Source organism: Ammospiza caudacuta, chromosome 5, assembly GCF_027887145.1.
Source record: "Ammospiza caudacuta isolate bAmmCau1 chromosome 5, bAmmCau1.pri, whole genome shotgun sequence".
Classification (NCBI taxonomy): domain Eukaryota; kingdom Metazoa; phylum Chordata; class Aves; order Passeriformes; family Passerellidae; genus Ammospiza; species Ammospiza caudacuta.
This window is the reverse complement of record NC_080597.1, coordinates 48,833,453-48,977,631: the sequence shown is the minus strand read 5'-3', so window position 1 is coordinate 48,977,631 and position 144,179 is coordinate 48,833,453. Positions and strand designations below refer to the sequence as shown.

General features: G+C 38.9%; 1 protein-coding gene across 1 annotated transcript; it reads right to left on the bottom strand.

Moving 5' to 3' along the window:
- Positions 1-42,337: 42,337 nt before the first annotated feature.
- ADAMTS20 (ADAM metallopeptidase with thrombospondin type 1 motif 20) lies at positions 42,338-126,307 on the bottom strand. Its single transcript, XM_058804900.1, has 39 exons — positions 126,217-126,307; positions 125,562-125,908; positions 114,052-114,214; positions 110,590-110,849; positions 101,512-101,595; positions 100,681-100,805; positions 99,846-99,886; positions 99,431-99,536; positions 98,204-98,350; positions 97,428-97,569; positions 96,044-96,148; positions 89,090-89,235; positions 87,516-87,697; positions 87,283-87,419; positions 86,046-86,163; positions 82,388-82,483; positions 81,009-81,175; positions 80,769-80,898; positions 79,578-79,704; positions 78,675-78,885; positions 78,023-78,187; positions 77,175-77,339; positions 75,331-75,453; positions 74,369-74,476; positions 73,177-73,341; positions 72,663-72,950; positions 72,158-72,319; positions 70,547-70,723; positions 51,760-51,927; positions 50,418-50,591; positions 48,923-49,093; positions 48,010-48,210; positions 47,747-47,876; positions 47,498-47,592; positions 47,305-47,399; positions 46,767-46,900; positions 45,960-46,051; positions 43,138-43,242; positions 42,338-42,493 (listed from the first exon to the last, which is right to left on the bottom strand). Exons 1-39 carry the CDS (start codon positions 126,305-126,307, stop codon positions 42,404-42,406), a joined length of 5,733 nt encoding a protein of 1,910 aa, XP_058660883.1. The 3' UTR covers positions 42,338-42,403.
- Between the last annotated feature and the right edge of the window lie 17,872 nt (positions 126,308-144,179).

The following is a 144,179-nucleotide window of genomic DNA, read 5'->3' as shown; positions in this document are numbered from 1 at the left end:
TGAAGTCAGGTGAAGTTCTTTCATCTCAATTCAGATGTGATTTACTGTAAATAACTCTGATGTTGCTAAGAGACAAATTCCAAAACAAGTCCCAACTACAAAAGGATTAATACTAAAAAACTTAAATAGGTGTTCATAGTGGGTAGAACACACTTTAACACCCTTTGATAAGGCCAAGTAACTTTTTATTTGTGGGAAGCTGACTTGCCAACACTGGCAGGTCAGAGGGCAGTGGGTCTGACATGTTCCATACTGTACCTGTCACACACTCCAGGGATCCCTGCACTCCAGGAGCTGTTTCTCCATATGCCTCAGAGTGTGGGCTGCTCAAATCCAGAACACCAGTGCACTTGAGAGGCCTAGGGGAGGATCTTTCCTTACGGGTAAAAATTGCTTTGTCTTCAAAAGACAACATTAATCTCACTATTAATGTGGAAGATAATTTGCTGCAATAAAGTTGTTTAACAGAAAATATGGGAATGAGACGCTGAAAATACATTGTAAGAGTCTGTGTAGTGCAAGCAGAAAAATACACTATAACTTCCAGATGGGGGCATTATATGTTGATTTTTGGTAAATAATCTAAAAACAATCCTCCCTCATTTTAGCCCTTCTTCCTTTTCCCGTGTGTATGCAGCTTTACCTGACCTGGGTAGGGAATAAGGAACCACCTTTTGCCTGCCTTAGGGTAACAATGTAGATGCTATTACAAGCTTTAACTCCTGAATAAGATGTGTAGTGGCACACTGATGGGAAAGACAAGAAAAAGATGAGTAAGCTCTCTAGGTGTCTGTGTGAGAGCCTTCAAGTGACAGGTGCTTTATCTAACACCATTCTAATATGTATCCATTCTTTTTTCTTGTACCCATTGAAGTATGATTGAGAAAGGCACCTTAGCATTTATTGCTACGTGCTAACTGCATGGATGCACTTTCACAAGACACTCCTTTTGATTTATCCAAAGGTGGTAGTTAGCTCCCATGAGAATGAAAATTTAACTTTTCACCAAGGATTTGAGAGGGGATTGAGGAAGCAGAGTGCTGAGAACCAAAGGAGGTTTCCTGAAATCAGGCTGTGGGCACTCAACAATCCTGATATGCCTCCATTCTTTTGGAAGTTGTTGTTCATGCTTGACCTAAATTTCAGAGGCAATTCACTTCACCCTGTTACTTTCTTTGCAGATATAGAATTTGAACTTCTAAAAAGCAAACAGATATTTCAAATTTATCATTTGTTAATACAAGTGTTGGGGCCAGGCAGATAATATGAATGCTGGCTGAGGGAGGGTGCAGCTGCAGCCAGGAGATCTGGGAAGACTTGGTTCCCCTGTTGTGAGAACAAGCACATGGAAAAGGATGTATAGAAGATGAAGGGTTCAAAGTGATGAGAAGGAAAAAACTTACAAGAAAGATAAAAAGAGGTGGAATGGGAGGGTCAGACCTTGTTGCCACAATTTTAATTACACTGTCTATGGTAACAGTAAAATTAATTGGCAGTGCATGCAATTAATGATGTTTGGATTGTCTTATGCCTAGAGACAGCGAAGCAGAGGAAGCAAAAGTGTATGCAATTTTGGAGTGCTCAAATATCACAACAAAAAGTGCCTGGAAATACATGAGAGGCCAGAAACAATCTCCACTTTTTACTATAGCAACAAACTTCATTTATAGTGCTCAAGTCAGCTGTGAAAAATGAGAATTAAATTAACCCAAGTTAAGAACATTGGACAGACCTTCCTGAGCTTTAACAAACTTTGGTGAGCAGGCACTTGCAGCCACAGTGATAGAGTGCTAACTACACTAAAGTCTGGTGTATACTTTGGCAAGTGCTCTTCTACCATATGAAATGTTCAGGCTGTTTTTGAATGAACAAGATTTCATGACAATCAGAATGAAACTAATTACATCTGTTTGATGGTAGGACCTACTTTAAGATAATTTGCAACAAGCTCCCTAGGGAAGTTCTCCCCTTTGAAGTGCTTCTTACTCCAGGGTTGCCTTTTGAAGTAGCTCCCCCTTCGGAGTGCTTTTGAAGTGCTACTTTTTCCTTTTTTAGGTCTTTGAGTTCTGCTTTGTTGCACCTTTCACATTGGAGGTTAACAGCTGAAGATCACTGGGTAGAAAGAGAGACTTTGATTTTGACCAGTTTCTCTCTCACACCATGCAGGAAGGCCTGCCTTCATCTCCCCAGAAGCAGCCAAACAGGGAGGATAGGATAGCTATTCATTCACCTCCTCACTGGCACCAGCTTCACAGGTAAACTGGCCACCATCCAAACCAAGGTGCAGAAATGTCTCCAGCTATCTAAAACGCCTGTTTTGCATCATTGCAGGAAAAAACCATTTTTTCCTCTTTCCTTTCTCCCATCATCTTAGCTATCTGATATTCTCCTCTTATTCCCTGTGGTATAGGTCTCCACCTGCCATGTGGAAAGCCCTTAGCTCTGAGTGAGTTTGTAAAGCCACCAGCTATGAAGAATGTTTTGGAGACAACACTTTACTCTGGCAGTGAGACATTCTCATCACTAGAAAGATTTCAGCTCCCACATCTTCATCCTGACTTGAGGGCTTGGAAATGCTCTGAACAGAGAGAAGGAAGCAAAGGTTTGAGGCTGCAGAAGGTTTTTAGGTCAGATAAGGCTGATATAAGCCTGAAATAAGGCTGTGTTTGGGATGCCTTTGCAGAAACACACGAGATCTATCAGTGACCTGAGAGGAGCCTCCCTATCCCTTCAAAGCACCCTATCACACTTCACTACATGCTATATACCATTCTGTGGGCACAGATTGAAACAGGGAAAATACAGGTTAGGTATTAGGGGAAATTCTTTGCTCTGAGAGTGGTCAGACACTGGAACAGACTGATTTGTGAGGGATGGAGTGAATGCCCCAACCCTGGCAGTGTCCAAAGCCAGGCTGGACAAGGCCTTGGGCAACCTGGTCTAGTGGGAGGTCTCTCTGTCTATGGCAGCAGTGTTTCAGACTAGATGGTCTTTAAGGGCCATTCCAACCCCTTAATGTTCTGTGATTCAGTGGTTCTATGCTGTGGCAGGAGCTCACAACATTTATGTTATTCTGCATGGGATATCCCACCAATTGTTATCCCAGCCTTTATGCCCCAGTGGTTTTGGTTTACACAGTTTGGAAACCCTTGTCTCCAGATGAGATGTCCTGGTGTGCAGTTTAGAAGCCCTCATCCACTTTCATCTCCCAGAGTAGCAACCAGCTGTGCAAATCATTGCTTCCCTCTGTGACCAGACACAACCACCCCTGGCTGCCCCTGAAACGGGGTCTGGAAGCACTTGACTCTGCTGCTACCCCAAGGCCAGAGGAAACAGGATATTTTTGACATGACCAGAGATATTTCTGAGGCAGGAATTGAAGGCAGTTCCTCATGGTTGTGGAACTCAGGAAAGCAAGGGTAGATAAGAAAGGCATAGATGCTATGTGGGGATAGATCTTGGGTAGCTGTCCCCTAAGGCATCACTTCCCTTCTTCTTCCCTCCAACCCCCGACTGCAACCTCCTGAGCCATTTCTCCCTCCTCTGCAGGGGCCCCAGTGTGTGGTACTGACCACCCCAGCCTCCACCCACACTGCTGTGAGGGAAAGGTCTCTTGTGATGCCAGTAGAGAGGGGCAAGGTCAGCCATGGAACTGGACCAACACTGCTGACATCAGGCACTTTGCAACCTGGCCAGAAAACCAGTATGGAATAGCAGTGCACTTCTTAAAGACAAACTGCTCTTTGAACAAGACAGCAAACTGACCACCTGTCAAAACAGCAAATGTTTTAGGGCTTCACTAATAACACTTTCCCCAAGTAACGTCGAGGATATGAAACTGGGCTCAGCAGTCTGGGCTGTAGGTGTAAGAACATGAAAAGCTGGCTGACATTAATTTAAGAACACAGTGCTGTCTAAACCAGATTTTAACAACTTACAAAATGTTTTCATTTTAACAGGGTCATAATTGAAACAGAAACAAATGTGCCCCACGAGCAAAGCAATCCAAAAAATGTGAGAATTGGAAATTTTTTTGGCTCTGCAGAGAAACCAGGTTAAATTAAATCAGCATAGCTGAAAATACTGAAACAAATGGTAAAGAGAAAGATTAAATATTATATAAAATGACATTAAATCAGTGGATATTCCTCTGCAACACTGTCATTCTTGTTATCATACTAGTAAAATACTAGTAATGAAAATGCCAGGGCCTTTGAAACACAGAAGGATGCTGACAACACCACACTCAGAACTGAGAATCTTCTAATTCATCTAGTCACAGATCATAATTAGCATCAGTATAAAATTGGAGATAAATTGTTATCTTTCTACCACCATAATGACTATTTATTAGGTATTTCTGTGGTTATGTCATAGAAAGTTTAATCATTAAATCTTCTATATTTTAACTGAAGCTTTAGTTTCATGTTGTTTTTCCTGGTACTAGTGTCAGTATGAGGAGATTTCCTCCCTGTCACTGCTACCATCCCTGCCTTTATGCACTCTCACTAGGTTGAATGAAGTGTTTGCAGGTCCACAAAAAAGTCAGTGAAGTAAACTGATGCTTTTGAGTTGGGGGGAGTCTGAACAACATATCCCTCCGGCAATGTCTCCAGAGAAATATTCCTATGAATCCATAGCCTCAGAGATTATTCAACACTCTCCCTCAGCATTTGTCAGGCAGGGATACATGTGCGTAAAATGAATGAATTATCTATTGTCAGGGAAATTATAACACTTTCTGGGCCACCCAGGTTGAGGTAGAGTTTCAAAAGCATTTTTGCATATCAAAAGCTAACATTGAATCAAGCAGCTTTTCACTAGCAAGAAGATCATAAATTGATAGCCTAATTAAACCAATTATCGAGTCTTTAAGCTACAGGAAATTCCAGTGTGGCATTTACACTCTGTTGAATTCACAGGGAAAGCATGAGCTCACTGAGCTTTGGCACAGTCCAGGGGGATGACATTAGAGGGATGAGACTGCTCAGGAGCAGGGCTGTAGGTGCCCCAGGGCTGGTGCCCAGCTTGCTGAGCAGAGGAAGGCAGGCTGTGCCACCCTGCATCCTGTGCCCACACCATCCATCCCTCCCTGCTCCCTTCCGCTGCCCTGGCATCCGCAGGACATCCTGCCGAGCCAAATGACCCAGCTACAACTCCAGACTACCCTTTACTGCCTTTCCTCCTTCTGGGATTCCTTTCATGCTGTTTTAGTGAGCTAAATCAGCCTGTGAAAAGCTTAAGGAAGGTCCAGAGCTCGTGCAAGAGATGCACAGATGAGTGGCCAGGGGCAGACATGGGGAGCGGATATGTGAGGTGAGAGCTGCTCCTTGATTCTTTGTACCCGCTTTCCAAATCTAGAATGCTTTTAAGATCTATTTCTAGCATAGCACAATGAAATTTGTTTTATTTTTTCACCTCAGCAGGATAACCAGTGAAATTCTGCAATGTCATCCTGCACCAGGAGCTACGTGCAAAGAGGAATCCTCTTAGGAGTGTAAGCCTTATGTACTCAGGAATTTTCCTGCCACCGAGCTGACAGGATCTCCTCAGAGGTCTCTAACCCTGACAGCATAGTTGTGGGGAGCAGACCATCACTGAGATTGCTTAGACAATCAGTGGCATGAAATCAAATGATGGGGATGAATAGCAACACTGAGCATAAGGATCTACCTACTCACTTGTGACACGACCTGATCAGCTGTCACATTGCTTAACATGCTGCTGTTGGTCCCGTGCATGCTGTCCTTGGTGCTCCTAACACACGTGATGCTGCAGCAGTAACAGCAGGAGGAGGAAGGACTGCAAATCTTTCTGAATCACTCTAAGGGCCTCACCTTAGTTTCAGCCCATCTGGGGTTAAGCACCCATTTCCCTGGCTTCCTCAGTCACTGAGCCATGGGCTCTTGCATTAACTGCTGAAGGGGCCTTGGGAGGCAGGCCAGGCTAGAGATCTGCCAGAGGTGCCAAGGAGAAGGGATATTTCCTGCTGATTCTCACATGTATTTCCATCCTGCACCTTCAGGAGGTCTGCACTGCAACACAAAACAGAACAAAATTTGCTTTCTTCCTTTCACAATCACTGAAAGCTGAAACAAATTGTGGTCATCCCTTGGACTAAGCACTAGTTAAAAGCAGAGAGTTTCAAAGCCTAACAAAAAGATCCTGGATCTTTTTCTGATGATGAAATTATTTGAATGTATGAATTTGAATTATTTCACAAAATGGTTGAAAATGTATTTGTTATTTGTCTCAAGGTATTGTGAATCAGAGAGCTGCTGACACAGGCCCTGGGACACATCACTCACCCTGGCCATAAAAAGCTGCAGAATAAACAGCAGCACTCATAAAGCATATCCATTGGGTTCTGGCCAAGCAGTCAGTGACTGTGATAAGGGAGGTGGCTGAGTGGGAAAATTAATTTGATTAACTTTATCAGCAGGAAGGTGAGGAGTGGAAAATCCCTAAGCAGGAGAACAAAGGGGCAGAGGTGATAGAGCAGCAGCTTGAAGAGAAGGTGGCTTTGGGCAAAAAAGAGGAACAAAGCCTCCATGGAGAGGGCTTTCCCCCCCTCCACCACCAACCAAAGAAACAGGGAACTAGCTGGAGGAGATTTTCTCTGAGCTTCAGGGAAATGATCATGTGGAGGCTGGGGAGAAGGGTAGATAAAGGGAGATGAGGGCACTGGCCTTAGTTGGTTTTCAAACACATCATCTCTGGATTTTCCCAGACATGCCCACTTTCACTCTCTGCATAGAAACTTTGTCAGGAGAAAAGGTGAGCTTTTTGGTCTATTAAACAGGTCTGGCCATGTAAAAAGAAGGACAAAGATACAGAATGCTTATGAAAATGCCAGGTGTCTGGCAAGTCCCAGAAACATGGCCATCACAAAGGGCAGACTGACAACACAGCACATAAAAGGTGGCACTGGGGTCTCCCAGACAGACTGAACTTCACAAGTAGGCTCTGTATGGTTACTCTGCACATGAGCTCACCACCAGCACAACTCATGCTCCAGAGCAGGCAGGTATCATGTATTGTCCTGGCTGATGCTTATAGGCCATTTGAAAGGATGCTCCAGAAAGGTGCAGAATTCCAGGTGTTGAGATTCTGTTTCTCCTGTGCAGTCTATGGTCAAGTTGAATTGTGCCAGAGTCCTTCAGAGAGCCTGGGTGCCATCCCTTATTTCAAATTGCTTCAAATTTCATATTTCTTTACACATCAAATCAGAAGTTAAACTATAAATTAAAACTCTAATGCTGTTTCTTTGATAATTAATGCTTTTTCTGTCAAGAGTGTTATGGAATTTGGGAATGAATAGAGTATTATGGTCCATTTTCATGAAGATTAGGAACACAAAGACTGTGCCCAGGAAGTATAAGAGAGAGGCTAAGAAAAACAAAAATAAATAGCGCCTCAGTGCACCTGCAAGCATGAGAGCACATAGCTTGAACATTCCCTCAGCAGACAGCAGGCTGACAGATAATTAGGAGGGGAAATTGTGTTACAGCTTAGCTAATTGCTTTTCATCAAGAAACATTAAATATCTCTTCCAACATGTGAGGAGAGCGAAGCATAGGACAGGGAACAAACTCCTCCAAGGTGACCCACTAAGTGAGATAAGAATAGATTCCTCATTCCAAGTTCTCACACAGACTGACCTGCAAAAATCCATCCCTTGTGCAGTCACCTTAGCAAGGCTAAGGACACATCACGGTCACTGTGGGGAGCTAAAGGCTCAAGGGCACTTGAAAGACAGTGCTGTGACTATTGAGGCACCAGGCTCATGGGCTTTTTCAGACATTGCTGTGGAAAAGGAGATCTCAGGATAATCATGATTAAAACAAGAGTGGACTGTAGTGCACCAGCAAAAGAAATAAATAGCAGCATATGGAACAAATACACTGGAGAGCATGACCTTCTCTTATGATGATTTAGCCTGCTCCAGGGAAAAGTGTGGCACTGTCCAAGGCAAGCTGCTGCTCTGGCAGATGTGCTCTGTCTCAAAAACACTTTTCCCAGGCAGATTGCCCTTCTGAGGAGGATACTGGTTTGTTATGTGGTCAGTGATGCTGCTAGTTTTCAGCCAGTTGTCAGAAAAACATTCTTGTCTTTCAGCTTGCACAAATGACTGCAGCATTGCAGCCACTTGATTTCAGTATTTTTGAAAAGACATTTCACCCTGAGTAGTTCTTCACTGGCCATGCACATCCATTCCAGCTTGCATGGTGTTCTCCAAAGAGAGATTTTTCCTGCATAGTTCGGGTTATACAGGATAATAAATTCTGTGGTCTGCCACTGCTGAGGGTGAATCCTGGCTCTGGGGACAGAAAGTTCCAGATAATTGAACAAAGTGGATAGAAAAAGCAGTAAAAGCAAGAACACATTCAGGACTAGGATGAAAACTAGCAAGACACAGCAAGCAGCAAGCCAGAGAAATATAGATGGACATGGTGCAGTTTACATCTCTGTGGCTCCTGAATTGTATGAGGACATCTAAAGTACACATAGTTACTCTCTGGTTTTGACAAAAGGAGCATTATAGGAATGTAAAAGCATCAGAGGATTGTAAAGGAAAGTCCCAGGCTGGATCTTAAAGAGAACAAGGAGAGCAGAATGACAGAGACAAATCAGAATAGTAGAAAACTGGGTGAAGCTGGGGCCTCCATCAGCTCACAGGAGAAGGAGATGGGGTTTGCAGTCTCATACTGCTCATCAGATGTGGTGTGCACTGATCTGCAGCTCCAATCTCTTTGTGTAAATGGATTGCTCAGAGAGGATGTGAGCACTCTCTGCAGAGAGGGAGCGAGATCATTTATTCCTGCAATGTCACTGCATGACACCACAAGGATAGTGTTCCTGCCTCTCGGCAATACCATTCTGCTATCAAACATCATAAATCTTTTTGATGAAGGGCAAGATATGAAGTGTGTGGAGCTTAGCTAGAAATGCATTAGAAGTATATGGGCAGTGTTCCCTCTTCCTGAGTTCTTTCCTGGGATGCCTGTGTAACTTTTCCTGGTGTCAGCTTTCCTGCAACCTCATGGTATCTTAGCAGCAAAATAAAATATTGTGGAGTGACTTCATTCATTGCCTTTTACCTCTGGGAGTCTACAGTGAATTTCTCTCAAGTCTCAAGACAGTGAATGGATGGATGGAGAACAGGTGTACTAAACCCACCCTGTTCTCCTTTATGTGCTTTATCCTAGAGCTGAAAGTGTTCAGCTTGGAGCTGTATGTCAACATCTCAAACCACGAAAATCTGACAGTCTGGGAATCACACACGCTCCCAGAGTAATTGGTTAGCCATGGTGATTATGCATGTGCTGTGGCTGGCAAAGGGACTTACAGGGACAGATTTTGGGAAGCGCAGATGATTTTCTAGGAGCCTCTCAAATGTACAGGATTTTGTTTCGGGTAGCAGAGCTGGTGCTGAAGTAGGAAATAACTTTAATGATAGCATTGGCTTCTGAGACTGTTCAAATGGTGAGTCCAGAGCCTTGGCCAATGCTCCACTTGAATGACTCTGGTTTTGTCCAGGTGAGTGCACAGTTAGGAATAAAGTCTTACCAAGAAGGATGGAAAAAATTATTTTAAAGTAGTTCTTTCAACCTTTTTCAATAATCTTCATTCTTGTGCAAAACCAAATGCATTAGCAAAAATCACTGGCACTTTCCATATTGACCCTTTCAGCTTTGCACTGGACTGAAATAGATACAACTGAAAGGAGTTTTCAGAGGAAATTTCTGCCGCATGGCTACTATTGGTGTCCAGGCTGCACATGGGAAGTTCTCCTGGACAGACTGGCATTTTGCTGCTGCTTGGCTCCTGCTTGCTTAGCAGGCACCATGAAAGTGGGGGCAGAGTTGGAGGTCAGAGATTGAGGAGTATGTTTGACTTCAAATAAGCAGCTAAGAGGGGCTTAACCAAGACTGTGGGCATCCCTTTAGCATCCTTCAGGGCTCTACAAATATGTCACTAACAGGGATTTGTGTGAGAGAGTTGGGCTCTTGCAAAATGGAAATGGAAATAAATATCTGTAAATAAATTTTGGCCAAATGCAAAGTAACACAACAGAGCTCAGAAAACCCTGCTTAGAGATCATCTGTTTGTTTTCTTCCCTGAAAATTATAGGAGATGCAATGGGACCTTTAGAGAATTCTTTCCTAAATGTAGCCTTAAAATAAATTTATGTGAATTAAAAGAAGTCTGTACCTTAACAGTGGGCCAGCTCTTGCCTGACTGACAGTGAACAAGCTGTGTGGCTCTGCAGGGGTGGGAAAACAAGGATCACTCTAAGCCTTCAAGATCAGCTCAATCTTCAGTATGGATCAGAAAAATCTGTTCTGATCCTGCTCAGTTGATCAGGGTATAGAAGTCACACACGTTTTTCATCCTGAAACTGAACTGACTGTAGGGATGCATTCTATTTGAGGACGGGCTGAAAGCCATCACCCTTGTGGTATCAGAGACTTCTAGATAAATTTATGTGTCTAGAAAAATCATTTAGATTCTAGATAAAATAATTTAGAGATTTACCTAGAGTAAAACCATCTGCTCATGTCTGATAAGGTCACACACATTTGCCTGATCAGTATGGACAGTATATTTTTTGAAGAAGCACAAAAATTTTCATTTAGAACCAGCCGCATTTACTGTAAGACTTAATTACTTACTTAAAAATTTTAAATGGGAGCACTTGAATGAGTAATATTTTGAATGTTAATTTTCAAGTAAACTGAACTGATATGACAGCATTGCAGTTGTGCAAAAAGGAAGATGGTTAAAAATAGCTGTAGCACTATATCTGTAAATAAAAGCCATGTGCTTAGCACCTCCACGTCCAGCATGACTGTGCCAGTTCAACCACATCATTTCAATGCCAGATGGTCTGGGCAAGCACATGCTTGTGCTGAATGAGGACTAGAGCCCCAGAGGTAAGGGAATCCCAGAGACGAGGGTGGGAATTGCACTGCAGGAAGCTGAGAGGAGCGCTTTGTGCGGGGAAGGTGCCACTGGGAGAGCAGAGATCAGAGACTGGCAGAGAGTAAAGGCGGTCACACAGAGGTGGGGAAGGCAGTGCTCACCTACCTCAGGCAAGGTCTGACTGGGAAAAGGATGACGGGAACTCGGGTCCTGGGTTTTTACTGTCTGTTCCCATGGTAGCTCCTCCACGCGCCTCAGGCCTTACACACCTTTGGTATGTAAAACTCCCTGTGGAGGTGGCTCAGTGTCTCACAAGGCAAGACTAGGCTTTGTCCAGCATCAATAACTACCACACCATCCTTCCTTTCTACTACAAGAGCTAACAGTTATTTCTTGCTTCACAGCACTCCTAAGTAATTAAATTTTTTAGCAGATATCCACATGCTACCATCAAGAATGTTCATATGCATGTAGAAACATATGCAGATGGAATTGTGTTCATTACAGTGTTTGGATAGTATGCTCTCTTGATGGGAAAACTACTTAACTTCAGTTTTATTTTCATGTTTCCTTCTCTTATTGCTCACTGTTCAGGACATGCCAAATCCACCGCACTATTTAAAATACTAAAGAGTTGCATGTCATATCTAATGATCTAGTTAATGATCTAACAAATAGATAATTAAAAAGCCTTACTGTACACATTTGTGTTAAGGAGATGGAAATTGCAATCACCATCATTTTCATTTTCTGTTTTGTCTGAACTGAAAGTATTCCACCTCCTCCCTCCTCCTCTTTAAACACCAAAGGAAAAAAACCACATCTCCTTGTGTTTCTCAAAAGTCCCAATACAGAGAGTAAGGGAAGTTAGCTTCTGGTCAAAATCAGCTTAAAAGATTTATGTCACCAAATATATAAAGAGGGATCTTGGGGCAAGAAAATGATGAGTTGTAGGAAAGTGTTGGTTGTAAGAAAGTGTTAACACATTTATTATAGCTCTAGGGAAAGGTGTATTTTACATTCTTATCAGACCAGCTGTTAAACTACAAAGGCACTAAATTTTGCAACTGGGTTTGAACACCCAGACAGAGTCACATGATTGACGCAATGCTGAGTTTATCAGATATATTTTTTAACTATCAAATACCTTGTTACATTAGACACAAGACTGAGGATTGTGGTCATTATGGCCTACACACAACAGTGGTATTTTGGCTTATATTAATTTTGTTGTCAAAGATACAGCTGTTGTAGGAAATATTTTGAATTTTTAGTACCATCTGGTGTGCTGAAAGAAGAAGAAATGCTTTAAACTTGGCATAAATCCATTTTGTAAGTGGGTAATATTGGTGCTTTGAGAAAGGGGCTGTCAGAGCAGGAGATGAGAGTTGTTTATTGGGGCTGTTTTCATTGCTCTATAGCACTACAAACCCTACCCCACCTCAATTAAAACAAACATGTTTATGACTCTTACAGGGTCCTCAAAATGACTTGTCATTGCTAACTACATTTGCATGAAGCCTTTTTTTTCAGAGTTCAGTATTTATCTATCTTGGGAAATGACAGACATTGGGATTGCAGAAGGCAGCAAATGGAGAAAGCTGAGACCTTACACTGAGGCAGTTTTAGCAGCCTCCCCATAAGATGAATTTCATGGGCTCTCTGTAGAGCCTGTACCTCTATTTGCCTCTACACATTGTCAAGGCAAGCAAAAATCTTACTGCTTTGACTCCTTTTGCTGTGCAGATAACTGATAGCCAGATTTACCTTTACCATACAATTAGATCAGAGACATAAATGAGCATCTGCAGGAATGTTGGATGTGTGTCTCTGTGCAATGTCTCCAACCCAGAGGAATCTCCTGTGGGGATAACTTGGCTCAGAGGAGGAGCAGCAGCCCTGATGCAATAGCACATTTCCACATGGGAGCCGAACTCTGCATTCACAGACTCTCCAGGGAAACTATGAACATTTAGACAATATTATAACCACAGAAACTGAAGACAACAAAAGTTAAGCAATTTGTTCCAGGGCAAAAAAATGAGATGAAAAGTCCCACGTGCAAATATTTTCATACAGTCTTCGAAAGTCCTTTTGAGCAAAACACAGACCTCAGTTTCCAGGTGATTAAATCTCAGTGGACATCAAATTGAGTGAACATTATAAGTGTCAGTTCAGTGAGGGAGATTTGGCAGCTGCATGCTGGCAGGGTTGCATAAATCCATAAGTGTTGGGGGAAGTTGCTATAAACTCATGGAGATCAGTTTGATCTTGCAGCTCCACCGTGGGCAGCATGTCTGCCTGTGCTCGGGGACACTCAGAAGCCACATCACCCAGAGCAAGGGGAGTTACTGAGATCTGACTGTTTCTTTGTAAAAAAAAAACACAACAACTTTAAACCAAAAACCAAAAAAAAAACCAAAAAACCCTCAATGAACAGTTTTTGAGAGTCATGCAAAAATTGTCTTTCTCCTTTTCTTTCTTTTTCTTTCTTTCTCTTTCTTTCTTTCTTTCTTTCTTTCTTTCTTTCTTTCTTTCTTTCTTTCTTTCTTTCTTTCTTTCTTTCTTTCTTTCTTTCTTTCTTTCTTTCTTTCTTTCTTTCTTTCTTTCTTTCTTTCTTTCTTTCTCTCTTTCTCTCTTTCTCTCTTTCTCTCTTTCTCTCTTTCTCTCTTTCTCTCTTTCTTTCTTTCTTTCTTTCTTTCTTTCTTTCTTTCTTTCTTTCTTTTCATAAACTACTGGTTTTGTATAATATCACCTTGTTGCACCATTAATCTTGCCAAAATATTAATTTTTTTTTCTTTCTGAAATACTACTGGACCCTGTTAGCATCATCTCTTGGTATTCCACAAGGGATTCTTTGTGCAGACAACTGGTTTCCTGAGACCAGACTTAACATCCTGCCTCTCTGTGGGATACTTTCTCCTTCACCAATACTGGGCTGTAATTTAACTTTATTGAGTCTACAGTCCAGAGGAGCTTCAACACTTAAGCATATATTTTATTTTCATTTCTATTCCCCTCCTTTACAAAGCCACACCTTGGAAACACACCCTTCTCACACAAATTGCTATAGTGGGGGAAGAGATGTTTTGAATACCATTTCTAATAAACATTTCAACTGGATGGTCTTTCTATCAGTGTTCAGTAATTTAAAGACTATCCAAATGAGAGCTCTATCACCACACCACAGAGTGGAAGTCAAGCCCCAGAAAACAGGGCTGAGGCTCATCATAATTATCTCTCCTTGGAAAAATACTTGGTCTTGCTCTGGCATTTTGTAGCAGCAGGAGACCATCTTATGATGCTATGCCCTTCCACCAGCATTATCACTTAATTCCGTTCTTTTTGAAGGTTTTTATAGAGATTGGGTGCAGCTGTTTTTCATCAGTCCCTTCTTATTAGAATTTCTAAGAATCCTGATTAATTTAAAGCCTGTTTCAACTGCTGGTTAAGGAGATTGAACATTTTGGCCTGCTTTTACAATAGCATTTAAAACATTGTGTGCAGTATCACGAATTTCCTTTTGTTGTTTTTGTGCAAATATATTCATAAACACATTGCTAATGGAGAAATTTTGTCTTATTCTCAGGGGCTTAATTTTTTGTTTCTTCTTTCCCATCTTTTGATTTCTTAAAATGTGTCTAATTTGCAGGATAGGACAAAACCATGAGGAAATAAATTTAAGCTCTGAGAGGACTGTTGCATACCTAATGCTGAAGATTGAGTAAAGCTAAAAAGCAGATCCATTGCCGTAACTTGTAGGACCTTCCATGGTTCTTCTCCAGCTGGGTGACTGTGAGTTTTCAGGGATTTAACCTGAAGAAATTCTTAGGGGAAAAGGTTTCTAATTCACCAAATAGTCATTTAGGTGTCCTGTAAAGGACTTAAGCACCTTTTTGTGTTGCTTCCCCGCTGAAGATATTTTGCTCTCTCTTCTTGAAAATTGCTGTGGTTCTATTTGTTGCTGCCTGAGGAATTGTATTCTCAGGGCTTCCATCTCCCAGGACTTGAACTTGAGCAGGCTGACTGTGTTCTGAAAACCCCCTTCTGTCACTCTTGAGACAAAAGGAGAAGGGCATGGCACCATGAGAGAGGTTGCCAGAGGGTGAGAGCCATGAGAGCTCAGAGAGCTGTGAGAGCACAGAGAGCTGTGAGAGCACAGAGAGCCACGAGAGCACAGAGAGCCATTGGAGCACAGAGAGCTGTGAGAGCACAGAGAGCCATTGGAGCACAGAGAGCTGTGAGAGCACAGAGAGCTGTGAGAGCACAGAGAGCTGTGAGAGCACAGAGAGCCATGAGAGCACAGAGAGCCACGAGAGCACAGAGAGCCATTGGAGCACAGAGAGCTGTGAGAGCACAGAGAGCTGTGAGAGCACAGAGAGCCGTGAGAGCACAGAGAGCTATGAGAGCACAGAGAGCTGTGAGAGCACAGAGAGCCGTGAGAGCACAGAGAGCCACGAGAGCACAGAGAGCCATTGGAGCACAGAGAGCTGTGAGAGCACAGAGAGCCATTGGAGCACAGAGAGCTGTGAGAGCACAGAGAGCTGTGAGAGCACAGAGAGCTGTGAGAGCACAGAGAGCCATGAGAGCACAGAGAGCCGTGAGAGCACAGAGAGCTGTGAGAGCACAGAGAGCCGTGAGAGCACAGAGAGCTATGAGAGCACAGAGAGCTGTGAGAGCACAGAGAGCCGTGAGAGCACAGAGAGCTGTGAGAGCACAGAGAGCTGTGAGAGAACAGAGAGCCACGAGAGCACAGAGAGCTGTGAGAGCACAGAGAGCCACGAGAGCACAGAGAGCCACGAGAGCACAGAGAGCTGTGAGAGCACAGAGAGCCACGAGAGCACAGAGAGCCACGAGAGCACAGAGAGCTGTGAGAGCACAGAGAGCCACGAGAGCACAGAGAGCTGTGAGAGCGCAGAGAGCCACGAGAGCTCAGAGAGCTGTGAGAGCACAGAGAGCCATTGGAGCACAGAGAGCCACGAGAGCACAGAGAGCCATTGGAGCACAGAGAGCTGTGAGAACACAGAGAGCTGTGAGAGCACAGAGAGCTGTGAGAGCACAGAGAGCCACGAGAGCACAGAGAGCCGTGAGAGCACAGAGAGCCATTGGAGCACAGAGAGCCATTGGAGCACAGAGAGCCATTGGAGCACAGAGAGCCATTGGAGCACAGAGAGCCACGAGAGCACAGAGAGCCATTGGAGCACAGAGAGCCATTGGAGCACAGAGAGCTGTGAGAGCACAGAGAGCCATTGGAGCACAGAGAGCCATTGGAGCACAGAGAGCTGTGAGAACACAGAGAGCCACGAGAGCTCAGAGAGCCACGAGAGCTCAGAGAGCCATGAGAGCACAGAGAGCTGTGAGAGCACAGAGAGCCACGAGAGCTCAGAGAGCCATGAGAGCACAGAGAGCTGTGAGAGCACAGAGAGCTGTGAGAGCACAGAGAGCCATGAGAGCACAGAGAGCCATGAGAGCACAGAGAGCCACGAGAGCACAGAGAGCCATTGGAGCACAGAGAGCCCTTGGAGCCCAGAGAGCCATTGGAGCACAGAGAGGCATTGGAGCACAGAGAGCTGTGAGAGCACAGAGAGCCATTGGAGCACAGAGAGCCGTGAGAACATGGCTGCATTGAGTCATGGGCTCCCAGGGAAGGCTGGACAAGGAAGATGCTGTGCTGCACCTGCCCTTCTGGGAGCTTTCCAAGCATACACTGCTAAACTCTGGCCAAACTAGAGGGTCTTGGCACCAAGAACATCCCTCCAGTTCTGCAGGGTTGGAATACCAGAGGATGATGCCTTGAAGACCAGCAAGGCAGTGGATGAGTGAAAATGTCAAAGAAAAATTTCAGCAAGTGCTGAAGACATCTTAGCAAGCTAATTGCCTGGAAGCAGGGACATAAATCCTAAAAGATGCCTGTCTGTAGGTTACAAGTATTTCTAAAATATCTTTGTTTTAAATGGCAACTAACTGTCCTTAAAATACCCAAACAAATAAAATACATTGTTATTTTGTTGATTTCCAGCAGGCAATTATAGGGATAAGGAAAGTAATTTCCCTATGGAATCTAAAGACTTCTGGTTGGGTCCTGTTTTAGTTTCTTAACCTCACCCCTTAGATATGTTTCAGCAGATGTAAATTCTCTTCTCCAGAAATCCTCCTGATTGCTTAGCATGGAATGACCTTGTTCTCCCATAAAGTCTTTTGAAGCATTTTCCCCAGACCTTAAGAAGATGGTTTTTAAGCTAGTAGACTCCTGGATTGAGTGAATTCTCCCTGAATCAAGGAACAAGTTCAATGTTGGAATGCCTGGAAAACTCATTCACAAATGCATTTCAAATGTTGGGATTTTTGGTAATAAATGATATTTCTGCTATTATTTACTGTGGTTTCAAGGCAATGGGAGTTTAAGCAATAATGATTATATTAGTACCCAACTGTTAGATAAAATGGAGAAATAGCCCAATTATTAATTAGGTGACATGATAGAGCTTGTATGCCTCAACCCAGTTGTCTTCTACTGTAAAAATGCTGTATACTGCATAACACTTTACCAGTTTATTGGAGGAAAAGGATGAATTAAGGATGGAACACTTTTCTTCTTATTCAGATTACTGCAAAGACTATACACAAGATTCTTGTTTTAAATATTGTTTATGGCTTTCCTAAGTGATTCATGTGTTTAGTAACATAGCTTTTATGCAGGGTATCTAATCAGTCTCACACAGCAAATGCGTTATATGGAGAATACAAATAGTCTCTAAAACAAGAATAGGACCATAGGACTTGAGGTTCTGTATCCTTTTAGGCCACATTTGGGGTTTCTAAATCTTAGTAATATAATTTCTGTCTAACTTTTCTCCCCTAACAGGAGTCTACCTCATTTTTGGTGTGAATGTACCAAATGTCTCGGTGTTGCTACAGTGATTTCCTTTTCTCATTGGATTGCTCTCCTGTTTTCACACTCCTGTGGAAGTTCCCCTAATAGTCACAGAAATGTGTAATACTCAATTTAACAAAACATTTCCAAACCCATCCTGTTAAAATAGGACAGAAATTTACTAAATCAAGCCTGACATTTTTCCTTTTTCAAAAGGGAAAATGTGACCCTTGAGGATGTTAACACATTTGTAGCTAGGAGGTTCTAGAGAAAAATCTGCAGTAGGACTTTTATTTTCAACATTAAAGGAGTTCAATGAAAAACCCATTCTCATATGACCAGTAGTTTAAAAAATTCAGAACTATAATGCTATCACATCTATGCTTTACAATATTTTCTTATCTAACCCAATTTCATCTTCAGGTAATGATTTGATTCAGGTGTCTAAAGTGACCAGTGAAACTCACTTGCTTGGAAAATCCCAGTCTTGGTTTTAATGGGCAGTCTACAAAGATGTAGCAGGGAATGGGTGGATTTTGGAAATCACAATTCAGGTTTCCCTGTGAAGCAGATACACAGGTAAAATTCAGAAACTTGTGCCCATTAACACATACCTGCCCCAGACAATTACCTGATTTTGATTTCCCTTATTTGGTTGTAACACCAGAAGTTCTTCATTTTTACAGCAAGGTGCAATGGTGCAATGATGAGATTAATGGGGGAAGCCTGCAAGAGGCAAAAGAGACACAAGCATGGCTCAATTTACTGGCTCAAAATGAAGCTGAGGAGACCCTAATGGTGAGTAAAGGGAAAAGAAGGGAAGTTCACAGAGCAAGGCAAAGCTTTTGATTGACTGATATTTCCCTTAACTGAGCAAATGAATGTACTCTTTAATAAAACAGTTATGATTCTGATAATACCAGTCTCTGGTAATTTACCTAAGCTGTGTTAATTGGAAGTTAATTCCTAGTTACTTGATTCCACTGTTTGCAGCAGGGATATGGTTCAGCTCCAGTGGGTTGCTGATGCAGTGAAATGGGCAGCAGAAGGGGCTGGTGGGGGCACAGCAAACACTGTGAGGTTTGTAGCTGCTGTGGTAACACACTTTCTGCTCCTTACAGCCTATGGCAGCCAGGGCTGTTAGACGATATTTATAATGCACAGTAAACTTTATTTGTCTATCTAGGTAGCTTTGGATTTTCTGCTGCTAAAAACAAAGAGGGACCATAGATGCAGGGCTAAGTTACTAACTGGATGTTTATTCTCCCTCCATCTTGTTTTACTTTGCTATCAAAACATATTTTGTTTCTGCTAATCTAGAAAATTAAGCTGCAGTAATCTAAGGCCATTTACCCTGAATGAAACCATTCACATGCAGCTTGAATATGCTATAACTTACATAAATTGACTTCACACCTTTAGCTGATTGATTTATTTAACTTTCCCAAGTGACCCTGTGTAGGCAATCCAAAATGTTTAATTAGTAAAATGAGGACTGCCCTACAAGCTGTATCTCTTTCAGCTTCTCTCAGTCCCTGTCATGCAGTTTTTCATTACTGTGCAAATGTAAATTTTTACAAGGGGCCTGACGCCAGCTTTAGCTCACTGCTTGGACAACACTTTGGACCCAGCCTTCTTCTCACTGCCATAGGATCTTCACTTCCAGCCCTGCTCCTGCAGCACTCCGTCCTCCCACCCAAGCAGATTTGCGGGTCAGGGCTTCTGGTGTGGTGTGCCAGGGTGTCCTTACCCACCCATCCCCATTTTTCTTCTTTCCCTTTCTGACAAATGTTTCTGCTACTTTATGGTGTTATGTTAATTTGGTATTTTTCCTGGAACCTTTTCCAGCAAGGACTCTCTCAAATACATTTCCTACCGACACTGCACAAAGCAAAGCCCTGATGTAGGAAATCTGGGAGTGCCCCCTCTCGTCTGCTTTCCAGTAAAACAGCTCTGACATCTTTTCCATGGAGGGAGAGGAGAATACAATCATTTGGCTTAATCAGTCCATTTGCATTTTTTTACAGACTGAAATGGAATGAAATAGAGAAGTTCACAGCATGATAAATGTAGATGCCTGCACATACTTGCAGAAATGAAGGTTGGGCTGTCCCTTCTCCTGGCTGTGAAGGAGATTCAAAAGGCACATGTAATATTAGTTTTTCTGCCTACTCCACATTCCTCAGTTTTTTCTCTGCAGACAGAGAAATGCTTTTGGTATTGCTTTGATCAGAAAGATCATAGATGATAAAATATTCCCTTTTGTCTCAGCCCTGCTTGAACCTTGGGATTCACTTTTCCTTGAAACAGTTTCTTAAAATGGTTACACTGCAATATGAAAAAGTCTGATTTCCCAGCTAGTCAGACCCATAAATATTAACATTCTTACAGCCCCTCTAGAATAATAAAGGAAAAAAATATCTCTATCCATTTGAAATGTCCTAGGTGATGAGAATGGAAGTGGCAAACGGAGGCCACACAAAGAGCTAGCTGGAGCAAGGATCCCCTGTGGTTACCATAGCTGGGCTGTCATCTTCAGAGCCAAGTCTGCAGAGCAGGGCTCTGTCAGGGCACTGAGCTGCAGAATGGCTCTGGACAGAGAGGGCTGTGGGGTAGGATCCACTGGGAGGTGGATTCGTGCAATCTGCACGCTCGAGAATGGCCCTGCACTGAAATCATCAGCTCCTTGCTGTTAGATTAATATGGAGAATATGTAGGGCTTGAATACAAAAATCCTAAACTGTGGCTTTAAATATTTCCCCCCAAAAGCCCTGAAATATTTTTGTATCATTAAGTCAAAGTCTGCAATGCAGCCTGATTTTTGTTCTCTCTTTGCCTTGTTTTCATTCTCCTGCACAACTTTTAGTTTGCTGGCTGGAAAGCGACCCCTGGAGACAAAGTTAATCTTATTTCAGGAACTGTGCCCACAAAACAAGGAGATGACTGTTGAGTTCTGGATACTATTAAATTTTAAAAAAACTGCATTGCAGCACTGAAGTCTGTGTGAAGGCAGCACTGGGGAGCAGGGCCACACTGACGGTGACAGGGAATAGAGGCTCTGACTTACACAGGTAACCTGCAAGCCCAATGCTCTGTTTTCCCACTAGCACATCTAGATGTCAGGACTTTGTCTTTACCATGCAATCAATATGGTGCTGTGGCTGGCCTAATTAGCTCCAGTTCTTTAATTGGGCCAGCCAGGATGCTATGCTAATGTGACCAGGCTGCATTGGGACTTCAGCAAGTGCCTCTGCACATCTCTGCACTGCACAGACCTGTCAGCTTGATGGGATTTGAGAGGCCACCCTGCACTGTGAGGGATGTGGACAGGGCATTCGTGGTGTTTGTTTGGTGCTCAGCCTCTGCTGAAGCCCCAGATTTGGTCTGACTGAGCAGCTTCTGTGCTTTGTTCCTGCTGGAGTTCTCTCCTGGGGAAGTGAATGATCCTGCAGCAATTGGCAGGACCAAAATATATTTCAGGGCTTTGCCTTAGTAATCTCCAAATAATTGACTCCTCAGTCACAGCCTCTGTCTCCTGGGTGGATTCCATTGAGGAGAGAGTTCATGTCTCACTCTTATTATAATTGAGTTAAAAATCAGTCATCTGTGAAAGGAGAGTCCACCAGAAATGGTTTGATGAGTTCCAGCAGCTTGAGAAAGGACACTGCTCCCAGGCCCACAGGATGGGCTGACACCAGCCTCCTCCTCCTCCTCCTCCTTGCCCACTGAGGTGATTTCACTTCTCTCTGATCTAGTCCAGTTGTTTTTTCCAAGCCCTTCAATGCTAACATATTATTTTTATTTTCTTTACAGTTTTGTGATATTTACACTTTCCTAGGATACTCTTCCTAGATGAGGCTGTACTGCATTGCCTCGGATCTCTGCCAAAAAGAATTCCAGATGTTTCAAAGGAAATATGCAGAAACCATGCAGCTGAAACAGAATAAATTATGCTTAAAATGAAGGAAATGTCCTAATAAGTGAGAAATGCACCAATTTCTCTGAGAGTTTTTTTCCCCTGCCTCTACCACCTGTGTTTATTTTTGTTTTTTTACTTTACTGTGAGGTACAGCAGATGGTTGTTTCACATGAAAAAGTCTGCATTAAGGCCAAGGTTTGAGAGGATTTTTAGAATTTCTGAAGTTTTCTAACTTCAGAGTACTTTACTAAAATTTGCAGATGTGTTTCTTTGTCTGTACAACCAGAAAACATGGTTCTGGAGCAGCTCTTGGAATTGCAAGCCCTCCCTGACAAACTACAGATGTAACACTTGATCCAGTCATCAAGCAGAGCCCCAAGTGTTGGCAGAAGCATCCCCACCTTGAATCAGAGGAGTGAAATGAGCTCCTGAACTCACCTGGATGACGCACCTCATTTTCTGCCTGCAACAGGCTGTGAGAGACTGAAATATTAAGGGTTGTGATGACTCAAATGACCAACCTCTGCCAAAGCAGGGGAGATTTGCTGACAGGTGGCAGCCCAAGACAGAGGGTGTGAGCACCCACCACCAGAGGCTGCGCGCTGGGGTTAGAGCCAGGTAAGGACAGAGGCAGCTCCTGCCTGGTGGGACTGTGCTTTCACCATGCCAGTGTCCTCCCTTGCACCCCTGGCTCAGATGTGCAAAGGGCCAGGGCATTCCCACGTAGGCCTGGCCCCTCTGATGGTGCACAACTGGCTCAGCTACACTGATGGGAGAGGCAGCTGTCATGCCATGTCTCAGAGCCCCCCAAAGTGCCTCCAGACTCGTTTCTGGGGCCTTCCACCAGAGGACTGCACGTGACACACAGTGTGGCATCAGGTGGTATAAAACTCCCTACCCTGCCCTGGGGGAGTACCTGGAAATTCCATAAACACAAACTTATATAAACCCATTGAATTCCTGTGTTTCACAGGCTTCCTCCACTCCTGATGGATGAACATGAGACCATCACTTCTACCAACAGACTTTGAAACTGCAGCAATCTCACTGCTGGGTCCACAGGTGGTGGTATCTTTGTACTCTTATTTACTTCCTCTCTTCTTTTCATTATACATTTTCTAAAGTGTTATTTTTTATGTTTTTATATTGCTGTATTTCTACAGATAATAAGCAAAATGGCTAAACACCTCCTTTCCATTTCAACCACATCATTAGGAAATAAACCTGCTGATCACTTAGTGTCATTTCTCTCTAGTCCACCCCAAGGGACATATTATTAACAAGAACCTCAGCTACCCCTGCTTCAGGGAGAGCTGTAGCACATGCTGTGTTCAGAGAGGAGCATCTTGGTCTTGCTGTAGCTGTATCCCAGGAGAAACTGCAAACCTGAGTGATGTCTCACCTGCTTGCTTCCCAATGGTCTTCTCTACTTAGCAATGCCCATTGCCTGCACATAGATGTACTCCAACAATCTAAAATACTTCTGTCCAGCTAATTTTAGACTTTTCCTTTTCTAACTCTTCTTGAAAAGCCTGGCCCAAAGCCTCAGAAAACCTGGTTCAACAGAAGATGCCAGATTTTTACACCTTCCTTGCCAACCCACAGCTACTAATCAAATATCTGATGGGATCATCAAGTCATTCTGGAGAAAAGGCATTTCTACTCATTTCAGTCAGGAAAATACTTACATTAAAGTTTATATGAGGAGGAGGAAGGTGTTTTTCCACACATTTGTACTTTTTGCTGGATTTTCCTCTTCTGTGTTTGATTTCTTTAATTTATCATATTTTCATACTATCAAAGCTCAGATTCCCTGAAGAACCATGAGAGGCACAGTAATAACATTTATGAGATGAGGTCATCTGTCCTGTTATGGAAGAAAGCTGATATTCCACTGGAATTTCATTGTAATTTAGCAAGCATTTGTGTCTCCTTATTTGAAAGTTTTTCTGGATAATGAATTGCAATCCCTCAGGCATTCCATAATAGTTCTTATTTATGTAATACTATACCTTCTGTGCATTTCTAATACCAAAAAAGTGCATGTCAAGCTAAATGATCAAAACTGAATGTAGTTTGCTCAGTGTAATTTAGCTCAAATTTGAATTCCTTTCTAGCTATGTATTTTAATTATGCAAACTAGAGACTCAAAGTAATTTTGCCATGTTAACAGAAAGGACAACTGATTTTCCCAATGTGAAAAAATGCAAATCTCCTCAGCCTTTGCTTGGTTCCCAGACTTAGTATATTTTGATGCATCTTAGAACTCTGTTTACCATGTGCATAGAGCCACCTCTCAGGATCTCCCTGTCCTGGGCTGTAGATGTGTGATTTGGTTTTTGTAGTTCATGAGTAAGCTATAGGTTGCACATTGGTTTTTTTGATAACATGTGATCCCTGATTGTCTGGTCTGCATTTGGGAAGAAGCTGAGCTTTTTCTCACAGGAGTATTTGAAACCACTGGGTGGGAATGAATCCTGAGCCTGTTCTCAACGCTCCCCATCCACCCTGTAACACTGAGCAGTGTGCCCAGCCAGGGCTCCTACCCTGCTGGTCTGCACATGCTATCCTGTGTCACTTCACACACTGCAGCTATTGTCCCCCCAGATTCCCCTCAGCAGCCACAATCATGCCTTCCCTGGCTCTGCTATCACAGCCACATGGATTGTTTTCCTTCAGACTCCAATAATAAGTCAATTAGGGCAGGATTAGCCTCTGGGAAGTGAAACCAGTTAGTCTCTCTCTCCCAGAACGAGGACCTTAAATGATCCTCTTGAACATTTTGATTCCCTTCCTTTTGCTTTTTTTTCCTGCAATCCATCGAATCCCTTCTCTTCTAATTAGCTTGCCAGTAGCCATCTATCAAGCATTTCTCTCATTAACTTACAGACAAAAGAGTCCTCTGTAGCTATGTTGTCAGGCTACAGCCAAATTTGGTGTCTGGTAGAGCTGGAAAACAAACAAAAACCCATCCCACCTCCAAAAATACTCTACCTGACCCTGTGCTAAGTTTTCACACAGGAACAAGCTCATTTTCCTCCCTGACACTCCCATTTCACTCCTCTAGCCATTGGGAAGAATCATGGTGATCTCTTTTATAAACACCAGCAAGCCACTGTTTAGGGATGGGGACAAATTTCTGGTCATGATTTTAGTTTCCTGGATTAAGACAGGCAGAAAAAAATGTGGTTAGCCAATAGAAATGAGTTTTGGCTTTGTTCTGTGTTAAAAGGTGAACAAATTCAAAATATCAGCCAGTTTGTAGTGGCTAGAATTTAAAGGATCATCACCATCTCCTCAACATCACAGCCAAGCCTTGCTCCAATCCCCCTCCTGTTTGCCAGGCTGATTTATGAGGGCAATGGTTCCAATGGATTGGCATTTGCTCTGGAAGACCCTTAGGGTTATGAGTTTGCCCACTGCAGTTTCCCAGAGCCTCTGCTCCCCCAGGAACAGTGGCTGAGACTGGGAGTGGCAGCTACAGGAGAGGCATGGAAAGCGCCAGGGAAGCAATCCAGCTGTGAGCGCAGCTGTGTGAGGTCTCCCTGCATCCCCTGCTACTGCCCCAAGCCATGCAGGGCCTTCTCCATGGTGTTTGGAATTTTTGCACTAAGTTTCATACAACATGCATGACGCAGGTTTTGCTGCAGGGCCTCAACCATTAGTAAGGGAGAAGAGGACGCAGAGCATGAGACCAAAATCTGCTGGGAAATGAGTTTCTGAGGAGTTACTAAGAAAAAAAACCTGCAAAGACCCTGGAGTCTGGCTCTGGACCTCTTTTAGATGTTTCCTGTAGAGCCATAGAAATTATGCATCTTGTTTCCAAACCAATCACTGCAACTGTAATCTGGCTGTAACATGGGCCTTGATTTATCAAAGAGCATATCAGAAAAATATAACTGAATGACAGCAGGGATTTTTTTCAAGCAAACCTTTGGAGAAAAGCCGGTTGTTTTCAAATCTGGAAATGCAGCTTCTGCTTTCAGCTTTTCTACCTGCTGGGTGCAAGGGGCTTGCAGATGTAGCTGGATGCTCTGGGTGCTTTGCTTGGGACTGTGTTGTGAATTGCACACTCATGAATCTTCATCTTCTGCACTGCAAAATGCATCCTACATTTTAAACTTAATAAAGCAAATATCTGTTGACAGGGAATGAGAGGCTAATGGCAGGTAGAGCCAGCAAGGGAGACAAAGGTAGGGACGTGCGCACAGAAAACACTCAGGCAGCTGCCAAGCACCCCGGGATGGATTCTGCCTGCAGCTTTGCACGGAGCCTCCAGCAGCACCAGTGCCTGCCAAGGGCTCCCAGCCATCCAGGCTGGGCTGCCCTGCAACAGGCTCTCCTCAGCATCCTCCTTGGCACTGCAGCTGGGATTAACAGCCCAGCCAGGCTAGGCCAGGGGCCTCTTGATATATTTGGTATTTTAGAACAAAGCCATCATTCTCCAGGGCACTTGAATGCACCGTAATGAACCGAAATAAGGCAGAATGTAAAGGCTGGGAGATACAGGCACACTGCTGGAAAGCAAAGTCATTAAAAATAATGAGCAGCCTTTCACTTCCTTCTTTTTATTAACTTTCCGCAGAGGACAACCTGGCACTTTATTTTTAACACAGTCTCCACTTTACTAATATCTGTCAGACAGATGACTAATTTTTTTTCCACAACATGCTCCAAAATATTAAGAAAAGAGGGGAAGGGAAGGGAAGGGAAGGGAAGGGAAGGGAAGGGAAGGGAAGGGAAGGGAAGGGAAGGGAAGGGAAGGGAAGGGAAGGGAAGGGAAGGGAAGGGAAGGGAAGGGAAGGGAAGAGAAGGGAAAAGGAGACCTGAGCTCCCCCCCTCCCAATTTCTTCTTCTCTATATACCTCAGATGGCTTCTTTTGCAATAACCCTCTGAATTCAGCAACTCCTGCTACACTTTGTGGCAATCTCTTGAAAAGCAATGCAAAAAGATGCCACACCCAGCAGCATTTGAAGCATGTGTCCATTAACCACCAGTAACAATTAGTGAAAATTGGAATGAATGAATGAAGTTTTGCAATCTCTTCCTTGGGAAGGGGCATGTCTGTAGCCACAGACAGAGCCCTGGCTTCCTGAATGGGTCCTGGTGAGTGAGTCCTGCTCTGCAGAGCACAGCTGAAGCGGGCAATGGCATCCACCAACATTGCACAGCTTGGGTTGAAGTGGTTGCTCAGCCACAAATCCACAGCCCTTAGAAAGGTCAGAACATCAGAACTCAGGCTGTTAATTGCTCTAGCAGCTCTGTCTTCTCCTATAACCACAGAAACCTTCAGGCCTAGCTTGGAGCCATGGCTTCAGACCCTGACCCCATTCCCTGGACTAGCATCCTTGGGCTCCTCTGCCCCTGCCAGCTGCCCACCCAGGCTCGTAGCCCTGGGCAGACCCTGCGGCACCAAGTGCACTGAAGGTGAAGCTTAGCAGCAAGCAATGCTAGAACATTCCATTGCTGTAATCTGACATGTGGCTCAAATCATTGCTCTAGATCTAAAGAGCTGATGAGTAGGATTTAGACTTCTAATTTACACTTGCAATTTGTCTTTGTTGAAGCTTTAAACCGGGGTGGTAATTTATTACTGCAATTCTACCATCTTCCCCAAGGCCTCCTGGAATCCTAAAAAACAAAGCCTCTCCCCAAGCCCCCTTGGGTAAGATTTGTCCCTGCTGTCCCTTTAGATGGGTTCTTAATTTCTGCACTCACACACAGAATTCTGTGCTTGGATCACAAAAAAAATCTGCCGTGAGGCCAGAAATTAATATTTCAGAAGGGTGTAAGATAAACTGAATGCAACATCAAAATGAATAAGCAACATATTTGCATCAGACTTGAGAAGGGGGTGGGTGGGAAGGGACAGGGAGCTTGCTGAAGATAGACAGCAATATCACACAGCCCTGAACTACCTGCTGGCTACAGCCTGAAATGCTGGGAAAGCCTCAGAGGGAGAGCAAAAGGAGCCATGAGGAGCATTTTAGTGCTCTCCTGGTCTGCTCAAGCATGAACAACCCCATGCAGAGCCTCCCACTGAATTTAGCTTCAGAGGATGGCACCCTGCAGCCACAGGGGCCCAAATCATCCTTTACAAACACCTCCACAAGCTGCTGCATGGTGATTTAGGGTCTATGGTACAAAGGTCTTTGTACAGGCATTTTCCTGCATGACTGTAGCAAAGCTCCAATAGTTCATGTCAGCCACGTTAGCCAGAGTTTACAGGGCTGTCATGATAACCTAGTGCTGATCCCCCGATAAGAGAACAAATATTTAAGTCTGGGTTGGTTGCAAATATTTGCTCTGAGTTGTGCTTCCCAGCTGTAGTTGATAAAATGAGTGCTGCCATTGCTGTCCAGGAAGGTCTGGTGACATTTTCTCGATACCTTCCTGAGGGATATCTCTGTGAGCTTGCAATCCATACTCTGGCTACTTTTACAGCCCCTTCCAGCAGCAGCAGCAGAGTGGACATGCCCATACACTGGCAGCAGGTCTGCATTTCAGATCAGGTGTTGAATTTCCTAAGTTAAATAGTTTTAGAATTTCCTATTTGTGTCAGGGTTTAGATGTACAGCAATGTGTAAAGATATGACTGTCCTGGTTGGGGCTAAACCAAATTTTTTAAAAATCGTAAACTTTTCATGAGCAGCATGAAACAGCACAGCCTTTGTTTCAGTCAGTTCACTACAGAGGCCAGAGGAAATTCAGTTAAGAGAAAAATATTCCTTGTGCTTATGTATCGTCATGTATTAATCGTCTTCCTCCTGTTCCACAAATTGCTCTGGGCTGTACTGGTATACAAGGTATACATCAGCTGAGGATTTGTTTTTGAAATCCCTTTTGGGTTTGCACTCCAGCAGGGCCTGTGCCAGAGACTATCTCTGACAGCTCAGAAAAGATATGAACTGTAATTGATTGTGCCCCTGAGAGCTTTTCTTCCTGTTTGTCTGTGTGTGTGCATGAGAGAGAGAGAGGGAGAGGGAGAGAGAGACTGTCTTTTATCCTCTGCCAAAAGTGGCTTTAATCCAGCACTGAGCTTTTCTTCTTCACTCATGTTCTGAAATGCTCAGCATTATGTGTTTTCAGGGTGGGATCAGAAAAAGGCAGCTTTCAGAGAACATCTTGCTCCAGAAATTTCAGAAAAAACCCTTTTTCTTTAGTTGAGAGGCAAGGGAAGCAGCAGCAGTGATGACAGATCTCCTTTTTGAAGACATGGAGAGAATGGCATTGCCACACCATGCCAGGCCTCTGCCATGCTGAAGGACTCTGCCAGCAGAGCACTGCCAGACCCTGCCAGGGAAGCTAGAGGGGTCACAGCTTGTCCCTTCTCTGCTCCTTACATCCCCTTCCCCTGCCCCTGGGATGCTGTGGTGTGGAGGACTGGGTTTCACCTCCAGCCTGCAGACAGTGAGGACAAGGCTGCTCCTTTCCCCAGGCTCTGACAGAAGGTGGAAGGACATGAACCACTTTCCCTGCTGCTGCATCATCAGCCCATCTTAATGCCTGTAAATCAGAATCATAGATTCATAGGACTTCCCAGGCTGGAAGGAACCTGAAATGATCATTTGATTCAACATTTAGTGGGAAAGGGAGATTATAGATGTAAGTAGCACCCTGATAAATCATATACTGAAGTTCTCTACCACATCCTGGAGAGGTTATTCCAATAAATGATTGCTCTCACTGAAATAATTCTTTCTGCATACCCAGATAAAACATCTCAGTGCAACTTGTACCTGGTGTCCCTTGTCTCCCTATGTGGCTCCTTGTGAAGAGAGAGACCCCATCCTCCTTGTAGCTGCCTTTTAAATATTGGAAGGTTATGGAGCTGCTCCTTCTGGAAGACATTCCAAAGAACATAAAAGATGGGAAATACTTGGGAACAGCCAGAGTGGAGTGAGTGAAGAACAGCCTGGTTGGTAATCTCTTCTGTACTGAGGTGATTGGGAATCAGGCAGGGGGAGAGTGAGACCTGCTGTTTTCTTAGACTAAAGCAAGGCTTTCTACAGCATCCATGGAGCCAAACTGGTGAGGCATGGGCAAGGCCCTTCAAGTGCAGGATATGTGGAAATTGATTCATTGGATGGTGACCTTCTCTTGGTCCAGAGAAGAGATGTCTTTGGAGGGACCTTATTCCTGTATGCAAAAATTTAATGGAGTCATAGAGAAGAAGAACCCATATCCTATTTGGAAGTGTGTAAGGCAGCAGACATAAATTGCAATACAGCAAATTCCAATTAGATAGCAAGATAGAAATTTTTTCCTCAGTGTGAGGATAGTCAAACACTGGAAGAGGGTTCCCAGAGACTGTGAAATCTCCATTGTTGAAGATATTCAAAACTTAAATATCCAATTGGATCCTGAGCAACCTGATCTACTTGGCCTTCTAGTTGGAAAGCCAGCTAGGAACAAAAAGGACTCTGCATTTTGTGTGGTATTTTTCATTCACATCTTAATTATTTCCCCTCTTCATTCTTGTATAGGGCCAAGAAGTAGCCTCTGTGGGGCCTGATTTTAAAAAAGAGTCATCTGTGGGTGTTTTCTCTTCTACAGTTACATTTCCCTTGCTTCTGCTAATGAAAAATCCCACAATGATTGTATTAAATGTTCTTAAAGAAGTCTAAATAACTTTATAATCTTAAACATTTATAATCTTAAACCTTTATAATCTTAAAACCTTTATTAACCTACCTCATTTTGCTAAACCTTCTGTGTTAAAATAGCTTGAAAGATGATTCTGTGTGAGCCTGATGAACTGTTTTCCATAAAGCCAGATCAAGTGGCACAGTTGATAGCACCGAGTTGCAAAGAGAACTTTTCATCAGTAACTGATGTTTTGCCCAGGATTGATGGCAAGCCCAGAAGCCTGCTTTCAGATCACTGTATTTACACCTTTAAAATAATGGCACACATTAAGGTCTTTCTTACAGGCCTCTGGAAATGTAAGCCAAAACTTTCCCAGCTAGATGCCAAAGCCTGCACATTTAAATAATGTTTGCAAAGACCATGAGAATGGCAGATGCTTAAAAATAGGGCATGTTTATTTATGTGTTGAACATGGGTTTAGGCATCTAGCTTCTTATATGAAAATTACACAAGTGTGAATAGCCCACTTCCAGACAAGCGTGGTTATGCTTGCGATCATCTTTGCTCCTATGCAAAAACATGCTAAAAGTGGGTGTGGACAGCAGGAACTCATGCAGCATGGTTGTGCCAGCAGGGGAGGGCAAGATTTCCTCCACCATCAGGTTTCAAATGCATCAAACAACAGCAGAGGTGTGGAACATACAACATGGGGGGGGATGCACCTGCGTGGGAATTTGCCATGGAGCAGGTATGGGATGGAGATTATTGGCATTTGAAGAAAGAGATACAGAGATGCAGGGAGAGGGAGGGAGAATAACCCTTAAAATTAGATTTAAAATGGGAAAATGATAAGTCCTGCCAATTCCTACTATGGTACTGCTGCTGAGGACAGGGCTGTCCCCAGGTTCCAACCACTGCACTCGCTGCCACTTACACTGCCATCAAAGTGTGCTTTTCCAACTGGCTGCATTCCATCTCCCAGTCCAGGAGTAATATACTGCTACAAAAAAAATCTGACTGAAACTCACAGGTACTGTTAAAAATCATGAGCATATCACAATCAGCCTGTGTTGGTTGTGGCCAAAATCCACAGGAAAGAAATTCACAGCAAAAGTCTTTGCAGTGCAGAGGGTGGGAGGTGAGAGTTTGGAGGCGATCTAAGTGCACGCCTCAGCAAGGATGATTTTCCTGCACGGGCTCACGTGGGTGCATCATGTCTGATAGTCAAACAAGCTTGTTTGGAACAAGCTGAGCCTCTCTGCACACCCTGTTTTATCACAAAAGCTTTGGTTCCTGCATGCATAAATAATTTTAAAGTGGTACTTCTGGCCAGAAATGGAATATATTTAGAGACCAAGTTCATACTTAAATCACTGAGAATTAGATTACTGAATACCTTTGAAAATCTGGTCATGTGGCTTTCAAGTCACTGAAATGCCTCTGTCTCAGCCAAAGGATTAATCTGGTCTTGTCATCTACTGATAGAAACTCACAGGTACAGCTAGGAATGTATTTTCCTCACAATCTTTTCCAGGTACCTGAAGGGCTGGAGCCATTCAGTCTGTTAAACTCAGCTCCCATCTTGACCAAAATGAAGAGCTGATATTTACATTGTACCTTGAGAATGTAATTTTTATTGTTTCTAAAACAGTGACTGGACCCTGGGAAACAACTGTTTCTAATACTGGACAATATTTTCAGTCTTCAAAGACATGCAGTTTATAATGTGGAATACTTTCTCCATCTCTAGTACCCAGTCTGAGGGCACAACTACCAAGATGCAAATTCTGCAGTTCAGGCCCCATTCAGTTCCTCTGCTTGGTTGCCCAAAGAAGCAACTATCCCAAACTGACCATAGTTAAATATAAAAAGAAATTCTAATAAAATATCTTGGGACTAAGTGTAAGGGAGAGTGTTACCACCCCTCCCTAGCACCTGACTTCTTGTAGCACTTCACTTCTTCCTCATAGTATTTGTTCCTGGTTTTGTCTCTGGACAGCACTGCTCTTCAGTGGCTACCTTTCTTATGCCTAATGTACCATGCCACTTTTTCATGCTTAATTCAGAAATGAAGGAATTTATTGGCCAAAAGACCTCACACAAAAAAAATCATGGCAGGGGGGTGGTGGGTGGTGGGGGGCAGTGGGCAGGCAGGGGGAGGGAAAGGAAGTAGTCTGGCAAAGGGATGGATCAGAAGCAATAAAAGTACTTTTCCCTCTTCAGCATCCAGGGAACTTGTAATTGCTGATGTGGAGGGACTGAAACTTGCGATGTAGTCCTGAAGTCAATTTAAAGTACAATCAACAAAGTACTTCAAAAGAATGAACATCTGCCAAATGAGTAACCCATTAAAAAATGCCCAAAGTATATTATATAAATGGACTTTAATGCATCTGCATAGTAAGAAAATATTTGGAGTTGCTAAGACTGTACAGAGCACAAATCAAAATGATGTGTCATTAGAATTGTTTTGTCACCATCTTGTGGGACATTAGGGTAACATCTGGCTGATGATGATCTCCTGATTTCAGTTTGTGGGTTCAGTGAGTGTGAAGAAAATGGTGAGAAAGTGACTGCTCTAACATTACACTGGTGTTTTATAAGCACACCATACTGCATAATTTCAGATCACTTCAAGTGCGCTTTAGGGCTCCTGCAGCTTTATTGTGCTACTGAGCAAACTTTCCAATTTGCAGGTCAAATAATTCTCTCAAAGGGAGTATGCAGATCCTTATAAAAGTTAGCACAATAAAGGGGGGAGAGAAATCAGATTGCTAATGTAAACAGCTATGTCTTCTCAGAGAATGTCTCTGTTTCAGCCATCTGATTTTAAATGGTTTCCTTAAGCCCTAATTTATTACTTCAAATTCAGAAACTGTGCCTAGTCTGAAGATGCTTGAGAAATATGCTCTCTCTCTCCATTGGTCCAAGCAGTTGCTGTCTGATGCAGACTTTTCTGGGTAAATGTGAACCAGATGTTTCCCAATCCTAATTTGTGAACTTCTGCCCCAGGTTTCTATGCCAAGGCAGTGCAAGAGAGCTGCTCAGCAGCAAAGGGATGTCTGGGTAAGTGTGCTGTTCCAGACACCCTTCAGTGTTGGAGCACTTTTCTTCTTGTGCTTGGCCACCAAAACACAAATCTCTCTCTTTCTAGGGCCACTGAACAGCACCCAGCATAGCAAAATACATTTGTAGTGGGCAAACACACCATACTGTGTGTTTCTAGGAGAGGTGCCAAGCCTGTGTGGGCTCATTATGGCAATCCCTCTGTGCCAGCTCTGCCCATGGAAACCGCCTCACAGGCTGCTGCTGCTGTGATAGCCAAGGACATCACATCTGAGAGGTCTGTGATAGAGAAATCTGGAATCAGATCATATTTCCCAACTATTAATAAAACTTCCCTCAAAATAAAAGTAGAGGATCTGGCATCACTTTGTGTTATTCAAAACCATGAAATCCCCTTCTCCCACAGTCTGCCAGACTCTTCTGCAACTTCTTAAAAATTTGAGATGTTTTCATCAAGTGAGCATCATCCCCCTTCAAAATGCACCAAGGAAATTTAGTGTTCCAATTTAGCATTGCTGTTTATGAGAGGAGGGAATGCTGATATTGACCCACCATGCACTGGAAATATATTAGCAGGAGTTTCTTCACTGCATTTACCCCACCTTTGCAGCAAATGTTTCTAGGAATGATGCTCTGGGGACAAGGTGAAGGGTATAAGCTGTATGTGAGAGGAACAAGGAGAATCTCTTTGCTGTCAGCCTCAGGTCTGTTCCTGGGCCACCAAATGAAACAGAGCTGGGACATTAGGTGATCTCTGTCTTTCTGGCTCTGGCATTAAATTATTGACACATTTCTTGGTGCTATTTTGGCCTCTACTGTTCTCTGGACTGTGTGTGGGTGCATTTTGGAGAGTATGTGCCAGAGGCCCCCTGCAGCAAGCAGAGACCTTGGAGTAGGTATAGATTTATACCTATAGACATATGGAGATGAACTATGTGTGCTGTGTTGTGCTACTGCTTAGTAGGGCAGATGAAGCCATCCATGTAGGCAAGAGTTGAGCTGATGCCTCACAAGACCTGTTCAATATTTCTTGTCTGCATTGAGTCACATTTTCTTGTTAAGAAGCACCTTTGGCCCTAAATGCAGCTATGCAGAGAGCTGGAATGGGAAATCACCAGATAATTTCCCAGATTTTAACAGCATATTACCTTATGTCTTTCATTGCTCAGTGTTTTACAGGCCCCCTGTCCCAAAGCCTCTGGGTATATAAAATAGACCACTGCTGTCAGATGGAGCATCTTGTTATTAAAGTAAAATTACTTGTAAAATTTGTCACACATAATAAATATATTATAAGCAGTCTAGGATCCTAAACCACCCAACCTGAGATTTGAAGAAGGCATCTTTCATGTTTGATGTGCCTTTCTCTTCCCAATGAGCTGGAAGGCTGCTGGCTCCTGGCCTTCAGCAGGTCTGTCCTGCCTCCCACCTCACGGCCAAGCCCTCATGATGATAAAGAATCAGCACATTACCACTGGAGAAAGGACAGGGACACTGAGCTGAGTGAGGATTGCTTCCCACATGAACAAGCAGGGATTTTATATATGCAAGGGAGATTCTTGGAAATATTCTGTAGTTCAGCAAATGGGATCATGCTTTTTTTAGGCAGAAGATCTAGATTTGAGACTGTCATCTGCTAGTTGAAAATATATAGGGATGACAACCTGTCTTCTGCATGCCAAGAGGTCATTTTATTGTCCTCATATTTATTATTCTGGTATCTTTAGCACATACTTGGCATAGCACTGATCTCATCATTTAGCTTTGGCTCGTATGGTAAAGGCAGCGTGAAGCAGCAGCACAGTATGCAGTTAGATCTTTAAAGCGAAATGTGCCCTCAGATTTGCATGAAATTTCTGCTTTCAAAGCAAGTGATTCTTGTGTAGCTATGGGGAATTTAACTGGCAACCTTTCAAATAAGACAGAAGTTTCAAGTAGCAACTCCTGATGAAAAAAATACCGCATGAGTTAACTATGTTACAACATTGATCCTGTATTTCTCTCGGCAATAGCACATTTTGAAAAATAACAATTCTGAAAAACAACCACATGCTTTGTCCTGAACAAAATGCTAGAGGAAGGTATATGGCTGGGAAAAAACATCCAAAAAGCCCCAGAGCCTGAGGTCTCAAGCATGGGGAACTGGATCCTCATGGAAGATCTGTGCACCAGTGCAGACTTACATGGGTATTAGTGGGGCTCGGTGAAGGGCTGGAAGTGTGGCTGCTGCGGTGACTGTGGAATCAGAACCAGAAGTCTTTTCTTGCACCGAAGAATGGTCATGCCAATTCACATCCTTTTTTTCTAATGTACCATGTTACTAAGAAACCTGAACAACTTTGCCAGGCTGGTACTCATGCTTGAGCTGGCTTATGCCTTTTGATATAGAAGATGCCACTGGCTTGATCAAGAATGTAAATGTGGGTATGAGTAAAAATATTTAAATACTAAAATAGCTGGTTGCTTGAATGTGTCTTTCTAGGGCAATATCATTAAAATAAGAGACCTCACTTTTTTCTGGGAGTAAAGCAGAAAGAAAAAAATTTAAGAACTGATGTCTCCAGAAGAGTTATTTTTTGGTTAGAAAAGTAAAGCACACTCGAGAGGTATGAAATAATGTTTGCAGCATACAGAACAAAACAGAGAGAAAAAGTCACTGAGCAGTGCAAAATTGCCTGTAGATACAATTTTTTAATTAAAATTTTATGGTTCTGACAGCTTATATATAATTTAATATGGCAGCAAAAAAACCAACGCTGGTAACAATGGTGAGGGAGTTGTTTGCATAGGGGTTAGGTAAGCTTTTCAGGCAGCCAGAAGCACATTTCCTTATCAAAGTCCCCTCTCTCCCTCTGCTTAAGCAGGGTGTAAGTTACTGCTGGAAATAGTGCTCCACTCTCCACTTGCTCTGCTGCTTGGGAAATCCTCTGAACATTGAATTTCATATGAGGCAATGCTGTCGACAGCTGGTCAGACAAACACATTGCAGGAGGCTAAGCTTCCAGCCCAAAGAGTTCCTCCCATTTTTATGCCTGCCTATCTGCATTCCCCAGAGACCTGTCTCAAAATAATCTCTCAGTAAATATTTGGCAGCATGATACCAAAAATTCACTTGTCCACAAAAGAAAAGCAGCAATGACTCTAATCCTGCCACGGAAGAGAGGATTCTAGAAGCACAATAATGTCATTCTTCGCTGTGCACTTTCTGGTCCTGCCTTTATATCAGCTTACAGGTTGTGTGGTTTCCCTTTGAGGTAACAACTATGAATTTACTTCTTTTCCTTTCTCTCTCAGCAGTTAGAAGTGGGAATTCAGCTAATGAACTGGAGACACTTTTCTGGCAGAGATAGTAATAAACCCAAGACAGAAAAGAATAATTGAAGGGCAAAAGAATTCTTAGTTAAATACCTTGTAAACACTGATGAAAGGGGCTACTGGTGGCAGCCCTCTTAGCCCTGTCTGATTTACAGAGCTTCCAGGAATACAAACACTACCAGGGTTGCTGTTTTCTTTACTGAGGTGTATAATAAATGCTTTTGCAACAAGCTTTTCTGCAAGATGTTTTAAATACAAAACACTAAAAAGAAACTTTCTGCTCTGTGGATTTACAAGCACAAATTTCAATTTGTGTTCTGTGCAACCACATTATTAATTATTCCATCTTCCAAAAGTAAATTCTAAAGCTCATGGACAATGATGAACTGACCATGAATGTCATTACCATGGTCAGTAAATGACAGCCAGAGACAGCTGAAGTGCAAAACAGGATTTCATCCTACAAGGTGTAAATATATGCTGCTGCTATGAATCACTCCAGTCTTCTGCAAATAGAAAATTCATGAGCTCTCCTTGAATGTTTCTTGCTTCTGTGAACCAGACTGCAAAATAAGCCCATACAGTTACTTCAAAAAAAGCCTTTCAGTATTCATAAATGAGGAGTTTTGCTTTCCAAAACAAAATAGTAATGATGAGCAAGACAGAAAAAGCTTGGTTTATTTCAGTTCTTTAGAGAGAGTCATTTTTTACAATTTACAGCTCAGATTCTCCATGTTGCATGCTTTGTTTAATTATGCAAATAAAATTTGAAAAACATATGTGGACAAGAAAGTTTTGTTGCAGGAACAGAGATAAAACACACACAGATTAAAGAGGGAAACATTTGTTTATTGAAAAGGAAAAGGTTCTGGATGGCAGCACAGAGTTAAACATGAGACAGATGAATGCATGCACAGCTGTTCATGTTTAAAGGCAGAATATAGACATAAATACAGTTAGATCTTTGCTCTGCTCTGCTGCTACAGTATTTTTATACAATCAACTCAAAGGAATATCTATCATAACTGAACACAAGGAGAAATTTATCAGAAAGAGAGCACAGATTGCTTCTTTAAAGCTAGGATAAACAAAGCCCAGAAAAGCCTCTCAACCTACAGTATTGCAAAATAAACTTAAGTGTGCAAAAGCAAACCACCTTCTGTGGATGGCAATATTAAATGTCAGATCCAACTCCAAGTCAGATAGCTTGTATTTCTGTTTGAACAAAATGCAGGTAGTTTACCCCCACTATCACAGTTCTGCTCTGTCTCAAGGAAAGCCAGTACTGTGAAATAGGAATGCCCTTTACAAGCAGTATTTTTTTCTATGATCTAAAAAGCTTATTTTCAAAGCACACCAGAAAGAGAGAGGGCCTCCCTCCATGTTTTAATGATTAGATTATGATTAGTGAGACCATCTTGAAAAATCATAAATGTTCAGGAAATGATGGTCAAATACCATAGGAGAGCAAAACAGGCCACACAAGAGAGACCATAAGAAGGTCTATAGATACAAATACTTCTCCAGAGTTGCCACTTTCTAGCCTTTAAAGGACATTTTTCATATTGGTTCTGCCATGGTGACCTCCACTCATACTTTTTCTGCATCAAGGAAGATACCATGTAACTGTTCAAGGCATTTAAGTGCAGCCTTTAGTATTTAATGCTTCAATTTCTACAAAAGTAGAAATATGGAATATCATATCGTGAAAATTAATTATTGAAAAATGCTTTGAAAGGCTTCTTTGGTGTGCAGTAGGAAATTGTTTCAATTTATAAATAAGGCCAACATAGATTTACTGTCAACACGGATTAACTGCCAACATGGATTACTTTGAAATCACAGTTGTGATGTTTATATATGATGCTTATTTTAATGTTCCTTTATTTAAATATTCAGTTATCTTACTTCAAAGTTATTTTTGTAAATTGTTTTCCTTTATATTTTTTAAGTTAAAATACCACAGCATATTTCTGATCCACTTATAATTCAAGTTTAGTTTTGATAGCCGCCAAACATCAACTTTCACATATCTATTTGTTTCTTTATAGAAACTGTGAAAACAACCCCACATACTCCTTCCTAATCTTATTTAAAGCTTTGCAAATTATAGAAAGTGCTTGCAAGATAGCAGTATTTTATTCATATTCTGAATTTTCCAAGAATCTCATGTTTTACTGCAATAAAAATGCAAAGACACAAAGCCCCTTCCCTGCTACATGGAACTGTCTTTTCAAACAGCCGACAAAACACAGAAGTTACACTGACCATATTCCAGGTTACAGAAGTGGAAGAAAACCCCAAACATTTCCTTCATCTTGTCAAGTGTGTCTTGGATATTAAAGCCTTTCAGTTAGATAAGAAAACCCATGACTGTCCACCAGAAGCCTGCATGTGCTGAAATCACTCAGTCACAGCTCTGCCCACAAATGTCAGACTGACTGTACAACACCCATGTTCCAGGTCAAACACCTGGGCACATCCTGCTTCTCTGCAGAGCGAGGGTGGCACAACAGGCCAGTAGGAATTCTGCTAGAACAGACAACTCTTAGTGCACTCAGAGCCAAAGTTTCCATCTCCTCTGCCTCCTCCCACATATAACCTTTGGGGAAATACAAGAAGAAGACATCTAGAAGATGAATTCATCAAGAGAAGTCACAGGTACTGTCACACATCAAGTGACATGTGAGAAACAAGGTTTTTCATACCTAGTCCCTTTTTGGCACTTAATATTCAGATAAGCATTAAATATGTGTGTATACACACACAGGTAAGTTAAGTGCACACACACAGCCAAGTGCAGTTCTGTCACCTAATGTGTAATGCTGCCATTGATGGGATTGAAAAGATCCTAGAAGCCATCTAACAAAGCATTGTTACAATCCTCTTTAGCTATTACAATTTATTTTTTTTTTTCTCTATGGAATAGTGATAGGGCAGTTAAGCATTTCATTCCTCAGCATGACCCCAAGCAGGAGCGCCGTGTGACTGTGACAGCCAGGGGCAGCTCAGCACATGCAGAGCCCACAGCTCTGCCTTGGAGCACCCTGCCCTTCTGGCAAGCATCTCGGCTGCCCAGTGGGATGGAAATTCAGAGCAATTTCAATTAAAGTATATGGAAACACATTACTGCAAATACAACCCATTATCTTCTTTTTTTGTTTGCATGGCCTCCTAACATGCCAGCATCATCAAATCTCCAGTTTCTTCAGAACTGATCATTAGGCTTACGTCTTTCTTAAATTGCCCTCAGGACAAAAAGTTAGAAACTTGAAATGGGGATGACTAATTGAGCCCTTTTTCCTCAAAAAAAGAAAAAAAATCTTGCACAGGGAAGTCACAAAATGTCAAAACATAAGAATTACTTTTTCCCTACAGTAGGCTGAAACTCTAAATCAAGGGTATAATAAAGAAAAGATGCAAAAATCTACAATACAATATAGTGCTGTTCTATGCAAAAGTTGGACCATATGATATTCTAGAAGTATAGAAAATACATTTTTACTCAAAAATACATTTTACTATCCAAGAAAAACATGATATATTGAATACTGCATTAAAAGTCACTTTGTTTGGCAGTGGATTCACAGAGTGACTTTGTGGCAGCAGAGCTGAACGCTTTGTAGCCTTTAGATGAGCTGAAAAGAAAAAAACCCTCTTGGGGACAGAGGCAAACTGCAGTTGCCCTTCTGGCAAAGCAGCAGGCAAGGGACCATGCTATAAAAGCTGGAGATAGCACAAAGAGAGGAAAACTATTTCAGATTTCTACATTATTTCAGTTAAAACTTACAAGGCAACCCCCCACAAAAATATAGCTAATCATGGGAGGATAACTGGAAAGAGCAGACAGACATGGAGTTCTTCCCTCTGAAGCAGGAATTGCTTCTATAGAAATAATTCCTCTAACTATAACCTCCAGTTATTCCAGTACATGTCAATGTATACCACTACAGAGGAGCAGTAAGAATACAATTATTCTGTAAATTATCTTATTTCAGCCTAAAGAAGCTGAAATGTTTTTGCAACATTTTGTACTTAGAGTACAATACCAAAAAGAACCCAAACAAAAGTATCCTGGTACCATTCACACAAGCATATTTATTATATAAATATTTTATAAATTACAATATTTTAATTGCAAATGTAAACACTTCTAGGAAAATAATGTTTTATAGTCTTATTAATGTTTACAACTATTATAAGGCACATAGTGCAAAAATACATTTCTGATGCAGAGATCACAAATAATTACCTACATGTGTTATCTTAAAAGAAGCTGGATGCACTTCTGTGGTACAGTATTGTTTTTAATTAATAAATATTGCTAATTCATGGCTAACTTTTGTGGATAAAAATGTAATATAGCTGCCACTTGATCCACCAATTATACTGGCTTGCAAAATAAATATTTGGTTTACAAAATATGTGTGGTCAGAGAAAACATGTATAGATATTTGGTACATTATAATTATCTGGTACAATAATATGCATTATTACGCTGGTAGAAAATTTTATTCTGAATACCTGAGAGTTGGCCCTAAAACACATTATCTGTATATGCATATATTTCTACAGTTCTGGATTGTACGAAAATACAAACCAACAAATCAAAGAGCTAGATCATCTTTTAAACCTTGTAACTCTTCTTTAAACAGCAGATGTTAGAACTGTATTTACAGACATTGAAAAACCAAACCAAGTCAAAGATGGACACCAAAACCACAGTGGGTGTTGCTTCCATTCAGATTTTTCAGTAAGGTTATTGAAAATGATGCTGAATCAGGTTTTGAAGGATGCACACTACTGCACTTTACTAATGTGCCACTGGCCAGGGTAAAGGAGTAAGGTGGATATGGAAAGTGTTTAAGCAAATACATATTTGTGCAATTATACACAAGATCCCATGGTAAACAGAATGCACTGCTTTCACAGTATACTTGGATGAGAGGCAGCGATTTAAAATCAGGTTTTGAAGCAATTTGTTTCCATATTTTCTTTTCCTGTAACCACAGCAAACCTAAGACCTGATGTTTAACATATGCTATAGAGACTACAGAGGTTAAACCACACTTCTCAGTATTTCTGCTAGGATTTGAGCACCACAAAGAATATAATGAAAGGGATGTGGAAAAATGCTTTCACTGACAGAGAAACACACTGATCTATAAAACTATCTCAAGCATTTTGGCTATGTACTTTTCAGCTGTAAGTTATTGACAGATAAAACCTACAAGTTTGCATAAAATTGGAAGTATTGAAATTACCCGTCTCTTTATACAGCAGTAAAGCTTTCGATTCTATATTTTAGCACAATCTGTCATAAAAGATCAGTAGAGGATAAATTTTACTGAATACTGCATAAAGAATTATACTGGTAAGTAACAGGTAAAGAATTACAATTATGGTAAAATTTAGTGTTACCCATGGAAGTAATCCCAGTGCAATTTACTTGTTAGTATATACTGTACTTTGAATAAATGCTTCTCCTGTAAAACCTGAAGGTCTCTGATTGTGATTTATGCACTTGCTAGCCCATAAACAGATAATACAACCTTGAGTTAATCCTGAAGAAAACAGGAATTCTTATTAGTGAACGTTACAGTAATGATCACTACAGACATGAAAAAATTACAATATACACATACAGAGCACCTACAATTTGAGCCTAAATGGCAAATGTCCCTGCTTTAATGCTCCTAATACATCAGAGTTGTCACTGTACTTGAAGTTGGAGACCAATAATTGTGTTAGGAACACATTTTCCACAAAATCCTCCACATCTTCCATATATTTTAGTACCATCCTAGGAATTAGACAAAGAGAAGAGTCAATCAAGAAAAGTGATCGAAATCACAGTTGCACAAAAGGCTTCTCGAGGTTTGCACACAACAGACCTTTTGACAAATCATCCCTAGAAACACTAAATCAAGAGACAGCAGCATTAGCAAAACAGGAACAGAGATCCTTTATCACTACCACTCTACACCTTGCTCCCAGGCTCTCCAGCATTCCCAGGCTTACCATCCAATGTTGTCTTAAACCAGGCACACTTACTGTTCTTGTTTAACTGGTCTTTTGGTTTCCCATACTAATAAAGATCAGAGTAAGAAAAAAAAAGGATAATCTGTAGTAGGATGATCTTGAACAAAATATGGAGGCTTAGGTATTGTGTTTGGGTATTTTTTTAGAAGCATCTTAAAGCCTCTAATAAACACAATTAATACAATAACCTCTTAAAATCAGTTAAGTGAAGGGTAGGCAGGGAGTGCTGATCTGATTTAGATGCTGGACAGTGTGATTAAACATTGTTGAAGAAAACTTAAATGGGTCAGAGACTTTGAATGCTATTTCTGATTCACAAAAATCACTGCAGCTTTCACTACAGCCAACATTTGTACCTCTTGTTCAAGCTGTAAGAGCAGGTGAAGGACAACAGCATTGACTCACATGGGATTTGTGTATGTCAGCAGTGGCATAGTTGCCCTGAGCAATCCATCTCACTGTACTGGATAATCTCAGACCTGTACCAGCCAAGTTAATGCTGAACTGGCCCTAGGAAAAAAAAAAGTAAAAAAAAATACAGACCTGATAAACAGGGTTCAAAACACTAAAAAACTTTATATTGGCATATTTGCACATATTGCTTGGGATATGTCTAAACATGAAGTACTCAAAGGTGTGTACAAAATATGGGCTGGATATGCTGCCTTACCCCCTTTCTATGGACATTCACAACACAAAACCAAGTTGTTCTGCAATAAGCACCAGCTGTGCATCAGCTGATCTGTAGCATCTGAGTATGAAGACAAAACTAACATCTGACAACTGAAATTAATTTTGCCCTTCTACAAATGAAATTTTAATTTACAAAAAGTACAGATTTTCAAAAGCAAGAATGAAGCTGGTTTTCTTGAATGACTATTGTTTTTTAAGTTCCTGAAATTTTTGGAAATAACTTGATCAAAACACACTGCTGCCTCTAAAGACGAATCGCTTGGACATCAAATTTTCAAATGTTTGCACACTGTAAGATGATGTAAGCATCATCATCTTATCATGTTCCATTGCTTTTTCAGTATAATAAATAACACATCTGAACAAGTACATAAGTGAATGTTAAAATAAATATTTTTAAGTGGAATGTTTTGAAATATAAACCATTCACAACAGATATGGAAGCTATTGATTCTAAAACATTTGCCTACACAAATATAGACTCTGAAAACTAGCTTCAGTCAGTTCCTATGAGAATAGGAAATATATTAAAAGTAACAAATTGCACTACCTTGGTAAACAAACTGGGATACAGAAAATTATTAAATTGCATTCACAGAGAAGTGCAATTTGTTACAAAGATGTACTGCCCCCACAAAGAGCCTAATGATTGGTTCAGGCAGCACTACAATCAGAAAACTGCACACCTCTGCATTATTCACTGAAAGCCTGGATTTCTGTATTCAGATCTAGTAATTTTTTATTGCAAATGGTAGCTTCTGTGTTTTATTGCTTAATAATGTCATACATATATAAATATATATAGCTTTTATTATAATGAATCATTTAAATTCTGTTGCAAAAATTCAGTTATATTGCTCAGCGTGGCAGATTTATTTTGAGAGCACTTCTATGTAAAGATGCTGTGCTTATAGCACTCATGTAACTCGGGATGAGCTAATAAAAACTCATATGGATAGGGCAGGATGTTTTTCAACTATCCTCAAAGTGGAAGACTTCCATTTAATGAAGGAGGAAATTCATACAAATGGTATGGACTTATTTCCATAATTAACAGTCCCAGAGTAACTTCTTTCACAGTGACATCATTTTGCAAAAATAAATGAGAAACGCTATTACAATTACAGCTCAATAGCTGTCTGATGTATCATGCAGCATGTGCAAGGCCAGGAACAGATTTAAGGACTAAAAGTACAGGAATGGAAACCTTTTGACTGAATCAAAAGTGTCAGCTTCAATCAGAACTTTTAGATGGAAATAAATATGTCAGTGTCCAGCCATGTAAGCAGAATGACCTCCCAACAGAGGCTACACACAGTAGCAAACAGATCTGTATCATGCTGCACCCAAAGGACTTGCAGGTTGAAGGCATCCAATAATGTAATGAACTTCAACTGTTTTCTTGCCAGGGGTTTAAGTCTGCCAAACCTAGACACTTCATTTGTACATAAATTGTGCATAAATTGTCTCTAGCTGCCCTGGGCTGTGCCCACCCACAGCTGATCCCAAGTTTAGGCAACCAGGAGATATGGGCAACAGGGATTCACTTCCAAGCAAGCGTGAGCCAGTTGGTCTTAATTCCTTTATAACGAAAAGAAATTCACTTCCAGAGGACAGCTGACCTCATCCTAAATTGTCTAATAGTGTAAGGTAAACTGAAGTGTTTTCTAAGGAGTCCTGTTTCTGCTAGGGGGCTACAAAGGTTGACTAGCTCAGAGTTGGGCTATGTCTGCATCATCAAGAAGGACAATGCAGTATAAGCAGACCTGTAAAGCAAAAATTGGCCCAGAAAGCCCAAGTCTGTAGACAGTGTACCAATAATGGATTTATTTTGGACTAAATAAACTCACACCTAGTCCCATGGACTGCATCCTCAATAGCATTAGAGTATATTAAGATCCCTCCTCTGAAGCTCATTGCTGCCTTTAGCTTAATCCAAAAGGGATCCAGTTTATGTCTTTCCAAACTACTCTGTGATGTGAAACAGCAAACAGAAAACTGGGACAACATAGAGATTAATCTAAAAAGCACCACCCAATAAAACTAGAACACTAACGTAGACACAATAATGCGTACGGAAATTTTAAAGTACACTGCTAAAAAAATTTGATTTCCTCTGGTAGTCTTCAAAGACATGAAGCGTCAGGAGAGAAACAAAGAAAAGATTAGGAAAATTATGCAGGATTATAGAAAAGTCACTAGAGAAGAACAAAGACTGAGAAAGCATTAGGGGAAACAAAGGATACATCAAATCCAGAGAGAGGCAGAGCAGTACATGAAACACACAGAAAGCTGGAGACACATACATGGAGCCTACAGGGAAAGGGTGTAATAAACAATTTGAGGGAAAAACTGTGAGAGGGGGGATGGTGGAACAGGAGAGAAGAGAGTAAGAAGAAAAGTACTTATTAATGTTGTACACTGACCTTACAGAACAGGAGATTGGTTTAGAACCTTACAGATCTAAACAAGTCACACATATTTTTTCTCTCCTCTTATGTAAACATTTCAAGGGAGCAAGAAATCATAAATACCTGTGGACATCTGGCTGCACTGTAGCAATCTCCAGCTGTAGCAAATGGTACTGCTCTCCCCAGTATAGTCTGAGCAAAAAGAAAATCTGTAGCTAGAAAACAGAAAGTTACTCAACACTAACTGCTGCATTTGAAGTTCAGGGGGAAACAGGGAAAAGTGTGAACATGGATGTTTTATTGTTTGCATTGGGTGGGGTTTTTTTCTTTGTTGTTCCCTGGAAAGGAAGGTTGTGTGTTTTGATTTGAGAAACAATGATTTGAATTTTGGTTATTGCACTCCTAGTCCAACCTACAAGGCCAGATTTCTCTCTGAGATATGAGTGGGTTAGGAGGAAGATGGATGTGCACCTGGACACTGCACCAAGGGAGCTGGGCCAACTTGCCAGCTTCAGGCAGGGGCTTAAAGCACTGCAAGATTCCTTGTCCACTTATTTAGTGTCTGCCAAGGTCTGAGAAGGGACTAAGCAGAGCGCAGAATCAAAGACTTCCACAGGAAAACAAAATGCTGTGGATTAAAATAAAATGAAATAATGGGAACAAAACCTTAGAAAATGAAGGTAGTTCACATACAAAAAATGAATCTGTGAGACTGACCCGCTTGACCACTTGGGACAAATTTACAAGGTAAGTAGTGGTGTTCTTTCTTTTTTTTATTTTTGACATTGAATTCTTAAATTAAATAAGAATTTTGTTTGCCCCAAGATGGCACAGCTGGATCTGTAATGGATCAAAATATAATTTGGCAATTGTGACCACATACAATTTCAATAAAATGCTCAAATTGGCTGAAACAAACAAAATGCTTACTTTTAATTTGCATAGATGCCACATCAAATCTTATTTTGCTAAAAATTGTAAAGCCAGCTGCAAGGTAATCATTTCGACAGGCACAGTCTTGCCTTCTGCTTCCATTGAAGGGACATTCATATGGATTCTGCAACCTAAAGAACAGCAAATATTTAGTTTTCATTTTGAGATTTTTTTCTTAATATCATAGTGAAAAATAAGTGTATTGCACTATGCCACATAAAAATATTAAACAACCTTTACTGAACAACAAGCTCTGCTTTTAATCTTGGCTCAACTGAAACACTAATGTGGACCAAAGTCATTTCTACTAAAGTCAAGACAGAAAATAAATATAATAATTTACTACAACTAACATAATTTCAGGCTTGAACTATCCATATTTCTGTAGTGTGCTCACATGCCTGGATATTTAAAACAGAAAATCAACAAAAAAAAAAATCCTACTCTAATTTCTCACAAAAAGTAAGCATTATTTTATTATCTTACTTTGGAAGGAATAAATGAACTTCATAACATTACAAAACCACTTCTGTACCTGTATCCATATACTTCAGAAAAGTTTTCTGCTTCACCTTTTACCAATGTCAAATATTCTTTGGGATTCTCTAAGTTCATGCCTGAGCAATAAATCTGGGAGAGAAAATGCAACCCTTTAGCAAAATTTTTATTAGAAAAAAGTTATTTCATAAAAATATGTACTCATAAAAACTCATAAATATTAACAGTACCTTTATCATCCTTCCCTTAATGTTAAGTAGGTATTCACCATCCCTTCTCAGCCCTTTTTTAATCTGCATATCTTTGCAGGTGGTAAGAATTTCACCTTCAAAATGAATTATTAAATCATATTAATATTTCAGGAGCAGAGCTTACTTTTAGGACTTAATTTTCCATAATTGAATTCCAAATATATTTATAGCTTTAATATAAGTAACCTGGGAAAACATTAACTGCATAAAATCACAGCTATCACTTACATTCTTTCTCATGGCAGATCTTTCTGGCAGCTGGTTTTAAATGGGGCAGGCACAAGTCACTAGATAAGCCATTTTCAGTCATACACTCAACTGTCCTCTGCTTTATCCCCACTCCACAAGATGCTGAGCACTAGACATAGATAACCATTAAGACTCAGTTTAGAAAGAAGCAAATAATTAGCATCATTACGTCAGCAAGTTATTCCTGGTATTTATTCATGCTAGAGGCAGCTATAAAAATGAGCTTGCACGTCTGTACTCACTTTGGTCCACTTCCCCACTGTCCATGTAGCTGCTTGTGAGCATCCTTTGAGGTTGCATCTGTAAATGTAGGGGGATGGCTGTACCGGGCACTCTGGGTACGCTACAGCCCGAAGGCCGCGCATGCGCCGCCTTTGCACAGAGTGGATTCCAACACAGTAGGGGATCCTCTGCTGGTGACCAAACCCACAGCTCTCTGAGCACTGAAACAAAATTCCCAGGCACAGACATCATTGCTGTGAAAGGTTCTGGGACGTTTCTGCAGAACTGCATTACAGGTATGTCAGCTCTGAGCCTTGCTCTGGCAAAGCCTCTCATTGGAGGCGCGCCGCCTTGGGCTGGAGCAGCAGTGCACAGAAGTGAAGGTCTGCAATTGTTACATGTGCAAGGAGCCACAAAGCCCCATGGTGCCCTTTTCTCAGAGGCTCCAGAGCCATTCCCTCTCAGCTGTGACAAATGCACAGCCAGTCATTCCCTCTCAGCCGTGACCCGTGCACAGCCAGTCATTCCCTCTCAGCTGTGACCCGTGCACAGACAGGCACACACAGGCAGTGCCGATGTGCAAGGGAAAAAAAGCACTGATCAAGCACTTCACAGAAATCAAGGAAAAGCTTTTTGGTTACTTCATTGAGGTCAGCTTGCAAGAGAGTTTCCTGGGACCCAGCAAAGGAATCCTGTGGTAGGGGCAGCTCTCCGCTAGTTAGTGATCATAGATCCTGGGTGGTTAAGGGAGGACTCATAACAGCCTCCACAATAAGTCATGGTTGACTTGGAAGGTCAATGTGGAAAAAGTTTAGACATGTTCAAATGCAAATAAATTTCTCCACATATGTAACCTACATTTTACAGCAATATAACATTCTTAAATGTAAAGATATATAAGAGATGCGTGAGCAGTACAATGTATTACTGTACCTGTGACAGTTCTCCTGTGAGCACAACATATTTAGAGGGAGATACTCCGCAGGTTTTGGATGATGGAGGCTTTGTGGCAGGATCACAGAAACTGTCATCAACTTGGAGCTGGTTTTCATTCACACATTTTACTTTCCTGTAGATCTCCTTTCTTCTAGATAATGCTGAACACTAAAAGTGAGAAAATTAATCACAGTTCAACTAGACATGTACAGAATGAAGTTACCTACTGATTGGCACACACCACTAAAACCCAGACAGCAATACCTTTTGACATCTGCTATCAATGTCAGACTAAATTATTCACTGAATCAAAGTATTTTACTTTGTCTTCAAAGTACTTCTAATCAGCTGGGAAAAAAACCAAAAAACTGCATAGAGTAACAATGACACAGTAACTGTTGGGTGAGACAGAGGAGAAAGCAAAAAGGTCAAGTCAAGATAACAGGTTGAGTGGAAAAACCCTTCCATATGAGAAGGAAAGAGACAGAAAAGGATTTCAGTGAAATATGAAAGGAGTAAGTTGGTCCTGAAAACAAAACAAGTTGATCTTGAAAACAGAACAAGAGGGAGAGGGAGATGAACAGGGAGAGGGAGAGTCTTGAAAATTTAGCATGCCAGATTATTAATATGACACAAATGCACAAAATGTTTTTTTTTTTTTAATGTTGGAGAAAGGCTCTTCTGCACACCATTTCAGGTATTATACATAATTTTGGGGTTTTTTCTGTTCTGCAGATTTATGTGTTTGCATGTTTGCAAAAATAACAAAAGTTATTAAATTTTTTGCATGTAGAAAATAGTAATTACACCTTTAGAAATGACAGCTCTTTCCTAAAAGTATCTGTAATTTTTTTTAAATATGAAAAAGCATATTTGGTAAGAGAATGCTGAGGTTTTTTTCCTTATCTAGCTTCCTCTTTGGTAGGAGTATAATGAGATTTATTTTGCTTCTTATCTTCTCTCTAACAAGAAAAGATGCTTCATGTTTTTAAGATGTTTTAAATCTTCCATACAGAACTTCTTATAAACACTGTTGTCCAAAGATTTTACCTCCATGGTATTTACTTCCACATGATATTTCTTCTCCATTTCTGTTCTTAAAAAGCTGCTTTTTAAAAAGATATTTCATAATAAGGATCTATTATACATCTTATGCACTTTGTTGAAAAGTATGCAGAGATAGTCCTATCAATTAATACCTGCTCAGAACTCCACCAGAGCTTCTGTCTACAACAATAGACAAGCAAATCCTGTAGAGACTATAGAAATGGAGTATAAATAAAGCCTTTAACATTTTTTGTCACTTTTGAAGTTTTGCAAGCCTCACCTTCAAAATTTCCAGCATGGTCATTTGTTATTCTGCTACATAACAGCTACTAGAAATACATCCAAATGGGGGGGGGGGGGGGGGAATTAAAGAGAAGAGAAACCAAACTTATTAAGCCATATTACAGAACTCAGTGAAGTCACAGAGGTTAGAAGCCTTACTTACATTTCCCCATCGCTGTGCCAGCCAGCGGTGCTGCGGGCAGGGGCGCAGCTGGCAGTGCCTCGTGCTGGCGGGGCGCCGGCCGCGGCTGCACAGGGCATCGCTCACCCGCCCCAGGCCTGACACCTGGCAGGAGACGTCCCTTTGCTGAACCCCCACTCCACAGGATGCAGAGCACTAAAAGTGACCAAAATTAGCTGTGTCACTGTGAAACGACACTGTCCCCAGAGGGAGTACTGCTGTCATTAGTTCTTAGGATATTATTTCAAATAAGCTTCACAGCCTTTGTGATATGAGTACAATACCTGAATAAATTTATGGTGAAAATGCAAAACTATAATTAAACAGAAAATAATTGCATCTGAGGTACCTAACTGAGCTCTCTGCCTACCTTAATTCATGGTAGGGACGATCACTATAGACATGCAAAGCAGAAGTTTACATTTTTGCAAGATCAGTGATTGAAGATCTAAGTTTACATCTTGTCTTTATTAGAGACTGACAGTCTTGTCTGTTTTAAAATACAAATACTACAATAAAAGAGAAAAAATCTCAGTGTTTCAGGTTAGAAAATCTTGCAAAAAGTGTAATATTCTGACGACACTATTTTTTGCAGGTAGAACTAACAATTTTGAACCCTGAAGAGCTTAAATGCCAAATGCCTCTTTACCGTCTTCTTGGCCAAAGGAATTTCACCATCCCATTAATGCCTGCTGAGACAAATCTAATTCCCTTTTACCCCAGGCAGAAGCACAATTATGTCCCAAAGCCCACCTAAACGCCCAAGCTCAATCAAAGTTCATATTGTTCCATCAAGCCTGGCCAAAATGTGGAGAGTGATACTGTGTCCAGTGTGGGGAATCTTGTGTTGAAAGAGTGAGTGAAATACAAAATATTGCAATGTGCTCAGTTACACACAATTTTACAACAAGGTGACAGATGTTTTATAAGACCAAACCAGGGAAAAGGCCAGTATTTGTGCCCACAAGCCCTTTTTCTTATCCTTTTCCCACAAACTTGGCTCCATTTGATACTTCTGAATTCATTCCACAAGGTAAGAAGTAAATTTTAAAAATTTACTATTAATTTATAAGGTAAGATGAAGAAAGTCTTAAGTAGCTATTCAGTACAAAATTCAGATTAGCAAATAATTTCAGTTTTCACAGACATTTATTTTTCATCACTCTTAAAAGAAAGAAAAAGAAACTACAATTAAGTGCTTGCTAATTCATCAATTTCATTGCTATGTGCATACTGACAATTTTTCCCAGTGAAGCAGTGTGTCATGAAAATGATATTGTCTTGTATTTTCATGGAGAACGTAATTATGGAAGCTTTTACATACCTCTTTCCATCTGCTGGCCTTCCAAGAAGGACATCTTCCAGCTCTACATATTTTGTGTGTTCGTGGTTTTTTCAAATGTTTGCAGTTGTCCTCTTCTATTTTTGTTTGGAAGTTGTTAATGCAATGCACATCACGAAACTTCAAACCTTTTCCACAGGAAACAGAACACTGAAAAGAGAAGTGTTATTTCACTACTTTGCTAAAAATTTCAGAGCAATAAGAAAACCAGAAGAAGCTGTGGCCTCACCCAAAATGGACTCAGCCATTATAGGAGTTTCTGTATTGTGACACAACATCTGCTGTACGTGTCTGAAACTTCTCTGTGAGCTCTCTCATACTGACAATTACAGATCAGGTGCCAACTATCTCTCACATCTTCATTAATGTCATCATTGAGAAATACCTGTGCTCAGCCATCCATATCCATGCAGGAGACAGCTTGATACTATGATCTCACAAGAACATGCTCTAACAGCTGTTTCCAGATGTGTACTGCTATTTTCACGTAGGCACAATGCTTATCACAAGCACCAAAGATAGGAAAATGCAATATCATGGCTATGTGTGTTTCTAGCTATTAGGCTACAAAGTCATGTTTGCTTGGCAACTCCCCTCCATGAGCTTTGGGTATCTTATGGAACGTGGCAAACAGGCAAGAGAAGAGGTATGAAGTAGACACTGCCAGTTAAAGCATGATCCTTGGAGGTGTGGACCCCTCTCAGTATCCCATTTCTTCAGAAAGCTGCTACAATATACAGAGCTGGTTCTAGGAGCCTCCTTCCTTCCTTCCTTCCTTCCTTCCTTCCTTCCTTCCTTCCTTCCTTCCTTCCTTCCTTCCTTCCTTCCTTCCTTCCTTCCTTCCTTCCTTCCGACACTTCCTTCCTTCCGACACTTCCTTCCTTCCTTCCGACACTTCCTTCCGACACTTCCTTCCGACACTTCCTTCCTTCCTTCCTTCCTTCCTTCCTTCCTTCCTTCCTTCCTTCCTTCCTTCCTTCCTTCCTTCCGACACTTCCTTCCGACACTTCCTTCCGACACTTCCTTCCGACACTTCCTTCCTTCCTTCCTTCCTTCCTTCCTTCCTTCCTTCCTTCCTTCCTTCCTTCCGACACTTCCTTCCTTCCGACACTTCCTTCCTTCCTTCCTTCCGACACTTCCTTCCTTCCGACACTTCCTTCCTTCCGACACTTCCTTCCTTCCTTCCGACACTTCCTTCCTTCCGACACTTCCTTCCTTCCTTCCGACACTTCCTTCCTTCCTTCCTTCCGACACTTCCTTCCTTCCTTCCTTCCTTCCTTCCTTCCTTCCTTCCTTCCTTCCTTCCTTCCTTCCTTCCTTCCGACACTTCCTTCCTTCCTTCCGACACTTCCTTCCGACACTTCCTTCCTTCCTTCCTTCCTTCCTTCCTTCCTTCCTTCCTTCCTTCCTTCCTTCCTTCCTTCCTTCCTTCCTTCCTTCCCTCCTTCCCTCCCTCCCTCCCTCCCTCCCTCCCTCCCTCCCTCCCTCCCTCCCTCCTTCCTTCCTTCCTTCCTTCCTTCCTTCCTTCCTTCCTTCCTTCCTTCCTTCCTTCCGACACTTCCTTCCTTCCTTCCGACACTTCCTTCCTTCCTTCCGACACTTCCTTCCTTCCGACACTTCCTTCCTTCCGACACTTCCTTCCTTCCTTCCTTCCTTCCGACACTTCCTTCCGACACTTCCTTCCGACACTTCCTTCCGACACTTCCTTCCTTCCTTCCTTCCTTCCTTCCGACACTTCCTTCCGACACTTCCTTCCTTCCGACACTTCCTTCCGACACTTCCTTCCGACACTTCCTTCCGACACTTCCTTCCTTCCTTCCTTCCTTCCTTCCTTCCTTCCTTCCGACACTTCCTTCCTTCCGACACCCTTCCGACACTTCCTTCCGACACTTCCTTCCGACACTTCCTTCCGACACTTCCTTCCTTCCTTCCTTCCTTCCTTCCTTCCTTCCTTCCTTCCTTCCTTCCTTCCTTCCTTCCGACACTTCCTTCCTTCCTTCCTTCCTTCCGACACTTCCTTCCGACACTTCCTTCCGACACTTCCTTCCGACACTTCCTTCCTTCCTTCCTTCCTTCCTTCCTTCCTTCCTTCCTTCCGACACTTCCTTCCGACACTTCCTTCCTTCCGACACTTCCTTCCGACACTTCCTTCCGACACTTCCTTCCGACACTTCCTTCCGACACTTCCTTCCGACACTTCCTTCCATGTCAAACTGTTGGGGCTGCAGGTTTGTTCTGTGAAACCCTCCCTGGCAGGGCGCCCTAGCCGAGACTAGAGTGTGCCTGATGGATCAGGCTCTGCTGCAGAAATGGCCATTCCTCCGCTAAACTGCTGGACTACTGTCAGTGAGGTTGGATTTTAATTCATCACATCAGGGACGTCCTATGCACCTACAGAGTAGGGCTACAGGGCTTAGAGAGCTTTCAGTCAAACAAGGAAGTCAATCAGCTGAACTTCTTCCACATTAGGTGGCTACTCAGCTGATTTCTCTTGAACCATGAACAACGCAAGTATAACTACTTTAGTGTTTCCTTCTTAAATATTGTCATTAATCCTATGTTACATCATCCTATATAAAAGTTTAGATCAATGGAGATGATTTTTTTCTGTCTGCAAAGAGAACATGCTTAATTTGATCTAGGATTTTATCCATGATTTATTTTATGCTTGAAAAAGCACTTCCTATGGGAAGATAATTGATTCAGGTAGAAAAATAATAGTCCAATAAAAATTGAAATTTTTAGTGGATATGAAAAAAATTTAAATATAGACTTTCTTCAAAAGAAATGAAGATATTTCTCTTCCCTTTATGTCATATCATCATCATCTACATCATTATCATTACAGGCTAACTTAACAAAGCATTTTTGAATACATAAGTCTTCTATTTTTAGGAAAATAAGTTCAGGTAAATATCTGCCTGAGAACAACAGCTGGATGAAAGTTTTTAAAATAGAGAACAAGCAGTTGTAATAAATTATTCTCCTAGGTAAGAAATGTTTTTGTTTAACAGTTTGTTAAGCAGAATCTCAGCTTACTCAGTTGTCCTCAATATCACAAGGATTTCTATGTCTTTAAACATTTCTATGTATAATCTTAAAGGTTTAATTGAAACTGCCACTGTGCTTAAAATTGAAACTTTGCAGAATGAAGCAATAAATTTGTCACACAATAAAATGGGTGGCATATTTCTCTTATGCAACTATATTTACAAAAAAGATAAGGGCACTGATTTGGCCACAGTTTGCCTTTTACACATCTACTCTAAAATCTTCATGAAAAGAATGATTGTTTCTAAATTAAATTATTTTGCTCTCAGCAAAACCCTTCAATATATCTTTTTAAAATAATGTTCTTGCAGTTTTACAATTTATGTTTTACTAATTTGGAAAATACTTAAAGATAGTAAAATAACAACAAATAGCTGAAATTTTAATATATGTCTAATGTATGTCAGAAAACTTAAAATGTTTAAATCATATGATTATAAAACCCTTTCAGAAGACTGAGCTCTGAATTCAGAGGATTTATTTATCAAAACAGGCATGATAACTTGCACAAAAAATAGAATTCTGTTAGTATCTGATAACTGACTCCACCTTCCCTTAATGATTTCTTCAAGAATTTCAGACACAAACTATTGACATGAAAGACTCCTAAACTCTAAATATTCTTCCCTTTAATTCTTTAGCAGGAAGTGAAGTGCAGCTCACAATTATTTAACCTCCTCCTATGATGAGTCAGAAAAATCCTACATGTCCCTCCTTCCTCAGTGGCCTCCTCTGCAGAATAAATCAGGCTCCAGAGAGCCCCTCTTGTGGGACAGCATTCCAGGCTGAGAGTGCAACCAAAGAAACTCTCCTAAGAAGTCTCCACTTCAGGAGGTGAGGCTACCACTACACAGAATAATCTCACAGCAGGCCACAGTCTCACTCTAATTTGTTGCCCTCAAAATTAAGTGCTAGGACAACACTTTTCAGCAGATTCATATCTTTGTTTATATACCTTGTGCGGATATATTATACTCAACAGAAGTTCTATTTCTTGTACAGGGCTCATGGCTGCTAACAGCAATAGCTATGCATTATCTTATCCTGCATCCCAGCCTTAGAAAGATCTTCCCCCATCTCTACTCACTAGATACAGCATTACACATTTACTTCTACACAGGTGAGAACTTGATCTGAATTTCTGTGGCTGGCCTGGTTTTTTTCTCTTTGTTGGTTCAAATTCAACTGAGTTATATCTCTGTTATATTTAAATTTCCTTATCTGGATCTTTATAATGTCCTTATTTGATCTTTATAATTTGTGCTATTACTTCTAAAGAAAAAACTAAAGAAAGATTTTTGTGTTAATTTATTAGAAGGTATAATTACCAGTTCCAGAGAAATGCCTGCTTCTCTTTTATAAGGATGTTCTACTTACCTTTGTAATTAGAATACATGAATTAAAAGGGGGAGTTCAGAAAGGAAAATACCAGCTTAGATGTTAAAAATAACAGAGGCTTTATGTACAGTTATTACAAATACTTCACTTAAATACTGTTTAGCTTTGATGACTAAAAGCAGCTGAAACCTAGGTATCTTAATGTAAAAATACAGAAATTCAGATAAAAGATACCTAAAATCTGAAGCAGAAACTACTTTCAATTATTTTAAGAATGTTCATCTTTTTAAAAACTAAAAAATATAGGAAATATAAGTTGTCATTTCAGTAATGTAACTTGTATAAGTAAACTGATCTATTTTTTCTTTGCTGTAAAAGACAATAAGTTACAAAATACTGCTAACTCATATCATGCAAATATCTACATTTAAATAACTTTTTCCAGGGAGATTTTCATTCCATATCAATTTAATGTTATGTTTAAAACTTAAAAAGACATGTTCAACATGTTGGGACTATATAAAAAAGCATTAAATGCATTAAATACTTAAAAGTGTACAGAGACAATATTTCTGCAAATAGATTTGCTATCTCCTTTTTTCCCATTTTCATCAAGATCTGATTCTCTGTTCACATGTATCCAAACCTTCTGTTGAATATATCTTGCACTGATAAAAAGGACTGTCACTCTGCAAGAAGTGATTCACTTGCATCCTCTTATGGGTTTCAACTTAAGAGCTTTTCAGCTGAGGATTTTTTGTGGGGCTTTTTGTTTGTGTGTTTTTGTTGTTGTTTTGTGTTTTGGCTGGGTGTTTTTTACTTAATTCATGAAAGAGCACTGATATTTAATTCATTATATTAATGTGGTTTTGCTCTGATGGAATTAAACTCCTAATACTTGTAAAAGCTAGAAAACCGCATGGATATTAAGCATCTGTCAACTTCTGCTTAAATATAATTGCCAAAACTTAAAAACAAATAAAGCACTAAACTAAGATGTGCCTCTCAGCAGCTTTGCTACAGCTAAGTGCTTGGGGTGCTGCATCACCTGGAATTTCATGGAGCTGCTCCTGCCCGCTTCAGAGTGGTTCCACAGTGCCAGATTCCTACAGCTGCTGCAGTGACCATCTCCCACTTATCACAGTGTGAGGAACAGAAATCTAAATATCTCTAAAGACCAGATCCTTTACAATTTCACTGGGACATCAATGAAATTTAGGCAACTGATTTAAGGACTGTTATTCTTAAAGCCTTGCAAACATATCAGTTACAGAAGCACCTAGATTGCCCTGAGCCACAGCCAAGGACCTTAAAAAAGTTATCTTAAAAAGTGGTAAGAGTCTAATTCTACATGCATGTACAATCTCTTTAACAGATTGGCCAGCTCAGTGCTTTACAAATCCATAAAGACAATTAACATCCTGAAAACAGATTTCCTTCTATTTCTAATAACAAGCTAAAGAAAGAAATTGATCTAAGTGTACACTGAGTGCACAGCAGATGAGTGAAGCACATGGCCAAACACAGTGATAGATGACATTTAGTGCAACTGAAGAAAAAGAAATGCTCCTATTTTATTTTTTTTAACACATGAAAAAGCTAATACACTTGCCATGGATGTAGAGGATCCAGGATCATCAGTGGAAAGTCTCAGAAGGTATATTATTCCATATGTACAGTATTCTCCTGAAATTTGGTATATTCTGGCTTTATTCCTTAGATAATATATAAATGAGTTCTCAAAAGGATCACTTCCTCCCGAAGTGCTTTGGCATCATATGCAGGCAGGCTAGAGAAGACTCCTCCAGTCCAATACACTACTACAATACACTACATTACCTACTTGGTCAGGGAGACTCCTGACCAAGTAGGTAAGTTTTGCCTGTCCTCCATTACAGAGAGCAAACAGCAAAGACAGAACACCAAATCACGCAAATGCTAAATAAAAACTTTTCATCAATATCAAGTGGGGAATGTCTGCATTTCTGCATGGACAGAGCATAGATCTGCTCAGTTCCTAGAACGAAAATATAGATTCCACAGAAGATCTGAGCAGGATTTGAAGTGCCTAAAGGCATCTAAATGCAGCTTACAGGGAGATGTCTTGCACTGAGCTCTAACCCCACCAGTCAGTTTTTTCTTTAGAAAGCTGCATACTGAACACTGAGCTAAGACACCTGCCTGCCTGCCTGGCCTCCCTTCAGCTCTGTAATGTCAGTCAGAACTGTCAAATTCTCACTGGTGCAGGAGCAAGGCCTTGTTCTGTGCTCAGGAAGCCACTCCTGTCCTCTCAGTGCATGGAGCCCACAGCGCATCTCCTACAAGGCTGAACCTTCCCCTCCATGAGCCTGTGTTCCTTCCTGAAGCTCTTCACGTGTTATTGCACACTCTCTGTGGAATAAATTCCTCTCACTGCTTGGTGCCCACCCTGATGTGGTGGGGATCTTCCCAAGACTTCACTCTCCTGACCAGGGAGAGTACAACTGCACTAATTCTGGCTGCTTGACCACCCTCCACTCTAACTTCAACATGGTCCTTGACTACTTGAGCGTGGTCCTCACGGCTCAGTTTGTCTATAATGTGGTTTCATTGGTATAACATTCCACACAACGTGAGGTTTATGGTGAGAGAGCACAATTTTCCATGTATTTTCTGCAAATTAACCACATAGGAAGAAAAAATCCATAAAAACTTAAATCTCAGAAGAAATATGAACATTTTCTCAAAAACATGCAAATTGAAAAAACCCCATCCTGTAACCATTTTACACAGAAATTCTAGCACTTGTCTCTACATTGGATAAAGTAATATTTCCCATATGCCATGTTCTTTTAAAAACATAAATCTGCAGTAAAAGCTGGATTTCATTACAATTGTTCAAAGTCATTCCATAACACTGCTAACTAGGATTCATCTGTTTGTGTTTTCTTCATAGCAATAAAGTTCTGTAGGGATCAGCCTGACAAAACTCATGCTTTCTGTGGCACAGATGGACTCTCAGACATGCATGCCATCATCAATTCCTACCAAATTAGGGCTCTTTCTGCAGCAGACATGCAACTTCACTAAAAGCTTTTTGATTCTTTTGCTATTATTATTTCATTGAAAAGTTGAAGACCTTGTATTATTTGGCGGATTCTGTACCAAATTTCCATAACCTTTTCTTTAGAGGAGAAAGTGCTTTGTGTAGTTTACCTGGTAGCCTAGTGAGCTTCTGGATACTGAAAAACAGACCAGTAAATAGAAAGCATGTAATAACTTCTTTTTGTATTTGTTTTAGATATACAGAGATTTAAAATATAAATGCATGACTAGAAGATGACAGAGGTAATTTTCTTCATAGTAGCTAGTGCAAGATTTTGGATTTGTGTTGAAAACACGTGGATAATTTAGTTATTGCTGAAGAGTGTCACACAGCATCAAGGATAGCAAGGAGGCTGGAGGTGCAAAAGTTTTGAGGGGACGCAGTCCAGACCAAGTAATGTCATGATCAGCAATAAAAGCTGTGGGGAAGAGGGAGGAAGCCATGTGGGAGATGGCATTTTTCTTCCCAAAAAATGATCACTCATGACGTAGCCCTGCTTTTCTGGGGATGGTTGAACACCTGCCTGTCCATTGGAAGTGATGAATGAATCCCTTGGTCTGCTTTGCCTGTTGGTGCAGCTTTTGCATAACCCATAAAAATAACTTTTCTTAACCCATGAGTTTTTCTACTTTTAACCTCCCAATTCTTGCTCCCATCCCACCAAGGGAGAGGGAGGGAGTGGTTGTGTGGTGTTCAATACCTACAGGGGCTAAGACACAACAGCAGCACTGAAAAAGGATAAAACATATTATAAATGTTAAAAGATATTTTCTTCTTTTTTCTGCCTTTTTTTTGGTCAGGGACTTTTGTGACTGGACAGGAAGTTCAGTTTAAAATGGGATTAAACATGGTAGTTGCTTGAGTTGTCTGGAAAACTGCATTTTAATGATCTCTAATTGGCCCAAAAGCCTGTTTGTACTCTTTTAATATTCTAGAAGTAGAGAGGGATCACAACTGCACAATTAATAAAACAGTATTTTGAGCATTGCCTAGTCAAGAATTGCTTTCAACTTTTCATTTGCTGTATTAGAACTAGATCTTCCTTGTCTGCCTCCTCTGCTTGCTTCACCTTCCCAGGGGTTTTTGCAATGCTTGAGCACAATATGCATTTTTCAGATAAAAGCACTCAAAGAGTTGTTTATTGCTTTAAGTATGTTGACAACTGTTAAGAAGCAACACAGATTCTGTAATTAAATCCTGCTGAATTCTTTGATTTAGAGTCAGTAATTCTTTGCTAAAACAAGTACAAACATTTATGCCATTAGCTCATGCACCCAAAAAGGACCAAGGATCAAACATTCCATCACTCTTGAGAAAGAGTGGATTGAACTCCAAGAAATGTGTGTATTATTTACTGTTACATCTAAGTTACACCTATGTCAACTACAGAACTTACACTGAAGAATTTTTAAGTTCTCTCTTTGAGTATGGCTTGATTTCAAAAATTCAGTGTTATATCACATTTCTCTGATGTTCAGAAGATATGTTGATTAAGTCCTCCTTCCATCTGCAGTCTGTAAGTCTGCTTTGTCACTTTTCTGACTGTGCTTTTGCAGCCATAGAAATTGAAGGGGGGAAGATCAGGCTAAGAAGGACCTACAGACATCATCCAATCCACAATGCTGCTCAGTTTGAATCAGCTATACACGGACCATTCCTGACAGCAGTTTGTCAGTCTTGTCTTCAATGTCAGGGATGCTACATCCTCACTGGCATGAAGTTCATATTTTGTTCTTTCCCAGGCTTTAGGCAGAGGAAGGTCAAAAATGTGGATATTCTTCTGTTCATGCTCTACAGTGAGACTTCACAGTACAAGCTGCCAGCTCTATGCCACAAAAAAGGCATACTTTTTACCTGTGCAAGTACCATCACCTAAAAACTACAGATTTAGATTATCTGTCCTAGACTGAACCCTCAATGTAATGGTTAAAGCTGCCTGGTAGTCCTTTCTGAATCCTTGTTAAACCTGGATTATGGTTCCACAATCACCATACCTCACCTTAATTATTAAGAAAAATTTTTACAGACTCTGAAATTCATTTTTAACCCCAGATCCTTATACATCCAATATAAGCAATATATTGCTGTGAGCTGCAGGGTATTTTTACAAGGAAACGTAGGGAAGCTTAAGAGACCTTATTCTAACATATGAAGAAAGCCTTCCTCTGTGACCTGAGTTATTTATAACTAGATTCTTCAGATTGCAATCATGTCTTTCTAGCTAATGTTGTCCTAAACTTCATCCAGAAAGTATCACTGGACATTATTTTTGCATCAGAATTGCAGTACTTACGATAATACCTCTTCTGTATTCAGATAGCTTTCAAGTAAGAGTACTGCTCTGCGTTAAACATAAACTTATATTTTTAAGTTATATTTATGAACTTATTTATAGTGTTACTTCAAAAGCATATATTTGAAGACCACCTTTCAGGACACGTCCCCAGCGATTTCACCTCAATTACTTGTAATTAATAAAAAAAATCACAAGTGTGGTGTAGTATACATGACTTTTGTAATGGCTTTCCTACTGTTGAAGGTCAGTTCTGATTATTTTTTATATGGGAAATTTAAAAGTTTACTTTTCAGAAGCCATACTCTTCAGCACAGGAGCTCAGGAAGGACAAGCCCTGTGCCAAGGAACTGCCACTACCTACTGCCCTGAGTGGAATGGACCAGAGGACAATCCGCTCCAAGTATCATCATCTAATATTGGAATTTTTTAATTCAGAAACAAAAGAAGGCAATGATCCTTTTCTCCAGTCAGCCCAAGAGGGACTTCTACATTTTTTCCCCCTTTCAGTCTACCTTCATATTCTGGCTGTGTAACAAGTGGAGAAGCAGGCACACACCAAGTTTCTACCATCCACATTGTTTTCTGAGGCTTCCAGGTTACTGGGGATGTTAACACCAGAGTGCACTGCAGTACAACCTCAGAGCTACTTGCAAGTGGCAGCTGGGCATAGAGACTGCCATGGTTCTCTGAGGTCATCTAACCTGGCCACTGTCCCCAGCCATACCTTTTCTGTCAGGACTGAGCACTGAATGCTCCTTAAAAAGCTGCTTCTATTGGACTACTTTTCAGATAATTTTCTTTCAACTTTCATCTTAGGGGTAACAAAAACTCCTGAATAACCATTTTCCAAGCATGCCAAAGTACATCTATTTAACAGATGGACATAAATGAGAAGTTACATACATCTACATATAAACACAGAAAAAGCAGGAATGATGGGGGAATAAGAGGATTAAAGGCAGATTTTAGGATTGATGTGGATAACAGCAAGGAAAAACTGCTGAGAGGATATATCTGGCATCTACTAGGAATGTGCAATTACTCCTAAACATAAAGACATCTTGACTAAAACAAAGTCAGAACCATCAGCACATACACTGAAAGTAAAGGATTTCACGTCTGAAGAAGCCACACTCTGCTCATGATGCTGAGAAACTTTAGAAGATATTTTTTTAAGTTGACACCACATGGTCTGAATTCTTTTGTCCAGTGCAGCTGGCTGTATCCTTACTGCCAGAAAATGGCAATCTGCCTGGATGTCAGATGAACAACCATACTCTTTGCAGCTGTTGGAAAAAATCAAAACCAGAATCCTTGAGATTCCACTTAATGATTATTTACAGAATGTCTTTTATTCATTCCAGTTATATTTGTGAGTAAGTCTTAATTTGGCCTACCTTTCTGACATCTCAAATACTATGCATTTCTCCAAGTTCGGAACAAATAAAACAGATGACCAGGTCCTTCTTTGAAAGCCCTATCATGTTTTTCCCCCTCAGGATGAACACCACTATTCTGCCCATCACTGCCTAAAGCCTGAAATCCTTCTTGATGCCAACTACAGAGCATTTGAAAACCAGACCATGCTCATGGGCAGACCAACTCCCCATGAGTTACTATGCTCAGCTCCCCACCTACTGAGACAGTCAGGCAGGCTCCACTGTGCCTTGTATTCCTACACTGTCTACATGTATTCATAAATGAGACTGAGCTTTTCCAGTCAGCAACCTTCTCTTTGTTTTACCTACATGACTCACATGACACTATTAGACTTTCAAACAAGGTTTTAGCTATTACAATAACACAAGAACAATGGATTATGGAGATGTGAATGTGGGTGGAAATTTAAAAATAATAATCCTATTTTCATGAGTTCTCATTCAACAGTGGTGACACATCACATTTGCTATCTCATCTACCTCTTCCTATATATCTTCCATTTTGTCTCTCAATTACAGTAAAAATTAAATTATCTAGTTTTTCTTCCTGTCTTACATGCTCTTGATTTGAGTCTTTGTCTGGTTACCACCTGAGAATCAGGAAACCAAGAGGTATTTCTGCCTCCTTTCAGCAGCCACTTGGCAGGCTCAGTTACCTCATGCGCAGTCCTAAATTTGTCACTGAAGGTTCTGCTTGTATCTGTGCTAGAAACTTTACCATCAGCCCTCATTCAAGCAATACTGAAACTGTCATTCATGACAGTATATATTAAAACAATGAAAAGTATGATCAGCTTATTAATTGCTGGGGGTGAGAGAAAAAATAAACTACTGTGTTCAGCCAGCATTCCTGCAGCAGCTTATCTGGTATGTGTACCTTTTATCATCTTTCAGCTGAATGACATACAACAGACTGAGACAAATCATAATTAAAAATACAGAAACATTAGTAAATTAAAAAACAAAACCAACACCCCTAACAAATAATTCTGCCTTACCTTTCCTTCTGAAATCAGTGGCAGTCAGGAACAGAGCTAGACTCTCACTAGGTCTTTTTGAAAATATAATCTACAAGTGTAAATTTGTGTCAAATTTACAAAATTGCAGTCCTGCCCTTTGCCTTTGATACCTTCTGCAAGAGCTTCAAATAGGCACTTTCTCCATTACAGCATCACAGACATCAAATTGCTGACTTGGCCAGACTTCAGCAAGACTCGTCCTTCTGCACCCCACAGCCATGAAGCACTAGTAACACTTCTAAGCAATTACATGAAAGCACTGGAGGCAGGGAGTAAAATGCAAGCATCAAGGTTGGCAGAAATGGAGACAGGAGACCTTAAGGAAATCCACCATGAGAAAAAGAAATGCAGGGGTTTCTCTGTGTTTCAAATAAATGGATAAATTTCCAGACACATTTTTCAAATAGAGAATAATAAATGTATCTGTGTCCATCCAGCAGCTGTGTTCAAAAACCTCCATGAAAACCAAACAGCAACCCAAAATTAGTCCATTTATTGCTTCCAAAAAGTGGACACAGTTTAACAGACTCTATCACAGGTAGTTTAGCCTCCAGCCTCCTGTGAAGCTGGGGAAAACAAATAAATGCACAGGACTGACATAATCTGCACTCTCACTGAAAAGTAAGTTGGACCCCTTGAGAGGGACATTTTGTTCACAGGTCTTCACAATAAAAGTTGGAGCACATTTTTAATATGATGGAGGATGATATTATGGAAGCTACATTTCCACAAAGGGGTTGCACAGTTAAAAAGCCTTTTGTAATATTTTAACTATTTAAAATTTCATTGTATTATCTTAAGGGATAGGGCCTTTTCAATTAACCAGTTACAAAATTAAGTAGACATAAGACAGTTTTACCACAGTAGGTGAATTAGTTTTAGCTGAGTTTGGAAAAATGTAAAAATGAGCAAAAGAAATGCTGGTTCCCAGCCAGTGCAAGCTTTGAATTATCATTTTTCATCATGTTAGCAACAGCAAAAGAGTAGCTCAGAAATTAAAGGAATGGCAAATACATAAGCTCTATGTGCCTTTCCATTCTATAAAAAACATCACGTTGTATAAATTTTTTCATTCGATTAAAATCTAAGATTTTGTATTCAAACTTTAAAAAACTTGAAATAAAAAGCAATATGTGCTGGCACAATATAGTATTGTCAAATTTTTTAAACTTTTCAAAAGCATAGAAAATACAACTTTTTTCTTATACAATACAACTTAACTAAATATAACAGAATGAATTAATACCCCCCCAATTTATATTAAATATTATTTTAACATGAAAATATGAGTCAATTTTGGATGAAAAATGCAACATTTTACCTACCTTCAAATGCTGAAATCCAGTTTCCTTTCAACCTAAACCACTTTTCTGTATATTTTCAATTTACTAACAGTATTTCCAACATTACATTTCCTGTACATAAATATAAGCAGGCATGGAAGCTTCTGAAGTACTGATTCAGCAGGAAATCTAAGTGTTTAATCCTGCTGTCACTGAAGGGAAAGGGCCACAAATGCCAGGACATACACTGATCAACAGAGCAGCCTGTCATAGGGGAGTCACCAGTCTGCCACAATTACTGGTTTTCAAAGAAAGGACTAAGAAGTCATGCAGTACAGAACATTGTTCATTTCCTAACCCATTCCAGGTAATAAAAATATTTATGTATGGACCCTCACAAATGTTTGAAAATGCTAGTACTTTAACATTTATCTAATATCTTAAATCTGAGTTCCAAAACTAACTTTGAACTAACATTTATGAGTTCTGGCTGGGGTTTTCGAAGCTGCCACACACACAGGCAGCTCAGAATGATTTTCACAAGGATTTGACCAACTAGAACCCTTCAGCTTTTCTGAAAGTTCTAATAAATACACCAGTAGCTTCACATTCCTTTCATTCTCATTAAATGGCTTATGTATCTATTAGGCATGGTATTATGCATTACCTGCTTCTTTTCCCCTTTCATTATATTCTGGTTGTTGGGGTTTTGTGTGTGGGTTTTTTGTTTGTTTGTTTTTTTTTTTTTTTCCTGGTGTGTGTGTGATTTCATTATTATCATTATTTACTGGTTTTATTTTGACTATGTCCCACTCTTGTCCTCTTTCTAAGTGGAAAGTCTGAAAGTTCTGCAAACCTCTTCCTGACAAAAGTATTTTAAGAATTTAAAAACCATGTTACGTCTTTGATATTAAGAGTTGAGTATTATATTGTGATCCTCATTATTCTCTGTGTTTTGTCACTCACTAAGTGGGAGAGGACTGGGCCACTAAATTACAGCCCCAGCAAAAGATTCAGGGGCTAGGATCTTTCAGCTTTACCATCAAAAACTATCTATCTATTTCAGTCCAGTAGGTCAATGGCATAAACACTGCTTGTATCAGTAACAATATTTTTTGTGTTCAAATACAAGATCTTTCCCCATGACAACACCACTGAAGTATAGTATGAAGTTAATATCAACACACAGGTTAAAGAAAACCCTCACTTTCAGCAAAAATGGTTAGTATCTGGCCCACCCTTTATTTTTTAAGGGCTTTAAACATTAACATTCCTTAATAAAGAGCACAATAAATATAAATACAAAGCCACACAACATGCATGAAAAAGAAGGGTTAAAATGCAACTGTATTTCACAGACACAAGTCACAGTCATTAAATTAAATTATTACACATTCGTTATAACTTATTTATTATTTCAAGCTATACAGGCAACATAGCACCAAACAGGAGATTTTCCTCTCAATGAACATTACACAAATATTTTGTTTTTGAATTTTGGAAACATGTATTTTCTCTCATTTTTATCAGAATGACCTGAAATAAAATTCACTACCCCAAGACTGTTTTATGACATTATTTGGGCAGTGACATGTGCTATCAGTTACCTCTGATAAGGCCTCCCTCCCATTTCCAAAGTTTCAAAAAATGAATAGCAGATGCTAACATCAAGATTTCAGGCAGTGGGATATTAATTTAATGTGCTGTATTGGCAATGAGGTATTTTGAAGTTCAACATTAGGCAGCAGCAGAAGTAGAGGTAAAAAACTGAAGGTGGTTTTGAAAACCAAGTTCACTGATTCTGAATTCCCTTTTAATATAAAAGATTATTTTTAAAGATATAAATACTTTTTACACATTAGAAAAAGTGAATGAAGGCACTTATACACAGCAAGAATTTTTGCATGAAAATGAAAACAAATAAATATTTTACATATGAAACTTTGGCCTGCTTCTGCTCCTGGAGAAATCAATGGGATGCCTGGCAGTGACAACGCTGGAAGGGAACTGGGACTATTTCTAAAAAATACATTCATATACCTAAAAATTAATAGCAGATTTCTTCCACTACTGCAAAGACAGAATTACATCTAAATTATTCTGGAGCAAGTAAGTAGAAAACCAAAGCACTAGAAAGACAGCTGGTTTAAAGAATATTACATCATGTGTCTGAAGGGCAGTAAGAAATGACAGTAACACCTTTCTGAGACTTCAGGGTAACTTTGAAAATAATCCATTATTTTCATGCCTATATTCTCTGAAATCACAAGTAATACTTATGAATTACATACAAATCCTAAGAGGAAAAGAAAAAAAACCTTTTTTGCAATAAACATTTCAGACAAAAAAAGTTATCTTTTGTAAGAAGCTATCTATTCTTTCTAAAGAAACAAGAAAGGATGAGAACCAATTATATTTGAAGTTGAGACACATCTGGTTAAAATTTTCATGATAAAATTAGGTAACTACCAACACTCATATAAGAACTGATTGCCCAAATGAAATACAAAGCTTCCAAGGTCATCAACTGCTACCACCAACTGCCTAAGCAGAAACCTTGCTGTTTGATACCTGGATCATCAAGAGTTTTTGCAGGCACTGAAAAAGTACAGAGGACCAAAAATAAGATCAAAATCGCAGTTGTCTAAAAATGTGAGCAAACTTTCCTCACTATGGAAAGCCTGAAAGTATTGTTTTCCCATATATAAACAGCTTATTTTATTCCTCCAGTGAAATTTTGGCCCAAGCTTCCTAAAATCTTTAGAAAATATATAAAAATTAAAGGAATAAACCTTTAAAATTTGAGATTTACTTTCCTCACATGCATTTGGACAACTGCAGGAATCAGGAATAGAGGAGCACACAGCCTTTAAGCTTTGTGAGGGTCAGCTCCAGTAGCCACTGACAGATACTATAAAGTGTAACAGCCAACAGCTGCTAAACTGCAGAAAGCATCAACCAAAATTCTGGCTTCAAATCATAAACTGAACCTTCTTTGCAAGGGCCTTTTGTGCATTTACAATACATGTTTTATGTTAATTATGTTGCGTAAAATTAATCAATAACTATAATAATAAAACAAATGTATTTAGAAAGGATACTGCTAAAAGTCCTCTGTTCTTAAATATATAGTAATAGCTAGTGGACAAGTTAGAATCACAGAATCATGGAGGTTGGAAAAGACTTCCAAGATCATCTAGTCTTGTGTAACAGTTTCTGCTTAGGTTTTAACACTGGAATCCCACTAGTAGACACAAAAGCTTGATGCATTGCTCACCTGGCACAGAAATATTACTCAATATTTCTATGAAAAATATAAATAGTTACTTTTCTGGTTCTTGCAATCTTACAGAGATGGGGGTAAATGCAGATGTGACAGGGTTGAGGACTTCAGCAGCCAGAGAGCATCTAGTCATTAACAGGTCCCTATATTAAAGCATATTTTATGCCAGAAATGTGTAAGATAGGCAGGGCCATGATCTTTTGCCAAACAAAAAAATCACTAGTCAACCATGGCTAAAAAAAGATGTTTTTACTAGGCTACAACAGTATTCCTGTGACTAAAGTTTTACCGCTCCTTCCTTATAGTCATTCTTAATGAATAAATTCTGCTCTGCTTAAACAGCAACAAAAACCAGCTAAATCTCTGTGTTGGCAGCATTTAAACTAGTTAAATTATTTAAATGACAGCATATTTAATATGTGAGCCTGCTTTTATTTCCTGAATCTGCTATGTTTGTTTCTGCACCATGAGATGAAATTAAATCTTTTATGGCTTAACCATAGAGCTTGCAATTATATATAAAAGAGGCCTCTCTGTCTGATAAATAGAATCCATTCTAAACTTAGTTTTTGAAGGATTAAATTGGCTTTTTGTGTCACTTGAGAAATAAACCAACATGAAAATCTTTATAAAACTGAACCATACACAACACTTACAATTCAAGATCTTACAGGTAATCTATTAATGTAGGGCAAACTGAATTACTCAGAGAAGAAACAGGTTGTGAATAATTCTTGATCTAAAAGGAAAACAAAAATTGAGTTCAAAATCAGTTGTATGCTGAACCCTGCTTGTCTTCTTGGCACCTGATGAATATTAATTAGCAAGTCACCGCTAATTATTTGGAAAATGGCTAGATAAGATACTCTGGTGTTTGCTAAACACAAACCCTAAACTCTGCTTTGTGTAGTGGAAGAAAGAGATAACTGTGGTAAACAATAAAATCAAACTTACATTTTACAGTCTCTTTGCAATAAATTATAGCCTATATAGCATTAGCAATTGTTACAGTTGAAATCAGACTTTTTTTAAAATGCTGCCATATTAATTCAAAGAGAAAAATTACATAATTTTATTAATAAAAAAATTCAAATAAGTGTTGTCCCAGACCACCATGTCAATGACAGGTTTTTTGCTGATTTTGATGGAACCAGAACTGGATCCAACCTCCTTTGATTGCCTTTATTCCCCTTAGAATTTAGCACAATAATCAATATTGTTGTCAAATTCACAGCTTCAAAATTGTAATGTGCTCTATACTGCAGAGCTTGCAATGATTACTTCAGTATGTTAATAATCTGCTAGTGGCAATTTTAAAGATTAATGGTGATTACAGTAGGCATTTTTACACATTAATAGACAGTGACATGTAGACAATAACATATTATAGTTACATACATAATTATACATAGATAACTTTAATTAGTCCCTGTTTTAAAACCACTAATATAAACTTTTATATACAAATGTACAAGTAATATGGAGCAAAATGTTTGATGATAGAATATAATATACATGGATGTGAGTTATTTTATACTTAAATATACTATAGGAAAAAGTTATGCACTAAAAAGTTTAGGGTGTTTTTGCAAATATAAATACATAGATAGTACTACAGCATAATTTACAGCATAAATTTATAAATTTAAACACATATCAAATTGTAACCCTTCCAAATGGAGCACCTATTAGGTACTGTTATGAGTTATGATAATTTCTGGTAATTTTCAAAATACTCCCTATGATGTTTTACAGACCATGATATTGTTCCCACTGAAGGAAATGGCTGTTTCTTATTCAATTCTATGACTGTAGGAACAATTTCTTTATAAAACTACATTGACTGTATTCCACCTGCATTATTATTTCATTGTCATCAACTTTAAAAAATGACATAAAATCTTTTAAAAGACATGGGGAAATACAGCAACAGAAAGAACAAGAAAGCAAAAAATATTATTGAATGCTATCGTACCGATTTCCACGGTCCCCGATGCCAAGAAACATCACCAGGGCAAGAATGCACGTTACATTGTGCCATGTTAGGTGGCTTGTCTAGAATTTCACAGTTTTGATCACCCAACATTTGGCCAGAGGGAAGCTGACAAATCACCAGTCTTGTCTTTATTCCATCTCCACAAGTCTGAGTACACTGAAACACAGAATTTTATATGCAATAATTGTTATTAACAGAGTCATCACATACCATCAAACCAAAATATATAACAATCATCAGTACATCATATTATTTACTATGTCTATTTCCATATTCCCTGGACACTCTATTCAAGAATAAGGACTTAAAGTCTAATCTCATGTAATTCCCTCACCAAAACCTTTACCAAATGACACTTTTATGGTTCATCAAGTGATTTTCTGCAGGAAGTCTCAGTAACACATACTCCATTAAGGAGAAGTAATTATGAGAATATATGTGCATGTATCTCTTTCTTTAATACAAGGAAAACAGCGACATTTTTTCTTAAAAGTAGTTTTCCCTGCCAAACAGTGCCAGAAAACTCAGATACTGGGCACACTTTTACACAGTCCAGTTTATACAGACTAAATGTGAAATACTTGTGGGATTTCTGTTTGCCTGCAATTCTTCATTACCAGTTCTCATTCCCAATGAGATCTGAAAATCAAGCTAAAATAGTTCAAACCTTTTTATGGTATTCTCAATTATTCTAAATTAGGAAAAAACTGTATAATCTGCATGAACTGTATCCCAAGTCTATGGCTGTGGACAGAAAAAATATGATATTTAGACTGACCTTGAGAACTGAATGGCTAATTCTGGCTAAAACAAGGAGAAAAGAGGTAAAACAAAAAAGTCACTCAACCAATTTTTCTTCTTTTTTCTATTCCAGTAACTGATATGCAAAAGTAAGAAAAGTGGGCAAGAATCACAAGAGATTAAATTAGAATAAATGCAAAAATAATCAGCTTTAACTCTTTCTGTAGCATTTGAGCAGGAGTGTGTGGTCAAGATATAACATCACACAGCATGGAGACTAACATGTCCAATAATACCAAATGTGTCATCAAAGTGTTTTAACCCAGGCACAACTTTTAGATGCATGATCCTATCTTGATACTCCTAATTTGTAACTACAACCCAGTAAACACTACTACTTGCAGTTACTATTGTTAGTACCTATGAAATTACATGGAATAAAGTTTCTCTACAGCTTCTTATGCTCATTTTTTTTTCTTAGACTAGCAATTGCACTGTGGTTTTTCTGCATACAATCCAGTTTTTTGTAACAGAATATAATTTTCTGCATCTCAAGATACATGTTGTACAACAACTATAAGATTTGTTGATGTTGTATATCTTTAGCCTCACACAATACTTACTTCTTCTGGATGTATATTTACATAACTCATATTTCCACTACAGTTCTGGATTTGATCAAAGAATAAAGTTTACATAAACAAGTCGAAACTCATTGTTTTTAAATTTTAAACTCTATTAAATAAGTAAAAACAAGGAGTTCAGTTCCACTCACAATCACATAATTATGCTTCTACTTCTAAGCTTATGTAATAAACAATGTTTCCCTTGTAAGTGAAATGCTCTTACTTCTCCCCAGTTCCCAAAGTTCCATTGCGGGCAGGGTCCAGAATCACAGTGTCTCAACTCTGAAGGTTTTGTTGCCTCATCACAGTTACTGGCACTTCTTCCTTCCTCATCTTGACATACTACAACTCGGCGGTGAAATCCACCTGCACAAGTACTAGAGCACTACCAAAACAGGTAAAAATACATTTTGCCATTGCATGATCAAAGAAATGTAAAATATATTGGTTAAAACAGCAGCTTGGTTTTAAGCCTTAACTCTCAAAACTGAACTTTTCAAATAAAAAGAACTACTTTGTAGAAGTATTTTAAATTTGAAATCACAGAAAAATTACACTTAGAATTTAATATATTCTGAATAATAACAAGAACAAGAATAACAATACTTTTTAAAATGAATGTGCTTTTATTTTGACCAAATCTGTACTGTAATAACATTTCTTGAAATATTAACACATTAAATGTCAATGTGACAGAAAAAATTAATATATCTAAAAAAATTTCTTACTGCTCCCCAGGGTCCAGTTCTCCATTGATATCCTCCCACGGAAGGACGGTTCCACTGGTTTAAATTGTCTTGTGGAGGGTGTATTGGGAGGTAACCTGTTTCTGGAAAATGGCTTGGATGGTCATGTAGTTTTGGAACATGATGATAAACTGGGCATGGTGGCATGTTACATTCTTGTTCCTTAGGAGGTCGGCCTTCAGGATCACAGTAATTCTCACTGATTTGCTGATGATAATTGACACAGATGACTTGTCTTGTTGCTATTCCACTGTCACACGTAACTGTGCACTGACCAAAAGATTAACACACTGTTTGTCACAGAACATTGATGATTAATAAATATAAATTCATTTATATTTACTTTTGACAAGAACAAACATATACTTTGTGTTTTCAAGGGATGCCCTTTCAATCATGCTTGCAAAAAAAGGAAAAATGAACTCTCAATTTCTAAACAGAGACTTGGCCAATAATCTAAATACACACATTAAAAATTGTTACAATTAATACCTACAGGGGACCAATTTCCAACTTTCCACTCTCCACATGGGCTAAAGCAGCTTGAAATTTCAGCGGGTCGTGGTAAATGAGCACACAAAGACTCATCTGCTATCTCTCCATGAGCATCTCTGCAACTCACATAGCGAGCACGATCGCCCTTCCCACAGGATGCAGAGCACTGTCAGGGAACAATTCAAGGGCATCACATTTTAGGAGATTAAAACAAGATCATGCAAGCATCTAAAATATTAGTATCTGTTGGCCTGAAACTGAATTGCATGGCCTTAATTCTCATGAAGCATTTCAGTGTGTATAAACAGATAGCATTTAAACTATAACATAGAATAATTATGCAGTTGCAAGAAGCAACAGAAACATCAGTAACTTCCAGAACACTTTAGTTGTTATACAGGGATGCAATATTTACAGGAACGGTTAAAATAAAAACAGATATTAACAATCCATTTGCCATTATGGTTTGTATTAGCAGATTCCATTGAGCCCCTTCTGATGCCTTTATAGCTGAGAAGTTCACTTAATGAAGAACGGCTGAGTAGCCTCAGTTTATGCACCCTTTACTGCTATTTAGTTAAAATAGCTGTGCAAAAATATAACTGCATCATATGCTTTGTTAAATATCTCAAGGGATTAACAGACACATCCACATTTCACAGAAAATTTTAAATTTTCTCATCGCTATCAAGTAAAACTAATTTTTAACATTATCAAAATAAAAACCTTGCATTGAAGAAAATTCATGTAGGAACTGTTTTTCTAATGTTTATTTTACAAAAAAATGTCAAATTAGATCTTTAATGACTCCAGCTGTTTAGTATTACTATCACATAAAAGATTTAAATAATATTTTAACATCAAAGATGTTCCAAATACTTAGAAACTGATCAATTACATTTAAAAAATCACTTCCTAGTGCGCTGCCAATGATACAAAAACTATTTCACTCAGAACCCCAGCTCCTAGGATTCCACTTTTTTTCCTGTTATTTTTCCTGGTTGAATTTGAAGCACAGAGTTTGCTGGAAGTGTCTATCCCCTCCTTAAGAAACAGTTTATTTTCTTAAGAACTCCTTTTTGATCTATCCCAAGCAGATTTCAGTCTGAAAAATATCTTAATGAAAGCTCTGTGGAAAAATGGGTGAATGAGTGGAGGGCTGCCCTGCAAGGTGTGACTGCTATATTACATACTGGGGTCCATGATCCATATCTCCACTGGGTCACCTTCCCCACATGAACTAGAGGAAGTGAAGTAGTCCATAATTTTGTATTTTCTGGACAAGAGGGCAATTCACATTCCTGTGGGGGTGAGGAAAAAAAACACTTTTGAAATACACACTTTGGAAGAGCCAAATGTAAAGTAAATGGTTAGCTTTTAATTAACATGCAAATACCTTCTTTTACAATTTCCCTGGAATTATTCAAAGACCTTTCATTGAATTGCTTTGTTTCATTTTAAATGGAGTGTCAAAGAAAATTTATTTTCTCTTAAAAATGCATTAGCAATAACTAATAATATTGGCATTTTGAGAAAGAACGGTTTTGGCAAAGTTGTTGGAGAGAAAGAGCATAGACATTACAGTTTCCTGCTTCAGAGCCACAGGCAGCACAGAAGGATCAAGCAAAGACAGTGGCTGTCCTATCCTGTCCTTTATATCTTCAGCTACTGAGAATATAAATTTGCCCAGTTTCAGTCAGTAGCTAACAGGTACCACAATTAAAAATGCCAAGGACAATCAAATCCAGTGTTTGCACATCTAAGCAGAAATAAACTACACCAATTAACAGGCTTTTATGTTTAGAAGCTTATTAAAGAAGCCAGGTGGGTACTATTGATTAAGCAGGATGGCAAGCAGTGTCCTTAGGATATTCTACACGTTGGAGCTACTGCAAAATAATCACAGGCCTTTGGATTCCTTGAAGCCATATACTCTACCAACATCACATATCAACTTTCAAACATCTCTTAAAATTACTCTTCTTTTACTTAATTCTCTAGGCAAAATTTGACTTTTGTGAATAAAAGCATAGAGTTTCAGTACTTTGTTCTCATTTTAGAAGTGATGCCCTCCGAGTTCCCACACAGAGTCAGTAGAAAATAATTGCATTCAGACACTTTTGATAGAGAAGTAGAGAGGTGTTTTTTAACTTACTTGGCTGTCACTAGGACGAGTGGCAGCATTGCACTCCCTGTCGTCGCTCAGGATTACGCGGTACGTCCCAGTAACACATTTGACTGCGCGCACCTGGTACCCGCGTCCGCATGTTACCGCACACTGTTGAAGGCAGGAGTTTCATACACTTGAAATAGAGCTATTTATAACCAAATTTCATTTTTAATTACATTTTCTATTTTGCAACTCTTTCTAGAATAAATAGGAATGACTACTGAGATGGTGCTAACTTCCTTTGTGGCAGACCATCAGGTACTTAAGCAGTGTTTGTAGCACACCAGTGAACAGTGCTTGTGCAGGACAAAGGCTTCCTCTCTTTCCTCTTTTCTACCCCCTGCAGTGAGTAGGCTGGAGGTTGGGCAGGAGACTGGGAAGGAACACTTCCAGAACAGCTGACCTGACCTCTTTAAAGGGACAATTCATACTCCATTATGTCATGCTCAGTAATAAAAACTGGTGAAGAGAAAGTAGAGGAGGGGAAAGAGAGGAATAAGGAGTAGCTTCAAATGAATCACTAACTGCAGCTGTTAAATGTTTTTCCCTTCACTACAGAGTTTGACCACAGTGCACTCAAAGCTGTCACCTAAAACATTAGATGGCTGAAAATATTATGATGCAAACCCCATCCCTATAAATGTTGTGGTTCAAGCACAAGTACCTGTAAAAACCTGGTTGAGAAGGGCTGTTACCAGGTGGTACAGTGGAAAAACTGCAATGAAAAATTCTACTCCAGTGACATAGATTGGTAAATTACTTATCCAAGCTATTTCAGAAAACTACTTTTATTCATAAGGATTCTATCATGGGACTGAATTATTCCTTTATTTAACTTCTGCATTTAGCTTGTAGGAATGGAAATTCACAGTCCTGTGATCACAAGATTACTCTACATTAGGTTAGATAACAGTATGCTTATCTCTAAGGTAAAAAAGTAAAAGAAATGTCTAAATTAAAAATATACCTAATTTCCAAAGGTATATTTATTCTGTATTTTAATAACAGGTTGTATATAATAAGATAAAGATCAGCTGCTATTTGGTTATGATTTCCCACTAATATCCAAGAAACACCGTTTCTTGGATAAGTATTCTACTGCTGGTTTGAATAACCTGATCTTAATAAATGCCACATGAAGTTGAGTACCTCATATTTTTAATTAATTCTCATCTATTTACTGACAAAAGTTTCCTTCACAAATTAATTCACTTTTTCCTAGTGTTTGAAATCCACTTTGGTTTACATTTGATGAGTGTCACCCAGGAACATGTTTTTCAACAGCACTTTCACATAAAGAGATAGCAGATCTTATATAAGATAAAAACAAAATGTAACAATAAAATACTAAGTCCTTTTCCCTGCTATTATTAGCATATACATTTCAATGATTGATTGAAGTGTATTGTGGATTGAAGACTGATCCGTACCAATTGAAGTGTATTGTAGATTGAAGACTGATCTATATTAATTAAAGCTACCATTTGAATATGCCCACTTACCTATAAATACTTGGACTTTTATCTGTCTCGTTCATCTGAACAGTTTGCTACCCTAATTTTCATTATTCTGATGATGTATTACACTGATGTGTAAAACATCTTTGATATTAAGGTTCAAGGCCAATTACTATTTCAGGCATTTAACTTCTATATGGGTGTTCTTAAATTACAAGTTAGATAGCCAATAGGACCCTGCAAACAAATATGTGAATCAATTCAACTAAAACAAATGCGTAAGATTCAAGTAGAATGTTTAAAAGGTATTGTTTTGTGATTGCTTATGGCCTGAACTATAAAACAAGAAGCCAGAAATCCTTATGTACTCACTGATCCCCAAGGCCCTACTTGCCAAGATGCACATTCATGAAGGTCACATGGTGTTACTGACTCTGGTCTGTCATTTGGGTTACAGAAATCATCTCTCAGTTGTTCATCATTAAGTTGGCACCAGACTTGACGATGCTTCATTCCTTTGCCACATGTCACAGGGCACTGTAAAATTATTATAAACACCAGTTTGCAGAGACATGAATCTGCATTAGGGCTTCAATTTCTTTTAATAACTTGTTCATAAATAAACCACATAAATAACAAAAATATTCCATGAATGTCAGTAGTTCAAAAAACCCTATTTTTAATGAACTTTTCATTTCCTACTAAGTTCAATTCAAATGCTAATACAAAGAAATTACTATTAAGATTCTGAAGCTGCAAATTATGAAAACTGTGTGCAGATCATTTATTTCCAATACAGTAACAGTGCATATATCACAGTGTTCACTGGAAAAATTTTTAAACTGTCCACAATTATTTTATATCCATCTAATCTATAATAAAATTATTACAATTCTATTAAACAGTTGGCTGTATAGTTGTCATTGCTTCATAAAAAAGGAAGGTATGCAAATTACTGCAAATATATTTACTTTACATATCTTCACCACCTCATTTTAATGTAACAAAATTAAGGAGAAAATAAATTCTAGGAGTGTTTTACAGAAGTTCTCATGCCAGTCGTAGATGTGTGATGTGTTTCAGACAAATTATAGGACTTAAGAACTTTCACAAACATGTGGCCCAAAATATAAAACAAAACCCCTAAGCATGTAATGCAGCTTATTTTAATACTGATGACCAGGACCAAACGTACTTTAAGTTTTACAAAGTTTCATTACCTCACTCCAGTCAGTAACAGACCAGCTTGGACATAAGAATTCATTGCAGCTCTGTGTTACAACCCTTGGAAGTTCCTGGCATTCTCTGTCAGGAAGATGACGTCCCAAGTTGTTCATACAAAAAGCTTCTCTGGTTCTGACACCTCTTGCACAGCTCCTGGAACACTGCATAGTTATGAAATAGGAAACAAGACAATAAACCAGGCCAAAATACATTACCAATCTTAAAGGCAAAAAGATGATAAGGATTGCACTTGACAAAAGTGTCCTCCATTTAATCCACAGAATGCTAATATGTTCGTTTGAGATAAATTCAGCACTTTATATAATAGCTCCAAGATAAAGCTCTAACAAAGAACAAAATCAATATAGTACAGAATTAAATTATTAAGCAAATAAAATATACACCTTTAATTACCAGACCTTTGCTGCTAACATCCAAAACCAGGCTGCAAACAAGCTGCCCATTCTTATAAAAACATAAGGAAGTTGCTGAAATATAAAGGCTGGTATCAGATGATTCTACATATCTGTACTTGTCAAACATTGTTTCCTCTTAGTTACTAAAGTAAAAACATATAGAGAATTAAAAATTTTGTGTGAATGCTAACCAGAACTGTAATGGTACAATTACAAAGTTTTAAATCTGTACCTCTGACCATTCTGTATAGTGCCAACTTCTTAACGTACAGTCACCATGGCAAGGCTCTCTGGCTGGTGGTTTCTGCTGATCAGCACAGTACTTATCCTCCACTGGAGCACTGAGTCCTCTTGCAATAGAGTACTTCATGCAGTGGATCTCAACAGACCGATGTCCTGGGCCACACTTCGATGTACAGTCACTTTTGCCAACACTGTGCCACCTAAAATGACAAACTGTTACAGAAAGCTCAAAGAATGTACCAAGAATCATAATGTAAATATAGATATGCATTTTAGGGAACAAATAAAACTGTAAACCCTATCTCATGACTGGATTTTGAAAGCAATATAAAAGAATTTGACTCATAGGCTGAAAAGAAATTTTTTAAATTTAAAGGATTTCTTATCTTAATCTCCTAGGTGACCTTGAAAAATGTAAGGTATAATTCTAACTCTTCATCGTCTGAATATTTCAGTGTGGGCTATCTTGGACTGCAAAAGCACCAGTCTGTTTCAAATTATTTCCAGTTGTGGATACAATTCTGGTGGAAAATGTATTTAATGCAGCAATACAAGTTTTTGTGCCAGAATATATAGAACAGATTCACAATTCTAACAAGAGATCTTGTAATTTACCAATGAAAATTAGAAAAGACCCTACTTCTATGTGGACTTGATAAAAGGTGTAAATACCATGTATGTGAATTTACAAAAGGTGTAAATATCATGTGTAAAGCCACTATACCAACAGATTTAAGGAAAGCAAGGAGGAATGGGAAGAATGAGGAAGGTAGAGAGGGATGAAAGGACAGAGGATAAAGCAATCTGAATTACCTTATTTCAATGCCAATCAATAAAACCACATAAGACCACAATAACTCCATCAGTTAGGAACCTAGGAACCTTTTTTTACCTTAATTCACAGTCTGTATTACACTGCTCGAAGACACTTGGTACAGTGGGTATAAGTTCACATCTTTGATCAGACACTACCACACCATCACTTCTACGTATACATGTCATTCTTCTTCTTCGAATACCTTCAAAAAGCATCAGAAGAAGTAAGTAAAGGGCTAAAATAAGAAAGACTGCCTTATGGGTTCCATTCATCAGCTAGGAACTGATATGCCCCATTAACACAAATTGCTGTACACTGCAGATACTGCATAAACACACTCCTTTGTGCAGCTCACTACATTCCAGGTGGAGAATAACCTTTTCCAATTACCTTCTCCACCTTCCAGCTGTCCTAGAGTGGTCTCACAGGATATCAACTTCCAGAGAACTACAAAAGTGCAACAGTGCATTTACTCATCAGCCTAAGTATTCCAAGCACATCATGTATGTTCTGCTAATTAACATATTTCCTTAACCACCATGTTAACTTAGACATTGCGATCCTTTCCCTTAAAAAAGCAGAAAAATTGATCACCTAAAAGATCTGGAGTTCTGGGAGAAATATCTCAGTCGACAGTTGTTCTGCTTCTCTAGAAAATGAGCATGTATACAACCAGAAGAAACTCATCATTACATATTTTCAGGCTTTTTTAGCACCCGCTAAGAAGAGTATTTGTCAAAAATCTGTGTACATACACTTTTATATATACACATTTCATAAATGCTGTGGCTTTATTTTTATACTGGAATGGCCCAGAGTGTAACAGCTTAAAATAGTCAAATATATCTTTAAACAGCATCGTCCCATTTAGCAGATAATCAAAAAAAGACAAATAAATGAGTATGAAAGACACCAGACAAATCAGTCATCACCTGGAAGTGGTATAATGGAAGCCTAATGAATATTAATAGACATACAATACCACTTTATAAGAATATATTAGATTTGATCCAACTGCTTTTTAATAAACTGCTCCTATGTCTCCAAATGTAGGTTTGAATATAGAATTGTACTGCATAAGTAGTAAAAATAGCCAAAAAAAATCAGAAGCTGTTCTGTCCTTAAAGGCTCTGTGAATTTGAAGGATACTGAGGGTAACAAGTCTCTCCCTTACAAGTTATGGTGAAAAGTCAGAGAACTTAAGATGAGTCCCTTCCCAAATCCCATCAGGTCTTTGGTTCTGGTGAAAAAAATACTTCACAGTACCTTGGCACATCCTGCTGCAATCTTGCCAGGGTCCATAAGGATCCCATGTAAAAAGATCACTTCCGTCTTCTATCGGGACATTGAATGAATAACGCACATCAGGGTTGTATAAATTCCCTACACACAAAACCTTGATTGAGATAAAATAATAGCTGTTTTTCAGTGAATTTGAACAATAAAATTATTAACATAATGATCATGTAGGAAATTTTCAAACTTCTGAGAAAAGTAAACATGCACCTGTAAGGTTAGTTCTTCTTCAACTTTATCAGTGCTGTTAATTCGTTCTATGGTATTGTTCGAACCACTGTACTCGAAAATGGCTCCTTGTACATTGATTTCTCTTTTTGACATGCTTACAACAAAATTTCCATTCAAGATAAAATTTCCGTGGGCATCTGATAAAGCTGCAAGTAAAATAAAATATTGGAAATCTATTTAGTTAAAAGGTTCTATCAATAAAACCTCACCGACACGTAGCTTTATTGTAGTCAATGTAAAAAGTTATATCAAAGGGTTCAAATTAATGAACTCAACCCTAATAATCACTACCTTTCACCTGAGCAGTGGTCATGGATTTTCTAAGTCATGCATTTTCTCTGCATTATAGCAATTAAATAATATTTTTTCTGCTGAATTGCTGACTGCAGTCCTAACTTTTAAATTTGACTAGGTTCTGCCACTGCAGAAGGAAACAGTAGTTATTGGTATTTCTGCCCTATTCTACAGCCCACATCCTTGTATTTGCTATAGCTACTTCTAGTGAAGTGGGTTTTAAAAGTAAATTTGAAAATAAAAATAAATTATTAAGCATTTGTGATAGTAATTTAACACAATGACCTATCTGCAAAAATAAAGATTAATGACAAATTAAACATTTTTTAAATAAGGTAAAATTTGTAGTACATGGTGCTATTCAGGCATTACTACATTTGAAATGGAAACTAATGTCAGGCAGGAAAAGGTTGTCTCTGGGCAGCGGGTGACAAGGGAAACATTTTGAGAATTCTGAAGTTTGTTGGCTAGGATTACAATGGAAGAAGAGACAGCAGGCAAATATGCTTCAATATTTTTTCAGGCACTTCAGATACAATGTAACTACTGTGAAATAGAACAACCACGATTTTTGGTAGGAGGTACTTATGAGTTCTTTGTTTCCTACACACACTTGCAAATCTATCAGCACGTGACAACCTTTATACTCTTTACGTCCCAAACATAATAGAAAAAGAGAAATTGAGACAACTGGTAAGTTTGCTGATGGTCAGACTGTTTTGTTCATAAACAAAGTAAATGCTTCCAAGATTTAAAACAACAAATACCTGCTTTATTCCTGAGCTCACTTGTGGCATTCCAATTAACATCGTGACAACAAAGTAAAGAATTGACAAAACGATGAAAGGTGCTATAATTCTTATTCTCTGATGAATGAACGCACTCATCTAAGAACTAGAAACCTTAACATCTTACTGATTTAGAGACCCAGACAAATGAATTTACAAAACAGTTAGATATTTTCTCCAATGTCTTTATCAGATTTCTCATAATATACATCCAGAGCAGATCTCTGTCAAAAGCACAAACCCCATTCATCCATGTTGTACACAGGAGGCTTTTACCAAGGTAGTTGTCATCCTCTGGTTTCCCTGAGTAGCTGTGCTGTTGAATATCAATGTTTGTTGCTCCTTTGGGAATATTTACTACAACATTGTAACCTGCAAATAAATTATATACAAAAATAGTCAAGTATTAGTACATATGAAAATAAATTTTCATTCACAAAACCCTACAGTGCACCAGAGACAACCAATGCCTCTGAATGCCTTCACATGTTACATTCTGTGTTCAGATATGTGAATTCAATTCTTCACCACTAACATAAGCTCAATCTATTCAGAAAAATTCCTACAGAGCAGAACTACTCTAGAAGGCAGTCAAGTATATCAAGAGAGACTTGGGAAACACTGTGACTGCTCACAATTTAAACTTCTACAGAAATCTGGGTAAGTCACTTAACAGGAAATATCTCCATTCCCTCTTTACGAGATTTTCTCTCCAAGAGAATTCCAGCATGCTAAAGAATGAATCCTAAATACTAGGATAATATTGCAGTGTTGCAGGTCATATGCATAGGTAGATACAGCTGTTAAACTAGCCATGCTTGATTCATCTTCTTCTGCTTAAAATATTGAGTGCACTCCCTTCAAAATACAAATGCTTCACAAATGAGTCACCATTTCTTGCAGTATCTCCAAGTAATATTATGGCAGCCTTGCCACCAGGTAGAAAAATAATGTGCATCAAGATCTACTTTTTAAAAATCGTGCTGCACATAAATCTAGGTTAAAAAACATGTTTCTCACAGATGCTAACCATGAATTCGAAATACTTACAGCTGAGAAAAACTGAGTACAGCAAACACTGGAAACAACTAACAAATATAAACATGTAATCTGAGGTATTAATAAAAATTTTGATAATTTTTCCACTTATTTCACTGTGTTTAACAATATTACTGTGGCTTTAGTTGATGCACCTCTGTGGGTAAAAATTTAAATGGCAATATCCTTTTCATTTTGTACTGGTTTTGACTGGGATACAGTTAGTTTTCTTCATAATAGCTGATAGAGGCTGTGTTTTGGATTTGTGCTGGAAAATGTTGATAATTCAGGGATGTTCTGGTTATTGCTGAGCAGAGCTTACAGAGTCAGGGCCTTTTCTGCCTCTCACCCCACTCCATCAGCGAGGAGGCTGGGGGTGCACAAGGAGTTGTGAGGGCATACAGATGGACCCCAGCTGACCACAGGGATATCCCAGACCATATGGCATCATGCTGGGCATATAAAACTGAGGGAAGAAGGAAGGGGGGAATGTTCAGAGTGACGGCATTTGTCTTCCCAATTCACTGTTTTGCATGACAGAGCCGTGCTTTCCTGGCTGGACACCTGCCTGCCCATGGGAAATGGTGAACCAATTCTTGGTTTGCTTTGTGTGCATGGCTTTTGCTTTACTTATTAAATTGTCCTTATCTGAACCATCTGAATTTTCTCACTTATATTCTTCTAGTTCTTTCTCCCATCCCATTGGGATGTTGTGAGTAAGTGACTGGCTGTGTGGTTCCAGCTGGGGTTAGGCCATGACAAATTTAATAATTCATTAACTTACTAGTGCTTTTAATCTATTAAAACTATGCCATGCATTTAAATGAAGATTTAATCTAATTACAGGTCCATCACATTTACCAGCTGGGGGCAGCACTGCAATTGCAAACTGACAAGATGCATGCTCGGGATAAATACAGGGTTTGGCCAATCTTTCAACATACTGGGAAGAAACCCAAAATACAGTTTAAAAAGCCCCTCATCTCAAACACTGAAGACTTTGTCGTTGACATAATAGAATGAAAGAAGAAAAAATACAGGAGGAAACTATAAACAAAACTGCATAGCATGTTGTCAAGGATACACAAAGAGAATAAATCACACACTAGGATGCTGAGAATGACCATTGTCCAGGAAAGCCTCAGATACTCTAATTTGATGAAATAATAATAGCCAACATAGTAATAATGTGTACATAATTAGATTACCATCTCCTAAAATGGAAGCCAAGTAAATTCGTGTTTTGCTGTAATGGATTTTTGATTATTTCTTTACTACTGTTTACACAGTTACTGACAACATTATAACTGCATGACTATAAGCACACACCACGGGCTGCTATTAGCAATTGCAAGTTCTGCCTTAGTAAAATGGCTCATTTCAGTTTGAAAGGGAAACAAATGAAGTTAAAAGAAAAATATCAAGTGCATATCAACATATTTAGCTGGTGACCCTAATTCAGAATTTTTTTTGAAAATTGTATTTCCTTAGACAATACCTTCAGTCATTTGCCTAGGGATGTCTTAGACCTCCCATGGACATGAGAGTTTTAGTGATCAGCTAAATACAATTTATTGTTTGCATGGCTCTATTCCTACTCGAGCACACCCCGTGATAATCCCAAATGTTCAGCATACTGTTCATTGGTAAACCTCAGTATTATCTCTTATATGCTACAATAAGAATATGAACATAATTTAAAACATTTCACTCACTAGAAAACCAAATAATAACTCAAGGCTTTCCTCATCCCAAAACATGGGGACTTTTTTCCCCTTCAACTTCAATTGGAAGCAAATAAGTCAGTGACAATGGGAAGTCATTAAATCAGAGTGATAGTCTTGACCTTATTTGCATAACGGCAGTTTCACATTATGGTCACTTGATTTGTAACAAGTGCATGAGTGACAAAATTCATGTGCTATCTATAAGCATCTCCTTAGGACAGACACAAGAAAAAGTACATGTCATTGTATGGGACAGGTAGTTGTATAAATTTTCTGATAATTTTCAGTGCATCTGTGCCTTCTGCCAGGGGAAAAGAAAATCCAGCAGGATACTTGGCATACTTTCCTCAATCCCTTTGTTCCATGAAGATCCTATTTGGCAGCTCTCCAGGTATCATTTTCACTTCACCTGTGGTCTCTTTCAACTAGTGAGGTGTATGAAGGAGCCTCTAGGCCGATATTAACCTGGAGACCTCTGTCCTTATGTTCTAAGCTCTAACTACTTAACTGCACTGCTACACACACAGTAGTCTCTCCACAATTCACAGAAAAGACTACATATAGAAGAACTATCAGTAGCTCTTGTAGAGAAACTAAATCAAATTAATAAGAAATACCAGGGTTACTCAGAACTTTCTCAATCACTACTTGTCAATGAGGAGGAAAAAACATAAATATTGTTACCCCTGTTCTCTGGAAGGAGGAGGGTCACATTTCATAGGCTGTATTTTTCACTCTAGGAGAAAAGGAACCTCATCAGCTGCTCACAACAAAAACTTCTTTCTATCTCTTTGCACAACCAAAATGAGACACTGGGATATGTTCCTGCAAAGTTTCAGACCAGAGAATGCAAAGTACAAAGCAGGAAACATTCATCCTTTCAAAGTACTTTTACTCTCATAATTTCTTTTATTTTTGGCTTTGACTTTTGAGGAGATTGATTTTTTTTTTCACTAGAATGAGTTAGTATGTCATAGTGCTTGCCTCTGTATCCTTGAGATGGAATGTGACTGAAAATGAAACATATTTTTGTTGATAGAGGCCCTAAAGAACATACACTGAAATCCTTAAATGTAAAGAGTAATTTCTGCTTCCTTAAATGTAAAGAATAATTTCTAAGCCATAGTGAAGTGTGCATTAAGATTATAAAAAGGCAAAACAAACCTTACCATAATGAGCACTGTTGAAAGTACCTGCAAGTGTCTTACATGAAGAATTATCACCACCACAGATTCCACATTTGTCTCTCTTTGCCTTTGAATTCAAAACATGATCACAGCCTGCTTGCTACAAATAATGATAAAAAAAAGGCCCAGTGTCACTCAGCCCAATGGAAAACAATGAAAACTAGTAATATAAGCTTCCCACTACCCCAAAATATTGTTGTTCACTGTATATATATCTAGTCTTCCTTGGGAATCCATTACAAGCCATCAATGGTTTTGGATTCTGCAATGTAAGGATAAAATAGAATCGTGCAATCCCAACAGATTCCGTATGTCAAGATCTGCGTAAGAATACATAACAGTACATAAAAATTTTGTATTAAAAAATCAACATAATTTATAAATTCTAATTTATATTTACATTAAAAGTCTTGGAAGTCTAAAAGCAGTATGTATATATACATGGTCATCAATTCATTTAAACTCTGTCATTACAGAAAAGAAGCAAAGGAATACACACAGACTGTGCTGGTTAAAGTAACATAAGCACAATATTTGTTTATGTATCTTTACTTAAACTTCCAGGGTTTTTTTGAACTATGATAAACAGGACAATTCTCTGGCATTTCCTCTTTATTCAACCATATAAAAATAAGCTATATTTCCTCCTCATTCTGAATTTGCTCAGTTTCACTGCAATCAGCAAAAGCTCAACAAGGCTCTACAAAAAAGTCTTGAATTGTTAAAATATAGCACCTTGCTTCTCCTAACAAAATCTTGTGGCAATGCCATAGCTGCTATTAAGCAGAGTGCTGAATTGATTTAAGGGTCAGTTCCTCCTGATTTGATAGTAAAATAATAATTACGTAAACCATTTACCCTTGGATTTTCTATTTCTATTTACTTCTTTGGTAGCAGAAATGCAATGCTAATTTCACAGCATGCTTCTTTCCTCCCTTTATACTAATTTTGGATCAGTTTCTCACTGCTCACTTGAACAATATTTACTCTTCCACATGTGAGGCTTAATGAGGCAAGACTGTGGGTCTTCAGATTCAACTATAAGTTTTTAACTTAATTGCTTCCATTTCCAGATCTTTAATTTGATAGGTAATAAAATTAATTTACGTAAACTCAGAACACCATATTTTCAGTAATGTTGATTTGTATTAATATTGAATATGTACTTTACCACCTGTTAAAATTGATTTTAATAATTGATAAGTTTAGATTTAAATACCCTGCATAAGCCTTGAACACAAAGGTCATTGGTTTCTGCTCCACAGGGAGTACCATCAGCAACTCTGTCCTTCAGCTGATAGTAGGAAGTTGTTCCAGAAACTCGGCAAAAAAGTTTACAGCGATCTTTCATAGCAACTGGAAAGAAAATCCAAGAGGTTTCTTGTCTGTTTTAAAAGTTTAAATAAAATAACATTTTTATTGTGGTAATTGAAAATATGTGGGATTACTTACTACCACTGTACTTTGGAAGCCAGCGAACAGCAGAGGTAAGACCATTGATATTGAAGTGCTTGCCATCAAATTCAGAGCACTGTTGCTCCCGAAAATCTTTTTTGCCTTTTGGACATGAATCAGTATTACATGACCGAAATTTCATCCTGCGACCAACACAGTACCTTCCTTCATTTCTTGGCCTAAGATAAAAGTAAATGTAAAACACGCTCATTTTCTAAAATTGCTGTTTTACACAAAAAGCGGACTCAGTCACTGATCTAAGGAGGAAAATCTCACAAAGCATCCTGTCAGCTGCGCAACTGATTTACACATGCTCAGCTTCTACTGTGCATTCAGTTATACCCAAAATAAACCCAAACCTTGTGAAATACTGTTGCTGAGATAGTAATCTCACTGCGGATGTTCATTAATACATTATTACTTTTATTTCTCTTACAGCTATAACTATTTACCCTGAGTAAAAGCATTAATAATTTTAATGCTTTTATCAATTTAGCTGAGATTACAGTCATATTTCTACACAAGCGGCACCTCCCTCAGTAATTTGAAATTATTACTTTACAGAGTGACAAAGAAAGAGGACAATTAGGAGCTAACACAGTCTTTTCTGTACTCTTAATATTGGTTTCACTTTGGGGATCAAAAGAATAAAAAAGGGAAATTGTGGAAAATGCCCCATTTACCATAAAGTCTAGAATACATTTTAACAGTTATAAACTAAGACACAAAATAATTCAGAATTCGTATGTTCTTTGGGAAGAAAAAAAGAATAAATCAACTGCAAATTGATACAATCAATTACAAGAGACTGAAAGAGGCATTATCTAATGGCAATCTAGTCTACTGCCTCTTACTCATCAGAGAAAATAAAATAACCTGAGCCATTTGATTGAATTTCATTTATCCTACTGATAACATCAAGCTGACATAACTTCCTAGAAAAACACTGAAACTACTCAGGCACCAGCTGTAGTTCTCCTTCTGGCCAAGTTAAGGGTAAAGTTCTCCTTGACTTTTATTACAGAGAACAAAATCCACATGGAATTATTCAGCCAATGTAATTTGCTAATTATAAAGGGAAGTTTTAAATGCCTGTGTTATAACCACTGCACCTTGTGGGTTGTTACTGGTGGTGATGTTGTGGAAAAGCCTTAAATCAAATCAAATCAAGTGTTTCACTGAAGAGATTAGTAGGGAATACATGTATTTATTTTTGCAGTTCTTACTGCAAAAAAAGCATCTTATGTCTAAAGAAACCTCAACAGTTAGAGTAAACCTAGAAAAAAAGACCCTGCCAAACTAATGTTTTAGAAACATCTTCACGAATGAATAATATTGCAGAAAGACATAAGTAATCTAAAGGTCCTCTGCATAATAAAGTCTGTAAACTTATCTATTTCCAAACATGGCTGAAACAAGCATTTTTTGTTGGAGACTCAAACTGATTTGCACAGCCCACAATACCTCTATTTTATTTTGCACCAATCCATGATTTTCTAATACCTTCATTATGTAAACGTAAAACACATTAGAACATAATAAAAAATGTGAAACACAATAAAAAAGCATACTCTGGTCGATTACACAGCCTGGTGGTGCTCTTGATTCCACCTCCACAAGTTCTTGAACACGAGCTATAAGGTCCCCATGGTCCCCATTCTCCATCTACAGGGCGCAGCTCCATTTCTTTGCTCACACAAATTCCATGGCGGCAGTGCTGCAGTGTCGACAAACAAAATAAAATTTGCAATTCAGGTAAAAGGTTACAGCCTATTTCAGGCAGAAAAAGAATAAAATTTAAGCAACCACTACTCATATCTGGATCTGGATATTTTCTAAGATGTTCCATTTCCTTTAAGATAACTTCCTCAGTAGTCTTGTTTTTAAAAATGCTATCCAGAGTACTTTGACAGCTAGGAAATCTACTGGATATTGAATACTTATCTGTCTTGTCACTTTATTCAAATATCTCTATAAGATCTTGAATTCCTGCTACATTTTAATGCATAAAGTTCAAAAATACAACTGTCTCTTATATACCAGATTTTTTTAGTTTAATTTTGAATTCATACTGATACAAAAAGTGAAAAGTTAAAAGAAACCACCAAGAAAATCAGCGTGTTTTGAACATCTCAAAAGCTAACTATCTAGTGGGATTGTTTGGAAAAAGCAGACAAGCATTTAAGACTTTGATAATGTAAATCAAGATGATGCTATAGTTTCATACCTGAACATAGAATTTCATACCTATAACAGAAGGTGTAAAATATTTTAATTTATTAACATTTTACGCATTTTTAAATTTACTACTAATTTAACAAAGCTATTAACATTAAAATGGAATTAATAGTTAAATTTTTAAAAAATAGTAAAGAAATAATAATTCTTAGAGCATGATACTACATTACAATGCCTATTATGTTACTTTACATCTCATTCTCAGTGAAGAATTACCTATTTCCACAAAAAAAATACATAAAGGAGGAATTTTCATTTTGTCTGCTGGGATTTACATTATTAAGAAGACAAAGACTGCAAGACTATTTTGTGGTCATGCCAGTTATGAGACTTTACCACACTGTAACTGTACACTTTTACTGTTTATAGAAAGTAATTATCCTTTTTTCCCCAGAAGCATCAACCTCTTGCTTCTAAGAATTTACTATCCCTGTTCCTGACTGCCTATGTTTCCACTTCAGTGATTATTCAGAAAGTACAGGACTAAAAAGTCTAAATCAGAATCTTATGATGGGTGCATGTGTGACTTTTTCCAAGGAACCAACAGGAACTACCAGGACTAATCCTATTGATGACTTACAGCAGTTTGAATTCTAATTCACTTGTATCCTTTAGAAAATCCCAAGTAGTATATTTGATCACAACACAGTGGAACATTTTATATACTAAAATAGAATATTTACGAGATACTATAATTTCAGCATTACATATCCTGCTGACTTCTATGTGGGAAACGTGTCAACTTTGTCCTTGACTTCAAACACCCTCTGAGGCATCAAAGACTGCCCTCATCTGGAGACAAGACACTGGCCAGGACTGAATACACGGGGTCAGTGTTCATACATAATAGAGAGAATTCTTTATGTTAGAAGCCTTATGCAAACATAAAGATGCCTTCTTTATGTTTGCAGACTCAGGATTAGAGTGTCCATTAATTAGGTTTGTTGTCAGGAGGGATTCTGCTAGTTGTATTGAAAGGGAGTGGCTCATCCCATCTTTCCCTGCAGGAAATATACAGTATGGATCAGTCACTAGAGCAGGTTATATCAACTCAATTGCTTGTTATTTCTAAAGCCTAGGCTTTGCCTCTCTGCAAGACAAAACAGCCTCAAATTACCTTAAACTCAAGAACGATTTTGATAAATAAAGTCTCTGGCACATAAAACCTTTTAATAACCTCTGATACACAAAAGATTAAATAATAAAACAAGTATTAAACCTCCAATTTTTTACAATTAATTTAAATGTACATAAATGTACAATTTCTTGAGAGTTATTACAAATTTATTGCAGAAACTACCAAGAAACCAGTTTCACTGAACACACAAAAATTGTGTGTACTCTTTCTGAATATAGCTGACTGGCACAAAATTCAAATCTTGTGGTTTTATCACTGCTTAAAATAACTCCTCATTTTTTTTTTCCTTATTAGTATATGCTTTTGTTATATTGATACTTATGCTCACATGCTATCAAACATTTTGTTCTCAAAATAGGAATTTTTTACAGAAACAGGTTCTCTTTTCAGGCTTCTGCCTAAGTTCCTAATCAAACTTGATGATAAAATTGCTTGCCTGAATAATTCCTTGTCACACCAACTCTTGCATATAGACCATGCATCTATATCATGCATATCTTTTAATCTCTGTATGCCTTCCCCTAAGAATATGATCATTCCAATTGACTCTCAGACCCAAAGCAAATGCATAGAACTGTGTAAACAATTCAGTCAATTGGCCAGATCATCACTTAATGCTAAAACTAATGCTTTAACCTAAAACCAGAAAGCCACCATTATTTCACTGCATATGAATTCTCACTGGAGTGGTTACTGTTAGTCTGTATTATTTTTTTTCAAGATGGCCTTCAGGTACCTTTACATGCAAGCCTTCTAATACCTAATGTCAAATCCCTAGCAATCAATGGCAGACTTTCTACAGAGTCCATCCATAATAAGGAACATTAAGAACTTGCCTTTCCAAGAACTGTCCTTAGCATCTTACGAAATAATTTTTTTCTACTATAGGCTGAAGAGTCTAAATCTTCCTTTACAAAATGAACACTGCATTCTAATATAGACAGTGATCTAGCATTTAGGCTCTTTGTCCTTCCAGAAAAACATTTACAATAACTTGAAGGCAGATTTCAAGAAAAAAGTTTTTAAACAAAATTTTATAGCCTCAACAGTACAATTTTGATCCATAAAAATGCAAAGCATATGCTTACATCTGGGATTTTAATAGCTTATTCAACAAACTTGTCTCAGCTATTATTCAGCTGCATTCCTACAGAAGCAACATGATGAAGTCAAGGTCGAAAACTCCTGCACCAGAGAGGTTCCAGATGTTTCTCTGTCAATTCATTTGAATCGTTGCTTCACTGAGAATAGTATGATACACAGAGCTTTCATAAACTTAAATATAATTGCTAACAATTTTTTCTACATTCTTATGGCAAATATAGCATATGTGTCATGTAAAGGGGATATGACACATAATTCCAAACATACCAATTGCAGCAAGTGGCGAGGCTGCTCTAGTCAAGATCAACATTTGGTTTTCTGTCGAAAAACCTAGAAATGCTTCAAATTTGGAATCAATAAACCTATGGGTACCCAAACTTGTTTTTATTAATAATCTGCTTATAATAAGCACTTGGAGTCTTTCCTATGGATTAACCTATGACTAGATAAATTGCTTTTGATAGCTTTCAATTTATCTCTAACTAAACTTTTTAAATTTCCAGGAAAGCAATCTTGGAAGAAATTATTAAAGCATTACTTGACAGGCTATGCTTAACTTTGACTGAATGAAGGAGAGGGGTGGATGCATGCAGAACAGGACTAGAGCTCCTCTGAAATCAAGCACTTCCCACACAGCCCACCAAGATGAGAAGTGGGACCCTAAGGTACATAAAAGGAGCTAAACTAGAGTTAATAAAATGAGCATACAAAGCAGAAGAAATGGAGCTTCGAACTGAAGGTGTCACCACAGCATCTCAGGTCTTTATCTCAGACAAGTCTACATTTATTACTCAAATGACATTATCTACAAAATCCACACTATTTAAGTTTTTTCAATGTTTTCAACTTTTTCTTACAGAAAAATTGCATCATTTTTTCTCCCTTGAAACTTCTAATTTTCTGAAATTATAGCTCAAAGAAAAATATTTCACAGAAATCCCAGCTTACAGAAAAAAATTTATGGTTTGAGCCCATACTTTACTCTGTTCTTACAGTTCAAAAAATCTGCGGCTGCTTTCCAGATGGTGAACATATTCCCCTATCCCCAACTCTGATAAAATCCACATGATTTTTTTATACTTACTTTACATATATATACCTTGAAATTATTTATTCTTTTAGATTCAATATCTTCATGTATTACATTGTCGAAATAGTCATCAATGCTATGTCAAGCTATGCAACAATTCTTAATAATAATCAATTACTGGGTACTACCTACCAGTCAAGAACAGCAAATATAATTCAGAATTAGATGGGTATTTCTTTTACTGTTCAAAGCAATTCTTTGTTGCTCTGCATTCTCATTCTTAGTTATATCTGTATCCCTGTCTTTTATGCCAAAAGGACTAGGATGAAATCTTAACTTATTTGATTGCTATTCTGAATATTTTTAGATGCTATCTCAATATACATTACATATCTACAGTGAATAGAATTGATTAACATGTCTCTAAAACACAGAAAAGCACATTCTTTCCAATCCAACTGTTACTTGTACCATGTGAATTCCTTCTTGCTGTTAAAGAGATTTTTCCAAACTTCATGGACAGTTAGTTTTTTACAGTGTTCAAGTAGCAAACTGCCATTATGCAGAACACGGGGATATCCCCAGGACACTGAAAAGTTTAGGTCAGAATCATATAGCTACGTCCTACCTCCCCATTCCAATGCTCAAGGAATCAAAAGAATATGGGCATATTTCTATACTCCTCAGGAATCCAGGAAGGACCAGAGTGCAAACTTTTGGAGTGCCTCAAAAAAACAGTAATAAATGACTCATGCTTTACTGGGTATTTTTGCTGTTATTTTCATATCAATAAAGACTTTTTCTGAGAATGCCACTCCTGAAAGAGAGGTGTTTTCAACAATTTTTCTTCTTTGGAGGTGGGTTTTTTTTGACTCAGATATGCTTCACTAAATCCAACTGTTAGAGCAGTTCATAGAGCCAGATTCAATAATACAACATGTGATGTTTGAAATCTGAACTTAAAAAGTTGATACTAAAATAACAAATGCCTTAAATGGGTCTTTTCTGTATCCATCACAGCAATAATGTTGTAAATGCTAAAAATAAATCAATTTAGCTTGCTGGGAAATGTTAATTACAATTAACAGTCACCATCTCTTATGCCCATTAACATCAGTGGCAACTTGCAGTCTGAGCTTGAGAAGAACTGTCCCTTAGTCAGAAACAGATGACAATTTGTCAGATTAATTAACTGCTGTTCTTTCTTACATCTTTCAGAGGTAATGACCATAATTAGCTCTTTACTTCCTAGAGAAAAATGGTTCCACTGCACTAATTACATAAAAAAGGTTTTTGTATTCTTCTGTAAAAGAAGTCCTCTGATGTTGGCAAATTAGAGTCAATTTAACTGAAGGTGACAAATGAAGTTTACATAAAAGAAGAACTTCCTTTCTGATGAGTGACTGACTGAAAAATGGGTTAAACATTTTAACACCAACGGCATGCAGAGGCTACAATCAAGCAAAGCTTCCACTACAGCCTTCAAGTAACTTTTTCTGATCTTGCAGAACAGAAAGAAGCCATTTGAGAGAGTTTACCCACTACATTTGTTTTCCATTAAGGCACTATTTTCAAACTCCTCATTAATATTCTCTTACCAAACATAGAATCTCGTAAGATTAAAAGTTATTGGGGAAAAATTAGAAATAACTGAGTGAAATGTAGCTGCCTATTATACAAGGAAATTAAATGAGAGCTTTTAATAATTTTGAACATATAAAATTATTTTTAAAAAAATTAACATTGCTCCCACATTGCCCCCTGAAGCCGCCAAAGCACACTACTATATAAAAGCAGCTCAAGATAATAAACTACCCACACTTAAGATAATCATTGTCATACATTACCATGTAAAATCTCAAAAACATTTATTCTCACAATACCCTGACAAGTAAGAAAACACTTCTGTTTGCTGGTGGTGAAGTAAGACATGAAGAAGACAAATACTAGACCAGTAAAGAACTTAAGCACCTTATTTTTATTCACTTCCCAAACCACATACAAATCCAAAACTAATAGCTGCAAATCTTCGCTGGAAACTGGATACAACTAGCCTCTGCCATTGCTTGTGTTTCTATCAAGGTTCTGTAAGTGCCTTGACTATATCTAGTAATAAGATATTCATGACCCTTATGGACATCCCAAGGAAGGCTATATTGTCCAATTTTACAGATCAGGATCAGAATTCAAAGACTTGCAAATGAAGAAGCAGTGAGTAGCACCCTTATCACCAAAATCTCCTTACCAAATAAACAATGAGCAGAATATAGGAAACGCAGTTTCCACTTCTTTTTCTTTAATCTGTCAAAGCATTTAATCTGTACTTCAAGCAGCCAGGTAGTCTTACACATTGGGGGATAAATGAGAAGAGAGCTCCTGTTTCTAGCACTGAACAGACCCAAATATCCTGAGTTATGTTACAATAGGAAAGACAGAAAATGAACATGAGTTATGTGTGCTAAAGGCACTTCCTGGAGTGAGTGAAGAGCTATTGACACGTTTTCCTATTTGCTCTGAAACAGATACAGTGCAGATATAAATATCAGAGACTAGAATCCAAAGACTCCCTCTTTCAAAAAGCATACAACTGTACCTAAGTGACTCATACTTAATTTGTGCTGGTTCAATAAACAGCCTCTACAAGATGAACTGGGGGAAACACAGTTTAAGGATGTCATATTTCAGATAATTTTACTTTGGACACTACCAATCAGGAAAAAAACAACTTATGCATGAGCTGAACATTTCAAACAGAAGGAAAGATGTCAACTTTCCCCTGACTTCTTTCACCTATTTTAAAGAAGTGTGGCATCTGTAAACTTTCATAATTACTCTGAACAGACAAACTGTGGGTTTTTCTGTCACAAGATTACAGAACTAAGAGAAACTGCATGTAAAGTCAGGTAGACAATTTTCACACCATCAGTAGTCTATAAGCACAGTATTGCCACACAGCCACACACTTTCTTACCTACATCCAAAATTGCAAGTACTGAGAAACAAAACAAGGCTTACCATGCCTATACCACAAGCTGTTCCATCAGCCAAAGGCATGTGCTGAGTACGACAACCCTTGTGAACACCTTCTGTGCTTGTGCACCATAAGCGTTTGCATTGTTTCTAAAAAGAAAACCAGGTTACTTTTTTTGCACTGGCAATACCATTTTAGACATTAGCTGTGATTACTTTATTGTTTTATTGATTGTGTTAATTTTCTCACACCATGCAGGCTTAGGATTTGCTATTGTACTACCATGTTTTCACAGGTAAAGCCCTACAGAACCAAAATAGATTTTGCTTAAGACCAAGCAGGAATGTGGAATTTCTGAAATTGATCCCATCAGATTAACAGATAACTTCATTTTCTACTTCAGCAGAAAATTTATTTAAAAGTGTAAGAGGTTATGGGTAATACCACACACAACAGTTTCCACTGAATCCCCCAGAAGAAGACCCTAAGTGAATTTAACAGGAATTAAATGTACTGTCTAGAAAATGAGGCAGAAAGCCTCATTTTCAAATTGCTAAAAACTCTTAATAGACAAATAACCCTTACGGATTAAACAAATTTATAAATCAGTTTTCAGTAACACCATCTTCAGGTGTTTGAAATCCTCTTTTCCTCTCCTTTAATATTCTCACAAAGCCTGACCCCTCTTATACAACATTTTACCTCACCAAAAAGCTCCACTTAATTCAGTTTGAATTTGAGCTTAAATGCTCTTCTTTAAACAGCTCCAACAAGACATACAATGCTGGTAGAGGAATTTTACAAGTTGCTCCAAAATCTAACTCTACCTGAAATCTTGTCAGCAGTGAATAAAGTGTTATAATTGTGTTTACATTGCAACATTAAGTTTTCAAGATACATCTTAAGTTTCAGTACTAATCTGTTTGAGTTTTCTCTCAGTTTTGTATACAAAACTGTGAGGCATGAAAATATTTTTGGACTCTGACAAAGTAGAGGGAATCTACAATTTGGAACAAACATTTAGAAGAAATGTTTGAGATAGTCTATTTTTAAGCTGTAAGTTTCTAAAAAGCATTAAAAGAAGCAGAGAAGCAAGACCTGCTAATGTAAGATATTATGAAAACATTTGCAGGAAGTGCTGAAATAAATCCCTTTAAGTTGTTGCAGGAAACTTTAGCATATGCAGCTTTAGATATTTTAAAAGAATTGTCACATTCATAGATATGGAAATCAAAATGAATTAAACCTATTTTCTATTGCAATAGATTTCTCACATGTGAAATTGCAATGCTGTATACTGAACTCTTCCACTTCAAAACAATATAACCTGAAATTTTACTTATTTCAGGATAAAATCATTCCAAAACTAGTACTTTTCAGTAATTTTTTAGCCTAGATTAAGCATAACTTTGCCTGGTTTTCACTCACCATGTAAGGGCATACTTGTGACCCAATACCAAAAGTAAGCTCACACTGCTTGTTGACATCATACATTGACCCAGGCAGCTGAGAGGAGAGATGGTATGTTTCTCCACTAGGTTTGTCTAGGAGGCACTCACCATAACCAGTACTGTTGTAAAACAGAAACAAAATGTGAATAAATCACTCAACTCATTGGGAACCTTCTCACTATTCACACAACATTTTACACACACATATCTCAGTGGAGTCATGTGTTTGCATGCTTACTTGCCTGTATAATGACTTTAATTGAATTAATGAATAAAGAAATGTACCAGATCACTTGATTTTCCTATTTTGTATTTTGCATTTAGATCCACCAAAAAAAAATTAAGTGGGTTTTTTTCTCATTTTTTAAAAAAAGAAAAAATGGTACTACCTAAATTATACCCATCACTTATTTTCAACATAAAAACTATAGAAAATAAAGGGTGCCTATTCTAACTTACTAAAATAATCTTAAAGGTATTTTCAATCAAAAATACCACTACATTAAAAAAATTTCTAAGCTTTATATGTTCAGTGCAACTTTAATGGTTATAATTCACAAAAAAAGTTAAATACATGTATTTTTCTGGAGGACTGAGGCCCTGCAAGTCAGTGGTTAAACCAAAGAACAGTGCAAAAACTATATTTAAGCAATACCTTTAAAATATTTCTCAGAAATAAATGAAATTGGTAAGGCAAAAAAAAAACAAACCAAAAAACTCCACTCCAAACCATAGCATTATATTGATACTTACTCAAGAAATTCAGTGATGTGTTTTTGACTGCATTTTGACCAGGTCCATGGACTTGTATGATAATTTAAAGTTGGAGCCATCACATGATATTGGTGTTTAAGTCCAGCTTCTTTACATTTAAAACTATCATCATGAGGCACATTAAACCTAAAAAGCAAAAGAGATAAACTCCAAAACAAATTCAGCAATAATTAACTGAAACTTTCTTTGCTGCAGCAGCAAATGCTTGAATTCTGAGTTTGAGAATGCCTTAAAATTTACTGGGACTTAATGCATCTATCTGACCTTTTGGCAATATCTTTAAAATTACTTACATAATTATCCCCTTATCCAAATGCTCCTAGTTGTATAGTGGTGGGTACAGGAAGAATTGTACAAGTAACATATTTTTTTAGCTTACCAGAAAAATTCCAGTGTTTTAGGAGTGCAACACTATAAAGGAACAACCCATGTCCTCAACTGAATATACAGGCCATGGCTGGTCTGTTCACAACATGCAACCCAACACTCACATCATAACGAACTACTCAGAAACAAAAACTGCAGAGCACATCAATATCATACTCAATGCAACTAACATCTTACATTACTATCTCAGTTCAAGTACCAAGACAAATAGCATGTGTCTAAGTGGACTTGCAGGCACAAGAAAATGAACAAGCTAGCTACTGAGCTCTGTACGGTCGTCGTTACCTACACTGCAGCATGCTCATGGAGCTAGAGTATAGCACCTTTCTGCCATCACTGATGAGGTATGCTTCATAAAATAAAATGCTGTCATCTCCTCTTATTTTTCAGTGTAAAGTATTTCTCTTTGTGTTACTCTACTGTACTCTGAAAGGATCAAACACAAGGAAGAATATTTCTGTGTTATATTAACAATTGTCTTTTCTTAAAGGTAAATTCCTAACAGAGCTAGAATACACTTAGATTTAACAGGACTGTGTTGTACTACCTAGGGTATGCCCCAGTGTCTCAACCAATTCATATGACAAAAGGACAGAATTAATCTTTTGGACAGTTTTCCCTAGAATTCAGGATACCAACCAAGTTAGAAAACTCACAATTTCTTAACCAGGCTCACTGCAAGAGGCAAAAATAATGACTCTTCTGAAAGGCCACATCAAACTGCACCCTCTTAGAAATGCAAAGCCCACTCCTGAAAATTGGTCACATTAAAAAGGAAATTAAACAAAAACAATTACCTGCCAAGAAATAGGTACTTACACATGTCCAAGCTCATGTGCTATAGTAAAAGCAGCACTCAATCCATTTTCTTCACTTACAGAACAACTGCGCAGTGGGTCGCACATTGTACCTAGCTCTGCTAAACCTGCAAAATTGAATCCTTGTATAAAAGCTTAAGGGAATGAATTGTCACATATTGCCATGCATTACAGTGAATGCTATGGCACTCAAGTCAAAAGCTGTGCCTCAAGTATGCAGCAAATTTACACAAAACAAACAACCACCTGGCACCAAAGTACATGCCAGGAGAGAATAGCAATAAGAAATGGGAAACCATTATTTTTGTCTGTGTGGTTTAAATTTTGTATCTATTTTCTGACTATTCCTAAACCAATATTGACACTGATATTCTTATGTATGTAAAACCATACTGATGAAAAAGAGAGTAACTCACCAAGAGTATCACACTTCTCTCTAGCTCTGCAGATATCTTCCCTTGAAAGAAAATATTTATTACAAATCATTAGAGTATATAAAAGAATATTTGAAAAGTATTTCACTGTTGCTACACTAGTTACAGCAATTGCAAATCTGATTCTCATTCTTTAATGTTACAGGCCATTCAAACCATTTGAATTCTAGTGAAAGAAGTGATTTAAATTCACCAGACTAAGTCCACAGTGATGCCTTTTATCTAGCATGCAAAGAATAAAAAATTATCATGTTCTTTCTCTAGAATGCAGAAGGTAGCTTAAGTATGAAATGATGCTGAAAAACATGCAAATTGCAGTATACTTGAAACCTTACTGAAGGAAAAATCAGTGAAAAAGAGACTATTCCAATGAATGAACATCAGAACCATCACTGAGGTGACTGGTGTACGGGCAGAAAACATACTAATATTTATATGCTTTCCATTTTAAGCTTTTCATAGCTCTGATCAGGCTATCAGGAGCTGTCTGTCACTGCATCCTTCAGCTGACTCTAACACTCCTCCCCTATCACATGTATGTACCAAAACTAGAGATTTAACTTCCTTGCAACACTTGCAGGTCTAATTAATTTCTATAATCTTTAATGGAAGGATAATCAGATGCTTATCTATCAATATAGCAATGTCAGAGTAATTGCTCACATATTGATAATCAGTGTTTTGGAAGGGCAAGATACTGTTATTCACTTATCTATGAATAATGTCAGTGGAATGGTTGAAAGATTATATTGTAAAAACAAAACTGAAGCATTTGTCTCACCTAGGTGGGTAATTGTGGCTGCTTTAGATACTGTACCTTGTGATGAGAACAGCAGTATCGTGATGAGAAGGGTGAGTATCATCCAAAGTGTTTTGTGCTTGCTGCCATAAGCAAAAATTACGCAGAGTGGTAGCTGCATTAAAAGTGATAGCTGGTCCTTCCTAAGCAAGAAATGGCCAAAAACATCAAATAAGGCCTTCAATATTCATGCACTTGCACTTACTGCACTGTCATTTGTGCTGCTAATCTACAAAGTAATGACTTGTGCATGGAAGAAAGTCAGCAGGACTCGACATAAGAATTCCCTCAGCACATTTTTTGAAGGGCCAGATCTGAATTCATCTACAAGTCATCAGTCATAAGAACCCATTATCCTAAACAATGTATGTGAGCATTTACCATGTGTTCAATATTAGCAAATATAGTGACAAAACATTTATAATAAATAAATATAAATCCACATATTTGAAAAGCAAGTACTTCTTACAATCTTAAAATACTACAGCTGTTAGGGCTGAAAGCCTTCCATCGAAACCCTCTATAAAAAGTACTATTTTCCTGTCATGTTTCCATGAGCACAACCACACTTCAGGTAGTTCTGCCATAAGCTTTCATATACTATCTGGTTTATGTCAGTATAGGTTAAATGAACTTACTAATACAGACAGGAAAATAGAGGCATTAAATACAGGCCTTGAAGTTAACATTGCATTTGACATATTGTTTCCTATTTTAAAACAACATTATGTAGTTAAAAAAATATTTTATATTTAAACTACAAAAGAAAAACTTTGTAATTACAATGTAAGTTCATGCATTTTGTTTCTAATATAAGAAAGAAATCTTTTAAATATTTATTTTTCTTACCTGTTCATTGTGAATTACAACTAATTTGACAATAACTATATTTATAAGATTTCCAATACTTGAATCTTTATAAATAGCTGCAACCTAAAGAGAAAAAAAGATTAGAGTATTAAACTCACCTGGTAAACTATCTCTTTTAATGAAACAAACAAATCACCCAAGCAAACCAAGCCACTACACAACAGGTATCTCATTCATCCAACTGTACCTTCTACCCAAGGACACGGTGACAAAAAAAATAAGACACGGTGACAAAAAAAATAATATCCAAATAGCTTCACTATAGTCATTTCCAAACAGACAGACAACATGTTGAAATGATAATGTAAAAAGTACACTTATATAGTTTATGGATAAAATATCAAAGAAAGGAAAAAAGTACTGTTACTGTGACTGTGAGGCATAAGCTGCTTTATATGGATGATTTGCAGAATCAATGGAAATATTAGAGAGCCTTAAAAAGCAACTTGGAACAAATAAGGTTTTATCTTGCTCTTAATGGAAGCTAAACTGAGCTGTAAAACTGTATAAAAAATAAACATGACATATACAAAGGTATCTTTCTGCATTCATAAAATTTGTATTTATATACCCAACAGGAATTTTTATACATACTCTTGCAGACAGATAGTAAAATTCATGAGTCAATTCCATGCAACTTTCAAAGTGAACTACTTTGAAAGTTATTTTTCATAAAAACAGTATAAAAAATTTATGCACTCCAAGTAACAGCTTCAGATACTTCATCCATGTGAATTCTGGCTTAAAGCAGTAGTCGAATGACAGCCTTATGTAAACAAGAGTTGCCACCAAACACAGAAGTACTGGCTTTCCTCCCTTCAAGCTTGTGCTAAGGCTGCAAGGCTCCAAAGTGATCAAGGAACTGATACAACTGCAAATTTTTGGGGTTTTTTTAATCACATTATACTGGTCAATATGCTCTCATTTCTTGTGCTGTCTCCAACACAAGTGCTGACAGAGGGAAAGGGGAAGAAGAACAGACTTCTTTCAGAAGTCTTTTGAGCCACTTGAACTGGCTCAAATCGCTTGTGAAACCACAGCCTTGCAGTGTATAAATTCTATTTACCTGAGGTCAAGTAATACTGCTAAAACTTAGAACTGGGGCTCCCAACTCATGCCCTACCTTTCTCTAAACTGGAGACAACACAATATGCAGTACTGTCCTTCATTCCTTTGTTGACAAGCAAGCTGGAAGTAGAGGATTCAATAAGAGTAGGGGCTTCAGAACCCATGTGGAGAACATATTTCAGAGTAATACAGCTATTGTTTGCTTCTTTCCATACAGAATCCTTTCTTGGTAACTAACCAGCAAGTAGTCAATTACTCTTAGGTGGGAATAAGGAACATCTCTCAAATACTCACAAAAGTGCTGAATCCATTGGGCATGGACAAACTCAGAAGCCTTTACAAAAGGTATCTGAAATGCTCAAGCAAAACTTAGGCAGAATTGAGGGGAATAAACTATCATTTTTCTAATATCAAAATTACTTAACCACAATCAAGCTCATAATGTATTCTTCTACTTTGAAATCCACTTTGATCAACTTAGAAAGGATATTTCTGGACCTTTATCCTCTCCACAGTCAAAGTATACTCCTATAGGAACGCTGTTTTACAATAACACAATTATCACATCCATCTCAACTCATGTAACCTATAGGGAGCAAATTCCTATAGGTTTGCTCCCTATAGGTTACATGAGTTGAGATGGATGTGATGGTCAATTGAGAAGGAGAAGGGATGAACTGTTCTGTAGACATGACTATCTAGACATATGTATTTAAACATACATTTTCATACAAGACATGAAGAACAGCTATTTAATTTCTTCATCCCTTTACTATGGAAAGAGACAAGATGTTTAATTTTCAGATGTATGAGGCTAAGGCAGATTAATTCCAGCCCAGCTCTTTCAAGTTTTACTTTTCTTCAGCAAAGAAGAAACAGAATATGGGTTCATATGGCATTCTAAAATCATGTCAGAGAGGAATCTGAGATGAGACCTGTGAGGATCTTCGGCATATTCCAAGAATTGGAAGACACTCGTTCCAAGGATTTATTCTAATACCATTTAAGCTGTTATAAGAGGCACTTACAACTGAGAATTTGTTACAGTATAAACTTATACAAGAAGATTACATGTGTATAGCACTAACACAGACTTTTTTCACTGGACATGGTTGTTGCACTTGTCCTTGTAGACCTTCATGGATTCACACAGGCCCACTCCTCAAGCCTCTCCAGAAGGCATCCCTTCCCTCAAGCAACTCAACCGAATAACTGAACTTGGTGTCACCTGAAAACTTGCTGAGGGTGCACAAAATTACACTGCCAGTGTTATTGATGAAGATATTAAAAAGTGTTAGTTCCAATATGGACCCTTGAGGGACACCACTCATTACTGGTTTCTGTTTGGAAATTGAGCCATTGATGATACCTCTTTGGAGTGGCCATCCAGGCAATTCCTTATCCATCTAACAGTCCATGCATCAAATCCACATCTTTCCAATTTACTGGACAGATTGCAGTGGGGGGCTGTATCAAAGGCTTTACAGATGACCAGGCAGAGTTCTTCCCTTGCCCCTGGTACAGTTACTCCATCACAGAATGCCACTAAATTAGTCAGAAACATATCTTAATTAACTTGTAAATCAGTCTTGCTAGTGTCTGGTTTTGGAACAGAAAGCTCGAAGCTCAGGAACCAGATGCATTTCACTGGCTGTCAAGTAAAGAGCATGCAGGTCATCTGAGGTAGTGACACAATCAACAAAAACCAACACATGACTTGTCCAGTACTCTAAGACTATATATATCAGGTAGAATAGGCAAAGGGATTGAGAACTGAATGGGAGAGTTAACTAGGTTCAGCCAACACCAAACAATGCCTGCATGCCTAAACTGTGACTTTCAACCTTCAGTGCAAAATTAGCCTTAAGTTTCCCAAATGCCTCCTCTGCTATAGTAGAGATAATTTCTGCTCCTGGGTGATTAGAATGATCCAGGCAAGGAGTTAAGGCTGGAGACTTCTTGTAACTAAAACTTAGCAGTTCTTGTTCATCATTGTAGTAGTACTTATACCGTAGTTGATGGATGCTCCCTCATATACATTAATAGTTCTTTGAAAAAAATCTTTTACTGCTGTGCAAGTGCTTTCTGTCAAGGTTATCCTGCTGACAAAATCTGGAAACATAGAGGAGGCAAAGAAACCAACACAAAACACAGAGACAAGAGTGCTCCATCCTGCCTGTTGACCCAATGTCCATTTAAAATAATTGAGCAAGAGTATATCTTCAAAACACAAAACTAGTTACTCATACCTCAGAGGAGCTGCATTAGACTGAGTAAGTATATGAGAGAAAAATATCTCATTGCATGCCTGAAGACAATCTGTTGCAGGACTTTCAACACTATATCTATGCACCATCTGAATTATGTACTGGTTATCTCTCTGCAGAATAGCTGAGGACTGGAATAATGTCATGTAGATGCCAGAGGTCTGCAGTTCCTGCCAAAATGTGAAAAACACCTGTTTCCATTATGAGAGAAAGTAAGTTCATGCTAAAGATAAAATAACACTGCTCTCATTAATCCTATGTTTGAGTCAAAACTATGGATCCTTTGCCGCATGATCATGACCTCCAAACATTTAGTTATTACTACTGCTTTCAAAAGATCAAGAGCAAGACTGTATGTTGATAACAAGATGCTCTTACCAGCAAAGTTCAGTATGCATTCTCAGCACGGTCGAACAACTGTGAAAAGTCCTGAAAACTGATAACCACAAATCAAACTTGAAGATAGGTTACCTAAGGAACTAGGCAGACTAAAATAATCCACTGAGACTTGAAATTTTACAGTGATGCAGGAAACTATCAAAGATCTGGAATATAATATCCTTATTTTTGGTGAAAAAAAAATAAGATGTAAGTAGTCCCTGCTCATGTATTCTAAGGATACTCCTCTCAGTCATCTCTTATTGGAGGCATTCCTGAAAAGAGATGATGAAATGGGATAGGAATTTAATAGAATATACCATTTCTTTACAATTTCCAGATCCCCTTGGTTTACAGTGATCTAAATCCAGGCTTCAGAGAAGTAGGAGGTAGTAGCCAAGATAAAGTGAAATTAGTTTCAAAAGATTTTTCAAACTCTTAAAACCAGCCTTCACCAACCAGAATACAACAAAGAATGGGGAAAATATAAATTAAACTAGTTACGCTTTAGTGGAAGGATCACAGCTTTTATTTTCAAGAAAGTGTGAAAGATTAAGTCAGACAGCTGTGGCTGCCAGTTTATTGGAAGCATCTTGGTCACACAGTTTAGTTTCTCTTGAAAATCCTGCTTCAACTGTCCATGAAAGTGTGACTGAATAGAGGCAAAATGCCCTATTTAGAAAAGGTGCTGATAAGCAAGTACCCCTAGAGGCTGGAAGGTAAGGTAAATGATATACCCAAATCCAATTGGATACATCTTGCTTAGCTCTTTTTTCCTTCCTTTTTTCACTCCTAACATTGTATCACAAGACCTCTTTTTCTTTCCTCTTGTCTGGTACACACAAGCATGGTACCAAGAAAATACAAACATTCATATCCCCTGAAAGAAACACAGCATCACTTCATAGCCTGTATGTCTTTTGTAGGCTCCAGAATCTTCTATGTATCACTGTAGTGATGAAAGCATGTAAGATATCCAGGATCTGGGAGATTTCTCCTTCACATTTTCCAGTGTCATATTGATTCTATCATATACTTTGTAAGACCCAAAAATTGTCTGAAGTCATGAGATATATGAGCAGCTACTGCTTCAGAGAAAGAACCATGTTATTTCTGTTGGTGCTACTCCTCTATTCAGTGGCATGCATATTTCTGTACAAAACTGGCTTCCACAAGTAGATCCTAATGGCAGCAAAGACTTCTCATGCAAACTTGCACAAGTATACCCATGCCTCAGACTTCCCAATTTTTTCCCCTGTAAGTTTTAGTTCATCTACTGCCCCCTCACCCAAGTCTTGTTCAAGCTACTATCCGCTCAGTTAACCAAGTAGAGGTTCTACATGTCACCTCATGGAGTGCTTTAGTGGAGGCAAAAGGAAAGAATACATACCTGCATTTTAAAGCCTGAGTTGCCTTTTGTGTTGATTTTGGCTAGGGTAGAAATATTGTCTTCATACTAGCTGGTATAGGGCTATGTTTTGGATTTGTGCTGACCACAGGGTTGATAATACCGAGATGTTTTTATTATTGCTGAGCAGAGCTTACACAGAGCCAAGGCCTTTCCTGCTTTTCTTACTGCCACACTGGGAAGGAGACTGGGGGTGCCTGGGGGGCTGGGAGGAGACAGCCAGGACAGGTGACCCAAACTGGCCACAAGGAGGTCCCAGACCAGGTGCCATCATGCTCAGTGTATGTGCTGGGGGGAAGGAGGAGGAAGGGGGGACATTTGGAGTGATGGAGTTTGTCTTCCCCAGTAACCATTACATGTGATGGGGCCCTGGTCTCCTGGAGATGGCTGAACATCGGCCTCCCCATAGGAAGCACTGAATAAATTCTTTGCCTTCCCTATTAAACTGTCTTTATCTCAACCCACGAGTTTCTAGCTTTTACCCTTCTGATTCTCTCCCTGATCCTGTTGGCGGGGGAGTGAGCAAGTGATTGTGTGGGGCTTAGTTGCCAGCTGGGGACACCCCATCAGGAATGCCTGTGTTCTGTCTCACCTCTAACTGTAACTGAGATGGGTGCAAAGATAGAGCTTTAATGTTGCAGTAAGTCAGAAGATGGTAACAGTCATGATCATCACCATCTACAACTGTAATGCCATCATGTACAACACAATGTCAATGCATTTTCCTTTCAGAATCTAAAAGAAATGACCTTCAAAGATCATTTCAGAAGACACAGCCATTGACAGGCTTCTCTAGCTGTTAGAAGCTACTCAGAGAAACACTGAGCTGCTTGGCAAGATTGTCCCCTTATACTCGTCATTCCGATTCTTATATGAGATGGGTCCCAAGCAGTTTAAAGGAAGGCCTTTATCATAATTGGACAATACCAAGACTTCACCTTAGGAACACCTCTTGATCTACTGAAGAGAAATTCATAAAGTCTAATTATTGAACCAACAACAACAACCACCACCTAGACAAAAATTGTAGTAAATAATACTAACAGCAGTGAAATGTAAAGACGGGCAAGTATGTGCCTGCCCACATATTGCAAAATAAAATCACTTAGGAAAAGACCCTTAAAATTATTGAGTTTAACCAAACACTGCCAAGTCCACTATGAAAATCTACCACTAAGTACCACATCTGCACATCTTTTACTTACCTCCAGGGATGGTGACTACCCTGCTTCCCAGGGCAGCCTGTTACAATGCTTCACAACCCTCTCCATCACATAATTTTTTCTAAACCTTACTGGTGCAGCTTGAAACCATTTTCTCTGGTCCTTCACTTGTTACTTGGGAGACAACACTGTTCCCCAACTCAATACAATCTCCTGACAGGTAGTCGTACACAATGGTAAGGTTCCCCTGAGTGTAATTTTTTCCAGGTTAATGCCTCCAGCTCCCTCAGCCACTCCTCATATGACTTGTGCTCCAGACTGTCCATCAGCCTTATTGCCTTTCTCTGGCCATGCTCCAGGCACCTCAATGTCCTGGAGTGAAGGGCCCAGAACTGGACACAGCACTCAAGGTGCAGCCTCACCAGTGCTGAGCACAATCACTGCCTTGGTGCTGCTGGCCACACTATTTCTCATGCAAGGATGCCATTGGCCTTCTTGGCTACCTGGCACACTAACACCTCTGTATTAGTTGGTCAACCTCGAGATGTAGTGAGGTATCATTATGACGTTTCATATACAGGCATCCTGGAGACACAATTAAAGGACAGTCACAACTAAAGAATAGTTGGCTTTTATACCTCCACAGATACCCATAAGTCAAGATAAGTAAGAAGGCCAGCTCAGAGAATTTATATGAATGATACTTTGAAAATTGTTTCCCGCTATGCCTATTTATTGGTGAATAAATACCTGTAAGTTTTCTGTGCTGTTTAGGTGGCCTGGAAAGGCCCAGGGATGGCCTTGAAGAGCCGACGCTTCAAAAGACGAGAAGAGACTTTTGATCTTTTCTCGGTCTCGGTGTTTATTAATTGTTTATCTAAAAGATTTTCTTTCAGCCCGACAGAGGTCTGCACAGCAAGTCAGCCATGAGCACACTGCGAGCCCCCGGGGTGGTCACTTATCTTTATACCTGAAGTTACGTATACAATGTTTATAATTTTTCCCCAATACCTTCTACCCTTATTAACCGGTGCACTTTTAGTAATAACCAATCCCAAAGTGCCAACATCACCACAGAAGATGGAGGCCAAGAAGAAGAAGAAGAAGGACAGGACACGCCCCAATTCCTCCATCTTACTTCTTTAGACCCCCCTGTACAGAAATCCTAAACCCTGTGTTTTACACTCTAATTAACTTATCCCTTCATTCACCCAGTGAAACCCTCCCAGTCCTCATACAGGTGTCATCTCCTGTGTAGGATCAAAGTCCAGCCACCAGACACTTCTGGCAACATTCCAGGACTCCCGAGCCCCCCAAGGGTATTCTCGGCCACTCTGCACCTCCATCCTGAGGTGCTGAGATCCCACAAATACCCACTTTCATTTTAATCATGCCAAATGCACAAGATCATGGGGTTTTTTTATATACACAGAAGAAACATAATAAGGTATATCCTTGGCTTGTGCCAAGAAAAATATGCCTTGTGCTGGCCTTCTAGATTTTACTGCATAAGAGATAAGAAGCACTAAACATTCCTGTAGCTTTAATACTATAATATTAATGCAATGATATATGATTATAGACGCAAAAGAACTTTCAGTATGGATTTTTTTTTTGGGTAATACATGAACTTTAGTACCTTCACACCACTAAAAGTAGAAAAATTCAGAAGACTTACAATAACATATGCTAATCTCCCTTAAAACATTATTTTTCTTATAAACTAATTAAAAGAAACTCCATGTTCTCAATTTACATACCTACATCATCTGTGTAATAGATGGCAGCAGCTCTAGTGTCATCAGCTGGAGATGTGGATATTAGCGAGCAGAATTCAGCTCAGCTCTCTAAGTGCCTACATCCCAGCACCACTTCACACACCATAGGTTATCAGAATGCACAACTGGCAGATGCAACACGTTTTACTTGTTTTACAGGAGACTTGCATAGGTTGGTGAAGCAGCAGCTGAGGCCACATCAGATGTCCTACAACATCCTAAATGGCATTGGGCATTTCTATGAAGCAAGTTAATTAATCATGGTAAAACTACAGTGCTATTCTGTTCATCCAAAGTAGATGTCTGTAACTGGTCAAGTTAAAAGCCATCAAAAAGCAGATGTCTCTATAGATACTTATGTGATAGGTGTTTTAATTTGCTACCCCCAAGCTAGATGTAGTTTCATATAAATTAAGCTTCCTGAATAGATGTAAGGACAGAAATCTATGAATAATTACAATGCAGAATATGTTAGCATGCCTTTTCCTAACAGATTATTCAAGTGATGTCAAGGTAAAACTTTTGATTTTAGAGTTTACTGTACTATATTCTGAATAATTTTTGGTTCAAGAAAGAATTTACCACATAAAGATCACAAATAAATTATACCAACTCTAAGTCTGACCCATAGTAATCTGAAGTTTCTTGAAAAATTGAAAAACTAGGATTACTATAACCAAGCTTTTTTTTTCACAATGCCATTTAATATCTGTCTGCTGTAATTAATATGTATTTTTCACACCCTGAAACTTAAGAATTCTTCTAAAGCAAGAGAAAATCAGGAAATGGATCTCATAATTTCACGTACACATGGTATACTGCATTAAACTGAAAAGATCCATAACCTTAAATTTTGACCCATCTTTTTTATTTATGTTTATGTAAACTCTTTTTATTAAACAGAATTTGATCAAACCAGAAGACAGGAAAGTTGCAGAAAAGAAAACAACAGAACAGAAATAATTAAAATTCCTAATGCTTAAGAACTTACTTACTATTGACATCAGAGTTAGTACATAGTGCTGTAAATTCTGCCCATGGTGACGAACCATTTTGGTGTCAGCTGTGACCATCACTTCTACATATCTTGGATAGGAAAGAAAACGTTTCTTCCTGGAATGTGGATTGCCACCATCCTCTACGGAGATGTTATTTAAAGCATACTCTGAACTGAGAGACTTCTGTAAAATGCTGCTCTTTTCATCTAAACTGCTGAAGGTTGGATGTAATAAAGTGCTCTTCTGCAACTCTTTCTCTGTAAAATAAAAAGATTTATTGTTGAATGCAGTTGCTAAATACAAAGGCAAAAGGCTGCCCAAAATAGAAAAATTTATATTTATGATCTTATTTCCAAGAGAAACCGTGGAACCATTAAAAAAACCCCAAAACCACAAAAGACTGTAATAGGAACACCAAATGAGATGTCTTGAATATTTTTATATAGTTCTATCATAAATGGATTATTTGTTACAAATTAGTTAAGACACAGAAATTAAGCAAATAAGACACAGTTCCTAGAAAGCAGTATAATCCAAACAGGAAGGCTGGAAGGAGATAAGCACTACAGCTTACTCAGTACAACAAAGGACACAAGTTAGTTAAACAAAACACATTTTTATGCACAAACTTTTGGCACCAGAAGAACAAATAAAATCAAACTACTTCCAACTCCTGAATTCAAGTCTTTACTGACTTTCAAATTCACATAACATTATATTTAAATAAATATGGAATTTAACTTCATAAGCAAGTACACAACAAAAGCCTTAAGTGACCCCTTTGACAGTTTTGTAAATATTCATTATGTAGAATCAGGCTCTAGGAAACACACAATCTACTCAGATATCTTCAACTAAGTACTGTAATACTTCCAGTTATACTGCATAGTCCAGCCAACAAATGCTTCTGATGCCTGATACAGAAAAACAATGCCTTTACCAGAGTCATCTTAGCTCACATAAAAAATACCCAACAGAGAAGCATATCTGAATTCTCACTGCCCTCTAGCACTTCAGCAGCTAACTGGGCCCTCCAGCCCCTTCAGAGGAAACCTCCACTGTCTTTGTGGAAACTCGATTTCCCTCTTAAAAAGTAGCCAAAGGATATGTCTCCTAATAATTTTATTCTAATGACTTAGTGACTACAGCACTGACCCAAGAATTCAGAGACCACACTTCTGTCACCCTCATCTTGAGAGGATTTAAATCTACACATTCCATTATTCAAGGGAAGAGCCCTCATGTCTAAACTTTAAGGTATTTTTGAGAGATCCACAGTTTGTCTTCCTTAAAGTTAGGGTACAATATGGCAAGAAAGAAAAACAGTAGAGACAACAATAATTACTTTACTGAGTAATTGTTTAAAAATCAATCACAAAATAAAGCTATACTAATCGTGAAGCCATTAGCACTAACAATGAGGGGAGAAAGCAGGGACTGGCTCTGAAGAGGAACTAGTTCAAGAGTATCCACATATACTCTTATGTGTTTAGACTAAGTTGGATGCACTGAAGAGAATTGGCTGAAGCAGTTTCATATACACAATCTTTACTAGGTCACAGAAAGTGTCTGAGATTCCAGAGTACTGGCAAAATGGGAAATAATACTCAGATTTAAAGGGAGAGTTTAAATATTATCTAAATTTATGGATCAAACAAATCAAGAACAAATCAAATTAATTTTGTTTAACAACACCAGAAATCAACAAGCGGATAAGTAATAGCTATGAGACTTATCCAAAACCTATTCTGGCAAACTCTGATGAGCTTCCATGTCTAAAGGAAACAGAACTTATGGACTGAGGAGATGCAATAAATATCCGATCCTGACGTAAGGCATATATTAGGGTTGCAAAAAATTTCTTCATTGGCAAACTAGTTTTAGAAGAAAACAGTACAAAGAGGAGAAAAGATTTGTTAGACAATTTTAGAATTACCATGGCCCAATTTCAAACTAAAAATATGTATTTTCTGGTATGTTCCTCCATATCATCTGTCAAGGTTCCCTTACTAGAGAAAGAGAAACTTTCATGATTCCAAGTAGTGATATAAGTTGTTCCTCTGCGAAGAAAAGATATGAATAACCAAGCAAGACTAGCATTAAAGGAGACACATCATTTTTAGAACAGAAACATAGAAACACAAAGCTTTTCTTCATAAACATTTCTGCAGCTTCACTGCCCCCAAACTGACAGTAAGCCCTAGCTCACAATCTCTTATAATTGTTCCAAAAAATGAAAAGGCAGAAAACGACTATGTTCTTAATGCCTGAAGCCTTTTTGTCACACTAGCTTGTTTAGATTAAAGAAAAAAAGTCACAAAACGAATTGAAAGACCTCTAATTTGGTTCAGTACATATTATTTATCATTTAATAAAAAAAGGCACAGGAATAAGAACATTTGCTTGAAGTAATGGTTATTTTCTGGCCTTAATAGCTATGGGAAAGCAAAATTCTCAAAAGAATGTTTTCGACTACAAAATATGTTTTAAAAAATTTCCAAAATTAATAACGCTAATCACCCAAGCTTTTTTTAATCTTTATGTTTTTAACCATCTACATAGATATTCCTCAAGTAGAGTTCCAGTCAAAGTTCCCTGTTCAGCCCAGTAACTGATCAGGGAGCTGATCTTCCTTGCTGGCTCAGCTTTCGGCACATAGGGACGGCGTTTCCCTGCACCTGTAAAATTTCTTCCTTAAATTATGTCCAGCCTTCCATTCCCCTTTGTTATTAAGGACTGTTTCCCAAGGGACACTTTGAACCAGTGCCCTGAACAGGCCAAAGTCTACCCTCTGAAAGTTCAAGGCAGAGGTTCTGTTGACCCCCTTCCTTTAACCTTGAATAATACTAAATATTATGAATATATGGTGTAAATGAATTATTAAAATACCCACAAGGACAAACATTTACAATAATGGGTAAGATCAGATTGTATTAAATTAATGATTAATATTAGATACTTCCATTATTAAGGAAGAGAGAAGTTCATGTATTATCTACTAGACTTGCAGTAAGTTCATTGTCTTTTATTATCTGCTAGAATTGCAGTTAGTTCATTATCTTTTGTGAATATAAGCAACAGCTCCTGTGGATCTACTATTTCAATGTTTACATACGGGACAATGTAGGACAAAGCAAAGTTTTGAGTTCTTGCAACATCATGGGTTATTCTTACATATACATTCAGTCCTACTTTTGAATTTGCCACTGTCACAAAACACAAGGAAAAGCTGACAAGCTTATGTGAAAGAAATGTGTAGGTTCTAATGGCACGATGTGGAGAAAAATTATTTTTTATATATATATATATATATATATATATATATATATATAAAAAATAATAGATATAAATATATAAATAAAATTATTTTTATATATATAAATAAAATCTTGCTTTTTTTTTTCTTTAGAACAACTGACATTTGAAAAAGGCACAATGAAATTTAAAGTATGACTCTACCTGAAACTTCACAAGGTTTATAGGATTTCTGATACTCTTTTTTAAGTTCATCATGTCTGTATATAAGATGTGGTTTGTTATGTTCATCTTCATGTTCACCTCCATCCGCTTTCATCAGAGGTTCTAAAATGTATTCACCATCGTGTGCCTTGAAGGTGCCCATCTGAAAGCAAGAGAAGTAATTTAATTATTTTTCACTGAAAATACTGATGTAAAAATAATTCTCATTGAAATAAAATCTATTTATGGTAACATTTTGATGTTAATGATCATACACATGCATGTCAGACAGGGGAAACTCCAATAAAACCTGGAAGGTAAGGCAAGAGAAGTTTGCTTTCAGGGACTTGCCCCACCAGAATAACTCAGATTACCTCACATATTAACAATGTATTAAAAGTAATTACAATAAGAGTTATGAAACAAAGGAGATCACAAAAATATAGAGAAACCAGGTATAACCAAGAAGGACCAGTTGGTAACTGTGCAAAGGTGTTGTGGAGAGCAGAGGCCATCAAGAAATTCAGAATTTGACTGATGTCAATTGACTGCTGACTGGACTGATTTGTTGCCTTCTGTCCTTAACATAATTTATATAGTATTCTTCTTCCAAAATTGCATTTCCCCCATAGATTAGAAACAGTGTTAATATGGTATTATTTTTGAAGATTTTTAACTGGAGCAGAAGTCAAAGTTGACACCATTAAAGTATCTTTTATCCTTGATGCCCCCAAAACACTCCCCATCCCCGGCCACCGTAGACACACATGGTTAACTATGTAATGGGAGCCACAGTAAGTTGATTACCAACAAAAGCACTGGCACATACACAAAGAACAAAAATTAAGCTCCTTTCCCCCTGCCCCATAATCCTTTCAATTATGAAATCCTAAAGCTGACTCTGTTCTTTCTCACTGCACTTCTAACCGAATTCATAATTTCCTACTTTAAGTACTCCACCTCAGGAGACTACGAGGAGGAAGAAAGAATTCCATCAAATTATTTTCAAACTTTTTAGCAACTTCCTCACTTCAGCCAATTAAACACATCAAGTGAGTAGGTACACTGCATCCTGATAGATGTTTTGCCACTAAAGCATAAGATTGACCAAAAAGACAGAAGCAACAACATACATAATACGGTTTAAGAGATTAAATGTTCATGGCAGCCTTGAAACTCAGGGTTATAGAGAGAGTGGCAGAGCAGGATAAATGAGAACAGAATCAAGAATAGGGCTTTTTCAAACAACCCGCTAAGTTTTCTAACCGACTAACTGCTGCAGCCTATTTCAGTGTCCAGGGTATTGTACTGGAATTATAATTTCCCTTGAACTTGGGATCCTTCTAAGCAGTTATCAGCTGTCAATCTGTAAGAGTCTGTTAGTCTGACACATGGCTGAAGCCTATCTGCAATCTTGTCTGATATATAACATTATTAGAGATAATGTCAACACATTGTGGATGAATCCTCTGCACCAGCTTTGTTGCAGAATGAAAAAAGACATCTAAATAGTATTTTCATTTCAAGACTGTTTAAATCTAACTCACAGAAGCACTTTTCCCCCTCAGTTTCATTTAAATTCTTTGCAAGTAGTCTTCATGCTGGATCCTTTATACATTCAGTTTAGCCTTCTCAGATGCAGTGTTTCCAGGGCATGTAATTTGTGGAGGACAGCAGATCGAGTGTACCAAGAAAGGCCTGGAAAGGGCTTCAGGAAAACAGACATGCCACAGCTTGTCAGTTAGTCTTAAGGTACAACTTTTTAGGTTTGTAATGACAGGGACAGACAAGAGCCTGTCACTCAGGGACAAAGCATCAATTCCCGTTAAGATTCATGTTTTATTACATATACTATTATAAAGTCCCAGTTAACAAAAATATGATAAATCTGACCCTATACTATTTGTCAACACTCACATGCTAATTAATTATTTTCTCCTGATATACCAAAACCCATATTTCTACATAATAGATATTTAAAGTGTGTTCTTCCAGATTTAAGCAAGAACTTTATTTTCCACATACATTTTACTTCCCTCCTATTCTTTCAAACAGGTGGAGCAGATAATCTGGGTTTGTCTCTTCAAGATCTTTTCCAACAAACAGACAAGGAATGGTTTCAGCTACAACACACAGATTATAAGAACAATACCCCGGAATTTACAAGGAAAGAGTTCGTACTACATTCTAAATTAAACTTTCAAAATATCAGACTTCCACTGGAAAAGATAAACCGCAGCAACAAGGCGATATTATTTTTCTATGATTTCATTCTTAAAAAAAAAAAAAAGTAAAACTCCCACACAAAACATAAGACATATGTTTTTGACCGAGTCTGCTCGCTTCAAAACTTCACAATAACAGACCACAAATTTACAGGCCAAAAAGTTAGGACAGACAGCTGGATGGACAGAATCCTCCAGTATGATTCCTGGCCTCAAAATTATTCCTAGCTTTTTTTTTCACGTCAAAAGATTAGCACAAGACAGTTCAATTGTGTCCTTAAGACTAGAGAGTCCACCTTTACAGATACTTGGGACAACCATTTTAGAAAAATGGATTCAGCTGTCAAGCTTCCTTTTGCTCACTCTTGGGCCCACTGAGTCTCACAGAGTATCCCAGGATGTTTAGATATGGAAAAAATAGCTGAGCAAAAATCTATAATGCAAAAAGCTTTCATTCTTTCTACAATGAAATCTCTCCTCTTCAACAATGTATGGGTAAAGAAGCAATTACTACCACTGAGTAGTTATGAAGGCCTCCTATCTGTAGTCTATGACAAATTTTTGCACATCAATTGAACACACTATGTTGTATGGGAGAAAGAGCAAAAATTAAGAGATCAAGCAGTGTTCTATCTTAAGAAAGGTATTTGATATTTGTCATTCAAAGCCAAAGAAGACATTGAACTTGTAGCCACCGATTCCAATCCTCCAAGTTTGCCTTGAAACTACATGGTTTGTTCCTCATTTTCCTAACACATGCATCTACAAAAGTTCAGTCACCAGTTACACTGCTTGTTTTTAGTCCTCCAGCCAGGAAAGTGATACTTCATGTGGTGACAGATTATGCTGATACAAATGGAGCTATTGCTGCATCTTGGACACACAAGGAAAAGAGCTGTGAGATCCAAATGAAGAATACTTTTGGTAAAATGAAATAAAGAAAAGTCCCTTAGATGTACAGATGTAGGTTGCTGAAACAGGAGCACAAGCATTTGCAGGAAATTAAATCAGAAATGAACTGGATTTACCATCTACAGATGCCTCTCAAATCATCTAACATGAAAGCTGCCTGAATCATTCTATTTCTGTTCTTCACATAAAGAGATAAAAGTACATTTAAAGATCTCTTCAGTAGAAGTAGACTACAAAATTGAAAACAGTCTCTTGCACATCATAAATAAGTGGTCCAAAGAAGAAGTGCTACCCAGAACTATGCATATGCATAGATTTGAGAAAATTTATGAGAAAGCCCACATGAGAATGATAATTTATATTTTGGATTTAAAATATTATGAATGATCTAGACACTTTAGATTAAATCAAGGTTCAGGAGATCAACACAGCTACTCAATATATGGTATGACTTAGTGGTTTAAAGTGGCTTAAAACTGTATAGTCTTAAACAATATTAATTCTATTGCAGGAGTTATAGAAGTAAATATTGCAAAATTATGGTTAAAGAATGTACCATGCCCATATACAAATTACATCTTTGTCTACAAAGTTTTCAGAACACATGGAAAACATAAGGGATATATAGCAGATTTCAGAAATGAGGAATCAGTATGTTCAACATCACAATTGGAATTGTTTCATCAAAACTCTAAAAGAACAACTGAAGCTCTGGAAAACTTGGCTCTACACTGGCAGACTCTGTCCCAGATAAGCTCCACTCCTGTGCTCAAGTACTTCTCATGCCCTCAAAGCATGACTTCTTAACTCACTTGAAAACCTGTAAGTAGTTTATAGCAAGAGCACTTTAACAGTCAAAGTAATTTACAAAATCCCTGCCTTTTATACTATTCTCTTCCCCTCTGCTATCCCTCCTCTTTTGATTATTCAAATCTCGTGAATCATATAAGAATCCCTCCCCCTTTTTCTTCCTGCTTCGCTGTTACAATATTCTATGATGAAAGACTTAAGAAACATTGCTTAATTAAAGAAAAAAGTATTACAGTGATCATAGTACACTGTCAACATTTGGAAAAAGTATTTCTGCTAGAAGATAATTCAGCTAGAAACACAATAAGAGATAGCAGCTCAAGCTAATGTATTAAAATCAGAGCTAATATAATTGAAATAAGAAAATAGTAATAAAATCATAAATTTTCATTTTTCCCTCACCAGGGAAGAAATATCTAGCAAAAAATGTTTTCTGGTAGGAAACATTTTAGAAGTGATTGAAAGCAACATTATGTTTGAAGTTCTTAGAGAATAAAATTCTAAAAGTTTGTTTTAGGTATCTAACTACATCTTACAATTTCTGTGATGTCAAGATTGCATGAGCTGACTATAATCACACCACTAAAATAATTGATGGGGCACTCACCAGGAAGTGTCCTGGTCTGCAAAGACACCTGAGCTTTGGTTAGATAAAATTTCTTAATTCCAGATTGAAACTTAAGTTCCATGTAAGTGCTTAAAGGGATTTTACCTATTTGTATGTTTAGACCATGCCTTACCAATAAACATACGATAACCAGGAGTTCCTAAATAAAATTTGTAGCCAAAACAGAGGGGCTAAACAGCAAAAAACTTGAGATAATATTAAAAAAACAATCTCAAAGCCACCAGGAAAGAGCATTGGTTCATGGAAATAAACAAGATTCAGTGGAGTGGAAGGAAGAGAGAGGGGCAATTTATTTATTTATTTTTATCTTTATATACAATTCACAGTGAACAAGCTAGACAAGCCAACTAAAAATATGCATAACAACATTTTTTTAATAGATATATACATGGAGATTCCATTACAGAAAAGCAGTTATACAATGCCTGTTGGCTTTGGCAAAACAAAATGTATAAATACGTACAGGGATTTTCCTGCTTGTTTGGGGGTTACTTTGGGAGGGAGTAAGTTGTTGGCTTTTATTTTAGAGTTTTAGGGGATTTAGTTTTAACACCTCAACTATCATCAAGCTAAGTATTCTGACAGAACACAGATCTACAGGATCCATACACTTTATCTTGAAGGAAACTCCATCATACCATCTCTCCTGTGTCAGAAAATGTCAAGCAAACTTACACTTGCAACTTATCTCTATTTAAAGAGAACTTCCTAGTTTGATGTTTTTAAGTAGATGCAGAACCCCTTTTTATCTCACTGGGAGATGAATAGCTCCATACAGTCCTTCTGACCTCATAAGCACCATCACAGGCAGTTATCACCCAAGAGCACACAAGCTATGGTTAGATTTTCACCCTAGTCAGCCACACAGTAAGCTACCTTGAGTACTTCTGTAAATATGTGCATTCCCAGAAGATATTAACTGTTCTCAGTGTCTGGCTTTGCTATCTTAATCTTGCCATTTTCTACATGAGGGTATGTCTGAAACAGAATGAGAATTGAGACCATTGCAGATACACTATCTCATATGGGAAGCCTATCTATTCCCCAAGAGTACAAAGTTCCCTGAGATCCATGACAGCTAAATGTTGACTGCCACCTGGGACTGGAAGCATTAAGTTCAGACAAAAAAAGAAAACACACACACAACCCCTCCCCCCCACCTATTTGCACACCAGTAATTTAGTTTAGTGACAGCAAAGGTCCATATGTTGTGTACTCTGCCCTTCCCTGACACAGAAACTTCTGTGTATTTCCTCAAAGTTTAATGAACATGTGTTTGTATATATATATATATATATATATATAACAGATAAAAGTAAATCAAGGTTCCTCTGGCTGCCCAGAGCATACCAGCAAATTCACCTGGGTCATATAGATCCAAACAATAAAAGGAGCAGTTGAGAACAAGCTGCAGCCATCAAAACAATTTATTTGGCAACATATGGGCAAAGAATGTGACCAAGGAGTTATCAATGAAAGGCCACTAGACACAGGGCATGGGCAGAAGGCAGCCCAGGGATGGCTCAGCACCCTTGACATAAAATGTTGCATAGGCACATCCTCTCTGTTGAGAGGACAATTCCTGCAGAATTTTGCTGGTGAACAAGTAGACACATACTCAGGACTTACTGCTTTAGATAAAACATTTTCTGTGACAGACCTTCAGCTGCACAATCTGCAACTCCACATATCTTCTCAGTTTATAACTGCAATTACCACCTGTATTTGCTGATCTGTGCTGGCCTATGTGTGAAGGTACAGCATCTGTGGAAGCATTTCCAGGAAAAGTTGAGATGCAAAGAGCCTGAGGGAAACATACTGGAGAAGATTCAGGGTTTTTAAAACAGCTATAGAGGGGACTGAAATTGTCTATTTTGTAACAAGCCAAAGAGAAAGAATATTCTTATCTTAAACTTGCAAAGGAAAACCTTTTACTTAAAACCACCTTGTGCTGATCAGAGGCAAAGCAAATGCTCAGGGTTATAATGGAAGCACTGAAACTCTTCCTGTTTTGCAGATCCAGAGCCAGAGTCTCACCTTATATACTTGTATGACACAGGAAACCAGAACTACCACGTGGAAGTCTTCAGATCACCCAGCCAGTAGCAGTAAGACTTTGTTTGCTCAAGCAAGAATCAATTGCCTTGAGTTGACATTTTAATAGGATTGTTTTCCTAGCTTATGATGGAATCAGTATATTAATATAAAAAACTATGAAATCCAGTATGTGCCTTATGGATATTAATAGCATTATAAATGTAACCCGAATACTGAAACTATCCTGCCTTCCAGATTTAGAAAGTATCTTTTTTGAAGTGACAGCTTAGAAGTTAAAGCATTAAATTATCTCAAGGTAAGCATATTTTCTAGTTACAAGTGTTAAAAGTTTCTTGGAAAAAACAATTTAGTTTCACTCACTGAGGTTGTTAGTACTAAGGAGCACAAAACCAGGGAGCAAATCTCTGGGGTTTGTCACCTGCACTAGATCTGCACAAGAAACTGGATGCTGGCTATGCTAGCAGTAGCTTCTAGCAAGTTTTTTTTGGGCTTTGGACTGTTGGATTTTTTAACCAATTAAAAATCACAGTTTTTTAAGACAAATTCCAAGACTGCTTCCTTTTCCCTAAAAGGAGCCACTTTACCAATCCATAGCAGCAGACAGAGCCGTTTTCAAAACCTCTGAGAAAGGTGATTCGCTGACCTGGATTAATAAAAAATAAATACAACCTCCTGTGCTGAGGATTGTGAAGATCCACACTTAGGTTCATACTCCTGCCCTTCTCCAGACTAAAGTAAGTCTGATGTGCAGTAAGGGAGCATTGCCAAAGGGCTCCCTTGAGCTGCTGAGGAAGAAACTCGTCACACTCCAAAGCTACATTAGAACAAAGTGGCCCTGCCTTCCTGGACTGCAGGCAAATCCACACAAGAAGAGATTCATGTGTACTTTTCTACTCCTAACTACTGCCAGCCAGTGAGCATGTGAAATTGCTCTACACACAAGAGACCAGACACCCAAAAGACTGTATTTTTTCCTTTTTTCTTACCTTTTCATCTCTCACAGTAGTCACATAAAACACCTTCGGCACTTAAGCATTCTTCTAGCTCACAAAAACTGATTTTAACTGTTCTCAGCATCAGCCAACACCCTCTTAACCCCTGATAAAAAAATATCAGGTTTCTCAACAGACTAAACAAACCGTTTCTGTAGCATTCATTCAGGATGATGAAAAAAAAAAAAGCCAACCAAAAAAAGTTTCTTTCTTTAGATGGGTCCTGCTAGGAATTGAATGTGCATGCTAGTTAAAATAAGGGAGCTATCGTCATTTATAAGACACTTCATTCACTGGTATTAGCTTGTATTTGTCATTAAGCTTGTAAGTCACACGTTCTCAAAAGTGAAATTATTTTTAACTATTAGGGGATTTACCTCTTTTTGCTGTCTGCCTAACCTTTGAAAGGTATATTTAGTCTACAGGCATCCAGGGACATCCTCAGCAGATCTCATTCCCTGCTTGTAGGAAGCTAACTGACTAAGGCAATAAAAGCAAAAAATATGGAACTTCAGAAAATAAAGTGAAATAAAGCATGAAATCTCAAAAATTACTCTAAAGATGCAAGAAATATGCCTGTATGTGATCAGATGTTCAGCTAGGCACCCAGGCCATCACTCCAAATGACCTTCTGCCTTTGATGGATCCCAAAGTTCCCTAATTATACACTCCCTCCTTGCAATTACTACAGACTCCCTGATGACCTTCTAACCTCCCTGTGCCATTTGCACCCCTGAACCCAGGGCATGCTCTGAAATGTAACACAACAAAACTGCAGACAGGGTGTCAGGGGCCATTAAGCAATGCTCCATGGGTACTCTGCGTTGTAAGTGCTCTTAGCAAATGCAGGAAAAGGCTTAATGGAGGGTGAAATGGCAAATCAGGGTGGAAGGGGGCAACACGCTCAACCTGAGAATGCAAAGAAAGGAAAGAAAGAAGGAACTTGAGGAGAACTGAAGCTGTGATGAATGCACTCAGACCTTGGGGATAGATGCCTACAGGATAAAGTGAACACAAGTTCCTGGTCTCACTTCACATGACTCAGGCACATATCCTGAGCAATTTTTAAAATTCCATTGTTACACTCCCTGTACCTTTATAACTGAGTACAAGTCATTTTCTCCTGCCTAGCTTTCACAGCATTGGTCAAATACAAGCAATTCTCTTATATATGCAAAGCTGGAAGACAGTTCAAAGCAGTATCATAACTTCCATACACTAAGCTCAAGTTCAGCAATCCTACAAAGAGAAAGGACTTCACCTAAAATGAATATAATGCAAGGCTACTGAGTCACTAGCCTGGTTTCTACCCTCTTGCTCCCAATAAATAGTATCTGACCTCAGTAGCAGTCAGACTTTAAATGTTTGGATGCACTCATGAAGCATGGCACTGTTCATTAAGGGGCAATAACTGACTAATGTATTTTTTCAGGTACATTTGTTGAATGCACAAACCCATGAAATTTTAAAAGCTTTGAGGATGAACACATCTTTTAACTAATTTTTGAGGATAGTCCTATCTAGGAATAGGGAATGCATTCAGTGAGGACAAGATCTCACAGGATAATTCCACACGGTCTGTAGCTCGCTCTTTTCGCATTCATTCTTCTCTAAACTCCAAAAAAGCTTTCTCCTTTGGCAGTCGCACAAGGCAGAAAACATTTGCTTTGAATCCATGAGGATGAGGAAGAACATTAGCTTGAAGGTTCTGAGTCAGGCTGGAGGACACTCTGCGCAGTTACAGGCAATCAGCTGGCTGTGCCCACCACACAATCCCTCCCTGGAAAACTATAGGCACATCCCACAGAAGTGTAACAGCATCCATGGAGGCTCTGCTTCCTCTTCTGAAAACCACCATCACTGAGGGGAGAGCAGACACAACCCTGGCTATGCTACATTCCTTCCAAGGCTGTATCTGCCTGGGCAGAAAGTGAAATGAGAGGTGAGAGAAAGCCCTGAGAGCAGCAAGACAGAGAGGTCTTTGCTGGTGGTCAGACCAGGCACTCTGTGAGCCAGGCAATGACTGAGGACATGAAGCACAGCTGGAAGCTGCAGTGACAAGTTCACACAGCTCATCTAGAAGAGGGAAAGGCCTAAGTTAAAGGCACTCAGGGATTTCTGACCATACACATACATGATGATACTGCAATGTATCAGTAAGGAAGAGGGGGGAGAGAAATAAGAAGTGAGAAATTCAGCCTGTTGCAGGCAAGAAGATGATCCTGTGATTAGGAATTTGAGAACTGATAAATAAGGTACTTGAGACAACTTTTAGCAGCAGTAAGTACAGGTTTTGATGAAAAGTTTCTTTTAATGTACGTGGTTCCTTCAAGTAATGCAAAGCAACAGTTTACAGGAATAGAATTCAAACAGGCAACAAAGATTGTTGAAAGTGGAAATTCTTAGAACTTCTCGTATTTTTCTGTAAAAAGTATGCCACTATTCTCAATGACATGACATTTGAGCATCTATTAAAACATGAAACATGGAAGAAATAAACGACAACCAAGCATATTTGTGATACCTCATCTTTCCCTCTCCTTGTAAACATACTACGCTCTCTCTTAGTAAACATATTAAGATATCTGGTATAGTTTTGAATTGAGCTTTGGATAATATAGTCAAGAACCAATGACAGTTATTTGTAAAGCAAGATATATAGATAAAACTTAGGATGAATACAGAATTACTGTTTTCAAATGCTTGCTTCATCACTAATTTCCAAGGACTAACCAAAGTCCACACACCTCAACCCAAAGACAAGATGGAATATATCCAAATATCCAAGAAGCACAAGAAAGAGGTGTTTCTTTCAAATAGCAGTTACTTCTGGTTCTCTCTTCTATCCTGTCTATCACCCTCTATTAATACATATCACACAGTCCTAAATACATCCAACCAATTGCATTCTATTTTGTGTAGGCTACTAGAAAGAGCCTAGTGTATGAAGTTGGATTTTCTTGAGGTCCCAAAAGTAAGAGGCTTGCACCTTTAGTTTCCTAAGTGACTGCAAAAAAATGGAACAACGCCAACTTCAATTCACAGCAATATTTACAATGCTGTATTTCTACAGTGTGCCTGTCACACAGCTTGTCCTTGGCCTTTCAATAAGAAGTGATGTGGCAAAGCACAAGGTATCAGTCTTCGTGTTTCTAGGCACAAAACTATAAAATTTAACAACACAGTACAATTGTTTTCAAAGACAGTTGTGTGATGCTATTTCTCCTTATCACTTTGGAAGACATAATAAATGCTATCAAGGGATAAGTACAAAATGTGTATCATTGCAGTTTGGATTTGTCTACTCAATACAATTCTTAAGAAGGGTTTCACAGACACACTTCCACTGAAGTTAGGAAATTTCCTATTCCCTTTTAGCAGAAATGTGTTTAGAGAGCACCGCTGCACACTTATTAGTATACAACATACCTTTACAGCATTGTTGAAAGCTGAGGAAGAAACTGATCAACACCAGCTCTTCTCTCACCATCTCAACTACCATTACTCCTCACCCACAACCACAATATCTGTTAAGCTACAAACACATAACTGATGCAACTGACAGCATCATTTTATCAAGACAATAGGTTACTGTGTTTCTAGGGCATGCTTTTTCCCTCTGTTACAAGGATCTTGGTGTCAGGAGTTACATCAACCAACTACATTACTGGCCAGCAAGAGATCCTTTGAAAGCGGCATTTGTATATCCCACCAGAGAAGTATCATCATGAGTGCACACTGCTGATGCCAAGACATTTCATTACCAACTACTTGGAATGATGCCCAAGAATTTCCAGTTTAGCTCTCCAGCAAAGGCATCCCACTACATTTCTTTCAGGGAGGAGAATATGAATGGAGACAGGAAGCAGTGACCAACATGCTTACCAAACCACCACAGATGCTGAAGACAGCCATATGCGTTTCCTGGGCATTGACATGCCCGCGGTAGAAACAATGCCGCAAATCAGAGGACGGCTGTTTCTGCGGGGCCCCGACGTGCACCACCGTGTACTGAGCAGCGAGGAATCCTGCATCAGCACTCAGGTTCAGCTGGAAGACCTGCCCGTACGCTCTGAGCTGGTAATGCGTCCGGAAAGCAGCGGGCTCCAGCGGTGCCTCCAAGCTCCTTTTCCTCCTTCTGAAGTGATGCGTGTGCGGGAAAACTTCTCCAAACTCATTCACTCGGACAGGTGTTATGATTTCGTAAGAGGAGAGCTGCTTCACCAAGGTCTCTGTAACAAAAGGCAGGAGGCTCAGCCTGACACCGTAGCACAGCAGCAACGCCCCGCCGGCACCCGCACGGCTGCTGGCACGGCACTCGTGGCGCCAGCCCGGGGTCCGGTGACAGCCGGGGGCGGGGGGCTGCCGCCAGCGCGCCCGGCGAGACCCGCGGCCGCCCGGCCCCGCCACCCGCCGCCGCCGGGAGCCAGCGCAGCCTCCTCCCGCCCGCCGGGGAGCGGCGGCTGCCCCGGAGGGCACGGCGCCCGCCGCAGGGCCACGACCCCCGGGCCGCTCGCCGCCTTTGCTGCCGCTCGCTTACCTTGCCCGGGATGGAAGCGGACTCCCCACGACGCGGTGACGAGCAGGGAGAGGGGGCACAGCAGAGCCGCCAGCCGCCTCGCCCCCCGCATGGCTCGCTCCGCGGCGGCCGTGCCCGCAGCGCCCCCGGGCCGCCGCCGCCTCAGCGCCCGCCGGCCGCCCGGGCCGGCCCCGGCTCCTCCATGCGCCCCGCGCCCCTCCTCGCGTCCCGCCGCCTCCGCGGCCCCGCACACGCCCGCGGGATGCCGCCCCGCGCCCGCGCTCCCCCTCCTCCCGCCCCTCGCCTCCGCTCCCCCAGCTCGCTCTCCGCCGGCGGGGTGGGCGAGGGCGGCCCTTCCCCTCCCGTCCCTGCCTCCGCCTCCCGTGCCGCTGCCCCCGCGGCCGGCGGGGCGGCGCGGAGATGCCCGCTGCCCTCAGGCGGGGCCATCCCGCACCTCAGGCGGACTCGGGCCCGGCCCGCCCCCGGGCCACGGGCCGCCCTGGGACGGAGGGCAGCTCCCCCTCCGCGGCCTGGGCAGGGGCGGCCCCGGGGTCTCGGCTCCGTCCCGCAGCCCCCCGCCCCGGCTGCAGGCGGCGTTACCGCACGCGAATGGTGTCCCTCCAGCCAAAATATGGGGTTGTGAGGAGCCTGGCAAAGCCGCATTCCCACCGGGAGCGGCAGAGGCCGTGCCGGGAGATCCAGCGGTGTGTGTCCCACAGATTGAGTATTAGCCGCAGCCCCCGCCGATCACCTGCCCCTGCGCTCAGCTCCGGGGGAAGCCGCTTCCCCAGGCTGCCTTCAAGGAAGGGGAGGTCCAGGCAGAGCCTGACACCACGGTGTCGACGGACAGGAATTGTTCTGGCTCCAGGTCCCCTGCTTCGGTTGTTCTGTCCGGGCGAAGTCTTCATAAAGCTGCTTGTCCCAGCATTCAGGGAGCCCAGCATCCCTCGCATGGAGTGCGTGGAGTATCTGTTTTACCTGAATATTTTTTTTCCTGAAATGAGGGAATTGGCTGATCAGGTCTTGAGTGAAGCTACGTAGAACTGAAACAGCCTTCACTGCTAGAATAAAATCATATATCCCTTGTCAAGAGTCCAGGATTGTAGAAGGAATATGTGGATTGTTCCAATGTATATTGGCATCCAACATAATCTTGAGAATATTGAGTCTTGTTGTGAGTACCATGTTTCTTCTTGAATACTCAGAAGACAGAAGCTCTCAGATGGATATGAAACTGTTTTTTCTATGTGGGGTCACTGAGAAGCACAGTTATATGAAAAGAAAAAATATTTGTTATCTGAACAGTTCTGCAAAGTGAAGCAAACAAAAACCTTATGTCTCCAAATACCATAAATATCAAAGAAATCCAACAAGAAGCAAGTATTGCAAAGTATTTCTTTTAAACTGCATACACCAGAGAAGACTGATCATGATAGTTAAACATAACTCCACTTCTGAGAATTGGGTATGAGAGAGGAGGTGGGAGGAAAGAGATCCATTCTGCCCACCACAGAAGCATGAAGATGCAAGATGCATTTCAGTACCCCAAGATGTCCTGTTGCAGAAGACACATGGGCAAACTAGAGTAGAGCAAAAGTAGAGCAAAGTTTGAGTGCTTTGATTTTATTGGCATAAAATGTGCAAACAATAGTAAGACATTAAATTGAGAGGAGCAATTGTTGTACATGCCTCTGATTTCTCCAGCAAATTAGAATTTCCCCATTTCTTGGATCTTACTCGTTGAAGCAATTATCAGAGTGCAGCAAGTTATCTCCTTCCCAGTCAACTTAAATAGTTGTCAGTGTTGAAGCAAATATGCATTACTTCATTAAATAGAAGCATATACCTACTGATTCAGATGTGACGTTTCACTTGTTTATGATTTTCAAAATTAGTTTTTGTAAAAATAAACAGAAGCACTAATCACCAGGAAAGTCAAAGGTTCAGTGATCCCAATTAGAGCACAAAGCTTTGTTGTAGACCACTTCAAAGCAAATATAAGATGACTCAATTTTTTTAACAATGTATGTATTTTTAGTGTTTTAGGAAAGACGTTTGCTTCAAATGCAAATATTTTAAAAGCAATAAAATTGCTTCTCCTAAATCTCATTTCATTGTGTTTAAATTTCCCTGTATTCTATGAGAGAGTGAAACCCCAGCTCTTCTATGGCAAACATTGAAGGTCTATCTCTCTCTGAAGATTGATTGTTTAGAACAATTTAAAATTGACAACCTTCATTTAGATTGACAAATGTCCCAGTAGCTCTTCTCAGAGCCATGGACAAAACCCAGTGCCAGCTAAGGCACTTTTTTTCCCAAATTTTCAACAAAACAAAAAGTAAATTTCTGAACATGAATCTAGCAATTCAGGCAATGTGAGGCCTTGCAGTCGAGCACCTTTTTATACTTAGCAGTCATTATTCCTTCAAAAACTACTGAAGCCCTAGAGGTATTAGACACAAGTCTGATTTTCAAACGCAGGATGGGTTAGCTGTGTGGGAGCAAAGGACAATAGGGCAGGGGATTAGGGCAGTGCTAGCAGTGTTCACGTTATCTGAATGGCTTTGGGCAATAAGCTGCGGTCATTCATTTGACCTCCACCCATATGGCATCACTTTGAATCTTGTGACGAGCAAATATAACCCTTTATATCAAAGCAAGAGCTACATTTCTGTTACAAAGAAATAGAAATACATCAGAAAATTCAGAAATCATGGAAATAGTATGTTTGCTACAACTGTTAGAGCTAGAAGGGTAGAGACACACATAAGGATGAAGTGAAGAGGAAAAATTATGGAAGTTATTCAAAGAAGGAGGATGGCAAAAAATGAAATATTAAAACTAAATTTTAAAAAAAAGAGGGGTAAGTACAGAAACAAGGACACAGAGAGGTTGTGCGGTCTCCATCCTTCTGTATACTCAAAATCCATCTGGTCAGGAAGCCCTGAGCAACCTGAATCAACTTTTAAATTAGTCCTATTTTGAGCAGGAGGTTGACCTAGGTGACCTCCAGAGTCTCTTTCCAGCCCAGGTTATTCTATGATTCTGTGAAACAAAAATTTAAAAAAAGGTTCTTGGAGAAAGCTGAAAATACTCAAGTAGAGAGGAAAAAGGAAAGGAAAATACCTATTAAAAGAACAGAGATGTAGGGGGAAAATCAGGAGAAAATAGTCTTCAGCTACAAAGAAACAGAAGAAGAAAAAAAACACAACTGAGAATATTTAGTAAGATTTTTTCAAGGCTAGAAGTTGTATACTGGCAAAGCTCCAGCTAAGGCAGTAGAACTATGCTAGTTTGCATCTGCAAATGCAGTCCTCAGAGATGTAATGTATTCTGACTTCATTAAATCTGCATTGACATTAAAGCTTGCTATTGAATAGTTGTCTTTAAAATGCCTCCTACATTAGTGAAATAAATCCATCTATTTACAATATTTATTCTTTTCACTTATCTCTTTCAGTTGATATGTTTGGAGTGAAGTATGTTGCACCAGTTACTTTGCAAGTCAATGAAATAGAAGGATAGTCTGTGCTTGCTAAAATAACTTGTCCTCCCTGAGGTTTCTCTAGGATTTCATGGGCAAAACGAATTGCAATTAGGTCATGATTGTTCAAATATTTGTATTGTGCATTCAAAATTCTGCAGTAGATTAGGTTTACCAGATAAAACAGTAGGATTTGTAAAAATGCATACTGAAAAAATAATACATTTCCTCCTTAGAACCACAGATTAGCTGTTAAATCCTTTCACCTGTTTTTGGCTCCATTTTTTTATTTAAGTGGTCTTTTATAAGTGGTTTTGGCTGAAAATCACAAAGTGGAAAATAGAGTTATAAATGTCAGTCATGCAGAAAAGGCAAAGACAACATTCCACAAGTAAGTGAAATTGTTAAAATAAATAAGATGAACAAATTTTATTTTATAAAGGAGACTTTATTAATAATACATTTTACTTCTTTATTATTATATCTTGGCATTTTTCTGTTTTGTGGAATACAGTTTAAATCGGACTTTCAGGCTCTTAGTTACTGTTCTTGGCAGGACACTAAGCACATTGCGCAAATATTCCCAGTTTGCAATCTCTTCTCTTATTCATCCACTTATCTCACACTTACCCTGAGATTTAATACCTTATATATACACATACCATTGAGCCACCTGACCTCCAGCACAGGAACAAGAGTGGCCCAAGTCCCTTGGTCCCAGGGCTGCTGCTGTCAGGAGCAGGCTGGCCTTGTCCAGACGCTGAGCCCCGCAGTGAGCCCGGCTCCCTGCCTGTGCCATGGCCCTTCCCATCTGTGCCCCACCGTGCCTCCTCCACAGTTCCATCTGCAGTGAGCCACGGGATCTGGGCTTGGTGGAGGGAGCTGTCTGCCTGGGTCAGTCAGTATTCTCTGGGTCTTGGCAGCTGGGCTGTGCCTGCATGACCAGACACGTGATTTTGATACATACTGCTGGAGAAAAAAATGTTTTTTCCCCACGGTATGTATACATTTCTGCTGCTATCTGCATTCACACTATAGTAATTTTTCAACAGCAGTGACTTACTCTAAGGTTAATGTCTTTAAATTTACTTTTTCCTTAATCAAGAGTGACAGAAGTTTCATAACTTTTATATTATTTAATGTGAATTTGTCAAGTTTTATCCTGTGAAATATAGGTCTACATAGAGAATGAAAAGTACTCAATACCATATCATGTAATTTAAACTTGCCTCGCTTAGTTTTATTGAGATCCTGAATAATTTTTATATTAGATATTTTGTAGCATTGTCTATTAAAGACTAGCTTACTGATAAAAAGTATTATTCACAAACAGATATATACTAGGCAGTCATAACTACTGATTTAAGAAGCTTATGATTGATTAATATCATTTCTTTGTGTTAACAAGTGAAGAGAAGCACTTTGATATCATCCCAAATTCCCCAAGAGGGAAAGCCAAGAGGCATATGCCAGCTACAGAGTATTACACCCAGCGTTGTGCAAGCAAGTACCTAGGATGTACTGGGGCTCAGTGATCCAGGACAGAAGCAGACTGATTTGTGCCTTCTGCTAACCCTGGGTCAGGAATCCTGCTCCAAGCTTCACCATGTCTTTGTGCTCCATCAATACAGAGCACCTGTTGTATTGGGTGGGAGAATTTCAAGGAGAGGCAAAGGTAGGTCACCACAAACTCCTAGAGAAGCATCCACAAGGAAAAATAAAAACTTCTAACCTGACATGTAGAAGTTATTCCATACAAGTAATTCAGAAAAATAAGAATTACTGTAGTGTGAAGGCAAAGGCATGTGCATGTACTGCCAAAAAGCATGCTTTTTTCTTTTTTTTTAAGTCACAAGCACACTGCAGCTGTTACTGTGGTTGGAGTGAAAGTAAAGAGACATAGGGTCCAATTCATCTCTCATATCAACGCTCTTAGTTATGCCAAGGATAGTTTGGCTCACATAGCACTCTCCTAGCTACCAGCCTTTTTCAGAGTCCCGCTCTTGTATACCTTAATTTAGTCTACAAGAGAATATAAATTCAACATTCCAAGACACTAACAGCAGTCATAAAATTTGGCATCAAATTATTAATAGCAAGTGAAATTATGCTTAATTGTGCTAAATCAAACCCGTTTGTCCAGTGGTACACTGTGTCAGTCAGAAATGCTGACTTTAGCTGGAATTAGACTCCTCAAAGCCAGAGATTTGCTTTAAAATATATGTCCATGTGGTGAACTACACTAAGACCAGGAAGATCCAGAGGCGTCTGAACTCCAAACACTCTGCTAGGTGTGGTTCTATAGCATGATGGAAAGGATTACTTAGAGCAAAACATGAGACATCCTCGTATCCCAGTGCTGTATTTCAAAAGGAGATGAGAGCTTATTTTGCATTAATTTCACTGTTCTGACATTATAGTCATATGACACAAATGTGGGAACATCACAAATTCATGGATCATTGCTGTATCTTACTGGACCAAATATTGTTATTCACTGTTAGAACACTATTAATGTGTTAGAACTCATAACTCTGACTATGAAATTGCTGAAGACAAAAGGAGAGGAAAATCATGTATAGTGCTCACAGGCTTTCCTGGAGAGAGCATATGCTTCATGCATTGCAAGAAACTTGTAGGAAAAGAGTTGCCAGCTCTCTGCCAGCTGATGGTCACTGCATTAGCATACCTAGAAATTACCATCTTCATTATGGGTTTTTCTCAGATATGAGATTTTTTTTTCTTCCTTCAGACACTATTTTTCCCAGCTGGGAGACTCACAAGAAAAATACCAAACTGATCACCAAGACAATGGATGGATGAGGGCTTCCATGGCAAAGCAATACAAAGCTGTGTGTAAAGAGCTACGTTGCGTTTCCATCTTTAGTAATTCGGAAGTATTATCTCCTGATAGCCAACTTGAAAATGCTGACATTGCAGAAATGTGCACCATTTCTTTTGTCTAGATAGGGCATCACTACCCTAATGTTATTGTTAATTGAAATTGTCATTCTGAAAAATAAATACAAATTCAGAAGATTATGTCATCTGACTTCAGTTTTAGATTTACAAAAACTAATTAACGAGAGTTGTTTTATCCCATCCAGCAGTTACAGAACTCATTCAGGAGAAAATACCTGTTTATGTCTCTTTTTTCCAAAGGAAATTTGATCTTGTGTTTCCATTAACTGTTTAATAGAGTAAACTGGGCATGCTTGTTGCTAATTTTCTTGATGATGTTCCTCATACACTAAAAACTCAACATTTCACTATCAGAAAATCTGTGTAACAGATATATGGTGTGCAGCAGTTAGATATTATTTCTATGAATCTATTTGCATAGATTCATATCTCATTAAGACACCAAAAGAAGTTAATGCAAGGATCCCACATCATTCTTCTTGAGGTCTCTAAGTCAGAGTTATTGGGCAAAACATTTTTTTCATGAGTTTGAAAGAAATGGCATCAAGCTGAAAGCTTTTGCTATTCTTTTATGTTCTCTAGTCAAACATTTTGAGGACAAAAATCTTTATATTTAGTTTGAACAAAGGAACAGAAATAAAAAATTGGTTCAGCCACTGGAAAAAAAAAAGTAATAACTTTATATAGTGCCAAGCAGGACCTAAAATGTATGTCTTGAATACTTACTGTTCTGAACAAATTTGAAGTTCATACTGCTGAATGGACAGGTCACCGAGTCATTTATAAGTTGTGGAAATTCAGTATAGCAGTACAAGGATGCTTTCCTCAGTGCTTTAAAAATTGATTTAATAAGTTTTCAGTGCTTTCCTGAGATGCCACTGTTTCCCTTTATGTAAGACCCATACAGCAACTTCCAGCCAGTGAGAAGTACAAATCAGAGGCATTTGTCTAAAACCAGTATTGAAAGAGAACTTGTGTTTTCTGTAACCTAGGACACGAAGTTTAATGTTACCAGAAAAATTCAAATGACTGTTATTAACAACTCTAAGACTTTCCTGCCAAGCAAAGGGTGTTGTGTTGCAGACCCTGTTTGCTAAACACTGAGGCAAAATCATTTGGTCATTTGATTTCAGACCCTGGAGACTCACAAGATGGACAATATTAAAATAACAGTAATTTAAACAAAAGTACTTTGAATTTGAGGCAAAAGACAGTTTCATTCCCTCTTTTTTCTTCCCAAGATTAATTCCCTCTTCTTTTAAGCATTTTAATTTCTAAAACCAGAGAAGTATTATACTTCTGTACTCAATAATGCATTTATTACTAAAGGATGAGAAACCCTTAGTTCCTCTGTAATTTTAATGTCTTCCACACATGCATAAAGATAAGCTCTCACATTACACTTTGAGGCAATAATGAGCACTTTTATTTGGTACTTAATACAATTGTAAGACTGTTCCTCAGACACAGAATAACCTAGAGGCCTCAAAGGGACTAAGTGGTTATCAGACCTCTGAGGGGAATATGTGTACTTTGCTCACGTGCACATTTCCTCCTGAAAAGTGCTGCTATAAAGCAAGAAACTGTAGGTAAGTGTATATAGTGAGTTACCTAGAAATTAGCCATTTTTTAAAACTGGCCATGTCAAATCAGGGCTCACAGAGAGAAATTATACATGGTTCTGTCATGCTTGCATTCCTTTGAAACTGTTCAGGCAAAAATAGTAATAGTAATGGTCATTTCTGAATGGCTGCTTCTTTCTGTTTCTAGAAGGCATGGACATTCTACATCCTAATTTGTACATAATGAGGTGTTACTACAGATACTATGACATTTTCCATGGCTTGGCATTTTATTGGTAATTAACCCTATACTAATCCAAGAACAAATTGATTAAAAAAGTAAAAGATCTAAAGTAATTTTGGTATTTGGATGTGGAACCAACCTGAATTGTAAATAAGAAAAGCATAATTCTTAAAAACAGTCACCAGACTCCAATTTTTAAAATTAATAATTGCAGAACTTTTAACTAATTAAGATGAGCAGAATAACCCAGGGGAAATGCCTAGATTAAAACAGAGGCTACAGAAACAGTTACGATCTTGTCACCAGAATGTCAAAACATCAGCTGGATTCCATCTCTATTCCATACAGCAGGTGGTGGAAGGAAATCATCTGATACAATGATCCCAAGCTAGCAGGTGGTGGCATCAGTCAAGCTTTTCATAAAAAGCAAAATGTCCTCATCAGAAAGTTTAACAGAGAAAAATACAATTTTTACAAGTAATTTCAGAAATAATTTAACTAGCTAAGGTGTCTCAAGTTATACAAGTAATTTAAATTCATAAAGTTATCACTGTACATGAGTGTTGTTTAGCTGCTTTCCTTAGGGCTTTTTTCTAATATTCAATCTATTATTTCCTCTTTAAAATTAGTATGAAGGCTGCCTAATGACCATTGCCCTGAGATTGTTCTGTCATTAGACTTAGTGAATCTGTGTGTACACACCATCTGTGCCTGCAAATTTCTCCAGTCTCAAATTGCCATGAAGGACCATGCTGGTAACTCCCCTCTTTCTATATGCATTGCAACAAGATAATTTTATTTTAAAATATCCAACCATATTTCATCAATGACATAATGTCAACTGCTCTGTAATCCCCATTTTCTAAAGAATCTTTTTACTTATAATATTTATATTTATATTTATATTTATATACATTTTTCTCCTTTTTTGCTGTTCATGTGCTTATATATTCAGTAAGCATACAAATAAACAGATTTTAAAAATGCAATAGATGTACCTCTATGATTTTTTTATATATAATGCATTTTCCAAAAAATGTAACTCCATTTTCAATAAGGAATTTTCTTTAAACTTCTGTTTCTAAAGGATTTTGCTGATAAATATGTTCTCTATTTGCTAAAAGATCATTTTTGATAATATACGGAAACATTTTCTAGAGATTTTAGCACTCTGCTTGGACAGAGCTTACATTACCAAATGCCCAAACAACAAATGCTCTTGTCTTCACTCAATAATGAATTATATAATATTTCAGGTGTAGTAAAAGACTCAGGAACATGGCAAGCACATTATCTGTCTGGAAATAGAAACTAAACTGTGTTGCTTGCATAATACTACTATTATTACTGCATCTTATTCCAATTTGGAAAATGATTATTTCCTTCCACATTTAGAGAGCATCCAGGACTAAACCTTTCTGTGAATTGCACCATACTTACCTAGTGAGCTCAGCAACCTTTGTCTGATATAATTTTCATTTACAGACAGATCTATCATCTGATACCTGGCAGAGGAACACTTAAATATAATTACCTGTAACCCTATTACAGTGTCTTAGAGGTGGAAACTATTAGCTGCCAAGACTGACTGTGACGGACTGATAGACAATCAGAAGTCTACCTCACTCGGGTCATTCCTTTCAGTAAGCAATAAAATAGCTAGAATGTGAACCATGGGGAAAAATCTACAGGGCAGCAGATACATCCTTGAACTACTAAATCTGTATATATTGGGAAGATCTCTTATGGTGTAGTAATTATCAATGAGAACGGTTTATCATACATGTAGCAGTACAGCATTAGGGATCATGTTGCTTCAGCTTTGCTTAGCTTATTCTCTCTAGTTTTCCACTTTCTGTTACAAAATCTTTCAGTTTCTGAAAATGCCTCTGCCTATACACTGGCAAGTTGCAATCACCCCTTTTTAATACATCCGTTTGCAAACCCATTTTTATATCCATGTACAAATCCGTGTATATCTATTTTTTTATATCTTAATGTACTTAGACTTGTGTAAAACATCAAAATATAAAATAAAACAAAAACTTTATGAAAAAATAAATTATGTGGTTTGGTTTTTTTTTTAGACAAGAGTATTTCCTAGGTAGCATTATTGTATTAAATACTCTGGACCCCAGTTAATGTACTTTTTATATAAGTGGGTGTAGCAAAATTTAGGTTGCAGCAGAAAGATTCAAATTTGAATGAAACCGAAAGGTCCTAAAATTAGAGAATTGGAAAGCGGTGTCCTTTTGCGAGCAGTCTAAAAGTAAAAGTAGACCAAATGTCATATATCCACCATGGGTTCTTGCCAACAAAATAGCCTGGCAGGAGATTAGAGGGATCAGCAGTTACCCCAGTGACCTGACAGAAGGCTGGTAAGGTGGATTGGCATCAGGGTGGAGGTGAAAATCAGGCACAGAGCCGCTGGCCATCCATGTCAGGAATGAGAGGGCAGGAGGCCAGGCAGGATGACAGCATACTGTTCTTGCCCTTATTAAAAGGCAGGGCAGGTTGCATGCAGTGAATAATTCCTTCCAAATTGTCAGATTCTTGAAATTAATGTGTGCACTTTTTCTCATTTGGAGCTTCCTTGATTTACTGCAGGGAGATACGCAGAAAGATGAGATTTCTCTTGTGGTGAAATCCTTTGTGCAAAGTGAAGCAGCAATGAGCACACATCAACGAAAATACTCAGACTTATCTTTGCCCTGAAAAACTCCTGCTGGCACTTTGAAAATTCTCTCTTTAGATATCAAGATAGAGGAGTGGCATGAAACTGTCTCTGCTGGGAGCAGTTAATTCCAACCATTATGCCAAACGGAAGGACTTTGTTCTCCTCTAAGACATCCTCCTGTATACACAAAAATGGAGGGGGAAAACACTCATGCTGGGGGATCAGCAGTCTGGTGCCACCAAAAAGAGCAGCAGCCAGAAGGATTGCAGCGTGGCCTGTTCCTCTCAGTGCACAGAAAGGAGTGACAGACAGTGAGCTGTAGTGCCAACCTAAAGCAGTGACAGTGAGCAACAGCCCTGAGATCCTGCCAGAAGGGGATATGTTGTTTAGTCAAGTCAGTTTTAGGTTGGAGCATAGCATCATGACTCAGAGCACAGCTAAAGAACGTGCTCACAGTTCCCTCAGATACTCTACAGCACTTCTGGAGCAATGACAGCAGACTTGTCTCAGCAGCTAGGAAGAAATATTGATGAGATGATCTCCATGTAGAGTGAATAAGTACATTTTCCTACATCACTGCTAGGTTTTTTAAATTATAGACTTTCAATCAATCAAGAGAGCCTTATCACATAAAATAGACATTAAACAGCTGCTTTATGAATATCTGTTTTTACCTAGTCTTTTTAGTGCAGGGAGAGGGATTATCTCAGCTGTTGTACTTTTGGTAGTGGCTCATCTGTATCAAAATCTGAACTACGAGTTAAGACTGCTCCTTTTGGGATGTGTCAAAAAGCACTTTGATAGGAGGAGATGGAAGATGAAACTTGGAAATGAAACATTTTATCAAAAACTGCCATCCACTAACCAATGCAAAAGCAAGACAGATTAAATGTGAAACATCAAGTGGCAGTGGGCAGTGGAGGTGGACTGCAAGTGTCCCCACCTCATTTCAGGTGACCTGCTGAAGATTCAAGCATTGTGTCCCTTTCTCAGCAGCCCAAGCCATGCTCACTTTTTGTCTCCTCGAAAGGTTACAACCACCAAACTGGACAGATATATCCCATTTCACTCCCTGCTTGCTCTCTCACAGAACAAGCAGCAGCTATAAATAGGAATTACTGTAAGCCTCACCCCATGCTCTGTGCTTTGGGCACTGGGACAGATCCACAGGAGAAACCACACAAAAAGGAATTTTATTGGCTCAGTGCTGCTCCTGGCACAGGAGCAGCACTTCTACAACTGACGTCATGGACTATGGGATTGAATTAAGTGGGAAAGAACCCTAAAAGCACTCACATGTTTTTCAGAGAGATAATGCATTTCTGCTTGGACAGAATTAGTTTTGAATTTACCAGTTTACATAAATAGATATAGTTTCAATGAAGCAATAAATTTTGATCATTGTTTAAAAATTTACTCTATTCCTACTGACTGAATATCATTGAATGATCAGCTAAGTATTTGAGCACAAAATTCACCAAGTGCACCAGACTGCATGAGGGGCTTGGATTTCCAAGTTCCCATATGCTCCAAGTTCAATCTGAGCACATCTTCTGAAATGCTGTTTACCTTGAAACCTACCAATCTCAGCAGCATTTGGGGATGCAACACCTTTCTGAGAAAGCCATAGCACGTTGCACCTCCCAATTTAAAGTGGGACCATTGGCGATGGTGCTCATCCACGTTGAAGTCATGTAAGAGCTTAAATTACCTTTCAGATCTAATTAAACTTTTTGGTAGTGAGAGCCAACACTATAGCTATTTATTAAAACAGCGTACAGATGTTGCACAGGGCTTGTACAAACACGTGCCTATGAACAAATGAAAAGCTTTTAAGATCACAGAGGAGTGTTTGAAGTTCAAAATTAGCCATGATTGTATACACAATAACCTGTCACTTCTTCTACACTTCTGTAAAATAAAACACTGTCAAGAAGAAAGTGTCCTGAAGAAACACCAGAACATAACTTTGCACTTGCTTAAAATGTGCTTCCAAAGCTGCTAAAACTTGCTTATTGAAGAATATATCTTATTTTAAAATACCTATTTGCTGTCATTTTGTATTGAGACAAAAAAAGCATGTGTAAGACACAAAATTACTTGCAGCACTGTAGAAAAGATTAAATTATAAAACCTTTTATTTTTAATTGACCACCCAATATACTAAACCTAGTTTTCATAAACAACTATGAAATATAGCAAGATAAATGCATAACAGCATTCATTACAAGTATTCTGCTTTTTAAAATGTGACTAAGTATTTCATTAGTGAAAAATTCTTTATTCTAATCCTATTCATTTTCCTGTTTTTCTGGAATAAAACATCTGAAATATTTATACAATTTTTAAGCAAAATTAAATTTTGAGGAAGGAAGGAAGGAAGTGTCGGAAGGAAGTGTCGGAAGGAAGGAAGGAAGTGTCGGAAGGAAGGAAGGAAGGAAGGAAGTGTCGGAAGGAAGGAAGGAAGTGTCGGAAGGAAGTGTCGGAAGGAAGGAAGGAAGTGTTGGAAGGAAGTGTCGGAAGGAAGTGTTGGAAGGAAGTGTCGGAAGGAAGTGTCGGAAGGAAGGAAGGAAGTGTCGGAAGGAAGTGTCGGAAGGAAGTGTCGGAAGGAAGTGTCGGAAGGAAGTGTCGGAAGGAAGGAAGGAAGGAAGGACGGAAGGAAGGAAGGAAGGAAGGAAGGAAGGAAGGAAGGAAGGAAGGAAGGAAGGAAGGAAGGAAGGAAGGAAGGAAGGAAGGAAGGAAGGAAGGAAAGAAGGAAGGAAGGAAGTGTCGGAAGGAAGTGTCGGAAGGAAGGAAGGAAGTGTCGGAAGGAAGTGTCGGAAGGAAGTGTCGGAAGGAAGGAAGGAAGGAAGGAAGGAAGGAAGGAAGGAAGGAAGGAAGGAAGGAAGGAAGGAAGGAAGTGTCGGAAGGAAGGAAGTGTCGGAAGGAAGTGTCGGAAGGAAGGAAGTGTCGGAAGGAAGGAAGGAAGTGTCGGAAGGAAGGAAGTGTCGGAAGGAAGTGTCGGAAGGAAGTGTCGGAAGGAAGTGTCGGAAGGAAGGAAGGAAGTGTCGGAAGGAAGGAAGGAAGTGTCGGAAGGAAGTGTCGGAAGGAAGTGTCGGAAGGAAGGAAGGAAGGAAGTGTCGGAAGGAAGGAAGTGTCGGAAGGAAGTGTCGGAAGGAAGGAAGGAAGGAAGGAAGGAAGGAAGGAAGGAAGGAAGGAAGGAAGTGTCGGAAGGAAGGAAGGAAGTGTCGGAAGGAAGTGTCGGAAGGAAGTGTCGGAAGGAAGTGTCGGAAGGAAGGAAGGAAGTGTCGGAAGGAAGTGTCGGAAGGAAGTGTCGGAAGGAAGTGTCGGAAGGAAGGAAGGAAGTGTCGGAAGGAAGGAAGGAAGTGTCGGAAGGAAGGAAGTGTCGGAAGGAAGGAAGTGAAGGAAGGAAGGAAGGAAGTGTCGGAAGGAAGTGTCGGAAGGAAGTGTCGGAAGGAAGTGTCGGAAGGAAGTGTCGGAAGGAAGTGTCGGAAGGAAGTGTCGGAAGGAAGGAAGGAAGGAAGGAAGGAAGGAAGGAAGGAAGGAAGGAAGGAAGGAAGGAAGGAAGGAAGGAAGGAAGGAAGGAAGGAAGGAAGGAAGGAAGGAAATTAGTTCACTTGTGTCTTGGGAAAGGGCAAAAGAAAAAAGGTGATGGAGGGAGGGTCTCAGAGCAGAACCAGATAAAGAGAGACAGAAGACACTGCCAGCAGCAGTGGGGACCCTCTGCCATCAGGGGACTGCTCCTCTAGCCCCTCAGAGCCACTGTCTTCAAAGTCTGGTTTCAGACTCCCTAATACAGGCAGGGTGAATGTGGCTGCTTTTATAATCCCTGGCACTCCTAGGCATTTTCATTGATGCCTTCAGCTGAGAGTGTAGGAGCTCTGCAATGGATGCTGATGTTTGTGAAGGGCTGTCACAGACTGCTGTTGGTTTTGAATCATCAGAGAGAGGTGGCAGAAACAGGGATCAGGCAGCATTCCCCATCCCTGTGCTCGTGCAAGCAGACTATGCTAGAGAGAGGCTGCTGATACCAGAGACAGAGGATACAACTCCTCAGCTTGAATGAATCCTTTTGCTAGATAAATACTGATCCAGCCTCTGCTTCCTGCAGGGAGCAGACCTGAACAGCCTCAGCCCCCATGAGCCTGACTGGAATGTGCACAGCCAGGTACAGCAGAAACCAGGTCTAGGAAAAATCTCCCTATGTTGTGGAGAGAATTCCTTACAGCCATTCCAGTTTGAATTGATAGTTTTAACAGACCTGTGTTTCTTTCTGCTAAAAAAAAAAAAAAGGCTGAAAAGCTTTTTCCAACTTATTTTGCATTGTTAGTAAACCAAATGCTAGAAGGAGTTATCTAGTATCCTTTTAGGAAAAGTGAGGATGGTGTACTTGCAATTTAATCAGCACAGAAGCTGCAAAGAAATAAAGCAAATTTCATTTGGCAAAAGCCTGTAAAGGGTCTATCTTGTATATTGTGGAAGTCTAGTGCAGTCTGAATTTTCAGAAGTTTCTAATTTGCCAAAATCTGGAAGAATGCAAAGGCAAATCCACTATGATATATCAAATTTCTTTGCTCCAAGAAAGTTTCTTTTAGGTGAGCAGCACTTTGTCAGCAGGTACAAAACAACTTATTGTTTGCATAATCAAAGTATCAGAGATGGCTACAATGTTTTATTTGAAATTTTTGAAATATAATCAGCCCAAAGTCTGGAAAAGTTAAGAATAATGACAACAGGATCCTGCAAAAGTTGCCTTGTAAAGTCTCAATACTAAGTAATCAAAGAAGGTCTTCCTACCACAGCTGTGTACATTACTAGAAAGTAAGTAAATAAGTATTTGATACTTTGGAACTTTAGACTGACAGAAGCTCTAGGGGAAAAGACAAAAAAAAATACATGGCTCTGTATTTTTTTCTTAAACTTGTGCTAGCTGGTTCTTTTCCACTTCTTGTGAAAGAGCATAAAGGTCAGAGCTGTCTCTTTTGTTTTATCTTCACAAACCAAAAGACTGATTTGATCTGTCAAGAACAAGACACGGAAAAGCTTCCTATATCAGTCTGACTGCTGGGACTCACCAAAACAACAGAGTAGATGGAGGGTATATGAAACAAAGACCATGCTAGTGAGCAAACTTATCTTGTTTTAGCTTGTGATGTGGAAACAGCTTTTGATACAAGCCAAAAAAAGACCAGAACCACTATTTTTTTCTCTTGTAAGGAGAATATACTTCTTTATGAAAAGATAACTGAATTTGGATCTTAAACTGTCTTTAACAAAACAGCAGTTCATGGTGGCAGTTACTGCACATGCATGCTAGAAACCAAGTGCCAAATACTCCTGCTCAATTTCTTTAACAGCTGAAAGAATTTTTTTTTTTAAATTTTGATAACAGCTGAGGGGCATTCCTTCAAACTTCCTCGTTAAGGTAGATAGGGTTTGCAGTCCAAGATAGCCAGAAAGAGCCACTGCAAACTAAGACAAAAGGGACAAAGTAGTATCTAAACAATAACTGTAGCATCCCCTGAGAGTAAATAAATTACCCAGTTACAACAGTGATCACTGCATATTTATATATCAAATTCCATCTAGAGATTCCAAAAGGATTCAGTGAAATGTTAATCATCACAACCTTCCCGATGAGCAGGTGTCATTATCCTTATTTCAGAGATCAAAACACTGTAACACTTCATGATTTGAATGACTTTGACTGCTTAGCTTCACTCAAGGAAACTGTGGCAGAGCCATGAAAGGTGTCTAGATATGAGGACTTCACATTTTAAACTGTCAGTTCAAAGGCTTACACTTTAAATGCAACATGCTTTTGCATTTGATCTTTGTCCAGAACTTCAAACTTAATTTAAACTCCCATTTTGAAGCCCTACCATTTGTATGCTACGTGGCCTGCAGGAAAACTGTTCACAGAGTTGGAGACTTTGTTTGAACCTAAGAGGAACATACCTTTCCCACAAATGTCTTTAGCTAAATCATCAACACCTTGTTATTATATCACTTACCATAGTGTGTGTGGATCTCAGAAATGGTGTTAAAGTGAAGAGGGAGCGAGGTATGTGGCTCTGCATTCTTTGGAGAGATACATTAATTTGTACTTCTAGCCTGAGCAAGACCACTTTCACACCCCTCTTTGAATGCACTGCAGGTTGGGGCGGCATGCATGATGGGAGGAATGTGCTTCAGTGAGATCCAAAGCCCTGATTTGTATGGTTGTAATTCTGTGTAATTCTGTAAATCTGTGCCTCACCCCCCTCATGGTAAAGAATTTTCCCCTAATAACTGATCTAAACTTTCTCTTTTCAGTTTGAAGCCATTGGCCCCTGGTGCTGTCACAAGCTGCTCTTATGAATTGTCTCTCTCCCTCTGTCTTGTAGGCTCCCTGCAGGTACTGGGAGGCTGCAATTAGATCACCCCAAAGCCTTCTCTTCTCTGATTAGCTGTTACTTTTCTAAGTAGCTGCTTCCATTAGAAAAGGGAAAGCCTTAAGAGACTCTGAAAAGCTGAGGACTAAAATGCTGAAGACTAAAATATTGGGAAAGTACTTGGAACAGTGGTAGAATTTCCACAGTTTTCTGACAGCAATAGTATAAACAATCTACGTAAGTGTGAGATACCTTGTTGCACCTTTTCTACACCATTATTTTAAGTGGCTGAAAAGGATGCACTGGCATATGTTCATTTTTCCCCTCCTTGTCATGAGGTATCTATATAAGAGAAATAATGCTGCCCATATTGTGGCAGCAGAAAAATTAAATGGAACAGCCAAAGAATGCTATACTGAATGATAGGCAGTAATCCCACTCCAACAGCAATTAAGAGATACCTTGTCCTGGCAATGTTTGCAGAAGGAACTAGGACCAGCAAATAAGCTCAGAAAGGTGCCATACTGAAGATGTTTGTAGGCATTTAATTCACTCTCAATTTTTATGAAAAAAAAAAGTAATTCTGGAAATTGTGTCAGAAGCTGATATTGATAGATTTGTAGATTGTTGAGTAAACAGACAAAACCATTTCCTAAATTTTTCTACATGCAGACACTGACAGCTGATGAACCAATCTTCATGGGTGACTGTAGAAACCCTG

Excerpts from the sequence above, each read along its gene's own strand:
- ADAMTS20 (XM_058804900.1), bottom strand. The coding sequence starts at position 126,307 with ATGCGGGGGGCGAGGCGGCTGGCGGCTCTGCTGTGCCCCCTCTCCCTG. Across the intron at positions 101,596-110,589 it reads TACTAACTCTGATGTCAATA|GTTGCAGCTATTTATAAAGA; the intron begins GTAAGTAAGTTC and ends TTTTCTCTTTAG. Across the intron at positions 46,901-47,304 it reads TCTGAAGTATATGGATACAG|GTTGCAGAATCCATATGAAT; the intron begins GTACAGAAGTGG and ends GCTGTTCTTTAG.